The following is a 144,179-nucleotide window of genomic DNA, read 5'->3' as shown; positions in this document are numbered from 1 at the left end:
ACCACTAATAATACTGTAATAACAAAATAACGATAAAGACAAAATTATATATTTATCGAAAATGGACCCATTTACAAGTGTGGGTAGCGTAGATTCATCCACATTAATATGAGACTTTTTTATAACCACATACTGTACAAACTCCTCGTTGTCCCTTTAATATGCACAAGAGAGGATCTAAAACTCTATCTTTTTTCATGACAAATGAGGTACAATGATCTTTTTTCAAGGTTAAACCAAACTGACATATTTTCCTAATATCAGAGAAGTATGTTTAGAAGTTCTTTTTAATCATTTTTAAAATTAGTTTTTTTGAGAGAAAATTCTACTTAAAAAGGTGGCAAGCAGCAGCAATACACTTGATACACCACCACCCCACCCTCTTGACCCCTTACTTGTCTCCCTTTAACTTTTCATTTCTGTAAATGCTGGTTTCATTCCAGTAGTGCTGAAATAATCAAATGTCTCCACAAAAATTAAAGATTATAGAGAAAAAGTCCAAAAAGTGAAAGCCGATGCGCTGTGTTTTATTGTTCTTCTTTCCTCTATAATTTATCATCTCATGACCCTTCAGATTTATCTGATGACCTTTTGATGAGGGGCCAAGCCATAGGTTGGAACAACTGGGCTAAATTAGCTATAGACTAACTACATACAAAATAACCTCAAACAGCTGGAGCAGTAAATTGTAAATATAATGATCTTCCAGGACCATTTTGTTGTGAATTGAGTACTCTTACTTTTTTAAAGGTACATTTAATCCATGATGCTTTAAGATTCGAAATGATGTAAAATAAATAACTAAAAATAATAACCCATCGTTGAGTTCAGTCATTCAGAGCTCTAACGTCTCGATAGAGGGAAAGTGATTCAGGGATTAAACAAGACAAAGTTTGGGGGAAAAAATTGGCTGTGTGACAAAATGTCATATTTAAATTAATTAAATGTCAAAAATATTGTTGAAAACTATGTGTGATTCATATCTGCAGTCTATTATAACTGGGCCAGATTTGTTCTGCCAGTGTTTCAGGATATAGAAAAACCAATCATGGCTTCATATATTGTAGTTATTCATCAAATTATCTTGAGGAACTTTTTCTAGCAAGAGTCTTCTGAATAACAGAAGAGAGCAACAAAGCATCCAGTATTTTCCTTCCTCTTTCTGATACTACAATCCTTACCCATCTATACTTCACCCCATGACCAAATAAATTAAAGGAATAAATACTAAATTTACAATTTTAATAGACTGAGTCATGGAGTACAGCTGTGTTGTATGATGTATAAAAGGTTCTCGAGGCCCATGAAGAGGCATGTAATCGAGGTAAAAGGAAATTACCTACTACTGTATCTCTGATGCTCTCATTCACTTATCTCTCAAGGTATCACTCATCCTTCAATTTATCCACCTGTCCTTTCATCCATGCATCGACCCCTCTATTCATTATCTGTCCCACCATCTATCAGCTGCCGCACCAAACCTCCCCTACGTCCGCCCACTGAGTCTACTCAAGTGAGCCGATGAACCTATTACTTCTTCTCAAGAAAACAAAACCACCAGCAGGCTCTGTTGCCATCACTGACCCAAAGACTCAAACCATAGCAACACCATCAACACAGCGGTGGTGGTGAACGTTGCCTGGATGTTGGAAGAGGAAACGGAGGAGTGAGGATAAAGGACAGGGAGGGTCCAAGTGTCAGGTCCCATTGGGGTCAGAGGATGGCGGCTACATTTACCAAAGCAAACAGCCCAGAGGAGCAGAGTACTTCACCTGTCGCCGTGGATTACTCCATTATCACATCCACCAGTCTCACAGTGTCCCATTCTAACCACTCACTATTCAAAATTCATACAGCATGCAGAATGGTGGGTGCTATAAAATGTTAAACTGCAGGAGCATTCAAAGTTGACTGCAATATTGGCTTGATGCGTGTGAAGCCACAGTGAAGATGAATTCTTAACACCAAATGGGATCGGTCATCTTTCATGTCAGTGTGATGCACAAAGCCACAGAACATGTGATTTCAGTAAGATATGTAGACTTTCTGGATGTAATGCAAAAATATGAAGATGTGCAGACAAGACAATTGACTACACTGTGTTAACAATTATTGGACCATTTATTTGGAATGGAAATATTCAGTGTGAGTGAAAAAGTATATACTGTATATACTGCTGTTTGAGTGGTTATGTGTGAGGGTGTAATATATTCGGCTTTGATAGGGCTCACAGTCACAACCCATCACAGATCTCACATGTTAAAGTTAAAGAATGAGTTGTGCCATCAACAAAACTTAGGATAAGAGAACTATTAGTACATATAGGTATCAACCATTGTACAAAATAAATGAATAGGAAAATGGCACAAAGAACAGACAAAACATGACAGAGTTTACATCAAAGTGCTGTGAATTATACAAGACATAAAAGAAATGCACAGATAAATAATACACAATAACCACAGAGTGACGCTGGCTGAGTATGGCTTGTGATGTTATTGATGTGTTTTTCCCTTAAACAATTGATTAATAAGAAAATAAAACATAAAATAAAAGCAACTTCTAATCAAATCAGCTGAGTCCTAAGAACACAAAAGTGAAAGCTGAAGAACTGCTATGCCTCAGCTGCTAAGGAAATCATGATTACTGAGATGAAACCTATGAGCACAGTGCATTATCGGCATTGATTTAACACTTTCTGGTAGAAATAAGATTCTGAAACTAAGTAGATAGACATAGAGCCATATTTGCCTTGCTATCACACAAACAATAGCAGGATTTAATCAAGTTGTAGTACCAACAATGATTATTCGTGGAATTATTACAATGCATTAATATTAAATATGGTAGGAAATCTAATGGAGGTTCTACTGGATGTAGTTAAATTATTGGAAATTCTGGACAGTAGCCCTGAAGCTAGTGGCTGGAGGTGGACTTCGCCACGCTGCTCTTACCCTGCAGCAACAGTGAACGCACAGACACTCATAATACCACTGTGGCTTAGCTAGGCAGCAAAATACAACAAGGAAAATGGCACAAAAGACATATCCAGGCTAAAGAGCCCTCCCAGGAGAGAAGAGTGACACCAAGGAGTCCCTCTTCTCCTTCTCAGCAGCGTGATTAATAACCCCCGTGCCCCATAATCTCTCCATCATCTATCTATGTAAATGCCCCCAGACCTGCAGCGCCAACACACTTTGACTGATGGCTGTTCCACAGCACTGGGCTCAGTGTGTGTGTGTGTGAGAGAGAGAGACAGAGAGAGAAGCGATGCAAGGGTTTTTTGTGAGAGGAAGGGAAGAGAAAAGTCACATGGTTTCTCTGCCTTGTCACGGTCAGTACGGCCACACAGTTTTTTTGTATGTTAGAAAAATACACACTGGGTGAGGACGGCAAGAACAAGGCACAGGGGAGGTTATAATTTACTCACACAAATAAGGAATAAGAGACTAAATTAGATTTGGCCAAATGGTTTAATAAATTCTCATTTTATCCCCTTAGCCCCTCTTCCTCAGCAATGGCAGCTTCAATAAACAGGGTGAATGGGATTAATTAGGCATCTCAAAGCACCATTTTAAATATTACATCAATTATTAATGCTTGTATCATTTTTTTTATTCAATGAAAGTGTGTCTTGTTCATATTAGTAAGGGTTTCATGGTTTTAGCTCAGTTGGTACAGACTGGGAGCGCGAGTGCTGGCACTCCTCCCACAGCATGCACCAGACGTTAATTGTACACGATGGAAATGAGAATCGTGTTGACGTCAAAACCCCAAAGTTGGCTAACTGACATTGCCATGTCAAACAGATGAGGTGTTAGTATTTTATCAGGATGGCATTGAGTAGGACACATTTGGAATATGTTGGATTTTGGTTACTTAACACAACTTCAAACCAGCAGAATATCAACATCAGCTGTCATCAGAGTTCTGCATTAAAGGAGAATTCCGGTCATTTTTGACCCCTAAATCGTTGTCCAGATGGTCACCCAGTGTTGGGGGGAGCAAAAAACATGACTAAAATTGATTCAGGCAAACCGAAGTGACACCATGGCTAGACGGCGCTAGCGCTAGTGACAACGCTAAACTATGGGGTCAATTTTTTCAACCACAACACAAGCAGTGCGGTAATGTCCAAAATATCTCTGACCGTTTATTTTTGTAAAGAAATCATCACAACAAGGAAAAAGTGTTTGTTTCTGTGGCAGGAAGCGCTCTGCGATCGCTTAGTAATGTCTTTCCAGGATGTTTCAGAGTTCGGCTGTCTGACTACAGTACATGCAAAAACACAAAGTTTATACCGGTTTATACTGTACAGTTTATGAGTTCAGTGGTGTGTCATAAGGATTCGAGTCATGTACCATAGATATTTGATTGTTTTTTGAGTGTTTGTTGTGGTTTATCGTTGTCGCTAGCGCTAGCGCCGTCAAGCCATGGTGTAACTGCGGTTTGCCTGCATCAATTGTAGTCGTGTTTTTTGCTCCCCCCAACACTGAGTGACCATCAGGACAACAATTTAGGGGTCAAAAATGACCGGAATTCTCCTTTAAACTAATGTTGGTGTTAGCTGTTACATTGTGGACATTGAATTTTAGGTTTGAACATCACAAACCACCATCCACTATGTACTGTATAAAAGTCCAGTGCCATTGTGACCAGCTGTGTGCCTGCAGGGACATCATGTTGGTCTCGTATTAACAGTAGGAACCAGGAAGTTGTCTGTGTTCTTTGGAGGACAGAGGACTCCTACAGCTGACGCAAGACAGCCAGCTGTTGCCCCTGGTATCTTTGTGTTGGTGAATGGGTGGAGAAGAACCAGCAGAGAGAGTGAAGCAGCAAAAGAGAACTTGAGTTGAGAAGAGCGCAGTAAACCTTTTACAGTAATTGTCAAAATATTTTTTCATTCAGATCTGTGTGTGTCCAAGTTCATGAGTCCTGCACTAGTATGCACTTCATCATAACCAAGTATGACATGCACAGAGGCACAGAGCTGACTTTACCTCTACTTACTGGTAAAAGTCTTTTCCCAATCCAATGTCAAACACCTAATTTACAATAAATCTGAATTGCACATTTCTTCTCTCCTGTGTTATGCATGATACATACTGAAAATACCAAGCGACTGCACCAAGTTTCTTTTTCCTCTCCAAATCACTGTGTTATATCATTATGCAACGACACTTTGGCATTTGATGACACCATCACGGCACTGATTGTCAGATTTATCTTGATGAATATAAGGCTTTATAGCACAGAGGGAAAATGCTGGACCCCCAAGAAATGATTAAGTCTCTCGAGCCAAGTGCAGCTGCTTGTTCTTTAGCAGCAAGTTAATTCCAAAGATGATGAAAGACATTAAAAATGAGGTGAGGCGTCACTCTGTGAAGCTACGGATTTTTCACAGGAAGAACCGAGCAGGAGATGATTCATTACTGTTTTAAAAGAATAAACTTTAAAATGTCACTTAATTATCACATATCGGGGTTAAACAATGAAACTCACCGTTATTAGGCTATCAGTACAGTACATCACAATGGAGTTGAACTACAGTATACACACACTTGAAAATGTAGCATTCATTTTATTTGTATATTTTTTTTATTTTACATTCTGCTATGCATTTTTCAATTTGTGTGTGTGCATAATGTACTAACGCAGATGTTTACTTAATGTTTGTCTTGTTTTAAACTCAAACTTTAAAGGATGAGATGAGACTATAGACTACTGCATTAAAATATGTTGGTATCTGGTTTCCTAAATGCTTGTCTGAAGTGGGGGATGGTGAGTGCTGATCCAGACAAGCAGAGGATGCTTTGTGTTTTTGAATCATGACATCCCTCAGGCAGTTTTGGGCACAAAGACAGATAACAAGAGTTATGAAAAGGTCAACGAGTAACATTGTCTTAATGTGCAAAACTGATTCTGTCTGAGGACCGGAGAGGAAAAAATCAGAAGGGAAATATGTTTCAGATACAGTAGATCCAGCTGCAGTGCATGTGGGTCTGTGTGTTTATGCTTCAATGGAAAACCTGTCTCCCAGAAATTCCTGCTATATACAAAAAAACAGCAACAGTAAATATGTGGGAGACATAATCACAAGATGGATTACATTCAAAATTATCCCTTTTTTCTGTTTTTTGAATGAATGAATCAACTGCTGTGTTTATTAATGGTGGTGGCGAGCTGTGGTTGGGGTTGAATGGCGGGTGTACAAAGCACATGGCTGTCACTGCACTGGTGTTGGCATTCAGAGTCTGTGCAACACAATCTCAGTGGTTAAGGTAATGGAATGATTGTGGTTTGGGTAAACGTAGATAAATATATATTTAAAAAAAAACATTGTATGAAATCAATGTGGAAATTACCAAACATGCCAATCAAATTATCAATCAATTATATATTCCCATTGTGTTCATAGAAATGTGATCAAGCTGCAATTATGTTTCTTAAATAAAAGGGTATTTTATGTTGTAGTTGTATGTTTTATATGTTTGTCAATGTCATTTTTGGAAAACATGGATCTCAGTTGATAAATCTGTGGTTTAACTGCAACACTTAATTGAACCTAAATAAATGAACATACTGCACAATAGCCTATGCTGTTTTCTCTGATGCTTCACTATTTATAAATGAAATTCAGAGATAAATTAAAAGCACAGCAATTTACACCAGGTTTAAATTGGGATGTCCTTTGGGTGATTGAAACATAATGATTTCTGGGATTGCTGCCTCTGCTGACAAGAATCTAACAAATCTTGACCTAATTCTGGTTTTAATGCAGAGGGTAAACCTGATTTGATTCGCTAATTATCAAGCCATCTCAATCTTGTAATTGATAATTACAGTCGACTGATTGTTGGATAATTACAATGCAGCTGAAATGAAAACAGACACTTATTGATTAGATGCTTTCCAGGCGTTCTATGGTGATATGTTAACTTCCATGGTGCCAAACCACCCATAGTTTATTTGTAAACGTAATGATAAGAGACATTATGGACTTCAGACTTATTCTTATTTTGTAAAATGATATACCAGTAATGTTAATTAAAAACTATTGTAGTTATTGCACATTCCTTATACAATTATTTTGGATTTCTCAGCATAAAAGAGATTTGCTTTTTGTTTTGCTCATAGAATAAATTAGACCACATCCATGTAGTCTGCCTTTAAAATACTAGTTTTTACAGTGTAGATGAGAGTCTAGCTTCCAGAGGGATCTCTAAAGCGCCACTTGGATTTGGTCTTTGACTTTACCTAAAACAGCATCAAAATATAATTAATTTCATTATGTTTGGAGGCAGAATTTTGAGTTTTTAGAGTTGGAGCTACAATTTTGTTTTTGGCCTTAGTTAAGGAGATGCAATGAATCCCTACTGACAGCAGCAATTAAATTATTTATGCAACATGTACAATTTATTAAATTACATACAGTACACCGTTGATTCACTGGGGTGCATTCAGCAAATCAGCAAATCAGGACTTCCTGTTGCTTATGAAGCCAAGAGCCAATCAGTGCAGTTCTTCTGATGGCTTTCTACACGAGGGAAGAAAACATGGGTGCAAACCTCCAGAAGTGGCCGTTTTTCAAATCTTTCATTGGCACAGAATGAGTTGATGATGATTGCCTTGATTTAAATGTGAGATCAGCTCAGTTACTCAGGTTCTGGTTATGTGCTTACAAAGGAGCTTCAATTATAAAGTTTAACATGAGAGGAAAGGGTTTGTATGAGCATCTACAAAACAACAACTTTCCCCAAAAGCCTCCATTGCCTTTACTGAATATCTCAGTATCCAGAGGATAGTCAGCACCCGGCCCACACTCCAAAGCACCTTTTTCAGTGAGCTGCCCTCACACAGCTCTTCAGAGGGGAGACATGTTGTTAATAATTAAGGCTGTGGCTGGAGGCACAGGGAGGCTAAACTTCCTCTAACAAGTGGCTCTCTGACAGCGCAGACATATGGCTCTTGCTTCCCCATATTCTCCTCAGCCCTCCAGACTTGTGCATTTCACACACGTCCAAGGCGGGGGTGAGAAACCTCCATCCTGACTGCCAAAGAACAATAAATCAAATTCCTAATGGTCGGCAACAATCGGATAATTATGAGTGTGGCTTCGTGGTACGAAAAGGAATTTTCTCCTTCAAATGGAGTTAAGTATTTAGTCTGATTTCTTGGCAGTGCTCAGAACGGTTGGTTCAATAGGCCACACTGGCTTTTTGTTTGTTTGTTTGTTCTGTTTTTATTTGGATTTGATCTCCCAAACGTGGGAATTTAAACATTATTGGTCACAATCTGAAAATCTGAAGAGATTAACCATCTGTTAAAGCACTCAGAGCCTGTGGTTGAAGACACGCACATTCTTAACAACGTGAAGACATTTTCTCTGCTTGATGCAATAGCTTTTCTATTGTTCTTACTTTTGTGAAATAGCCAATAATAATTCATAGCAAATAACATTTCCTACTACGGTATGTCTACTATATGTCCTGTAGATTTTTATATCTACAGAGGGAGCCTTAGGACTACAGTGATGTAGACACTACAGGAAGTAGGAAGTCTAAAATATTGTCTGTTTTGATGTTTTCATGATTTGCTAATTGTTACAAAAATATGGAATAACACAATAAGCCTTAACCTTTAAATTTAACTCATCTTACACACACATCATTAACACACTCTGGCTCACCTACTCCTCAGTAAACCCTCTTTTTTTTCATCCTTTACACTGTGATGTTGTGGCAATACAAATCTTACAAAATCCTAAAATATGCCACACAAATTGTTGAAGTTGCTACATGTAAGTCATTCTATACAGCTAAGTGGATGAGCGATGCTGTTGTTCTTTGGGAATTAAATCCAGAAGAAAATGAAAGAAGAAATGAGAATGACTTCCCATGGCAGACACCAGTTTTTATACTTTTTTGGGGGCAAACTGAGCATTTGGGCAGGGAGAGGAACCATCATTTTATAAAAAACCTTCCTGCCTCCCTTCCCTCTTTTTCTGCTGGGTGGGGGAAGGGGGGAAAATCTTGTTTTGATGCTGGCGCTGTCAGGGGGCTAGCCAGAGAGGATAGTAAACACTGCCTTTGCAGAACATTTAAAATCAATCCTTCAGCCACAGGCCTCGAAACCCCCCTCGCCCCTCTCTCTCTCTATCGCTCTCTCTCTCTCCCTCTCTCTCGCTCCCCAAGCCTTTCTTCCTCTTTTTCTCTCTCCCCTCTCTGTAATGTGGCTGCTGCTCTCTGAGAATAGAGGCAGCACTTAAAAGCCGGGCGCAGGGGCTGAGTTTTGTGACAACAGCTCCGGCTTTTATTACCACGCTGAGATGTGACCACCTCCACCTCCACCACCGCCACCAACCCCTACAAGCACACATATAGACGTTTACACACACACATCCACACATGTGTGCAGCCTCTCACGCATACACTCACATCACCCTGATGAGCAAATAATCATGTCATTAGCCCATGTGCGTTCAAGGCAGTGCCTCATTTAGCAGCATCCAAGCCGTTACCTTTGCTCATGATTGGCCAGAAGATTAGTTGAAAATCATTTTTGTTTCCAGCATTATTGCTTGATTAAGTCACCATTTGCCAACCAATAGAAGTAGTCAAGAGACACCTCTATCAGACCAGTGTTGGTATAGCGGAATACTAATAAACACATATTTATTTAACTTATAGTTACGTGAATATATAGTAATTTTGTCCCATATGTATGACCTGTAAATGCCATTAAAACTGAACTTCTTTCGTCGGGTAGAATTTACCTCAGCCACTCACCGGGGGCTTTTGTCTCTGCGTGTGCCATTAGATGGCTGAGCCTTGGCGTGGTGTTGAGCAGCTGGTGGAGAGCATGTGAAATCTGACCCTGGAGAGTGTAACATGAACCCCGGTCCACACAGATAGCACTCTCACTCTGCGCTGGCCTCACTGAGGATAGTGCGTGTGTGTGTCTCACCACGGTAAAACCTCCTCCGTTGAGCATTTCATTCAATTTTCTTTAGCAGGTGCGGTGACAGGTAGTGAACAGCTTTTATATCACTGCGCCAACACACAGATCTGATCACATGGTACAGTACAGTATGTTCTACTTATGGACTTCTTGTTTCATATATATGTGCATTTCTAATGTTTGTTTGTGTGTGTTTTGTCTGTCTCAAAACACATGAACTAATTGTGAAATGTCAACCAGGCAATGTTGTGCTGGCAGCACCACATGTTATTCTCCCAGTGATGCAGTCATCTTCAAGGCCAGTCACTGTATGTCAGTCTGTGACCTGTAATAATAACCACCTCGTTTGGGCCAACTGGTGTTATTTCAAAAACGGCAGTGTAGTGATGAGATGAACAGTATCATTTCTCAGAGCTCTGTCAAATTGACCAGGCAGGTATCCAGTGAGTTAGTGGTTAAGGTAGAGACACAACTGCAACATCACTCCACTATAAGCAGTGCAAAAAGGATTATGCCTAAAATACACTGTACATACTGACATGTGGAAGAAATGGTGATGTAAGAACAGAAAACATACTAATTCTTGATTTCAAAAGCTTAGTGAACACTGATTATGTCAAATATTATTGCTCTCACCATATCTGCAGAAGTTTATTGGAATAAATGGTAAATTAGGAATTCAAACCGACCCCTGGTAAAAATTAAAATAATCATAACTTTGATGCCAAGGCAATCTTTTATATATGCTGTAAATGGCCTTAGCCTCTTCATCCCTGGAAATCAAGATGGTCTTTCCGCTATTGATTGAGTGAGCGGTGAGGTTTCTACACTGCTGCACATTACTTCAGATAGGGGCTGCAGGTGGTGGGGGTGGGAGCAGGGAGGGATTTCTGGTACAAACAGCCATCAAAGATGGGGGTGTTTCATGCGAGCAAAAGAAGCTGCGGCAAGGGCCAGCTTTCATAGTTGTCGAGCAAGGATTACATAGCAAGGCCCCGAGGACCCAGCACACGGACACATTTTACCCTCCACTCTGAACTGATAACAGCTTTGGGCACCAGTAGACGACGGTAGATGGGATTTTTTTTTTTTTTTACGGAAAAAGAACTACAGGAAATCTGACAAATTTTTTGACTTTCCTTTCATGATCAAAGTACTACACTGAAATGTGGAAAGAAAAAAACTACAAATATAGCCATGTAAAGTTATACAAAAAAATTACAGGATTACATATTGTAAAATGAACAATTGCCTGACCTCCTGCCATTGTGGCTTTTTGTAATGAAAAGGAATAGGACGGAAAAGGAACCGCGATTTAGTCTACAATAGTTGAAAAGCATATGAGAGTATTTCAGTATTTGCCTCTCATCAATGTACTGCACTGATACTGAATTTTGTTCAATGTTCTATGTGTGGATTGCAGAAGCAGACCGCCCCCCCCAAATTGAACATGATTACAAAAAATATTTACCTAATGTCTGGAATCATGATGTCAATGAAAATGTTAATGCAAATCTATTGGTGAGAAAATAAGCAGGTTTAAAGGGACAGTTTATCTACTCACCCTCATGTTGACTAACGGCTGGGAGAATTTTCAGAGTCCTCCGTGCCTTCTCTGAGTTACGGGGGGTCCGAGCAGCAGTATTTGTCCATATAATGGTTGTGAATGGTGCTCACTTTTCTTCGTCCAAAAAGACACACCAAAAAACAGCCAAATACCTCCATACTGCTCGTCTGTAATGTCCCTCTTGTATTGAAGCCCCGACATGAGAAATTGTTCCGAAAAAAAATAAATAAGTCTATATTTTAAGCCTGTTTGTAGCAGAAGCTCCCAGTGTCTCAGTTCACTGCTCTTCCTGTGTCACCGGCGGAACAATTTCTCATGTTGGGGCTTCAATACAAGAGGGACATTACAGACGAGCAGTATGGAGGTATTTGGATGTTTTTTGGACGAAGAAAAGTGAGCACCATTCACAACCATTATATGGACAAATACTGCTGCGCGGACCCCCCCGTAACTCCGAGAAGGCACGGAGGATTCTCCCAGCCCTTAGTCGACATGAGGGTGAGTAGATAATGAGTGAAATTTGAATTTTGGGTGAACTATCCCTTTAAGGTACACAATTGTAATGCTATGTGATGTACAGTACTAGCAGACACCTTTGCAGCACAACTGCCAGTTGGGTGTCGTTAGCTCAGCGGGTATGGAGCAGGCACCCCATATGCGAGGGCTATAGTCCTCGCTGCAGTGGCCCTATAGTTCAATTCCACCAGCGGCCCTTTGCTGTATGCCATTCCCCCTCTTTTTGTCTCTCTACAGCTGTCCTATCAATTAAAGGCCTAAAATCAGAACCAAAATACTTAAGCTAAACAGACCTCCATTAGATATTTTACAAAACTGTGTTATTTTGCAGGTAAAGACACAGCTGGGGGTCTGATTTAAAATTGGCTTCACATAAATAGCATTTAGTGACCACTTCAGTGCAGCAGAAACTGTTTAGAAGTTGTGAGCACAATACTGATATATCATCATATATACAGTAAGCAACACAGGGCAACATTATCACTCATTTAGCAGCTGAAATCTCCACTGTGTTCACCAGCTGTCCACCACAGGTGTGTGTGTGTGTGTGTCTTAGCAGCTAGTGTATAGTGTATTTTTGAAAGGTTTACCCAGATGACACCTGCCTGCTGCAGAGAGTGGTGAGAGTGAACCTCGACAGTGAAGTCAGGGGCTGGACAGTTAAACACTGAACCAAAAGTCCCTGAGTGAATATCGAGTCAGTTTTGACAGTAGGCATATGTGTGATACTGACCTTTACTGGAGTGTCATAAGAGAGTATTTTCTGTACTTACTCTGCGATAACAGTATTCTGCACATGGTCTTTACATTACAAATGATTAATTTCCACAAGCGCTTGAAACGTTACTATTTTTCTGATGAAAAAAAAAAAGCAAATTATCGAACATTAAATATAAACTCAATTGCTTGTGTGAGGTCACATAAGTTGGAGGAAACGATTCAGCCTGCACATCACTGTGGACGGATCCAACCTGGACAAGCAGAGAAGGCATTTAAAGCAATCTGATGAGTCGCCACTACCGAGCAATCAACACGCAGCTGGACATTTATTGTGCTCCAGTTTTTATTAGCCCATAAGAGGGGAAGGCTCTAGCGGGGCAAATGTGCAAATGTGCTGGGTTTAACAGATGCAGAGCACACAGGCCTCGATCTATGAGCTGTTCCATCTTTTAAAGATGATTTGCAGAGCCAGATTGCACAGCCAACATCACTCCCATGTTACTCAAAGCAACAGGCTCCTGCCTCATCCTGTCAACAGGTGTTGTTTCAGTGGACAGGCTGTCCAGAGACCTGCCTGCTGTAACTCATAATGAATGAGCAAGGATGTGCACAAAAAATGCGCATTTGCTGTGTTGTGGGTTTTGAAATGCATTTGGGGGCTTCCAAAATGTCATGAGTGGATATCAGAGGTTTACGTGTCACTGGTGTAACATGGACCATATCAGAAATACAGTGTAGAGTAATAAAGAAAAAAGACACACAAGTGTAATTCCTATTTCAAGCAGAGGCAGTGTTTCCTGCTCTGCCCTTGACATCAAACTTCAGCTGATTCCCAACAGGTCACCCAAAAAGCACAACGCAGCTGGAAGGAAGCTGGTTAGTCAGAGATTTATGTGCAAAGCAGACGTCATTAGGAAACTCAACATTCAGTAAAACTTATTTCTGAAATCTTAATTGCCATTTTCATAGGCAAAAAACGCAGAACAGTCATAATAATTTGATATTCTATGAAGTAAATTTTATTATAGTTTTGTCAGAATGATTGCCTAAGGGCAATATGCCAATTCAATCTTCATGTGCAGCCATCCTAAACAAAAATGAATTAAAACTGTTGTAAAGGCAATATCTCATTGGTAAGATATGAAACGGCAAAAAAGTCCTTACTTTTTGAAAAAGACCTGTATTTATGAATTTCAAATGTCTGATTTATCAAATTCATGTCCATTACACTGTAACGCACCATGAGACAACTTTGTTCACACAAGATGTAACAGATGTGGAGGTCACATTGCAGTGAAAATGCTTTTTTCAACAGCCTACAAACATGCTGGGATACGGTCTTTCTTAAACAAACAGATTGACGTTTTGAGAAATTTCCCCTCACATTCACTTTCTTTCCCAAAGTTAGATGCCAAGATCAGGTCACCCCTGTCCCTGCATGACCAAGTTTAAACTTCATACTTGTCACGCATAGAGCAGCAAGATAGATAAATGTATATACCACGGATAAAAAAAGAGATTAAAGAGGCAGTTCCAAGTTCCAGTTTAATCAGAGGTGGACACAAATTCATTATTTTTCAACGGAGCCATTTGTCACACACACTCACAACTGATACCGATACTGTTGTTCAATGTGACATCATTCTTTTTTTTCCCGGATACACATCTGGGGTAGATGGAGATGGAAAGATCTCAACTTTTCCACCTCCGAAGCGCCTTGATTAAAAGACGCAGAGCTAATGTTTTTTCCTCACATTTTTAGATGCTAAATCTAACAATACAACAAGTTCTGTTTTTGCTGAAAATGCACTGTGAGGGTGAGACCGTCCAACTATGGGGCCGAGGACAAAGTGTGTCTGGCGGCTGCATTTTGGCTCACAGGTAAGAGTGGATACACTGACACTTACACATTACAACTGCATCACGTGATCTAGACATTTAGGGTCTCGCCTATTCTACACACAGTTCCCAGCTAGAATAGACAAAGAAAAAATCTGTTGATTTCACATTGACATCACATCAGCTACATTACATTGAACTGACACCTCACACTATAAATATATTATCCTCTGTCTAGGCTAAATCTGAATATGTAACAGACATGAAAAAAATTATTTTAAACCATAAGTATGCATGTGGAGACGGTGACATTTTATGTTAAAAATAATCAAGAATTTGGGGCGTCATATAGCTCACTGGATTGAACAGGTGACCCATATAGAGGGGGCTACAGTCCTCGCTGCAGCTGGCCCCAGTTCGAATCCTCCAGGTGGACTTTTGCTGTCTCTCTCTGACTATCCTATCAATTAAAGGCACAAAAGTAAATAAACGAAAAATAAATAAATAAAAATAATCAAGAATTTAATTCAGAACGAAAGGAAATCCATCGCTCACGCAATGCAGGTTGTGTGTTCCTTCCTGGCCATTTGTGGTAAAGGGATTTCATAAGATCTGCTTGTAACGACCACCGTTTATCATTAGGTGAACTCATGGTAGTCAAGACAGGAAGTTGGTGTGAGAAAATGAGCCAACAAAAGACAGCAGATGAGTGTTTCCGTATGTACTGTACTGTATATTCTGTACGCTATGCACCACTGGTGATTCAAGAACAGTTTGTTTGTGTCCACACAGGTAAAGCCAGTCATTTGAAATCCCTCCACGAACTGAAATATTGTGGCCATGGTAGGCTACGCCATGGCTGACTCTTAAGATAATTTCATTGTCACCACCTGTTTGTGCTGAAATCGACAGACAGACAATGGATCCTAACCAGAAATGCCGTCTTCAAAAACCTCCGTGAAATATGGAACTCTTTTTTTTTTTTTTTTTTACTCTTTTTTTTCCCCGGCGAGGAAAGCTTTCTTCATGCATGGCTTCCGTTTGCTGCACAGTGAAGAATGTTGTTACCAGGCAACAGGCATAACAATGACACAGGTGCTCACTCTCTTTCTCTCTCTCTCTCTCATTTAGCATCCTCTCTTCAATAATTTTAAATATCACTTGTTCTAAGTTCAGCATGAATTTGTTACATCTATAAAGAGGTTGCACCTTGATTATTCAGAACATCCTGATCTGGTCCCCTTTTTCTTATTTATCTTAGCTTTTTTCTTTCTTTCTTTCTTTTTTTACTTTTAATTGCCCTCAGATGGAGGCTAGAAAAAAAAGAGATGACCATATGTCTACTGCAACATAATCTATTAACTGTGTGTAACTTGTTTTGCTTTTTTTTTTTTTTTTTAAGTTTAAGTGAAAAGTGGAAAACAGCTTGCTTTAAAAATCTGATCTGTGCCAGAGCCTGTGTCGAAAGGAGACGAACGAGGTAAATTACTGCTCTCAAATGAACAGAGTTGATTTGTCCTGGAAACAGGTTGAAATGAAGTCGCCACACGGGTAAAGATGAGACTTTTAGGCCTCAATAGCAGACACAAAAAAACAAACTGATAAGGTTTTTACTGTGCGAGGGGAAAAATAAGCTAATCAACAAGTTCCACAGCCATGATGGTTTTTACTCACACGGAGCAGCCCACCGTATTTCTGAAAACAGATTTTCAAAGTTTCTTTCAGAAGCCTGGAGTAATCCTGGCTCACATTTTTCTAAACACCAAATCACAAACAAAGAGGCAGGAGAGGAAGAAAAGCAAGGGCAGAACTAACACGCTGTTAACACCAGCCTGAGCCTGGCCGATCTCCTCCATGTCTGTCTCCTTTCTTGCTTTTCAGAGATGGCAGAGGCTTTGAGCTTCGTTAAATTGTCCCTCCAGCCCCTCCCCCACCCCTCCCTCCCCGTCTCCTTTCTCTCTTTCCCTCCATCTCCTCTCCCCGTCTCTCTCTCTCTCTCCCTCACTCACTCACTCACTCTGTTCTCGGCATCCCTCCTCCTCCTCCTCCTCCTCCTCCGCCCCCACCACCTCAGCCGGCAGTCTTTCGCCCTTAATCAGAAGGCTGCGGCTCCCCCTCGCTCCTCCGCCGCCTCCCTCCAACGTCCTCATCACCCCATCCTGCCCCATCCCCCCTCCTTCTATCCTTTCACCACCAGCCGCCACTTCCCTCCCAGCACTCTGTCTCTCGCTTTTTCTCTCCCTTTACATTTTTCCTCTCTCCTCCCACCTCCACCCCACTCTCACTCCTCCTTCTACACCCCTGCAGTTAGCGTCTGCCAAAGGCCGCCTCTGTTCATCACTCACCCGTGCACTTAGCAACAAAAGACGTGTGGTAATTTCCCTGCGCGTGCGGCGGACCGCCGACCCGGTCACACCCTGAGGGGGGGTGGGGTGGAGGTGGTGATGGTGGTGGTGATGGGGGGGGGGGGGGTTTCCACCAAGGCTGTTTGGCTCACTGCAGCTCGCCGCTGACCCCCATATCACGCATGATCGACGTGGGGGAGAGCGGTGGGCTGCGGCTGTGTGACTGGCAGGGCTGGGGAGACGACAGCGGTGGTGGGGCGGAGGGTGGGTGGGGAGGGGGCCCCTGTCAGTGGTGGCAGCGACGGTGTGTGGGGAGTGCTGATGGCTGCCACCGGCCCTGGCCACCACAAAATGACTTCCTCGTGCAGCATTGTCACCAGCTCTCTGCTGCACCTGCTCTCCTCCTCCCCAGCCTCATACCCCCCCCCCCCCCCCACCCCCCACCCTCTCTCTCTCTCTCTCTCTCTCTTTCTCTCTCGCTGTGTCTCACTATCAACCACAGTGCTCCCTTTTACTTTCTACAAAACAGCTTTGCAAATGACCGTAAATTCTCAAAGTTCAGACACAACACAGGTACACATTTCTAGGACCCGTTATGCCGCATTTCAATGAGCTGCACCAAAAATCACCTGTGTGAAATACATATGTGAGCTTGCAAACACTTTTACACCCGCCAAAATACTGTCAAAGCACACTAACACACACACACACACAAACACACGTATACATTAATATGAGGCATGCACGTGTGAGTCAAATCACAGCCACACATGGGAAAGGCATATTACTGGAATTCTCAGAGCGCAAAGCCCTTTTCCCAGCAGTGAAAGAGTGAGGGAGTGTGTATGTGAGGGGGTTGGGGTGTGGGTGGTGGGATGGGTGGGGGGCGGGGGGGGTTGTATGAAGCGGGTGCGAGGACACCTCCATCCAATCTGATCAATGGCGATATTAATCTGAGCACAAGTCAGCCTCACCGCCCCGGCATTTGATTAAAACAGGGAAGAAATATGACGTAACCAATAAATCTGTTTGTCAAGATGGCACGTGGCTCGAGAGGAGAGGAAATACTGGCTCAGATAAGGTATTGGGGAGAGGAGAGGAGAGGAGAGGAGAGGAGAGGAGAGGAGAGGAGAGGAGAGGAGAGGAGAGGAGAGGAGAGGAGAAGAGGCTGATTGACAGGGAGAGATGGAGGGAATGCAGAGTGGTGGTGGTGGAGGGAGGGGGGGTTGGGTGGCTGGTGACTGACCTCCTCAGCATTTCCGCTGCATGAGTGAAGCACTCAACCAATTCACCTGCTTACCTCCCGCTGCACCTCCCCCCTTCCCTCTGCACCTCCTCTTACTTTCTCTGTTTCTTTCTCTCTCCGTCTTGTCTCTATCTCTCACCCTCTCCCAGCAGAACCCTAATCCTCCTATCCTGGGAGCCTGAATGTGCACAAGTCGTGTGTCTGTGCTGTGGAGTTCGGAGGCCTCTGCAGCTCATTGCTTGAAATAACTCCAGAGAAGAGGAGTTGGCTGAAGTCGGCGTAGTAGTGTACAAACAGGTACATAAACACACAAACCTGCCAACACTGTTAAGAACATTTCATGCTGCAACACATTACACAGTATTGTATGTAGACGACAAAAAGTACTTTTTGATTGGTAAACCTCGTTATTCTTATGCCACACAATGTGTGAAAGTTTACTGCCAAACGCAACACATTACAATACTGTCCTGCAATCCTATCCATCGCGGACTGGAAACCAAAACATCAATCCATCGATTTAAAAACACAATCTTCAAATGTTAAACACAACACAACATACTTTATATTTATGTTAACAAAGACCTGTCCGAACGATTCTCATCTCAGAAAAGTAGCACAACTTCAAGACAATGGACCAAGAAGGATAAGTGGGTCAACATTTATCCCCACAAAACATTGTCATTTGCTTCTGTCTCGCCACACTTATGGTTTCTTTTAGTTATGGCCAATCATTTTCTTATGACAACACAAGCTTTTGTTGTGTCTGCAAACTATAGCGCTGTCAATAATTGCGATTAATTGCATGGAGTGTCCATAGTTAATTGTGTTTAATCGCACATAAATCGCTTGTTTTTCATTTGTTCAAAAAGATCCTTCAACTGATATTTTTCAAGTGTTTAATAAAGGCTTGATGCACTCCAGTGGTAACTCATTTGTGTTTTATTTATTTTAAAATAAGTGCTTCTTCAACATTAGACAATCTTAGTTGTCATGGTTACAATAACAACGGCATGTAAACTCTGAATTGCTGAATGGTCATGCACAATAGAAACTACATAAACTGACCCATCCATTCACCTCGTACACTTTGTTGCTTTATGTTCTACAACTGCACTTTTCCCTGTGGTTTTGTCATAATTACTACGGCCACGTCACCTAACAAGAAAACGTAACTATGTATAATAATTTGCTGCACTGATTACCAATAGGTGTAGAAGTGAGTTTGCTTGCCATCAATTTAAAGTGAAGTAGGCTACTTCATTTAATATGTATTTTTTATTCAAATACTCTTCCTCTTTTCAAAATAACATTCGTATGTAACATTTTGTATTTTCAAAAGACGTCATCTACAGAAAAACCTTAACGTTCGTGAGCTTTGTGCAGTGAAGGTTTATATTTGTTTCTAGAGGCTAGGGAAAAAAAGGCATGTGGGTGGAGGAACGTTAGTCCATTCATTAAATTCTTCCACACCCACTTTTGATGCAGTGGCACCTTAGCCCAGGGGTCAGATTAAACTGCCACACCCTTCCTGCTCCTTATGCAGAAAATATGGATTTAGTGAGATTTATTAAATCCGACCCCCTACAAACTCCCATGAAACTTTTCCATTTTTCCTGCTGTTGCTCTCATATATTTATCGTCGCACTGACAGAGTGTTACAGCTTGCAATATCTGAATTAATAAAAGTAACCGTTGAGCTGCATCCTGTGCCTTACCCAAGCCCATAGACGAAAAATAAAAGCAAAGATGCTATTGCCGTCTTAACAAATATACATTTGTTCGTTTAGGAAATTACGATGTGATTCATTCAGACAATGAAACTAAAAGCGACAGCAGATTCTCCTTAAGATTACCTCACAGAGGTAGTAAAATGAATGGGTGTGGGAAAAGCATCTGTGATTGTGAATATGCTCTCACTGAGACTGCTGTCTGCAAATGCATCCTCTTTTATCACTAGCATATTTCATTTGTTTTGCTTCAAATATGATTTTCCTGTGTGCCGAAAATGTTCCTGAACACATCCTATATTCTTAGTTTCTTGAAATTTGTATTGGAAGGTGACAACTGTTGACTTATTAAAATCAAAACGTACACAACAACTGTTTGTACAATTGACAGCTAGGAGGAAAAAAATACTACCTTGTCATCAGTGTTGGTAAAGTTACTTGAAAACAGTGATAAAATTGAACATTACACATTACCAGTTGAAAGAGTTATTATTGAATGAATTACCCTGTAGCAAAAGCAACATGTTACATTACACTTTACTTTGCTTTGACTTCTGAGACCAGCTCTGTCCAAAGCTTAAAAAACAGAAAAATAAGACATTAATACGGCAGAAGACTTGCATGTCAAATAATTGGTCTGGTAGCGTCAGTGGGTGCAACCAGAGATAAAATCTCAACTCTAATTATGCATCAGGAAATTTCGACCAAATCATTTTCATTACCAATGGATATTCTGCCCTACAACGCAAGAAAGGGGTAACTCATTTTTTGTCAAAAATGAGATTTTGTCATTTTTGGGACATTAAAGGTCTGCTACATCATGTGGATAAATATCTTGACTCAATGTTATCTTATTTGGGATATATTTGCGGGTGGTTTTCACAGTAACTCCCAAAAACTGCGGTGAAACAACAAGAGAACACCGTAACTAGAGTTACCCTTTTCTTCCTGTGTATAGAACTACCCAAAGCTGTGGGGAAACAACGAGAGAACACAGTAACATGAGTTACCCTTTTCTTCCTGTGTATAGAATGTTCAACAGGCTCTACTGTACAACAGGCTGCTACCAGTTTAGAACCAATGGGAGTTACCCCTTTCTTGCGTTGTATGGCCAGCTTATATTTTGCCTCAATGCACAAAAAGACAGAGGTAACTCTGAAATAAGGGTAAAATGTTAAGTTTGACTTAAATATTTTTACACAGCTAGACTACTACTCGCAAAAGCAAGGATTTGACCAATTTTCAGAATCCTAAGTTCAATACAGTTGACTGGACAAGAAAAATACTTTAAACTCATTTTTCTCAGAACTGCACTCTGAGGAGTTACCCCTTTCTTCCGTTGTAGGGCAGTATTGCTGTCTGCCTATAATCCACTGTATAGTGAGTATGGTACATCACACTCGTGTTCGATTACCTGTTAGTAGGTGCTACATTAGTGGTTGTTATCTATGTTAAACTTAGCATTTTTCATTTTATTTTGTTCTATGGACATTTTCAAGTCATATATTACTGAAAATATATGCAAAATAGAAATAGATGATCTTCCAAATCACTTGTGTTTATCAAAACAACTACAAAGAACATCTAAATTTGATCATGTCTGGTTGTCAGAAGAGGATGAAGCCTGGATACTTTGAATTAATAATGAAATAAACAAATATTACAAATAACCATTATCATGCATGCAGAACTGTGTAAAAATGCATTGTGAGAATTGACTTGATTCTGGGATGAAGGTGTGTCCGTGGCTAATGTTAGGATGCTATCACAGGAACACACAACATGTGAAGGATGACACTGGACATGCTGGGAGTCACATTTCACCTAAGCTAAAAAGTCAAAAGAGCAGTCTGTTAACTGACCATGGAGAGACAAAAGTGATATTAACCTGCCATCCAGACAGCAAACAACTCAACACCCAAATGTCAATGTAAAGATGCATTACCAGGATTAATAACTGGAGCGTAATGATTGAATGTTTGAATTCTAATCCGTTATATAGCCTACAACTTGCCACTAAAGAAAGTAATCGCATTACTGTAACACATGAAACTGTGTGCTAATCATTATGCTGTTTTAGCATAATGATCCTGAGCACATTTGGGACTAAGGTTTGAGAGAATGTGTTGTGTAGGTGAGGCTGTTAATTAAGTTGAGGAGGGGATGACTCACATACAAGCCACTTCTAAATGTCACTCCTTCAGTTCTGGCTCTGTGCTAGTCACCGCAGACACTTCCTGGACAGATGAACGCTGTCATAGGCAAACTTGTTTATATGCTTATTTTTCATTGCTGTTAATCCTAATAAGCGTTGTAAAGCATACAATTAAAATATGTAAATAAAATGACATTTAGAAAACTTTAATAAAATGAGGACCTTCGTGTCAAGTGGCTGCTCTCATCTCGCAACAATCACTATCGTTTTGATAGGATCAAATAAGGCTTTGTTTGCCTTTCTGAGTAGACCTCCTAAACCATCGGCGTGCAACTCTGCCCCATCCTGAATGTCTCTCAAAATGAGAGAGGCACATAGTAAAGAGGAGGAGAGATGAAAGGATTAAGAAGGGTGGAGAAGGATGACGAAGAGGTGGAGGAGATGAACTAAGGCCAATGAAGGAGAAAGATGGTGGAGAAAGAGCAGACCACGATGTCACATGGACCCTTCTTCAGCTCACTGCAGCAGGAGTCAAGCAGACAAAGGAACCTGTCAACGTGCACCTAAAAAAGCATAGTTGCACACACACAACTACACAACACTGTAGCCAGATAAACTTGAGTGGCAGAGGCTACAGATGAGGGAATGGATTTTTTTTTTAGGTCAAGCTCAACCTTCAAACATCAAGGTGCCTGGTATGAATAACCCATCTACCAAGAGAGATATCTGGCCTGCACAGAGGGGGGCGGCCAGTTCTTGACATCTACCTTCATCAATATCGTACTGCTGTTTGGTCAGGAGAGGAAGAGGGAAGGAAAAGGTAAAACATTCACAGTGTTAACAAAATACTGAATTATACAACTGAAAACTTGGCTGAGGTGGAACTTGAATTTGTTGGTTCTGATGAAGTGAGAAAAAAAAACATAAATAATCACATTTATAAAAACTCAAATTACAGAAAACCCAGCCATTCAACCTAACTTTTTTCATCAGCATGTTGTGAGAGTCAGTCAATATTGAGTGTTTCTATCAGCCTTTAACTCTTTCGCGACCTTTGACTAGTTTTCTCGTCATTGCATGCTCGAACGTTGGCGACCTTTGACGAGAAAACTTGTCAAAATCGTTTTTTTACAGATTATGATAATAGACACTCTCAAGTACCTTGTGTGTGAATATTGTAGTCGTCCAATATGTAAAACTGATTTAAACTACAATCAAACTATGATGGTTTTTATAAAATGTGTGATCTTGGTTTTGTCTGAGTAAGGATAGCTTTGGTCGACTTGCATGACGACCATGGCTGCTAGGAGGAAAGATCAGTGTAGCGTGCCGTACACATGCAGCTTCGCCTATATATCGGGAAGCCCATCAATATCAGACCTCAGATCAGAGAAATTCACTCTTCAACCACGCGAAAACCGTTTGTTTCTAGGCCTTGTACAGAGTTTGCTTTGATGTTAAAAAAAAGGTAAACAAATAGCTAAAAACATGCGGTCTCAGCGAGATGTGATGAGCAATTAGGTCGCTAAAGAGTTAAAGAGAGCTATTAGTTTTATAACTCATCCCTTAACTACATATATACCTGGCATCCACACTTTTAATGGGAGCTGACAGATCTTAGGCTGTTTAGTCTATTAATTTCCCACAAAACTGCTAATTTTTTTTCACGGAAACGTCATATGCTAGGCTATTCAAACATACACCGAGGAGTTTGTTTACTTCAAGAAAGCTGACATGTTTGTAAACGTAGTTGTGATACAAAGTCTTGCGAAGTCTCATGCGCGAGAGTCAAGTTGACGCGCTCAGTATGTTTATAGGTAGTCTGAAGCGTTCCCATTTGCCTCCAATTGATATTATGTGGCGATGCGGGACAGACAGAACTACTGCATAAAACTACAGCAGAGGTAGCAGGGCACTTGCTTCCTCATCGGGTATCACATAATATACCACTCTCCCAATCTACCTTCTTCTTGTGTTGCATTCAATGACAATTCCACACTTTGTTGGTCATCCAAGCAAAACATCTCTACTATACTTTTGTCATCGTGAAATAGACAATAGGCACGTTTCCACTGCAGAAACTTTTGGGTAATTTGAGGGGCCGGGGCCGTTGGTGCATGTCTCCACTGCAGGAACCTTCCCTGAAGGGCCATTTTCAGGAACCTTTACAGAGCCGAAAGGAGTCCCTGCCTGGGGGTAGGTACTCAGATCAGCACCGAAAAACTCCCGGGTGGGGTTTGGGGTTTACTCTGTACTGATTGGTCAAACTCAGAATGGGACGTGACGCCAAGAGAAAGCCCCGTAATAAACGGCATTTTCAAACCCAGCGTTATTTTTTTTAAAAAGTGTCTTCACAGCCAAAAAAGAGAATAAGTCAGTAAAAGACGTATGAGAGTGGTAGTAGCAAAAAAATAAGTATGATAATAAATACGCAATCGTGTGATTACACAACAATCAAAACAGCAATTAAAAAACCTGCATTATTAGAAAGCATCTACAGGAAAAAAAACAACAAAAAGTGCAGTAGAGCACTGGTCTGCAGTGGGGACGCGGCCGCCAAGAGGGCCGAGTGAGAGGACGGTTCCTGTAAAAGTTCCCCCTCCTTTTACCAGGAACTCCTGCAGTGGAAATGCACCTAATCTGCCTCCTGTTTACACCAGCACATTCCCAGTGTTCATGAATGGTCATGTGATTTGCATTTTCAGGCACATTAGTGTCCATTGTCCAATATTAAACATTCTAATAGAAACATTATAAACATAAGATTTGGAAGCTGCTGTGAGATTTCTATTGAGGGCAGCTATATTTTTGAATGCTAATAAATTAATTTAACAAATTCTAACATCATACTGCTGCTGGACATAAAATCGCAAAGTTGGTGGGCTGCTTGAGTGCATGGTTAGGGAAGCTATCGGAGCAGCGGTTGGTCCAGATGTGACATCTGCATTTCAGCTCTCTACGTGCTTTCGCAGTTCTTCAGCTGTGTTTATTATCTTTATGGCCTGTCTCTTAGCATGCAGTTTCAGTTCCAGTGCAGTGATGGGTGAGGAGGGGAGAGCCGTATCTGGGCCCTCTTGCTAATTGAGCGCAGTACTGGACCCCAAGGTCTGGCTTTCTGACGCTTTCTTAATCCATGGCTGTTTAACGCTGGCTGTGCTTGAGTAATTAAGCAGATAATCTTCAATTAAACGAAGCTCGACCCCACAACCCCCAACCCCCATTCGGAGACAGATGGGCCTTGGAGCACACAGTTCTTTTTCCCCAAGATAAATGGTCCACTGCCCTGCTATGCAGCCCCATGCTTTATGGCGAGTGTGTGCCATCATCAGTTTTTACCGCTGGACTATATTGCCATTCTGACACATTTTTGGACTTGCTTGTGGTGCACAAATTTGCTTTGTTTACGATATATTTTAAAATGTATTTCTAAATACACATAAATTATTCATGTTTGTGATTTATAAATGAGGTAATACATTTGAGGACTGCAAGGTTTGATACATTTATATTAACACCTCTTCAAAAAACTTAAAACCATTGTGTTGTATTGTATTGTCATCAGTTAGAAATGTATCAAAAGAATTTGAAATAAAATATATCAGCTGATGTAAGTATTTGCAAATTTCTAAATACAAATTTGACATTATGGCAAAAACTTTAAAAAGTTATCAGAATCTGTATTTCATATCTAATCACAATCGCTGTACTTATGACATAAGCCTTCTTTATATTAAATAGGGGCCATATTCTAAAGTCGTATCAAGACGAGTGTCTTGGGGCTTGACCCTCATTCAAAGCAAATCATATGATGCTAATTAAAAAAGTCTAATAAATGCATGCGGCGAATTAAAAGACCAGATGCAAAAAAAAAACATCTAAGGCACCAATTTCACTGTGTTGGTCCATGCCTTAATGTAGGGATATTAAAGTGTGGATCTTTGTTCCAGCATTGATCTCACATGTAAATGATCTCATCATCTGGCTAATGTTCAAATCCTTTGAACCTGTATATGGTTTGTGCCTTGTTGTAAACAGCCAAGTCCCATTTTTAGCACAGGTTCCAAGAGATACAAATGTAGGAATTAAAGGATAATATCTGTATTATTTCACACAGCTGGGCACTGTGGTTCCTATTTATTGGAAACTATCTTCAGCCGTGGATTAATACACATATAGAGTGTTCACAGCAGTACAGCTGTGCACGTAGGAATAACTAAATCTACAGCATGTATGTTTACGTCAATGAAGGAGCATGTCAGCCAGTGCAACAGTATCACTACAGAGATTGTGTTTTGCTATAGAGAAATAAAATCACACTGTTGATAGACACTCTTTGTTAGTGTGAATTTCAATGAACTATCCTTTTTGTAGGGTTCAGCGATGAAAGCAGCAACTTATAAGGAATCAATGATAGATATTATGTAAAGTTAAATTGCGATCACAGACTATATAAAAATGTGCCCTTATTCAATAAACCTAAACAAGATTCAGAATTCTCCCTCAACCCAGGCACATACATTTAATATGCCTTGTGGGGCTTCATTGCCATTTCAGCCTCACGCTAACGATCTTCACATGCTTATCAGCGCCGCTAACACTTGCACATAACCCTCTCCGTCTCTCCCGCTCTCTCTCTCTCTTTCCCTCTCTCCCTCTTTCTCTAACCACTCCTGTTTCCACAGTGATAATTAAGCCATCAAAGCGCGCAACCATGCCCATCCTCCGTCTCTAAGGTGAAAATACGCACCCACATGTCAAGTGGAGCGCAGCCACCCGTGTGTCTCTTTAAAGGGGAAGACACAGGGGACAAGCAAAGACAGAAGTGTGTGTGTGGTGGGCTATCACCACAGCAGCTGCAATGTGGCTGGTAGACAACACAGTGTGACGTAGGGCGGATGTGTGATACTTGCTGCTTTTTTTTTTTTTTTTTTTTATGAAAGAAGAAGAGTTAAAGGGCTAAAATCCAGCCCGAGTGTGCCGGTGTATTGGGACACATAACTCCCGCTTCCTATTACACACACAATAACACATCCACCTGTCCCAAAGTACTCTTTCCTGCTCTTCCATTAAATTATATCCGCCGGTACTTTTACGCCGCTGCACGTAATTGATCAGTGATGTTCAGTGCATACCAGAGTTTCATGTTTATTACCTTGTAACTACAACCTACCTCATCGTTTGTCTGTTTACCTATATTTCTCACAATGCTTTTTGACGTTGCCCAGAAACCATGGTTGACCCTTTTTGAATCAGCTGTTTATCTGACATTGGAAAACTGACATTATCTGTGTTTGCCCATTTATCCAGAGCTTTAAAAACATGGACAAATCCCAAATTATACTTATTGCAACTGCAGCCAAATGACATAATTTTTTACATCAGTTGGTTTCTGTAAGTGTCCACATAATGAGGACACTATATTTCACGAAACGTATGTGATAACGTATGTGTTTGCAGAAACACAGTGTAGATTAAACAGTATCACATACTGTATGTGTATCCACTGCCCAATACGTACAGTAGCCTAGAGGAGTTTATAGTCAAGGTAGCACATGCTGTCAAACGTGACTAAGCTAATACGCATCTGCACATAGCAGTTAGAAGAAGAAATGTGAGGTTTGAATGCAACTGACAACAAACTGATTTTTATATATATTTGATTGACTGAGAGAGACAGGAAATGTAGAGGGGGAATGACTTGCAAAGGGCCACCTGATTCAGGATTCAAACCGGGGCCGACTGCAGCGAGGACTAGCCTCTGCATATGGGGCGCCTGCTCAACCATTGACCTCCAAAACTAAACTCATAATATTCAGGCTGTGCTATATTTCTTCATCACATCCTACTGTCTGTCTCTCACCTGCCATATCTGCACTGCAGTGTCTAACCCAATTCTAAGATCTGTGATCGGACATTTCGCGTTGAAATTCACTTCAGGAGCCATAGTTAACTTCTTACCTTACATATTTATGTACAGTCTTGTACCTCTGACATTTTAACAAAGGAAGAGAAGAGACATTTTCTTGCACCGTAGTTCATCTTTTGTTCTAATGACTCAACCAGGAAAGTTTCAGTCCCATCTCAGATGGAGAAGTTCCCCAACTGTGAGTCACATAATTTAACACTGTGGGAAAATGCATGGGTTGAGCTAAAGCTCATGAGAATGCTAAGGTTTTTTTTTTGTTGTTGTTGTTTTTGTATTTTTTTTGTTCAACCAATGATTCACTATTTGTATAAGATTCACCCTCTGGTGGCCATGAACTCCGATTGTATTGTCACACATCAAGTAGTTTGTATAGCATGCATGTATAAAAAAGAAAGAAAGAAAAAGGAAACAAAGGGACACAGAAAAGTTAGGTGTATCACTGAATGTGACTCACTGACTTATTGACTAACATGATGCCTGTTGTCAGAAAATACATGTGTATCAGTTTCAAGGATATCCAATAGAAAAGCCTCGAAAGCAATACTACGGTAAATCAACCTTCCATAACACCAACATTTTGCATTTTGTCAAGAAAAATAAGCAACACTTCATTTCAGTATTATGTATAGAGGTTTACAAATATATTTTTTATCAATGAGGATCATTGAGGTTTCTTAGCAAAGCCTACTGTAACTAACTATTTACCAACTAGGGCTGACTAATTAATTGAATTTTCATCGTCATTGCGATTTGAACATGTGCGATAAACACGTCGCAAAAGGTTACCTAAAATGCAATGAGTAAGGAGAAGAGGCAGGAGTCAAATTGTTGTTCTGTTTAATTGACTGATTATTCATGTGCAGTTTGTTCAATAAAAGTATGCTCAAAATATGTTTTTCTATTTTTCTTTTCAGTGTATATATGAGTAGGGTACCTAGCGGAAAGACTCAGGAGCTGTATGGTTAATATGCACACTAAAATATTTTCTAATTTATCGCAAGTCAAAAGCAATATTGAACAGTGTCATCGCACACTGCACATTTTGCTCATATCGTACAAGCCTAGTCAACAATTACATAGGACCAAGCTGAATATCATCACTTTTTTAATTGTGTCTTTTTACATAAACTTGGATGCTAGAGAGCAGTGCTTACATTTCTAGTGGCTCCACTCAGTGATCAATAAATGTAATAATTGTAGTTAATTAATAACAAACATGGAAAAAATGTATTGATCCAATGTAATAAGTGTACAGTGATGTGCACAGACTTTTTGAAGGGCAGGGGCGAAAAGAAAAAAAAGGGCACATACAGCGTGTCCTCGCCACTGAAGAGGGAACTTTAGCACGCGTTTTGGCTCCTATAGAGGAAACTTTAGCACACATTTGGGCCACCCTGTGCACACCACTGGTGGTGTATAATCACTCAGTGCTGCAAAAGTCATCAGTTAATCCAGCTGTATTTGGCTTTCCAGGTTGCCTTTTCTTACTTTGACATTCAGCGCTGTGTTTTGTTGCCGTCGTGTGTGCCAGCTCCTTTTACATGGTTTGTTTGGGGATTCAGTGAACAGGTGCACAGGTGCAGATGTACAGCTCAGTACATTAGGAGCAGACCTAGAAACTCGCATGGCGCGTTGCCAGGTTGGTAAACTTCACCCCATCCCAGCTGTGTCAGAACATCAGAGAGGACAAAGCCCCATAGCCCTCACCCAGTCAACTACAGGCCAGGCACACAGGGACCATATGAAGACAGACATGACACGGACACTGACCTCAAGTGTGCAATGTTTGAACTGGGGGCTTGTTTGTGATAGCACAGACACATTTTGTGGTAACAGAGCAAATTGCTCTCAAAAGAATGTGTGTAACAGAAGCCTGAAGTATCACGATCACCTTCTTTCTTTTTTTTCTGAGGAAAATGCTTCTGTTTTATAACTTTATACAAAATCACAACCTGATGATATATATAATAATACCTAATATTTTCTGACACACAAATAACAAAGTTGCTTCTTACGGACATTGGATCTCATGGGGTGACGCGTGTGTTTTGTGCTTTTTGAGCAAGTGTGTCATTTAATGTGGTCAGTCTTTTGGCATTCATGATGATCACATATGTATTTCAAGATATATTCATGCACAGAATATTCACTTCTTTTCCCAGAGGGGAAATGAAATGTTGAACAATTTGCGGCTTGTGACCAATATATTATTTTTATATTATTTGACTGCTATTATGTCAAATTCCAGTTAAAATGTATTATCCAAAAGGTAAATTTACTTGGTTTAGGTTTGTAAAAAAAAAACACTAAAAAAGACAATACTACACACCAAATAAATAAATAAACCAAGCTTTCACAGGATTAGACATGAATCTCTTTGGGTGATAATGAAAAAATAATCTTCCAAGCACAGACCTGAATATACACACCTGCAAGCACAAACCTTGATGAGCAAAAAAGTATAAACCTTAAAAGTATAAACCTCAACTCACAGTTGTGTCTTCACAACTGCGTTTATGAATCCACAATAATGTACAACACGTGGGAAATATGTTTATCTGCACTGATTTTCCTACAGTTCAAAACATTGAAAAACACACAAGAAAAGTCAATTCGGGTCAAAGCCAAAACCACATGTAAAGACTTGCACAGCTTGCACACAGTAGGCTACACGTACACACACACATACACAGTCTGCGGCGGTATGGCGGTGGACTCCTGCTCTTTAGCGGCTGGTTGCGTCCCCTCATGTTACTGACAGCTCCTAATGGCGGTGGTAGACCTTGCGTAATTAGGAGACCGTGCGCCTGCCATGATGCCTGTCTTTCAGAAGCCAATTCCCCCTGATGTTTTCCTACACTGCCTCAATCCCACCAAGCACACACACACCACCCCACCCTTTACCCCCCTACACATACACACCCACTCACACTCCCACACACAATAATTCCTCTACCTAGTGCCCCCTGAATGGCTGCCGTCTGCTCTCCCTGGCGCAGTGCCCCCGGTGGCAGCACGTGCATGGTGTATCCCTGTGTACTGGTACCTGGGGGAGGTAATTATCGAGATGAGCAGCATGAGTGAGGAGGGCCTGGTTTGTTTGACTCTGTGTGTGTGTGCGTGTGTGTGTAGGGAGGGAGGAATCATGTCCGTGTAGGCTACCTGAATCCTGAAACTTTAGACGTAGCCCATCAGGGGCCCCTCACCATATGAAGCAAGAGAGGAGATTTATGTTTAGATTTCCTTCATTTCAACCTGCTCTGCGCCCCCTCTCTCCATCTGTTTTGCCTCTCATTCCGTTTGTTAAGTGTTTATTCTGATTTAAGCCATTAACTAACACCTCCATCCACAGGGGCATTCGGGTTTTTAATTCCCGACTCGACAGCCAAGTTTAATGAATCCCCGGACCTACCCACCCTCCACATTACACAGGTGACAAAGTTGCATTACATCTAAATATCTTTTAATAATTCCACTCTTAGGACTGGTATCAAGTGGCCTCGCCAAGATTAGGTAATGCCTGAGTCAAGGAGGGACTGAAATTGCAGGGAGGGAATAAGAGACTAGTAATTATTCTCAGGGTATGGGTGCTCACAGTCGGGGCAGTGGGCTTTCGGTGCCTCATGAGAGTAAAAGCAAAGAGGTGAGAAGTATTTGTGAATGAGAGGAATTACATGCATCTCCAGGCCAACGTGTCAACACAAAGAAGCAAACACACACAGAGATACCGGAGGAACACAGCAAAGGACAAATAACGTCAACGGGCAAGTCAAAACACCTCAGGTGTAGGTTTGTCTTAATGCAACCGGGCTATCACTGTGTTATCATTTGTCTGCAGACTAAAAACATACACATGGTGAATCTTTGAAAAAATTAAGGTCACTGCTGTGATTAATTCTTCACCACGGGGTGATGATGTGGTGATAATAGAGCAGGTTTGTGGTCTTCGGTCAGCGGCCAGCGGTCCTGAAGGAGAGAGATATAACCTTTGTCTCAGGGACGGCAGATATACGAGCCAGGCGAGCGCCAAGGATTATACACCGAGGTCCTCGCCGGGAGATGGAGAGGGGGGGGGGGGGGGGGGGGGGGGCTGTGACCGTAGAATAATTTCAGCCTCCTTCCCTCCCTCGAGACCACACGCTGTCTGAGCCAGCCACCACCACCGCCCCCCCTCCACCTCCACCTCGCCTCCTTCTCTTCCTACCCCCCACCCCCATTCTCTCCACCTCTCCCGCCAATCCCCTAACTCCTAACTGCCTGCCGATGCCGGATGTCTCTTCTTCTCCTCTTCAACGTAGCGGGGGGAGAGGAGGCGAGAGGGGGTGGGGGGGGGTTGATGGTGGTGGGGGTGGGGGGCGTGGGGGGGCGGGGAGGGGGTGGGATGGGGTGGTGGAGGAGAGGGAGAGACAGAAAACTAGAGTCAGGTTCCCGTGCTGCTGCAGCTAAGTGCTGCAGCAAATCATCCCTGCATTAGGAATATGGGCAATTAGCACTGTGGCACATCCCCCTAGACACACATACATACACACACACGCACCAACTGCACGCCCACACACACCGACACACACAAGCATAACCAAAATATGACTCTCCACAATCTGCATTCAGATGTTAAAATAAAAAATCTATCTATATTGATGTGAGAAGGGGGTGTAGCCACCAGTTGTGTTATGTTGTTTTGAGATATCTGTAAATGAGACATTACGACACAAAAAAAATCAACACTAAATTTCCAGTTTTCATTTATATTTTACTTTACTAAACCTGATTACAAAAATAACTATGAACAACTATGAAAACCTTTTAAGTGCTGCAGCTGAAAACATGCAGATGATTTCAGGAAGAAACATCCCTAAACAATAAATCCATCTTTAGCATTAAGGTGTATATGGAGGAGGATGCAGAGCGGGAGTTGCTGTTCCACCTTAAGAAAGGTACCTTAAAAGATTATCTCGGTTATTTCACCGCCACTGAGCCGGCACTAATAGTCCAAGGCAGATATTGAAGAGCAGCGCAGGGCCGCAGAGATCTATTAGAAATTCCCATCTACACGCCTCATACATATTGATTTCTGACACCAAGCAGCAATGAAAGGCCCAGGGGAATAATATATTTAGCAGGGTTTGCAGTGAGGAGGTCACAGAGTGCATAAAGATTAGCTGCACAGACCCCTGACAGGACGATGTGTGAGCCCAAATTGTAGACAGACAGACACGCACTTATGCACACACCGAGACACACACCTAAACATGCACGCACACACACACAGACAGATATCTGTACATACTCTGCAGCTTATATATATATATAGTATATACATCATATATATATATATATATATATATATACACACACACACACACACACACACACACACACATATATATATTCCAAGTGGAAAGCTTTTGTGCATTTCCATGATGTTGGAGCAGGGCAAACTGGGGCTGCTCTACTTTTTTAAGTTGTTACCCCTCACTGGATGAAAAAATAACAAGAAACACATGCATAGTGTCAAACTACCAGAGCTGAAAAAAACAAATACACACACAAACACACACACATATATACACACACAATCTTTATTTTTTCTCTTTTTTTTATTTCCAACCTTTTGTTTGTTATAATCTATTGTTAATTGATTCAGCCAATATCCACCACAGTGGAGCCTATAGTGTGATCTTATGGAGGTTGTTTACTACTGTGTTTCCTGAAATGTGTACGGTGGGGGTCATACAAGGGCAGAACACACATATACAGGAGGCACACACACACAACACATACACACATACACACACACATACACACACAAGCAGAGTCAACAATTTTGTTATTTCAGCGAGATTACTACTTAATTTAGAGCCAAAAGTGAGTGCACCCATAATGACACTAATAATCCATCTGCGGATCTCGGGGAGGAGGGGTGGTTTGCTTTCAGTCTTGTCTGACTACTCGTGCCTGTTGCCTCATTGGGACCTATTTTTAGCAACATTTTGATTTTGTTCTCCTTAAGGTTACTTTTAGTATGTGCTTTGGAAAGAGCAATTTTTTATCATAAGTGATAGATAAGGCTATAGGGGGAGCAAAAACAGAGTGTGCTACCTACACAAATCTTCAACAACAAATATTGAAACTACTGAATCTTATTGAACAAATGAGGAAATTTCAGCTCCTCGCTGCTGACTGAGAACATCATTATCAGCATGGACATGATACGCAGCACGTTACATCCTCATCAAAGGGCGGCCAAAGACATAGAAACAATTGTCGTCTCATAACTGTTGTAAATAACAGGCTGCTGAGATTAATTGCTCAGGGTGCAACGTTTGTAAAGGCGAGATCTGCACTGAACTGAAGGAAACAATTTGGACTAGCAACAGGGAGAACGTATAGTGAACTACTGAACTACTGAACCGATGCAATCTGAATCAGCGATCAACATCTGAGCGATATATGAAAGGTGCATTTACTTACATCTATATGTACTGATGTGTTCTTGCACTGTGACGTGACTGCTCATCTGTCGGGAAATTTCGTGACCAACATACTCGGAGACAACAGATCTTTAAACTTTAGAGAATGATGATTCAAATCAGCAAAACCATCTATGACCTCCGGCTGTTCTGAAAATAGAATTCAAATGAATTGTAGTGTCCCTAAAACTGTCTATTTGTTGCGAAAGGTGTTGATTCAGCTCTAATTATTCATTCATTTGCTGCACTATTTTCTAAAATGTCCCTGTGTATTTCTACACCACCTGCATGTGTCTAACTTTGTCTCCCACCACCTCTTCCCTCTGGCATTTTGCAGCCTTGGTTGGAGTCCTGCGATGTGGGAGTGGAGGTGGTGTGGTAGGGGTGACCAGAGTGATTCTGTGATGAGCTTGTCCAGGTGAAAGGGTAATTGCTTCATAGAGGGTAAGACCGCCGAGAGCGAGGCTGCGACCAGCGAGAGGGAGGGCTCGACTCCTCCACAAGAGCACTTAACACCACCTCCCCATCCATCCATCCATCCACCCTTCCATCCATCTATCCATCCTTCCATCCTTCCATCCTCCACACCCCCTCCTTCCTCTCACCTAGCTTCAAGCTCCTGCATGCTCAATGCCATTGCCATTACTGCCTCTTCTTTTTTTTTCCTAGTCCTGCTCTCCCCTCCTCTTTCCTCCCCTCCTTCAAAGCACCACTCAGCAGCCTCTTCAGAAATTACAATCGCTCAGGGTTTAGGCAATTTGACCAAATGCAGGGCCTGCATGTAAGGATTGGGAAAGCGAGGAGGGGGCGGATAGGACTGCAGGGTGAGCCTTGGAGGGGTGGGGGTGGGGTGTGATGGGGTGGGGTGGGGGGGTTGGGGGGGGGGGGTAGTGTGGGGGTGACTGAAATGAAATTACCAATTCAATGGCTAAAGTACCGCACGACAGTGGCAAACCGTGGACATAAAATGAGGATTACTGATTTAAGGAGGGGGCGAAAAGTAGCGCAAAGAGTCTCAAGTCCACGAGAGCTAACACCCCCAAGTTTGCTTTGACAACTGTCTAAACCAAGATGTTAAATTTGTGCCAAAACCATTCATTGTTTTGGTGAAAAACAGATTTGTGAGAATAATGTTCTTTAAGCGTCTTATTCATCTTCCAATCACAGAGACTCTATGATTGTTGTTGAATTGTTATAGCGATCTGAGTAGGCAGAGAAAAATAAAAGTCTTTTCTGGCTGATGACATTTGTTCATTTCGGAAAGAAACACAAAACAAAGAAAGAGCTGATCTCACACACTAACTCGCTGGGATACCAAAGAGTTGAATTTCCACAATTCAAAAATGATGGAAGAAACAGATGATGGGAAAAAAAGTCTCAAATCTAAGATAAATGCCACTTTTGCAGTGTTAAAAACACAAGATCCAATTCCACACATAGAGACGTAATATACAGTACCATGGGTCATAAATGCCGTGAGGAAACCTCCTTCCCTGTGCCATTAAGAAACACTAGAGAAAGTATTTCAGCGAGCACTGCCTGCTCTAAGGGAAATACCTGATTTCCCACTCTATCATAGGCTGAATAGTAGGCTTTGGGCTGACAGTCCATTTCAGAGTTTTCTATCTCACTTCGGGATAAGAAGTCAAAGGAAATATGCTTGAATGACACACCTGCGACACCATGACCGTATACACTTTTCTGCTGATCAATAGGGAAAGAAGATCACAGATATTATTGCGCCTCTCGCCTAAGACCTATAATGTTTTTACTTTTGATGCAAACTCAGAAAAAAAAATTTACCTTAAATTGAACTGTTGTAAAGCGCCGAGCAGAACTTAAATACATTTCTGTCGCTCGTCATTACCCGTCAAGGCAAAGTATGACAGCCTGATGAGGCCAGCCGTCACACCTTGATGACAAGCCTCACAGTTTGGATGACATGAAAAACAAGCATAAGCTAATCCTAATGCAAACCAGTGAGTTTGATGAATCACAATCATTCTCTGTGCCGTGATGAATGGCGATGATGCTAACTACAACCATTCATCAAGCCACCATCACTTATCCTAAGGTGGCTTAATGTTTCATCCACTCAGACCTCAGAGGGAGCGGACAGCCATCCCTCATCACAGCCTACTGGGAGAGTTCCACACACATTTCAATCTTGTCTTGTCATCTCCCCCTCAGGTGCAGACACCCTCCCTGCAAATCATAATTTTTATCAGCCCCAGTAAACTCCAGACTGTATAGAAGATGTAGATTTTTATGGACTAGAGAAAAACAAAAAAATCACTCCTGCTGAGCGAGGATGGTCTCCTTGTTTGTTTGTGTGTGTTTGTGCGTGTACGCGTGCGTGTTTCGTGTGTATTTTTCATGGGGACGGGCAAGACAGGGCTGAAGGGGGTAGCTGCAATGACAGGAGGTCTTTCAGCGTGTTGGTTACAGTAAATTAGCATTCGAGCCGCACTGCGCGTTTAGCACTTTGCGATTGGGTTCAGCAGAGGCCTCGCCCAGACTGTCCCTGGGGGAAACGTCGGCAGCAGTACAGCGGCACGATGGGCGGGACCGGGCTGTCAAAATTAGATAATAAAGCACCACGGCGCTGGCGGATAAATGCGTGTGAGAGGGCATCCATCTTGCAAGCGTGTTGCTGAAGAGGATGCTGCTAAATGACAGCGAGGGCTTTTGTGTGTGTGTGTGTGTGTGTGTGTGTGTGTGTGTGTGTGTGTGTGTGTGTGTGTGTGTGTACATGCATGAGATGAGTGAGGGGAACCAATAGGAAACCAACATTTTTTTTTCCAGCTCAGCTTAACCCTCTATAAAATCTTATATAAGGAATTATAAACCAAATGTTTATGTAGGAAGGAGGAAAGACAAGATTGGGGAAGAGGGAGGAAAAGTTTAAAAGAGAAGGACTAAAGAGGTTGAAGAGAAGGAGAAAAAAAAGGGAAAAGTGACATTGAGAGAGGGAGATGGAGAAAGGAAATTAAATGTCGGCCGGGCACTTAACCTTTTCCTAATAATGTGTGGCCTGCTGAACCAGCAAAGTCCCTGATGTTTTATCAATACTCCTAATTAATGTGCAGCTGCCATATTTTTGACAGTATTTATACAATATGGCTGAGTAATGCGATCGATAACATCCGTATTCATATTCTATATCCGTCTCTTTTAAAATGTACATGCACTTTACCACTCTAGCAGCAAAGTTAAGTCTGGTGATATTCCATATTTTTCTCACCATGAACAAATTCCTTGAAGAGACCAAAACCAAGAGGGCAGTCTCACTCTCAGGTTGTCCCATACGTATACAAATGCTTGGTCAGGACCTTTTAGTGTAATGTTTTTTAACACAGTGGACACACCATTAGCATTAGCATTTTTTTTTTTTTTTTTTACATATGCAGGGTAGTTCGATAGACTTCCAATGTTCTCTGTTGCACTGAAAAGTAAGAACCAAGCAGATTACAGCCCATTGTCCCTATATGTTATGGTTTTGAAAAACCATAGTGAACTTTTTCCATCTTGGAACCGACTAAAATCTGTTCTCAGTTTACTCACACCTTCCTCACTTTTGTTGTCTAAACCAAACGGCAGACAGGACCGTGTCTCAACACCAATGACTCATAGCAGCTGCAGCTATTTGCAAGTGTCACACTTTATCCACTGCACATCACTGCACATTGAAAAATTATACTAATGGGGTATCCAGTCTGCAAGCACAAGAGGACTACTCTATGCTTGTCCAAGTTATCCCTTTCCTTTGGTGTGTTATATAGAATTTGTGCATGTAAATGGTTTAAAGTTGCAAGATTTCAAGATTAAGAGACACAGTCAAGGCAACAACCACCTCCATGTGTCATTTGCATTAAACACCTTGCTGGGGTCCTGGCCTGGTCCTTCTCAGACCTGATGACATCACTATGTCCCTCAGGGCAAACTGGAAACTCCCTAGAAGCTTGGAGCACAGCAAACAACGGTTTAAACTGGAGGCCATGGCTTTCAATTGCCTTAAAGAGAAATCCACTTCATTTGCTCCAACAAATGCAGAACCGCAAAGAACTGAAGATTTAATTGTTACCATGGTTCCCTCACAATTCTGTTCATTTTTCAGGGCTTATGAGCACAAAAGTGTAATTCATTGAGATTTTCTAGCATTGTAAACCTGTAATAGGGCACGTTGAAGACTTCAAACCTTTCAAGCAGTTAGTGTATGTTTCTACATGAAAAAATGCATTCAACACATTTATTAAGCCTCAAGGATATACAATGTGTATTGATGCATGTTAATCATTTCTTTGAAGGACAACTTATTTAGAATAGATGACCACTCATTCATTATAAACATTCAATAAAATTAACAGGTTAAACACATGTTTGAGTAATGTTCGTTAACACATTATAATGACCTGCTAGGAAATTGGTTATCATTTCAAGAATAATAAATATTTGATTGACTAAGATTTGCCTCTGGCTTGGATGATGAAATCAGAAAGCATTTGGAGACTAACACACCATGACTATTTTAATGGAATTTGTTGATAGTAAGAAAATGTGTATTATTATACTTATTACAACAAAATTCCTTATTCCCTAAATAAGAGTGGCTGACATTTTTCCAACCTGTGAACTCAGATGTTTTAACGAGTTTCTTAACTCTTAGATATTTGACTTCACCGTCCATATTTCCCAATAAGATCTTTGCAAAGTAGATTTGAGTCAATTTTACTAAAACCCCTCCTCTCTGTGTAAATAGTGGTCTTTATAGGGCCCCACGTGTATCTAGCCCAGGGAGACACTTTACAAATAGAGATATCTTTCATTTAATCATCCATCGTTCATTCTCCTTGATGTACATTGTGCCTGCCATTGTGAGAAGCATTGCTTCCTCTTGATTAATGGCTTTTTCAGAGAGGTGGTGCTAATGGCTCTTTAATTGCTCTGACTTCCTTTCCAAGCCTACAAGATTTCTACTCCTGCTCCTAGCACGGGAGGAAATAAACAGTTTATATGGCGTAGGGGAAAAATTGTTTTCTACACTGTGCCTCAACGCCAGGTATGCTGTTACGTTGGAGTGTTAATAACTTGTGAAAAGCATTGTCGGGAACTAAGCACTGAAACCATTCTTCCAGGGCTTTGTGGTCATCCTGGATAGGAGATTGGTATCTTTTATATGTGCTTGTCTTGAGAGTTATAATATAAAGCTTTTCAATCACACAATCTGTATGTCCACTGGAGAGGCATATGGGTATGTTTATGTTCAAGTAAGGATCGCAAACTGTGCAATGCAATATATTTCTGTAAAAAAACAACAACACACACAGGCACATACGTATGTCCACATGTACACAAACAGAGACACACTGACTGATTTTGTGAAAGCCCAGTATCCAACCAGCAGGAATTCTGTATCTATGCCTGTGTTTAGTAGGGAATATGCAGCAGGTCTTTGTTGTGTTTTCCAACACAAAGTTTATCTTATCTGGAGGTCCATAGCTGTCATAAAGCAGCAAGCAGGGAGAAGCATGGCAGTGCATGGTGGTCATCTATCACCAGTGCACAGGCTCGAAACCACCACCACCATGAAGTAAATTCAACAATGAAATCAGCCATTACAAACAATCGCTGGTATTAAAAGTGTTCTACTGTATGAGCAGCAGCAATGTCCGGCAGGCATCATGCAGACAGAGAGCCATCAGAACAGATGACAGCTGTGACAGACACAACAAAAGGGAAGCTTATAATCAGCCAAAAATTGAATTACTGAAAAATAAAATATTAAAAACAGGGGACAAATGAGTGAATGTAACTGCAAATCCACAGGTTTTGCTGTCCTCCTCTGATATTGACTGCGATGCAGAGAGATATTGGAAATCATTTTTATGGAGGCTTGTGGTATCAGGTGTATACAACTGCTGCAAACAAGCTCAGTGAGTGATCAGCCATGTGAAGGGTTTTATCATAATCTGGACAGAAGTAATTAATGCAGTTCCATGTATTCATCCTGACAATTTAGTCACGTGATTCACTTTCTGTGATGCAGGTGTTTTCTATTTCTATCGCATTTGTTTTTACCCAGTTTGAACATGTTTGATGATGAAAGATTGTGTATCAGGATTTAAGAAGAGAATTCTTTTTAAGTGTCGTTTATATGCACCTACAAAGGCATGTGCATCTCTATATGACCAATAGGATACAAGGATCATTGAGGGTGCACAGCTTTTCATTAGTGACCTTAAGAAATAAGTCTGTCATGGTTCCGGGTGCATCAGAGTCACGTCCTAATGTGACACTAACCACACTTCTCTCTTTACTAGCTTTAGCAATTTTAGCTTAAGGGTTCTCACCACACTTTCCCAGATGGCACTCTGCCACAGCTGCATCTGTAATGAACACGAACAAACTGTAAAAAGGCAAAAGTGATTCAGGTTACATTATTCCCCACAGTCAACGGTTGAATTTGTCACAGATGATATGAGTAATTTAATGCAAGGTGTAAACTCTGATCAGTCCAACTGAGACTGGGGGAAGTGGAGAAAAAAAGAAACGATTCACATCAGATAGTATAGTTCATTAAGGACTGCAAAAAAACTGAGTAATTAAACATAAAAACGAACAATAATAGATGCATTTTCAAAAACGACCATCCTTGGTCTAGTAAGAAGCAAAGCATAGGCTACCACTATTACAGTCTATTAGACCATATCTACAAATGTTAATGGACCAGGTTTTCTTCTGGAACGCAGAAGTGCTGTTTTCACTATGGCTTATTGTAAGAAGAAGAAAACAGCAATTCAATAACCAGGAAATTACAGTGCACTTCCAAACTGATTCAAACTTGTTGCCATTGTGTGTAAACACAAAAAATGGATGGAAACAGTTGTATAAAGAATAAATAAGAGAGACTGAGATATTCCTGAGTCTGAATACCTTCTCAATGTCATGCAGCTGCATAACATAACGCATTGACACAACAGACACTGGCTGTTCATCACATTACACCATATAACTGGCAAAAGTTAAATCAAGTGGGCACGACTTTGTTTAAAGTGATTTTAAACATCGGGAACTTTAAGTTTTGTTCTTTTGTGTATGATTTGAAAGACATCGTCGACATATTCAGTGCAATATGTTTTAAGTCTATCTTGACTTACATTGAAAATATGGCAAACCATGAACAACAAACTTGTGGGCGACTTTATGTGCAACCACAACCCTGTAAAATAAGGGGAGCGGGCAATAAATCCTAGCTTTCTCAGTGGCCACAATGCCGGTGGTCGTTCATTTCTCCATTTCCATCTTTTTTTTTTCTTTTTTTTTTTGTAACAGGGGAGGTTCGGGTGGGCATATCATTAATAACGGAATAGTGATTCATCATTTAATTATGATTTGACAAATGCTCGCGCCTTCCCCATTCTCGGCATCCTCCTCCCTTTCAATTCTCCGCTCTGCCAAACTGTCACGCACTCCCCCCGTGGGATTAATTCGAGCTGTCTGTCTTTGTGAGGCTGCCGGCGCTCTCGGGGCGGCGGGTGCACGACACTGTCAATGAACAGAGAGCCTGACACTTCCAGGGAGCCGCACACAGACGCACGCTCCCCGCTCCCCTTGTTATTGTTTTCACCTTAACCCTTTCCTGCCTGCCTCCTTGCCTGCCTTAGTGTGTGTGTGTGTGTGTGTGTGTGTGTGTGTGTATGTGTGTATGTGTGTGCACCTTCCTCCCCTCCCATCTTCTCTCTTCTGTCTCCATCTCCTGCTTTCTTTCTTTGCCCCTGTCTCTCTCTTTTCTGTCTTCCTCCTCTTTCCTGTCTACCGCTCCTCATCCTCCCTCCCTACCCACCCACCCAGTCTCTCTTGTTCTCTCAGCCCTCACAGAGAGAGGGACAACAGCATCAGGAGGAAATATCACACAAAGGAAACAGTGGTTGTTGCTCCATTGGAGAGGCAATGGGAACATAATGGGGGGAAAAGTCATATAAATCAATTAAAATGGTTATCTGCGTGCGTATAAAAGTTGAGGGAGAAATAACATATATTTAAAAAACGTCGACAACCAGCCGCAGCATGTGCAGGGTGCAAACTAAAAAACTCAACAGACCCCCTTTCCTAAACCACGTCAAGCCTCCATGGTGACAAGCGATGCTAATGGGTGGCCATTAAAACAAGGCATGTTTGAGTTGAATTGGAGCGCCTGTGTAGCCCAATCCAGCAGGCCTTAGCCCCAGCTGGAGAGATAAGGTTTAATACCAGGCACAGGGCCCAGCCTTATCTCCCCTACTGATAGAGAGAGCAGAGGAGAGGGGAGGGAGGGAGGGGAGGGGGGAAGGCAGGGCAGGCGAGGAGAGAAAACAAGAGGGACAAAAACAAGTGTCTTGCAGGGACCCTGGCTGGCTGGCTGCGTGAGTGCGTCCTCCCGCCGTTGGCATAGAAACTAATCCACGTTCACATTTAGCACCTGACTCGTTTTTTTTTTTTTTTTTTCCCAACACACTCTCTCTCTCTCTCTTTCTCCATGGCTGTGGTGTAGTGGGAGTTGGGGGGAGGAGAGGGTAACCGTGAGCTTTCTCCCTCTCATAATGAGGCCCGTAGGAGGGAGGAAGAGGAGGAGGAGGTGGAGGAGGAGGAGGAGGAGGAGGAGGAGGAGGAGGAGGAGGAGGAGGAGGAGCGTGATGTTGGGGTAGAGGGGGGCAGCAGAGGGAGGGTGAGACGACGGGCTGGTTGGCTGGCTGACACCCCTTGGCCTAAAGGATCCAGCTGTGTCTCTGTAGGACACAAACACACACACGCACACACAGGCCTAATTCCTCACCACCGCTGCTGCTGCTGCTCTACATCCTCTTGTTACACACCTGGAAGACAGCAGACAGTATTGGAAACGATATTGATCGGCTGCGCTAAACACACACAAAGTAGCTGCTGGGAATCATGAATTGGTTTTGGGCTGGTGTTTGATTTTCCCTGGTGGTTTGTTTATCCTGCCGTGTCTCACATTCGTTCATTACAACACACAGTGGGTGTTACTGTCCGAGCTGAGCTCTACCACACTTCACACTCAACTCCACTTATTCTCTCAGGGTAATATTTCAGTTCAGGTGCTCACGGTGACTTGTTTTTTCCTGTAGCCTAAGTTCATATCAGTTGTTTATAATCATATAAATGTCAAGGAGTGCATTGTCTTAGTAGTGTCATAAAGAAATCATAGGGAGTCAGACTGTCAGAGTCATGTATGTTAAACTTGTTTTTTATGTTGATGAAATTAAAAGGCAGCTTTATGTAACGTATTTTACTCATGCTGTTAGTTGGAACAGAAATGTCTTTTCACCTTCACTCTGAGCCAGCAGCCGTGTAGCAAATGCCACTTTTGAAAAACAAAACACTTGCCAGTTGCCACCTCGTTCTTTGAGGTGCAGTCAATGTATCAAAACATCTAAAGAAACTGGAAAGGCTAATGTGTTATTTAAAAGCTTCGCTTATACAAGTGTGTACAAGTGCCACTGATTGCACAAAGTTCTTGTTTAATCATATGGACCAGAGGCAGAGCTAGCATCATTTGTATTCAGCGCGATCTTCTTCCTTGTCAAAACTTTGACCCTATATTACCCACAATGCAATTCAACCACAGACAATTCAAGCTGTGTCCCAATTCAGGGACCACATCCTTTGCAAAATCCTACATCCTACAAAAGTGTGTAACTTATTTTTCCACAAAAACTTGAGATCTTCAGGCCCTCCTGGTTGATCACCAGCTGAGGCTGAGTCCTAACTACATGAAAATGGCTTTTACTAAAATAAACGAAAAAAGAAAGAAACAGCTGAAACCTTAAGCTGTTGGATCCCGTGTTGCCCAAGAAGTGAAGGACACACTTTTAGGTGCATTTGAAGGAGCCTTCAAAATGGGACAGCCTGTGATTCAGTTGGTTTACAACTATAGCCTCCAAAAGATGTGACCCCTGAATAGGGATACAGCTTCAGGTTAGATAATCTATGTTAGTAGCGGTTAACATACTGGTCTTTAAACAGCCTTGTGAATGAGGCCGCTGAGGTCTGGTAAGCTCACTTCTTTATCATTCTTCACACTTCTTTCATCCCCAGATTTCTTTCATTTGTAAAATTGCGTGTTAAAGAACGTAAACACATCAGATTGTGAACTTTAAATCACTATGTCCAGCGTCCAGTTTAAATACTGTCCTAATCAGCGCTTTTGGTCTCAGATCATTTTCGCTCATAATGAAATTTTATAAATGATGCCTGTAAATTCGTCAGTTAATCTGAAGATGGACATTACAGTTCTTAAAAAATGAGACAACCCAGTGTCCTACTGTCCTCTATAAGGTTACCCCAATGCCAGAGGAAGATTTTTTATTATTATTTAATTACATTTCTGTATCACTTGATACATGTTGATATTTCTGACTAATTTTGGCAAACAAACAAAAAAGACCAGTAGACAATTTTTTTCTTTTGTTTTAAATCAATTAGTGTAATTGAAGCAGCATTTAAGTGTCGCTAAACAGTCTAGTCCACCAGAAAGACATATTTCCAAGTGAATTCATTAAGCTCGATATGGCACAGAGACGCCTATTTGACAATAACAGAATGTGACGCTCACACAAACACAGACCAATTCCATGTTATGTGTATACAACAGCAAACATACACACATAAACACACCGCCACAGCCTGATGGGCTTAGCAAGGTGTTTATTTTCCTCCCTTGACGTGGGTTGCACTCTCACGTCACTCACTGATTTTTTTTTTTTTTTTCTCACCCAATGGTGCAGCTCCCCCTCTCAGTCTCTCCCCATGACATCAGTCAATGAGCTGGAAGAAGGAAGAGACGAGTAGAGGCTGCTGGAGCGCCATCTCGCTTCTACCCCCTACTCCACCCCACCTCTCTCTCTCTCATTTGTATGTGTGTGTGTGTGTGTGTGTGTATGCTCATACAACAGTCTCTTAAGGCTTTTTGAGGATGCCGTGTAAGAGGAGTGTGAGGTGCTTTCCTGTGGCTCTACTTCAACTCTCCCACTTACCCCTCAGAAGAGCACTCTGCTTCTGCGCTGCCCATGTCACAGCCATTGTCCCTAATTAGGGATACAGGACCCGAGCCCATTCAATTAATGTGCAGCCACAATGCAGGACAGATTCACCCTCTCTTCACCCTATCACCCCCTCCCCTCTAGCCCTAAAAAGCCCTCTCCAACCCTTTTTTGCAGCAGCAGCAGTTTACTGTGGCTTAAGTAAAAAAGGACATCAGTTTTAATCCTGATGTACGGGGATGATTGTTGATGAATTCAAAGGGGGAAAAAAAGGGGAAAAAAGATGTTGCATCAAAAAAAAAAAAAAAAATTATATCATAAAAAATGTAACATTCATGTCACGACTGACTGCAAAAATGTCCCACTGTTGCAATAAAATAATCACCAAATATACTGCTCTACCTGAACTGAAGGTGGATAATGACTTTTTCGCATTTCTCACAGTGCATGATTATGACTTAATGAAGAGGTCTGGTGTATGCAGTCATTCTGTATTTGCATAAAGGCGGTTGGAGCCATGATACACTGGTAGCACAAAAGCTTAGAGACAAATGGGCTTGTATCCATTATGTCACCAGTTTAAGTACCTGGACTATTTAGGAAATTCTGAACAGGGTGGTGAGAATGAGAAAGTGTCTACAACTACAAGGCCATGATTTCACCTTCCAGCAAGGCACTTAACCCCCAGCTGCTCTGATGGAACAGCTCAGTGGCCGACAGACTGTGGGCCTACTTAGCGGCTCACTGTGCCGTCTCACTCTGACTGCCTCTCACATCGCCATGGAAAATAAATCTTTCAAAACATAGCATGAAAAGTTTTCCGTAAGCCTGTTCAGATACAGCACAGGCGGATGCTAGGAGCACTGCCATCCATAGGAGGCGCAAATGGGGAAAAGAAAAAAGAAAACTTTTACTACGTATTACAACAATCATTTTGAAATATAACATAAGTCCACACAACAACATGAGTGCAAACCAAGACCTATTCATCAACGCAGCTGCCTTTTTATTCTGGGTTTCTGTTGCCACCCTGCCCCGCTGTCAGGCTTGTTACACTTTATCTGCTCTCTGGAGAGGATGGACAAGTTATCTGACATGACCCTGAAAAGACACTATTTCATCATGTCAAAACGACCAAAGCTCTCTGGTGACCAGGGAGGAAAAAGAAGACGAGGAAGAGGAGGGAAAATGGGAAAAAGACAGAGACATAATGTGACTAAATGAATATTGTCTAATTAATATTGTCTATTTGCACTGGTAGTTAGGGGAGATTGTTAACTTGCTAGCTCACTTTTGGACAATAGCAATGTGGTTTGCTCATCAATAAAGAGTTAAAGTTAATGTTAATCAATCCCTTAAAACCCATGCATCCCCCTATGCATACAGGGCCCTGGATTTAAAGGGTTAACGTCACTCCAACTTTGAATTCATCAAAATTTCAAAATTCAAAATTTGGAAATATTTATGTTTTTCTTATCCAGGTGTTCTCTTTACCTGCTGGCTGTGTTGTAGATTTTTTTTATTGATGTCTGGTTAGCTGCTGTATGTTTGCGCTGCTTGTAATAGTCACACACAGTTCATAAACTGAAATTGAGCTGTGTGCCATCTTCATTTACTCCTAGCCAGTAATATCTAGGCTGATGTCTGTAATCTTCACTCTTATTAATTTGTCAAAACAGAGGTACCACGTGACATTCATCAAGAGGTGTACTGTAAGCATCAGCCTAGATGTTGGACCGAATGAAGATGGCACACAACATAACCTTATTATTGCCTTAAAAAACTACAATTTCAGAGAAACAATCCTTTTGTAACTATGCAGGGCTAGTCCTAAACCTCTGCTATACATACTTACATCATCTGAGCATTACATGTCTCAAAACTGATACTGATACAAGCAAAGCAGAACTAGAGAGATATTCCACTCCAATCCTAAATAAAGTTCCAAACATATTCATAAAATTCAAAAATATCTGATATATGAATCTTGCCTGGGCCACTGAGCTTGTTTGGGAGTAAGCATCACCACTGACACAACGGTCAGTAACATTAAGACTAAAAATGTATTACAGTGTACAATTATTCATGCTGTCCCATGGTGGTGGTGCTGGAGGAAAAGTCAAGGGGTCACCAGAGTTGTTAGCACTCATCCTCTGGGGGCCATGAATATCAGCGCCAAATTCCACAGCAATCCATTCAACAATCCAATAACAATCCAATTAAAGCATTTCACTAAAAAGAAAAAAACGGTCATCCTCATGGTAATGCCGGAGGAGGTGTACAGGGTCAACAAAGTCAGTGGACATAATCCTCTCCTCCCTGAATAGATGTGGAGATATTTCAGTCTGGACAGCTCCTTATTGCTGATCTTTCCAAATTATCACAACAAAATGGCAGGTACGCTCGAAAATCTGTTCCCACAACCTCCCAGACTCAGTGAGGACACCTCAGACTGAGTGATACTTATCTTTCTTTTGTGTCAAATGATTCAATTACTTGCACTCACCCAGACAGGAAATTAGGGATTTTATGTATGAAGTATTTTGCAGGGGTAGAAGGCGTGAACGGGCTTCCTAATGAAGCAAGCCTGTCTGAGCTCATAATGAAGATATCTGAGGAGTGGGAAAATTATTGCGGCCTGACCTGTAGACCTTCAAGATGCATGCGTGCATTCACACACCACACCACACACAAATGCACACACACACACACACACACACACACACACGCACACACACAGAGGAATGACTTAGTAATCAGAAAGGAACAGAACTAACATGAATTAAGTTTTGTTAATGTACAAAAACCTCCCTTCTTTGTTACAGCTACATTGTTTAGCTCATTAACGTTTATCTTATACAGCCTCTTAAATTTCTTGTTACAAAATAAAGAAAAGTGAGATTTGTTGATGGCTGCGATGCTGATATCAAAGTATTACTAGAAGCAGCTGTTTGAATTCGATCAGCTGAGACTAATAAGACTAATGGATGATGAATGCTGAGATCCAGGAGACTTGCGAGACTTGGAAACCAACAGGTCTGTCCAACATATACATATAAAAATCACTAGGCAAAGGAAGGTAATTATACACACGGTACAAGTAGGTGTAAGGTTAATGGAAATTAGCATTGATGAAAAAAGTAACGCCAACACACTAACTCCAAACTACAAATTTACTTAATGGACAATGTATTGATGCAGGAGGATATGTGGCATGTCAAGATATTGAAAAACAGTCACCATACCACTATACCCATATACTGTAGGTATAGGCTCTACAGCATGAGGTGTGGGTTAACAATCGAATCAATTAAACTGATCCATCTATAACTAAAGCAATAAACAATATGTGTGTATGCACATGTACAAGATAAAGATTAGGACGTCATTGTGGGAAAGTGATCCAGGGAGCATGTTTAGAAAATGTGAATCCGATGGGTTCTCTTTCTCTCTGCTCTCATTCCCTGTCTCTTTCTAAATAGAAGAAAATGCCAAAAACATGATGGTACACTACTTTAGGTCTCGAATGGGTTGTGCTTTTGAGTGATTTTAGGTCAGCTCGTTTTCTGCAAAAGCATTACAAACGTTTCAGTGGAAAAGAAATATACTATTGTATATTAGTAGTGTGAAACCTGTGAAACCTATAATCTGCTATACAAGTTTTGTGGTTGATGGTGTTGATGTTTGTTTGCGATTTAGGAGGACATTTTTTCCTTCTTTTTTTTTTTACATTTGCACACAAGCTTTGAAACTTGTGTAACTTTGCACAAATGAAAACAAAAATGTTTTGCCAAAATCTAGAAAAGAATATGATTCATACTTCCATTACTCACAAGATTTCAGTAACAAAAGCTACAACTTCTGCTGGACTTTTAAGCCTCTGTTGAACATTAAGTAGCCTGCCCATTGGTTGAACAGCTGAGTGTAAAAAATGAGCAAAAAACACCTCGTTGTCTGCCTGATGTTGTCAATGAACGCAGCAAAGGGAATATGGCTGAACATACAGTCTAATGCCCACAATCATTGCAGCTGGTGTCATAATATTTTTCTGCAGTTTTTTTTTCTCACCTCAACTAGTGGAAGGTAATAGCTTCATTCTAAGTGGAATATATTTATCCTTCACAAATGTCAAACCGTTGTTGTCACAGGGTCGTTGCTACAACAGCCATGGTGTGTGGCAAGCAATTGCCCCATGGGCATATCACACTAACACACAAATGCACAGGCAGCGAGACAGCCATGCATGCCCACACACATACAAACACACCTGTAAACATATACCGTGCGCTGGTATGTCATCAACTGTCTCCTCCTCTCATCACATCCACATCCACATACACATCTCCTCCTCCTCCTCCTCCTCCTCCTCCTCCTCCTTTTCTCCCTCCCCACCCTCGAATCCACGCGCAAAGCCTCCCCCGATGTTGTGGCCTGCCTGTGACAGTAATTGAGGGAAGCTGGCCGGAACAGTGCAAAGATGGGGGAGGGAAAAAAAAAGGAGGATGGGAGGAGAGATAGATGAGAAGAGGAAGGGAGGGGGAAACCATTCATCTGAGACCCATGGATGTGGAATGGCATATTACAGGTCTAATGTGTAATTAGATAGATAGGGAATAAGGTCAGTGTGCTCTGAGATGGGGGGAAATAGCTGTCGGCACAGTGCCATCTAGTGGTGCCAGGGTAAACAGGAAGCTTCCTTCCTCAGGTGGACAGTTGAGGAATGAATGGGCATCAAATTAGAGTTTAACAATGATTTATGACATATTCTTCGCCATCTGCAAGTGGAAATTCGTGTGTGATTGTTTTGCCGCTCAGACTGTGTGCCGTGCTGTTGTCACATGCGGTGCCAGACAATGAGGTGTCTGTTCATTTTCATCATGTGGCTGCGGCACTGCTGGCCAGCTGATTTATAAAACACTTTCAAACCGAAGCTTTGATGACTTTTAATTGAGAAAATAAATTAGATTGTGTTAAATTGCTTGGACCGGCTGAAAGAAAGTAGCCAAACGTGAATTTCTGAACAAGTTTCTAGAGGCAGACAGAAAGCCCTAGAGACACATGAACACAAGGGACAGACAAGGACAGGTAGAGAGAGACAGTGTGTTTGCGTTTCCCTCCAACAGCCTGCGTTTATACTTGTGTTTACACGTTTGCTATGATAATGCTGCAGTCCCTAATAAAAGATCCAGGCCTCCCCCTCCCTGCTTCCTGACAACAGGTGTTTGGTCCAGACCTCTTGGAGTCAGGCAGATCACATGACAGGAAGCTGCTAAAGCTGCTGGGCCAGTTGTAAACAAAAAGAAATTACCGTCCTGGGGGCAGGGCATTACTCCCTCCCTGCATTTTGCAAGACACACATAATACATGTTTGCGCACAAACTGTACGTGTTATTTATCATTTCCATAAAGATCACAGTTTGCCATGTGTGTTCTCATGGAAAGGACTTATCAGTGTGCACACAGACATTGCACATGCGTAAACATTGACATCTTTACATTGTCCACAGATACACTGTGTACACTTTAAGCATATGGGAAAATGTTTTGTTTGTTTTACATGTTACAGGGTAGGCTATTATATATAAATCATGTTATTCTATAACATTAATACTTTTATGACACTGCAAACTTTGTACCTTTTCAGGCCACATAACTATATACAGTATTCACACTTTCCAAATGTAGGTCTGTTGCACATAACGCGTGTCCAACTCACAGGAGTACAACTTTTCACAGTCTTTTAATGAGCTTCAACAGACTGTGGTCTGATGTAATGGAAGAGAGAGTGACACAAGCATGACTGAGATCATTTCACAGTTTAGTCCATTAAGTGTATTGATTCTAGCATGAATGTCAATGTAAAATGTAAACATTTACCTTGTAGTTTTTCTTAGTGTTACTTGTCAAACCTGCTTATTGTATTGCGCTGACAATTCAACTGACAGCAGTTTTGATAAGTGCTTGATTGTTGTTTGCAATCAAAAATGCTAAACAGTTCCTGGTTCCAGCTTCTCAATCATGATGATTTGCACCAGTGCACACTGAATATTAAATATATGTTGGTTTTGCGCAGTTGACTAAAAAAGAAGAAAAACAAACAAATAAAGAAACAAAAAAAAAACAATTGGAATGTGTCGCCAAATACTCTCAGAGATTGTGTTTTTTCAGTTTTTTTATCCAGACAAAATTGGTAATTTATAAAAATGCACGTGATCAAAAGTAAGAAGTCATTAGCTGCAGTCTCACTTGTGTGTCTCCACTGCTTTAATCATGGCTTTTATATTTTTTATTTGAGCTGCATTTGCTGTGACACTCTTTGTACTGTCATTTGGAAAAGTTATTTTACTATGACTAAATTACACACACACACCCCTCCCAAAATAATATTAATAATCATAATCTTGTGTGGCAAAACACTCTTAAAAAGAGAATACAATTACTGCCTAAATTAACGGCCGCTAGACCGCTGGTTACTCTGCTGTCTAAACACAGCCAAATCAAACCGCTCAGCATATTCACATGTTACATATAAACGTGTGTGTGTGTGTGTGTGTGTGTGTGTGTGTGTGTGTGTGTGTGTGTGTGTGTGTGTGTGTGTGTGTGTGTGTGTGTGTGTGTGTGTGTGTGTGTGTGTGTGTGTGTGCATGTCCATGTTGGCACACCCCCTCTATCGTTCTATTACATGGGCCAGTGACTGCGCCATCTCTCCAGTTTCACCCCTCTGCTCTCCCAGACGTCTCATATTGCCCGGAGGGATGGTGGTGTTGATGTGGGAGGTGGCGCACGGGGGGGTGGAGGGGTGGGGGGTTGGGGAGGGGGTGGTGACTACTCACAGTATCTGTCTGAGAGAAACTCAAACCGCACAGCCGCAGCCTCTATCTCCTCTCTGCTGACTCCAACATCTAACATTTGGCACCAATAATCTGACACTTATTTTGCTCATGGGATACTGGACATTATTCGCCCTGATAGCAAATAACTTCATTATTCACTGTGATCAAATGAACAAGGAGACAATGAGGGAAGATAGAGATGTGCAAGTATCTCAGAAGCTTACAGTCTTATATCATGTTCAGTTACAGTTATTTTAAGAGGTCGAAGACTTTTGGGATCATATGACAACCCATATGAATGTAGTAATCTAAGTGCAATTTGTCATGTTTACATGTCTGAGAAATACAGGATATCCAGCTTTATAATACTTCCTCTATTTAACACATTTTAATCAGTCCATAGCCATACCTATATTTACCACAGTGCTGTCAATATGTTTGTGCAGGTGGAAGGGAAAACCAAACATTCTACTACGAATCAATAAAATGTCCTTGGTTTAAATTAGAATCAATCCTGCCCCCTTGTGGCGACAGGACAAAAGAAGAAAAAAAACATCCACAACCAAGGTTGAACTCAAGGTAAGCTAAGGTAGGCTGTTGGAAAAATAATGATCATAAAATGCCGTTTATTTGCCGTTTAAAATGTAATGACTGTCATAAGGAAATGCCATAATCACCTGAGCGTGTGCTTTTATCATAAAGCAAAGGTCTGTGAGAGTCCTCAATAGAACAGCATGACACTTATGAGTCATGGTAGGCAGTTGTTGGCATTGTCTTATCATGTGATGTTGTTCACACTGGTAGGTTTCTCTTTCTGTTCATCAAGCAGCTCAAACAATTACAAGGAATCTTTGCATAAGCAGGTGGTTAAAAACCAATGAGTTCGTGTCTGATAAGCAGTTTGTAACATGTTCCTGTTAATTTTATGGGTTTTGTCAGCGTCTTCATAAACTTCAGTCTTATCCCCACTTCCTCTGCATCTGATACAATTTTTTGGATCTACGCAGGACTGGACCACACAGAGTCTTCACTGAGGAATCATCTCAAATCCATGCACCAAATATCTCCCCACACACGCCCCTCAACTAAAATGGCAAACACACAGGAAGTCTGCAGACAGTACTGAAGAATGTCTGGAAGGCGGATGATTTAATGTGGTCACAATCCACAGGTTTGTATTGTATTTCAACCAGCTTCACGATTCATAAGTCTAAGTGCAGAGTCTCTATGCTCAGGCCAAGAAAAACAACAGGGCAGAGACAACACCTCATATACTCAGCACAAAGCAAACATCACCGCTGGAGCGCACCTTTATTATCAGAGGTGCATATCATCTCACGACGCTCTGTTCTGTATATATGAAAATACACTGGGATGTTCATTTGTATTCCTACTAAAAGGTGGGAGTATCGAGGCAGCTATTATAAAATCACAAAATTGTGAAGCATCATTAAAAACTTAGATTCAAAAATACTAATCATAGATTTCACTCTGACTGGTTATCTGCTGAACATGACAGCATTTTTAGCCACCCACACACACCTCTGAAAGCGGACATGACTAGTTTTGGCCAGAATTCAGTTAGAGGAAGAGCCGAACTGATGTAACAATGCACCGAAAACTTCTACAGTATGTGGATAACTGTAGCACAGGCGAATCATGGTTTTCACTCCACTGTGTTGAATGCAGGTTAAAAGAAAAGGGTGATATTATGATCACATAATAACAACGTGGGACTGATTATGTGCTGAGTCACCTTTAACATTTATCTTTACAAACATAATGTCCCTGGTGGTTTGTTGTGTAACGGCTGATTACATTAATTGTACATGTATAAGTCAGTTGCCTAACCTTAATCTTAACCTTAAGCTTAAGCTTTACCCTCCCCCATGTTTCCACAAGGTCATAACATTTTATAAAGCCACTGTTTTTGCCTGTGTAAGCATATCTTAAGGTGCTGCCGGTAATCACTGTCATAATAAGGAGGAATGATGTCACCTCTTTCGTTAATCATTGTCCAACCATGGAAGTACTCAAACGCTGGCTTTATTGCCCAGGCTGTAGGAGTTTGTTTTCATCCTGTCCACAGCCTGGAAAAATAAACCACCCTATACCGTACATTTTAATATCTCCAGACTGAATAAAAAGGAACATCTCAGTATCAGCATGTGCCCCAACTTTGACCCCAGGCAGACACTTTTTGACAAGGCACAATAGACTCCCTGTTACAGCAAACTATGTCGACTATTTAAGTCAGTGGTAAAAAACAAAAAAACAATAAAAAAAAAACAGTTTGTTCGTCTTTTGGCGGTTCATTTTCTCCCCTGTGCTGTCTTGTTCTTTCCATTTGTCCATCTATTTCAGTGTGCTCATGGAGATGGCGCAGTGGCTCGAGACAGTCATATGTATGGGGGCGGTGCATGTGACTGGCACACCAAGGAAACGGTAACGGAAGCGAAGCCTGAGCGCTCTCGGCTACCTCCCTCCTTCCCTCCCTCCCTTCCTCCCTCCCTCTGTCCTTCCCTCCCTCAACACTCTCATCTCCATTTGAAATTCGGTGGCCTTATATGCCTCTGACACGTGCACAAACAGTTTATCGATTTTGTGTGTGTGTGTGTGCGTGTGTGATAAATTGAGACCGAAGATGGCGCAGACATACATCACACACTGACCAGTTAGTACCCAGAGTGCCCTGCTTGCACGCAAACACTGGGATTTACTGCGCTTTCTGTGTTTGACAAGCAGACTGTCACTACTTTTTATATTTATATATTGAAAAGAGCAAGACCAGAAGCCATCTCAATAGATACCACTAAAGAGCAGCTTTCAGCATTCATGAACATGATAATAACAGGTTTATATTTGTTACAAGTGAAAACACATTTCCAGCCAACCATCTGAGACTTAAAGAAGCGAAGCATCACGCCATCTTGTCATGTTAGTAGTTGTTTACAATGACGTGACACCACTCCAGTCACCATGAGGGTGTGACTCAGCGTTTACAGAAGAGGCCTGATAACCTTTCCAATGTGCTTGACATTTAGTGCCTAGTATAGATGAGCACAACAGATGCAGGAAAATGTATATGAAAATATAGCAGAAAATCAAACCAGACTCCAGTGGATAGTACATAATGTTATGTCTCTTATTTAGCAGACACTATACGCACTAAATATGCAAGCATCGCTCTAAATTATCTTTTAAAAATAAAAGATAAAAAATAAAAATCATGAGCATGTGCGGAATCTTCTGTTCACACTTAGCAGCATAAGTTAAAACATAATGTATCAAAAATGCAAAATAAAACACACATTCTCATAACATCGTTCTCTAACCGGACACACAGTCTCGTTAGAGAATGATTGCCAGGAGACCATCCAGTCGAATCTGCTGTTACTGTTAAATATATGTCAGACTTCTGCTTTTGAATACATGCAGTCAGTATCAGTATGAAACCGCTCGGATGCCAAGCAGCCGGTGGAAATATCTCACCTCTGCCAAACAATAAACAAACGATTTGAAACTCAGACATTGTCAAAAACCCAACAAGGTTGAGATCCAGAAATTAAACCAAGGTCGAACTGGCCTAAAAAAAAAAAACCCAATACAAAGCACTCACTGATCTACGTGTATGAGGTCATGTCCTCTTAGATAAACTGTTTTCATTGCTTCACACTATTAGATGACTAATAATAGCAACAGAGCATTGTAAATATAAATTGTTGAGGAAACATTCAATAAATTATCTAATTTCTGTTCGGGAAGCGTGATTAGCACTGCTGAACTTTAGCAAATGTGTAAGATGAGCAAAGAAGAAAGAATTCCAGACTAGCTGAGTGAATGAATGGATCGATTATGTGAGTATTAAAAAGTAACCTCAAGTATAAAGCAAAACCCCTCCCCGCTGTCTGGCTGCTATCCCTCTGCTCGTGGTAAGTGTTCTAACAAGGTGACTTCAAAGCCAAAATGCCGACCTGACAAAGGCCTTTATCAGCAATACAGTACACTGAATTGTGTGTGTTTAGCCTAAGACACGGTTTGTGATGTGCCTTTGATGTAATGTGTGTAGTCTGCAAATACTGGAGGGAGGGGGCTGGATCCCTGTTTAGGTCATCTCAGGATACATGAGTCAGACTGAACCATAATACAGAGCTACGCCGAAATGTTGTACAATTTGACCTGTGATGTGATCACAGACACGGCAGCAGAGGTGCAACAACCAGTTTAAATGAATCACTCTGATTTTCTAGGTACCATCAGAGCATGAATGGGTAGGATGCAGATAACATCAAGCAGATTAATTAAAAATAGAACAATGTGAAAGGACAGCATGTAAGTAGGGCAGGGCCTTCACTCGGCACAGCACGACGAAATACCACATATCATGTAGAAAGAGGCTAACAACAGAAGTGTGTCTCCTCATGACTTCCCCAGAACTAGCTCCATAGTGGCTGCTGATACCACTGGGTGGAAGCAAAAACCAAGGTGAAGTATCACAGTTATAGTCGTACTCCACATCATTTTGTTAAATTTGTTAACATATTTTATGACAGTTCAGCTTATACTAGAGTATATGTGACATGAACTGCTTAATGTACTTGATAAAAAAAAAGAAAAAAGCTATTTTGCTGTATCCACAAGACTTCTCTTTGATGTGGAGAGGACAGAGAATGAGTAAACAGAAGAAGAAAAACCGCCACGTCCCACAGAATCGAGTGTCCTCTTCATGGTGCATTTTAAAAACTATGCCTGTAATTAGAATACCATTACATTTGTGTGAATCAGTGAAGACAGTAGCAAGTATTAGATCCTTTGAGCAATAAAAGGAGCGAGACAATAAAGCTATTTTGAAAAAAAAAACCTAGTATAAAAAGGGGGATTTCAAATGAACAGTCAGCAGGAGGTGATTTCATTCACCGGGAATCAGAGCGTAGGTATTCCCCTTCTTGGTTGATGAGGACCGTCGTTCGGGCAACACAAAAGTGTTCGTGTGCAAAACACAGTATGGTACCGACTGGAGTATACATGATACCAGATTTCTTAAAGAAAAAAAAAAAAAGTGAATGACCAAACAAAAGGACGAAGTCGGTCCTATTCATTCATATGCTGCAACAACAAAAGCACCAAGCAGTGAGCTGCTACACTGAGGTAGCCTACAGTATGTAACTCTGAGGTGGCTCTGTGAGAAACAGCATATAAACTTGCAGAGTTTGACAGATTACAATGATGCCCACATCAACGGCTAAATTTAGTGATGAAGGGGAGGCTTTCTTCTTTCCTTTCTTCCTGAAGCATTTTTCTGACCAAAAGAACGTTCCAAGAGCACTGATGTCATGAGGGCAAGCCCTACAAAGAAAAACCGCCGAGGAATACATGTTTGATGACATGTCCTCGGTTGTTATTAAGAGCGAGCTTTAACTAGACCCCTGTTATACTGTGTAAAACTGTGACCTGTTTACTCTTCCATACTTTAAACAGAACATAAACGGCATAAGCCATAACGTCTGTAATCACTCACAGTGCCCTTTTTTTTGTCACACGTCACACACACACACACACACACACACACACACAACATGCACAGACATACAGTACATGCGCGCGCACATGGGGACTTCCAGACCAACACACCTCCACCCACACAAGCTGTGAACCCCGAGACAAACACGCATTCCACACAGGTCTTCTCACATTTACACAGATAAACTGAGAATTAAAACTATTGAATGACACACACACACACACACACACCCACACAAACACACAGCACCACGCTACATTACTGTTGAATTAGGTACACCGTAGGACACCTACCACTCCGAGAGCAGCAACCACTTCTGAAAATTAGAGTTATATCAAGTCAGTTCACTGCTGATGAGGAAGTAATGTGCTAATCAATCATTTGCATGGTTTCATCACCCTCACAGTCACTTTATTCATTTTATGCTACTTTGGTACATTTTAGTGGTAAACTATGTACGTTTTACTCAACATTTGACAGCTGTAATTGGTTTATAGATTAAAACTTAACACACGAACTACCCAGCATTCATCTGTACAGCAGCCTTGTTAAAATTAGCCCCATGTTAAGCTGCTTTACCATGAGCAAGCTGTTTATGCGGTGATGCATGATAATAATAAATTAAATCAACTATTACTATAATTTTGATTACAGGGTTGTTGTTTTTTTAAACAAGTTTAATGTTTAGTCCAAACTAGATTTTTACTTCTACACCTGCAGGCGTAGATGTACAAGTATTTAGTATAGTTTAGTTTCATGTGTTTTAGAGTCAGTGTCAGTGCTCTACAGTGGTTGCAATCCAGATTGTTCCCGTTTCGATTTTCAAAATTTCATTCGGATTCACACGTCATTGGCCTAACTTAACTGGAGCAAAGGTTTGGTTAATAGCCAATTCCCTGCTCAAGTGAGAAGTCACCTTTTTCTGCTTTAATATAGAAATCAGGAACTACTCAGCTGCCCACAGCCATGCTGATTAGTCACATTCAACACAGAATCAGACATACCGTACGTCTAACCATAAGACTAGATCCCTATTCCTGAGAAATTATAAACTTGTCTGCTTGCTTTAGTGAACTTTGTCATGACAAAACTAAGATGACTCATGGCATGACACTTGACAGCAGCAGCTGATAGTTGGCATGAATCAAATTCATATGAAACTAAATTTCCGGTCTAATAGTCTGAGCTCTCTGTCACTGCAGTTCCCAACAACTGATGGCAAACATGCTGTATCTTATTTTGATATAAAGGCACAGCTAGTGACCATTATTCCATCTGTGACAGACAATCAGTCTATCTATCCTCACCTGACACAGCACATACTGATCAATTATAGGTCACATTCCTGACAGAGGCCTTGTATGCAGATTATGTGTGGTTGTCCTCTGTCATTAACTGCATTGGTGTAAGGTTAAACAATGGAGAAGCACAAAATAACAGTTTCACCATGACTCTCTCTGACATATTTGACTTTTTCTCCTATATTCCTATGAATTGGCACATATGGGAGCCGATGAAGGTTTTACACACAATAGCTGTTGTTTCTACTATTTGGAGACAGACAGGCATTCTAGTTGTTAGATGAAAGGCATCTACAGACATGATAAATCTGCTCCCCTACTCTGTTAATAAAGTATCAAAAACAGCAACCTGTTAAAAAAAAAACTATTTTCATCTGTTCCGCAAACACTGACCCAGTTTTTGTTCTTGTTCGTTCCACTTTGTTGCCTATTGACCTAAAACACTGTTTCATATGTTTTAGAATTATGTTTAATGTTTCACATATTTCAGAAATTTGAGAGAAGACGTCATGCCTGGGACTTTTCTTTGTGGCAATTGGTTTTTACTCATTCAAATAGAACTTTTCTTGTGAACATACAGTACAACAGTGAAGCACAACTGACATGATAACATGGTGGCTTAACAGAGCCTAAAGCACTGATTTTTTATCTTCTTCACTTCACTTCATATTATATATTTGTGCGTGTGCGTTTGTTGCCAGATAAGACTCCAAAATCATGGCTATACTTCTGAACTTTGACACTCTTCCTGTTTGGATTCTCACTTTATTTGACCCAACACATTTCCATTAAACTAGATGCTCAAATTTAGATTTTTTTCTGAGCATTTGAAGGACTCCCTGTTAATGATGGATCAAAGTTCAGTTAAAAAAAAAAACCTATCTATTCCATAGCAACTGAGCAAACACCACTTGTTGATAAAGATGCAGATATGATTAAACGATCTTACTGCCATTAAATGACCTTTGGATGAGACTGTTTATTCACCTTCTGATTACACTTGAATTTTGGGGGTTCAATTGATAACAGTTGATTACCAGACACCATGGTGGAAGTGGTATATGTTTTGCTTCAGAGAAAAAGTTAGTGTATATAGGCTACTCAATATACTCACAAAAGTCCCTCATTCAATTTTTTACTCAAGCATCAGCATCAAAATATATACCGGCTAAATGCAGAATAACACATTTCACTATGTTTATCTATATGCCCCATTTATTCTATTGAAGTGCATCAATGTAATACTAGTTGGTAAAGTTGGAAGTTACTTAGGCTACACACTGGATAATCCTCCAGGCAGATCAATAAAGCCTTGTCTTAATGTTGAGTAGCCTAACCATTTATTTGATTATAAACATATGATTAATCTTAATCTGTAAGTACCAAAGTTATTTTTAAAAATGTAGTGGAGTAGTCTGAAGTAGAATCCTTCCTTACAATGAGAGAATGGAAACACTCATCCAATAATAGGTGATCTGTCTACTTGTGGCCCAACTTGTTGCTTTCCTCCTCAGACGGTCACGTGCTTATATTAAAATAGTACTCTTTGTTGTTGTTGTTGTTGGTTCCGTCATCTCGTTTCAGGATAAGGAGGTAGGCTATAGGTAGGCTATAACAAACCGTTGTGACTCTGCTGTGCAGCCAAACACCAGCGGCAGCAGCGGCGCATGCGCACGATCGCGCCACTGCAGCAGCAACAGTGACGTCACCCATTCAAAACACAGGCAAGCCCAGACACACACCGACTGAGCGCCGGACAGGCAATGCGCTGCTCACTTAACCGACCGAGACAACCGGAGGCTCGGACGAACTGACCAGCCCGCGGGGACAGTTTGTGGACCAACCGCCGCTACACACGCTGAGCCGTGATAATTCACCACGCGCTCAGCGGCTTGTTTTTTTTTTGTATTTTATTTTTATTTCGGCTATTTATCTTTTCAGCTGTTCCTTTTAGTCCATTAAAGCATCAAGGCGACGAGCTACCTGTCAAAAAGGCAATCTGTCACGGAGCCTATCGCTGCAGTTTTCTGGCGACAACGATGACTGTCGAGGATGAGCTGACTACAGCCGCAGCGAGGGGCAGCGCGGCGCGTGTGGAGGATCTTCTCCTGCGGCAGGGAGCGCAAGTTAACGGGGTGAACTGTTTTGGACGAACCGCTCTACAGGTCAGTGTCACCAGACGAGCACTTCCTCCGCTTCATAACAACCCCGTTTCACCTTTCACTTGAAAGCTTTTCATCAGCACGAACCTCTCCAAATGACAACCAGTAGGCTAGTGTTCATATGTAGGAAATGAATTTTCAACCAGTGTAGGTTATTAAACATAGGCCTATTTACCGAAAAAGCAACTCGTCTAAAAATGACGCACGGTCCCGTGAGTGGATCAAACTTCGGCCTTATTCATTTTGATTAACAACATAATTTTCTAATCATTTATGCATTTTATTTTCTCACATAATTTAGACCCTAAGTCAAAACTACATGTTTTTTTTTTGTTTTTTTTACATTTCACAACGAATTAAAATTAACATTAGAAAAAGTCTCTTTGCATCACTTTTAATTTTACGCACTATGTAAGTCATACTTAGGCCTGAATGTCACGTCTCTAGGCGAGGACCAGCGCACTATTATAGTCGAGTTGTCTACAAATTATCCTTATCTTTATAATGCTTTCTATTCTTAATTACTATCTCACAACTCGCCTATAAAATTGTAGTCTGCAAGACCAATCCTTGTTTTTCTTTCCAGAAAAAACAACAGGAAATAGACATTATAATAGGCACACTGATATTCAGCCTTCTGACTAATATCATTCTAAACCAAAATAACTTTTTTCTTTGGAAAAAAAACAGGATGAGGCATCTCAAAATGTGCACGAAACCCCTCTAAAGCTTCATCTTGCAGTGGTCGCCTCTGTATCTGTAAAGAGGAAAACCACAACTCTCCTTTTTGTTAAAAAATAATAATAAAAGAAAGTCAAATTATTAGAGTAGCCTATAATGTCTCTATGAGATAAAGGAAAACGAAACTAAAGCTGTAACCAGTTTTAAAAGCCTGCTGTGCAAGTCATAGGTTGATGTGGAACTTTGATGCTGGACGAGTAATGGCAGTAATTCGCATTGCATTTTCATTCCCATGTTTGCACTGCAAATATTGGTACAGAATAAAGTTTATTGTTCTTAATGAGTGACAGAATCTACATCTTATTCTGTGCCTCATTCGCTTTAACTTTTATCTGGTGCGTCATTTCAGTACAGTTTTGAATGAGGGGATCTTAATAATGTGATTTACCACATGCGCCAAATCCACAAATAGTCACTGCAAAAAAAACTTTGTAAAAAAAAAAAAAAAAGCATACACATTAAATGAATGTGGTTTATTAAACTGCAGGCGGATCATTCGGTCGTTAGTATTCTGTGGTTTGTTAATGTTCTGTGGCTTTTATGTGTTTATAGGCGTATATTAAAGTATAATGAGGCAGAGATGGGTTTCTAACTCGCGGTTATATTTCTTATAAAGGTGATGATGATGGCGAGCACGCCGGTGGCTAAGGTGTTACTGAAGCACGGAGCGGATCCCAACGTGGCGGACAGGAGCACCGGGTCCACTCCGCTGCACGACGCGGCGCGGACCGGCTTTGTGGAGACGGTGCGGATTTTGGTGGAATACCGGGCGGACCCGCAGGCCAGGGACAATACAAACTGTCGGCCTATCGATTTGGCCCGAGCGAACGACTGTAAAGACGTGGTCACTTTCCTGGAGTCTCTGTAAAAAAAAAAAAAAAACACACACACTCTGTAATGCCGTGAGATTTGATTTTATTCCCATGCTGCTTTTACAGAGTGAGGACGGAGAGCCGGGAGAAAACGGGCCCTGAAGAAGAGAAGAGGCCCGCAGCCCTAAATTACACAGGACTGCTCTGCTGCGAAATACATCTTTATTTATTTGTCCGTTTATAGCAGCAATAGACGTCTTTATTTTTATTTCTAACGAAATCAGGGTTACCTACTGGCACGGAGTCGCTGATATGACAAATTACCCGATTAAGTAGACATAACGGTCTAAACGCTATTCAGGAGCGACATAATCATGTTATATTACACTTTTAACACCGTTGTATTGTTAAAATATTCCCATAATAAGCAGCAATCCACTTTATTTTTTACAGTATAAAAGGTATTTAAAGGATTGTTGTCCATTGTCAGATGTGGTTAACGAAGTTTAAACGGAGCTGTATCCATGTCCAATATTTAACCAAAATAAATATTATGTTATTATATTTAAGATGTGATATTGTAAATATTTTGCACGTTGAATATTAACGTCCTACTGATGCACTTTTCTGTAAGCATAATCTCTAACCCGCAGAGACAAAAATCCCTTTTCCTGTTTGTACAAATGATAACCAGATCTCGGGTTTTATGCACTTTAATAAAATGTCACTTCTTAAGATTTATTGTGAAGTGTTTCATGAAACAAAAAAGTGATCTATGCTCCACAGAATTTCTGGATGACTTTGTTGGTGTTGGAATAACTAGTGTAACACCAGGGTTGTAACTCTTCTAAGTTTGATGGCTTCTTTGGATTGGTTCAAAAATAGAACAGACATAGAATAAATGCCTGCGTCTAACACTGCCTAATAGATATAAGGCTGAAGGCTCCTATCATTTTAAACTGAAGCTCCGGCATCAGGTGACTTCGCTCTTAAACACACCAATCAGACCAAGGCTGATGCAATCACTGATTCATTCATTCATTCATTTATTTATTTATTTTCACTGAAAGGTTAGAGGCGATTTTCAGTTCATGTGAATAAAACATGCTTCTACACATTTTTTTTTTTACATCTTACTGCATAGAGTTTATTTGACAGAAGTTTGACCTTTCTGTAAGATACATCAGATGAATAACTTGATTTTTGTGTAACAGAAGTGTAACAAGTGACTTTATGCATAAAGCATGGCAGATTACAATTACACACAGGAAGGGTTGGAATAACAGGAGTTATTAATGTCTAATGTATATGGATGCCTTGGATAATGATATAGTAGAAGAGAAACTATTTTAGACATAATTCATGAAATGGGCTACAGAATGCAGGTACCTTCATCTGGAGTTAGTCATTAGCTTGGATTAGCCATTTTAATGGCTTCATGCAGGAAACTTAACGCTGCCGTTTGTCTCGTGAGGTAGAGTTTCACTTCTGTGACACTGTGTTACTGACATAATATTATTAGTTTACTGACTCACCTCCTGTCCATAAGCCACACGCTTATATACAGGAGGTGAATACCAGTTAACTGTTTTTGTAACAAGAGTAAAATCAGTTACAGTCAGTCCATCATGTGTCAAACAGGAGGCCGTTTTTAAACTGTAATTAGGTAATGAAATCAATGGCAAAAATTTATTTATGGAAAAAATTCATGACAATTCTGAACTGGCTTTTCCATCCCCACAGGCACAGGTTCAAGAGCATGCCATTCTGCATTTCACTTAACACTGTATATGACAAATTAACCTGCTAATTGAGGGATACTTCAGTCTAATTTGCTGTGAGATTTAACACAACACAGGTGTATGAATAGTCACAACTCTCTAGAGTCAATTTATGCGTAACATGTTCATAATAAAGATAAAAGGCAACAAAGAGGGAATACCAAAGAGACTAAATATTTTCACTGCACAATGCGTCAAAAAAGGAATCGGTCATCTAAATTGAGCAGCAGCCGACACTACTACAAATATGCTAATTTCTTGAGACGATGTGGTCCATGAAACATACAGTATATCAAACTTTAGGTGTGCAAAAAAGCATCTCACCTGTGTCTGTGTCAGTATATGCAGACAGTATATATTTGTCAAAAGTACTCCAAAGACTACTCTAATAATCGCTGGAAAGGTTAGCATGTGCCATGCAGATTTGAAATACAAATGTAACGCTGTTCAGTTTTGAGTCATGAAGCACATAAAACAGTCATGAAGGAGAAATAAACTTGAGTATTTCACAAAATATAAAAGAAAATGTGCACTGATAAGCCATGATATAAACATGAGTTGTATCCTAACTATATTTGGCTTAAGTGTATGTATAGGTTTGAAGACAACAGATTCAACGTTTAAAATTATGATTAGCATTAATTATGACTAAGGCAATTAACAAAGTATTTGTGTGCTAAACTTGCAAAAGCATTTTTATTATATCCTGCATCGACAGCAATAAAGACACCAATGGTTTACTTGCAACAAATATGAATTTGAATTGTTTACCAACCACAAAAAAATATAAATCCACAAAAAATATTCAGTATTGTCATAAGAAGATTTAAAATCTTTTGAAATGTTTGTCCATAAACATGTGACTGGATTGTTCATTGTTCTTGCTCATCACTACAAAGAGGGGGTTTTATAAGTATAGTGACTCAAGAAAAAACATGAAACTTCGGCTGGAGACACTGCACATGCATTATTTATGTGAGGCACTTTCTTGTTTCGTGATTCACTGATGATAAATCCACAGGGTTGAGTCTGTTGTCCGTGTCGGAGTTGGTGCAGGTGGTGTCTGGGTTCCATATCCTTTTCTACTTTGTGTTTTTTACACCCTTAGTGTTTTGGTAACATTACTGAAGATTGTGCCATTGACTGCAAACAGAAGGAACAAAACATTTTTTTTCTCCCCCATGTACATGTCACAGATATACAAAACAACAAGGACTAAGTTTAGCTCATGTGAAAGTTGTCCGACGTATGTTTCTGGTTTATATTGAAGTAAATTTTCTCAGACGAAGTTGTGCTAAGGAAAAATTCAATCCCACCTGATCGATCCATTACTACCAAAAATCAAATACTAACAGTGTAGATTTGACACTACACTTTTCCCCAAAGATAAGTTCTATATAGAAACTGAGCTACTTACCTTACTGCAAAAAGTACTCAAAGTGTAATCAAAATTTGCAAATAGATGTTAAGGCTGCAGCCAGTGTAAAACGCAGATTAGTCATGTGTTATCACACGTTTATTATTGTGCATGCCATATATTTATTACCACATAAATCAAATTGAGACAGTAATATACATTACTGTATGTTTTCTGGTTGGTAAATTGCAAAGCAACACAATTACATTGCATGGATTAATGTCTAATCTATGTAATGTATGCTGTTTTAATTGGTTTTATTTATTGAATTATTATCAACATGTCTATTACCATCTGGCGAAGGGACTGCCGATGAAAACTAACCCTCAGCTAATTCGGGCATATTTGCTTTCTGTTCAGAAATGTTGATCAATGTGCACTGTCTCTTTAAAAATAAAGAATTTGAAAAAAAAAAAAAATGAAATTGCTCATTGCTCACTTCTGGCTATTATGGTTGTGAGTATAATCCCCTTCATAAATAGGTAGTGTTTTGGTGAATGGTTTGATTACTGTTGTAAAACAAAGTCTAAGAGGTAGTGCAGTGAAACAGATGTCATTATAAAGGAGACGTCAGTTCACAATAGGCAGATAGAGGGTAAACAGACCCTCTTTCGCAACATCTCTTAAGACGTGCTGAGTGGAAAGGATTCCTCATAAAGCTGACAACTTACCTTCAAGGTCTTTATTGTCTGAGCCCAGTCCATCTGACTAATCTGTGGGATCGCAGTCAGCAGGATACTGCTGGCTTTGTTGGCATTTTCCTTCATCGTCTTCATGACATTGTCAACACAGACCTAGGGCAGGAGGGAAAACAACAACCAATGATTGAATGATACAAATATTACTTTCTTGCGTCAGTCGTTTTATTTCCCAATAATATATCTACACTTGTAGCGTAGTATGAGATGTTTCTCGACTGCTCTCGATTACTTTTAAGGATCAAATTCTTATACACTATATCCATTGTGATAATCAAATTTCTAACCAAAGCAAATAAATAAATAATAGTCTCTCAATACTTTCTGAAGTATCTCCCAAGCTTGTCAGAGGCAATCAGCCACAAGCCTACCATGAGGAAATGGGTACGTACATTGAAAAGACCAAATCATCTCCTAAAAGTTCAAGTGTCTACCAACCAAATGACAACTGCATTTGTTTGTATTACTCAACTATGGAGAAAATACCTTCAACAAATACAATTATTATTTATGTGTTTTCATGGAATTTGCCATTTGCTATATTTGTTTAAAAGAACATTGTTTCAATTACATGATTATTACATGGGAATTGCCTGAAGAGGATAACTCTTTTACTAGTGAACAACTGAATTTTGTCAAATGATGATGATTCTTGTCATATCATCACTTCAAACTCCACTAAACACCGATTTGTCGTACTATTCCAGAGGTGTAATGACACAAGCAAAACTTTATTTCATCTCATGTTCACTTAAGTCACAACAGTTGCAGCTGGAGCTGACAGTAAACCACAGAAATACTGTAGTTGTCAAGACAACAAGAGTGCAGTGGTGCAGATGTCACGAGCGGGCAGACTGCCGTTTCTCTGGAATCCATCTGTGCCCTGCACACCAGTGACTCACTATCATCTTCAGACATTTCACCTGCTTTGTCTAGTATATTAGCAATCATCACATTATTCACATGACTAATACCACATAGGAAAGGGGAAATAAAAGTCAAGACGTCCATGCTTATTCGTCTGCTTTGGTCACATGCAGAAACCGAGGCCTCGGTCAGTCGGTCAGTAAGATTCCTGTATATCACCATGAAATGCTGTGATAATATCTTGTGAATAATTCTTATGAATGATTATTATTAAGCCAGACTTACAGTGCACAGTACAGTTAGTTGCAACACTGTTTCCGGCCTGTGTTTTACTTTACCTCCTGTACCCTTCATTAACCCTTCCCTTTGCTTTCCCTTGCTTTGTTTTCATGTCACACTCAATGACTGGGTTCATGTTTTTGTGGCGTTCGCCTGGAAGACAGTGAAGCTGATGACTCAGTGTGAGTCAGCCTCCTCTGGCAGGGCTTCCACCGGAGGCTGGCAAGGCAAAGCTCCCTTTTGGCGTGGGGGGGGGGGGGGTTAAGGAGGGGGCGGGCAGGAGGTAGTATGAGGCTGTGAGTGAGCAGAGATAGGAGGGGGGGGGGGGGGGGGGGGCGGAAGGATGTGGCGAGTGTTCTGCAACAGGAGGGGGAAGAGGTCAGCTGCAGGAACTCGGAAGTGGAGTTGTGAGTTGGGCTGGATCAGTGACAAATAAGCGAAACTCGCCCACACGCAGTAAACATCAACTGTATTATCCAGAGTGTCTGACAGAGAGTAGGTCACTCACAAGCCATAAGACGCCACAGACTCTCTGATATGAAGCACGAATGGCAAAAGGCCATTCTATCAGACGAAAACAAGTGAAAGATATCTGCTCTAGAAACACTTTTCTTGTTAATGCTATTAAGTTTTAGTGATGTGTATCTTTAGGCAATGCAAAGAAAGCTCAACTGGTATTTCAAATAACTGAAAGTCTTCACAATTACAAAAGCTCTTTTGTTCCCCCATCTACAGTCGACCACTCTTGAACACTCTTCTGTTAATCGGCTGCAGGAGGATGGAAAAACAGAAACTTTCAACAGGACTGCCTCAAAAATGACAGAGCCATTCTAACAAAATATTAATATATATAATAAAAAAAATAATAAAATAAAATATATCCTCTTTTGTTGTCCCTGTTTTTAGAAATCTTCCAAAGCAATCACCACAATATTTTTGTTAAAAGCTAGAAAAAAAAGACAATAAAATTAAGAAATTAAAATAGATTGAAATGTTCTGTGGCAAAACCTGAGAATGGTATACTTCAAAGCACGATCTTTACATACAAAGCCAACCAAAAATCACCAGTGACTGAATATCATTGTTTGTTTTCAGAAAAATCCTACTAGAGCAACCAGATAAGTTCTTTCAACTTTTGTTTTGCTCATAGAGAATAGACCTTCAGCCTCCTGCATGTTTTTGTGGACATGGCCATCTTATCTACCAGTCCTTATTACTTTGATATGCTATGGTGTTGCAATCATATCAGAGTTAACATGGGAGGATACCGTTTAATTGTGCAATAATTGCTTTATTGCGCAGCTTGGCACAAGGACTTTTAATGACACAGCACAATTTTATCTTGAGGAATTTGTTTTTGCTGAGCCCGGTTACGTCTTCAGCCCAGAGGGGTTCCTGGACCCTGGGCTGGGAATGTCTGGTATGGAGTGGCCTGGCCACAGATATACAAACAATATAGAAAGATTTGCTCAGTGTGTGTGTGTGTAGAGAGAGCGGAGAGTAGAGGGAGATCTGGCTCGAGCCCAGAAGGATGATGCCGTACCATATGGTAAATAACTGTTACATACTGAATCACTGCCTGTAAAGATGTAGGCAGTGATTCAGATGTTTGCAATACTCCATCTGGAAAGTTGGTCACTGAGAAAAGATAAAAGTAGAAAACCAGATGACCTACTAAGACATAGTATACAGCTGATATATAACAAAAGTTATCCTGTTTTGCTAAGCTTGGGGTCAAAAAGAGAGATATAAATAAAATCCGATGATAAGTAGTATATAAAAAAATGTATATTTTGTGGTTGTTGTATAGTAAAACGAACAAAGATCAAGGAGGATATGATGTCACCCAACTGTGCATCGCCCCCTTGGACCAACACTGACTCACGAGACACAACAAATCGCTAGAGGTGCCGTGGTAACAAAATGTGGGTGTTAGGACCTCCAGCCTGCCACTTACCGCCTCCTCGTGTTCCTTCCAACAGTCGTAGTCTGTTGCCATGGCAATGCTGGCGTAGCACAAGCCAGCCTCCTTGGCGAGGACCACCTCTGGCACGGTGGTCATGTTGATGACGTCAGCCCCCCACTGCCGGAACATCAGGCTCTCTGCCCGCGAGGAGAAGCGGGGCCCCTCGATGGACAGCATCGTCCCGCGCACGTGGCACTTGACGCCCAGGCTGCGCGCCACCTCCACCAGAACCTGCACCACGACAGAAGAGCTAATGAGCGTCTCCGATGAAGCTAATGAGGAGGAGCAGTGAGGAAGAAGGGACTCACTGCTCACATGGTTTCAACGGTTATTCAACACATCTGGACTGTTGTGTTAGATAAATAAATAAATCACCGCCTGCTAAGCTGTATGGTATCTGCTGATCTGTAGACTGTGTGCAGACTAGAGGAGCAGATATTTATCCTAAAAATAGAACTGCCCGCAACACAAGATGCTTTTTGTGGACTTAATCATTTTGGTACTGTTGAAAGAAATTGTGCATCAACAGCAATATTATGGTATCATTATTTTCATTTTAAAGAGAATAATTTCCAAATAATGCATCTAATGTATGAGGTACAATAATTAAAGCAGATATCAGTGGAATGTTTTTGTTAATATAAGTCCTAAATAGTCCTATTTTCCGTCAGCAATCACTTACATGAAGTATTTCAGCCTAAACACGAGTCTCTCCGTCACTCTGCTCTGCTGTAACCCGAGGAGAAAATTTTCCTTGTGGGATACAAGTGTTATCCAATGAGGAGAGAGAACGGCATGAAGGGCTGTGTGTGCAGCCAAGGGATGCGCGTGAATGTGGTGACGTAGCACGAGGACCAATTGATGCCTGACAAGGGCGGGGGCTGCTAACTCATGGTGCGTTCAAAGAAACTCGTACTTTGTGTTTTTCCTTCCTGTGAAGTCATACCAGTTCGATCTGGTACGAGTTCACGGGTCGGAAGTTACGAGTGGCCGTTATAGGGAACTTTCACAGACAACAGGATGGTAAAAACACGAGCTACGGGTTACCTGGAACGCTACCAAGTCGTAGTTGTGACTTGAAGCTGTAACTTACGGTTTCAAAAGCCTGCCTTGAACGCAGCATTAGCCGAAACGGCCGTGAAGCTGATATCTGCTTTAACCTATTCATAAATTTTATTTGTAAATGGCTTTACACACAAGACATTAATCCTGTTTGCTATCATATGGTTGAAAATACAAAAAATATAAATTACCGCAATCAATTAAAATCATTAAAACTTACATTTTAGAACAAACAATCCTAAGTTCAGACAGAGCAGGAAGACACATCTGTGACATGGGATACATGTACAGGTATCTGTAGACTCACCTCTCTGGTCCTGTTGCAGAAAGGCTCGGCCATGGGGATGTGACACACACCTGGAGGACTGGAGGCCTGTCCGTCAAACAGTGTCTGAGCTCTCTTGGTTGTCCTGGCAAAAAGAGACAAATGGGAAGCACAAAGATTAAGTATCAAGACCAATTACAAATGATCTTGGGTTCAGTTGTTCCAAATGACCCTAACTCACATTAAGTAATGATTTAGATTGATATGTTTCGACTGTTTCCAGAGCCTAAAAAAAAGACAACATACGAACACTGGTGGACACAAACATTTGTCAACATGGAGATGAAATAATATTATGAACCAAGCAGCAAGTGTATTCTGTGTTACTTATAATTTTAATAAAAAACAGCCTCAATGTTGGTAATAAACTACATGTTTGCTTTACATGAGTGGCTGAATTGTTTCTATTAATAACCTATTTGAATGCTATGAATGAATGGTCCTTTCACAGCCATCTAGGACTATGAAAGCGTTTAGAGAACAGCAGCACCCTGCTCTCCATCTTCATGCCGACAACTTTACTCCAGTTTCCAGCTCTGCTGAGTCAGTGGGGTTCCCACAGGCACAGCGCCAGTCTGCCTCCCCACCTCTTTATGGAGGCCGTTCAGGACCACAGAGGGGACTGACTCACTCAGCCCACTGACCGAAGAGTATCGAAGTGCCTGAGCGTGCCAGCAGCCTCGCAGGCCTCCTCTGTAAACACTGGGTTTTATGAGGGTTCAGTAATAATAAAGTTTGTGCTGTAGTTTGATCAAAAAAGGTTGATCTCCAGTCAATGCTCATTCACGGCACAGCACTGCATTCCTTATGTTTTCATAGGGATCAGCAAGTCATACCAATTATCTCAGACATCCAAAATATGCATCTTTCCGTCAACAGTGATCTATTAGTTTGTTGCCCAACCCTATCTCTTACTCATAACCGTGGCACTGTTCGACTAACGTGCTTAACTATTTTCAGCCACAGCTCCACCCTGCTGAAAAATCAATAACACTAGTGTGTGGCATAAACCATGAGCGCAGTACAATGCTTGTTTATGCTATAGAGGGCAAGTTAACTCGGCCTGGCATTTCATTAGCTGTGTCATTTCAGAATCGCTGTTGCACTGAATGTTGAATGGATATTTATGGACTACACTTATCAAATTTTTTTTTTAATTCCTAAAATGCAAGAAGCATGTGCTACAGTCAACCTACGCATTCAATTTTTTTTGGATGGATATTGGGAGTATTTGCAGTGATAGTGTATATCTGAGTGAAACCGTTTTCATTTCCTCCAGTTCTGATTTATATTTCCACGCAAGTCCTATTTATATATTGTTTATAAAAGAAAGAAGATTATTTTAATATTTATGTTAAGCAGAATGAGATTTTGCTTTTTTTTTTAAAAAACAAACAAACAAAACAGTCTCATTATCACTAAACTAGATGAGGTCATTTTGTTTCATCTCATAATCAACCACATACTGTACACCCAGATCAACTGGATTAAATAAATGTTTGTGTTTAGGTGTGACTCGACCCAGAGCAGGAAATTCTGCATTTTTTTAAGGGCACAAACCAATGCGAAAATGAAAACAAGAGAATCTAAATCAAAAAAAGGTCAAACTTAAAAAAGGATTTGGAACAAAAAGCATTTTAAGGCCTGTGTGTGAGACTGTAAAGCTTAAAACTCAACAGGCGCCAGGAGCGCTAACCTACATCCGTAACTAAACAACCAAGTGCTTGGTCTGGAGTCACCACAGAAAACAAGTAAGCAGAGGTCATGACAACAGTTTTGGCATCAATAAAGTGAAGCCTTCAGAAACAAGCTGTCACATGTTGCGGGACAAGTCTGAGCAGGTCCCAGCAAGCAACTTCCTCATTTCTGATAAATAGATCGTGTCTGTGCTTGATAGTGGTAGTCGGGCTATTCACTGGCTTCACCAGCGCTCGCAAGCAAAGCCACAGACAGCATGCTAAACATGCGCATGAGAATACAGGGTAACACACCGACACAACAATGGGAAGACAGTTTATTACTCAATTCATTCTCAGTTCCACCAACTCACTGCTAACAAATAAGCCATGCTGTTTAAACAGCACCTCTCCCACTCACATATTGAGTTATTGAATGGAATTTGTGCAATCAGCCGACTACGACAGCACAACCTTCCCACAGGGTCACGCTCCTTGTATACCACACGTAAGAACATATTACGTGCACGGCCTGAGATCAGATACTGCTGAGAAAGTATGTTTTTCTCATGATGGGATATTCTCAACCTGACCAGTGTTTTAACTGTGAAGGAAGTGTTCAGAATCACCTGTTGCAATTCAAGACACTGAGACGGAGTACCTGCTGTTATCATGTTGTGTGATCACTAGAAAGGTGGTGTTTTGTCTAAGGACAACAACTAAATATAGATATTCATTTTCGCTTGAGGGCATCAGAAAAACAAACAACTTGTGAACATAATGGTAGCCAGTATAGTGTAGATGTCACTTACGAAGCAACATTATAATTCTTTTGGAGTTGTGTTTGTGGCCTCCTGGTGAATAGAAGTCCATTATTCACTCTCTTTATTCTGGTTTCTACCAACTTGCTCAGTCTGGTGAAAGTAAATCTAGTCCGAGCATGTGTAATTGTATGTTTTATAATTCAATGAATCATGTCTAACGCAACTGTATAGATACATATATTTTTATAACTCAATGGATCATGTCAATCACAACTGTATAGATATATACTATATATTTATATTTCAATGAATCATGTCAATCGCAACTGTAATAATATATATATATATATATATATATATATATATATATATATATTTTTTTTTTTTTTTTTTTTTTTTTTTTTTAATAATGATGTCCAATCCTGCAATTATGTAAATGTACTTATTTTGTTATCTACCGGTCCTCTGTCTTTATGGACTTTTTATGTTTAATGTTTTTATGTAGGTATATTTACAGTGAGTAGTTCACTCACTGTCCATTAATATGCACTGTCCCGACTAAATAAACAAATAAAGTAAAGTAACTCCCGAGAGCAATATCTGGCTCTTTAGCTGCTAACTGTACCACTGGCTTCATCAGTTAGTCGCCATCTGTGTTTGTCTCCCTGGACACGCAGCAGTGGTAGGTGCAGTGGATGTTTTTCAAATATCTTTCGCTGAAAATCGGCCTCTGCTGTTGCTAAAAATGACTCAGAGGAGTACGAATGAACCGAAACAGTACAGACAGTGAGCTGAGGTTTTGTTTTGTTTTTTGAAAGCTCCAAAGAAGCAAAGAGGATGTGCAAATTCTGTGATGATAACAGTGATGATGACACCCTGACGGTTCATCCCTGGGCGTGACACCTGTCATATCATGACATTTTCATTTGATAAATTATTATAAAAAACAATTTTAACTGGTGTAAGTACAATATAACAGCAGTAGTACTTATTACACACTTATTACTGATTCACTTTTATAAACCGAGTGATTTACAGATGACATTAGCCCAGTGAAATGAATGAATGAGAACTGGCCACAGAGTGATACACTAACACAGAACATGGACAGACAGGAAGGAACTTCAGCCGTTTACAAAAATATCTCTGTAGCAAACTTTCCTCAAGCTCTGTCACCATAGTAGTAACAGTTCCCATAGGTAAAATGTCACAGCAACTACACTTTTCACTCTCGAGCCCCAAGCAATCTGCGACACTTGAGAGCTCGACAAAATATCAAACAGACGTTAATAGTTTTTTTTTCTTCCTGCTAGACAGGATGGAAAACAAATATTGGCTTTGACAAGTGTGTCAAACTCAGCAAGTCAAGTCCTCGACACTCTTTTCATGGAGTTTGCTCTAATTGTTGTAAAGTGACACCTCTTGTACGACTGTTACATATTAATAAGTTACCTTCTCGCACAACGTAATAATTGAATGTGATAATTACTTTTTGACACACCTACAAAAATAGGAGTTGTAAAGCTTGTAATGAGTGTACATTCAGTTACTACTTCTGTAAAATTAGAAACATATTAACGCTGACAAAGATTTTCGCATGTCTGTGAGATCCGGTTTCACGTACACATGATTGCATCCCATCATTTCTACAGATTCGTCAGCTGCACATTCATGCTGCCAATCTCCTGTTTGAGCACATGCCGAAGTGTTCTATTGAATTCAGATCTGGTGACCGGGGAGTACACTGCGCTCATTGTCATGCCCATGGAGGCAGTTTGAGATGACTTTTGTCTTGCAACATGGTGCATTGCCGTGCTGGAAATAGCCATTAGAACATGGCAAAATCTGGTCAGGCCCATCTGCATGCCACCCCCACCCCCACCCCCCTCTGTCTCCTGTCTTTTCTGTCTACTTCTCCCCTGTCAAAAGGGCAAAATGGCCGAAAATAAACCTTACTCTCTCACTCTCATTCAGAAAGTGACGCAAAGTGTAAGTGGACACTATTCTACCTTGACCTTGGAGGTGAACTTGTAACATATTTAGGGTTTTCTTCAGTTCCCTTTCCAACATTCAAAATTAACCTTGCAAGGCAGCTGGATAACAGGAATCGATTTTGTCAAGCTTTTTGCTTGTGGCCAAACCACAGTGGTTCGGACTAATCTGCATCCGTCGAGCGAGGAACTATGGCAGTGACACAGAAGCAACAGTTGTAGTATTTGTGAGAGAGGCTTTTACGTGCATATCCTCCTCACAGAGATAGCAAGAATGCAAACTAGCTTTCAAATCTCCTCAGGCTTCAGTTTGTTGTTATGTTGCGCTTCCTCTTTAGCCCGCTCCTGCAGCATCATATGATAGACAGATGATTCAACCAATCACCTGCCAAATATGTGGAAGCGCCTGCCATCTCTCCCCCAACACTTTACAACAAAGGCTTTGCAGACAATTCTGTGTGACAAACCATCTGGCGGAACAGGTTAATCCCTCTATTTGATCGGTAAGCAATTTTCCTCTCATTGCCTCATCAAGGGAGGTACAGTACCAATAGGAAATAGCAAAACCCTTAGTAAATGCGGTCCGGAACATCAGCTGCTCTGAGATTCTCTTATAGCCTTGACTACACAAACACTTTCTTCCTTATCTCTTTGGACAACGCCTCTTTTCTTTCTCCTGTCCATGTTCGCACAATTACAATAAAAAGCACAATCTCCATTTAAGTGGGGTGAATGTCTAACTGTGAGTTTAAAGACACGCGTGACATTAATTTAAGACAACAGTCTGCTGGAAATCTCATTACAATCCATTCACATCACCACTCCTAAGGAGTGCCAGTGATTGTGGTCAGTCCATTTTAGCTGATCTTTGTGGAATGAGCAAGAACTTGGTTCTTTTCATAGTGTCTTTAATTTTATGGAAAACAAACATGAGGCACATCAGATATGTTTGACAGAAGTGTAAAGTTTGCAATGAAGAATAGAGCTTTTGTCTCAATTAAGTTTATTTTCTTATGTGTCAAGAGCTGGCTGTGCCAACAGCAGGCAGTCAAACAAGTTTATCATCTGAAGTGCATCTGCTGTCTAACTGCTGCCAAATTAGACAGTAGTTTTGTTGTTGTTGTAGTGTAAGAGAGTCACTTTGGCAAAATTGACAAACAGCTTTGTCCAATTAGTTAATTTCCCATCAATGGGGTAGAACCCGAAACACTTCCACACACTGATTCTCAGATGTTTTATTGTGGCGATTGGCCACTCAGACTGGCTTTGCATTTACCGTCCCTAAACTTGCTGACAACCCACTAATATTATAGGTCAGTGGGGCATGCTTTAGTTCATACTGATACTGAAGATTTAGAGCACCACCTGTTGGATTACAAGGCAAACTGCTTCAAGCTGTCAGACTGTGCATGTTGAATTCAGTCTGAATATTAGCATTTACCAGGAGCTGAAGAATATTTTTTTGTCTAAAAACTGACAGCCATCTCTGTCTGTACCTACTACTTTTACTGCCGCATTTAAAAAAAGAACCTCCTTTTAAGTTTTGCCAGTTAGCCCTAAACAAAAAAAGCTCACAATAAAAATATATGTGAATGGATTTTGAAAACAAAAACATTTTTGGGTAATAATACAATAAAAGAACTGTATAAATCCCCTGAGAACTCCCTTCTATTATTTTCTTTCCTCTTCCGATTCCTGTTCCTTTTGGCCAAAACATCTATCCTGTTACTGTAAGAGTATTTAAGTCCTGGGAGAATATGAAAGCAAAACAAAAACAAAGACTTGAGCCATGACCTCTGTGTCACACTCACCTGTCAATGAACTGATCTATGATGACAATGTCTCCTGGCTGAATCTCCTCCCGCAGAGAGCCACAAGCCGTGGTGACCAGCAGATGAGTACAGCCCTCCTCTCTCAGTGCCCAAATATTGGCCTGGTAATTCACATTGGATGGCATTATGGTATGTTGTCTCCCATGCCTAGAGATAAGAAAAAGCAGCATTAGAGATAAACATGGTTAACACTGATTTAAGTTTTAGAAAAATATGAAAACATACAGCCAAGAACACGTGTCTCTAGTTTTTAAATTGATTGAAATGTTATGCAAGAAACAATCCAGTTGCTCCAGTAGATCAAATAAGTATATTTAATAACGCTTTTCCACTAGATGGTGCCAACAGAAAACAAAATTCACACATTTTAAGGTAAAGCATACCAAGCAACCTTTCTTACCTTGCAAGGAGCACACATTCCACATTTTTAATCTTCCCCAGTATCAGGGCATCAGATGGCTGTTTAGGAAGAGAAGGATAATCAATTTATAAATGAACAGTAGCTTCAAGAATTATATAGCTAACTGATGAAAAAATGTCTGTAGAGCAGTTTCAAAGAAACTTCAATCTACAAATTCACTAACCTTTCCATAAGGTGTATCAACGTAGCGTTCAGTCCTTCCCTCCAAGATGTCGGGATCATCAAGTCCTGAACCACCAATAATTCCAATCTAGACAAAAAATGAAAGACATCAACAGTTAAATGTATATAAAAAAAAACACTTTAAAAATAATTACAAACACTTTAAGTTGTGTTTTTCAGTATAGAGAAATGTGGTCAAGGATAAAAACACAAAATAGCAACAACAACAAAAACAGTTGAGTCAAACTGTATGAGCACACATTCAAATGAACCCCAGGTTCATTTGCAATTAACAAACAACTCGAATGACGAGACTTGAGGCTGTCGTTTCGCTTCAAGGCCGTAAGCCGCCTGTGTTTGTACATAGTGTATTTACTGTTTATAGTCAACAACAGATAAATCTATTTACTCAAGTAACATACATATACATGAGCTTCACTACATTTCATATGCAAATACTGTAAGGCTACACCCAATGATTATATGTCTGATCAATTGATCATTCATTCATTTATTTATTGTGTCATACTGACAGGTGGTTTTACTATACTTATATAAATGATAAGGTTGTTGAGGAGTTGTGCTGCCCTATGCTTACACAATTGCATCATTGCATTATACAGGTGGGTGTTTCTGTTGTTTATCCTACTCACACTGATATAGCTATAATAGGATGGATAAAATAACAGACTTCTCTGAAACAGCAAAATGATCATGAAAATTAACCAACACGTCTTGTACACCAGCATTCCCAAATGTTCTTAATAGTATAACTTTCATACAGATGAGACTGATCACTGATGTCAATGACAACAAGTAAACCACCAAAATATTTTTAAGCACTCTTGACTTCATATAAAAGGTTAAACTCATGTGTGAATATACTCAATGCCACAATCTGCATTGTGATTAACATCTTATACTATTCCATGCTGATTTTAAGCTTTCCCACCCTCTTATCTATGAGACCCTTGCTATGGATGATAGTAGTGACTCCAGGATGCAGGATGATAGTAGTGCTGGTGACTAGTAGCAAAACAGTCTCTAACAAGCTGGAGTTTGTTGTGGCCTGAGCTCTTGGGGTGCTGAAGATGAGGATTTCATCTGAGCACATGTTCCTGAACTCCAGCGCTGGTGGTGACTCTGTAAAAGTTTCTCATTGTGGCTTTGCTACTTCTCTACTTGGGGACGTGTATACACCTTTTCACTCCTGTCTGACAGCATGGTGACATCTGCCTGCTACAGTCTGAACACGTTTCACAGCAAGTGTGTGTGTCTGACACGGTTCACCTGAACACAACACACATAAACCTACACAAGCCTGACAGTTAGCCTGCACATGTTAGCTTGTGCCTTTTTTAGATAACCTCATTCGCTTTAAAGCCTGCACATTGTAGCTTGTACTAAAATGATGCTAACATGTCAGAGCTTCTTTTTTTTTCCCGCACTTTGGGTTAGTCACAGCTGCACATCTGGCGTGGTACTACCTAGCCATGCTTTCTCATTGATTTACTCTCTGCTCGCGTGTCCAAACGCACAATGTTCAGTCAACACGATTTAAATACGTGATATTAAAGTTTCATTTATTACCTTAATGGGAGCCGCGGAAGCCATGACGATTGTCTTCTTGCCTGTAAAAGTGACGATATTACCAAGTCCTGTGGAAGAAGCTTTATAGCCACATACCGCTGACAACATCCGTCAGAGCAACGGACCAAACATTTGTCTTCCTGTTTGGGTTGTTTGCTTTCAAAATAAAAGCTTGAAGCTAAATCTACATTCACTGGTTGTTTTAGGTTAATTACCTTATCTTTTTAACGGATGAACCTTGCCCAAAACAAACTACACTATTTATTTGCATTTTAATTTACCTCGAGGGACACAAGGCACGTAACAGACAAACCAAAACATATTTTAATATTTTGAAATGGCCTGCACCCTGAGTGAAGAATGGTGTGTGTTTTGTAGTAATAGACTAAAACATACAAAGCAAATGCAATATAGTAATTTCATGTATTTTATAAACATGGTTGAGAACATTTTGATCTTAGAGAATTATTTTTTGTTTTGTTTTTTTAAGTAAACCATCAGTGCTGCAGTGACACTGCTATGAATCTCTTTCCCTATATATTGATATATTTTTAAAACTCAATTTTATGTAAAAAACAAACAAACAAACAAAATACAAAAAAAGAAGAAAGAAAAAAAAATTCATTATTCAATTGCCTGCCTAAGATTGAGGTAATCAGGCTTACAATAGAATTTAACAAAGAAGAACAAGGGGTTAAGGAAATGAAGGTGAACAGCTGTTTGCATCTTTGGGCGATACAAGAACCAGGCAGGAAACTGTTACTGTGCTGAGCTAGCATGTTATTTCAGGACTTCTTCTCCTGATAAAACTACAAATCTATAAAATTGGAAGTATTGCAATATTGTTATTAGGCCTGTACCTAGGGACCCCTCCTAGATGAATTGAAGTGCCTTGCATGTACCAGGGTGATAATGTGGCTACGGCTCTCATATCAACATGCCACAGTGTAAACTGTAATAATAAATAATAAAGCTACAAATCTGTGCAGAGAAATGTACTGTGTATTTCTTTCCCAGTTGTATACCTTGGCTTTAACTATCTTTAATCTAACTGAAAGCTGAAAGACACAATAAAGTAAAGTGTGGTGGATATCTCAGCACACTAATCATCTGCTCAGTGTTGTATCAGATCCTTTTACAAGAATTAGGGCTGCAGCCAAAGATTATTTCCATTACTGTATTTCAATCTGCTCAAGATGACATCTTCAGATGTTTTGTCTGACCATCGGTTTAAAACCCAAAAATTGTCAGTTCAGTCATATGTAACAAAACAACAAATTCTGCTATTTGAAAAGTTGTAACTCAGAAAAAAAACAATTACATGAATTTCTTACTTATCAAATAATTGCAATCTTATTTGCTGTTGACCAAACTAATCAAATTATTGATTTATCATTGCAGTTTTTTATTTTGATACTTTTGTTATGCTTTTTATTTTCCCAGGCATCAGTCTTAAAATGTAATTTATCTCGAGCTCTGGGCATGTGAACAACAATGAATTTATGCACATTTACAATTATATCAAAAATCTATTGTACTGCCAAACTATACTTAATAGGACTGACAACAGTTTGACTTTATATAGTCATACATGAAACAAACACAAAACCAACATTTACAAAAAAGCACACAGCGTTGATCAATGCATTTTATTTTTAAATAAAATACAATACAAAAGTCTGTAGATAACAACTACTCCATGAGCACCTGGTACAAATTGTTTTGAAGAATGTAGTTGAGTTATGAACCAAATAAAAGAATTACTCTACCCAACATTATCCCTGAGAGTACTTCGCAAAAATAAAATTCATTCTGAAATAAGAATTGACACTTGAAAAAAGTAAAACTCCCAACATCACTCAGATGTGCCTGGTATTATACGTAGTGGCATGTTGCACTTAATAGCATTGTTTCAGGTGTTAGTCAACACAATCAAAATCTAAAACTTGAGTCTTTCCTCCGATGATCATCCCTTTCCAGTTCAACACATGTATCTCCGTCACATATTCCAGAGTTAAATGAGCAGTCACTGTGGAGACAATCGTGGTATTTCATTAGGGATATGCATATTCCTCATATCCATGAACAGTTTTATAAAATAATCCTGGCAGGTATTAGCAGCTGAGCGGCAATCGATCTGTTTCCACCATACGCAGTGGGAATCATGACTTCCATAACTAGAGCAGAGAGGGAAGAGCGCCAGTGTCCACCGGGTCATCAGTGGTATTATCAATAGCCGTGTCCTTATCAGCAGTGCTGGCCTGGGTAACATTGTCATTAGCCAAAGAATCACTGTCACTGTCAATGGTGATGACTGTAGGTGAGTGCTTCTCTGTGCGCTCATTACTCTTGTGCCTTTTGCTTTTCTTCTTGTGCTTCTTCTTTTTCTTATGGTGGCGTTTGCTGCGTTCGTTTGAGTTTTCCTCATTAACTAGTTCCACGCTCACACTCCTGCTAGTCTTTCTCGACCTCTCTTTGGATTTTTTACGACGCTTCTCTTTACTCTTCTTCTTGTGTTTTGTTAACAATGTGGAGGAGTCACTTTCATGCTGGGGTCTGGAAAGTGCGTCTTTGGACGGTTCCTCTAAATGTCTAGTTTTGTATTTTCTCTTTCCACCAGGCTTATCATCGTGGGACCTCCTTCTTGCCGAAGGGGAGCGACTGCTGGAGCAGGATCGAGAATGCCTACGGTCCCGTCTCCGCGAGTCTCTGCTGCGGCTCCTGGAGCGAGAGTATGAGTGCCTGTCTGAGTACTTGCGACTACTGTAATAGTAGGACCGCCTCTCTGTATAATGCAGCCCACTGTCATTTCTCTCTTGGCTGTAACGTCGATATGTGTGGTAGCTCTGATAGCTGTCCTTCTTTCTGTAATTACTATCATATTTAGAATACTGATCTCTGCCGCTGAAGTTAGAATAATCTCTTTCCCTGGGATGAATGCTGACGCTATTCTGGGAGATTTCTGGACTCCTGCTAGAGTGTCTGCGCTCTCTACTCCTTGACCTTCTCCTTCTCCCATGGTCTCTGTCCTTTGACAAGTTCCTCTCCTTAGATCTCTCATTACCATCAAAACCTCTATGTGTGTCCTTTCTGTTTGACTTACTGGAAGTCTTGTGTCTGCCAGCTCTCGGAGAGCTACGTCTTTCCTTTGAATCCAACTGATAATACTGCTCAGTGTCTTTATTTTCGGACTGTCCAGCCCCACTGGGATCGCTGCTCTGTGAAGCTGGAGGGCTGACACTGCAGAAGCGGATGTGTTGAGGTAAAAGAGGCACGTCCTTAATATCTTCACTGCCAAACTCATCCGAGTCAGAGGAGAGCTGAACCAGCTCAGGAGTCCTCTCTACTGTTGGCTTGACAAAGCCGACAATGAGACAGTCCTCGTTGTCAGAAGACAAACACTCTTCGATGTCAACGTCACCCTGAGTCATATTTCTTTGGTTTTGGGGACTCATTTGCTGTGGAGAACCCCCAAACTCGTGCGTCTCCTCCTCTGAGCTACTGTCTGTGTCTGAGTCTAGGATTGACAGACGTTCTGTCCTGGTCTGCTCTGCTGTGGTCGAATATGACGGCCCAGGTGTCTCATCGTCCCACACAGACTGACTCAGAGAGGACATGGAGTCTCGTGAGGGATCCAGATCCAGAGAGTTTTCCTCATCCTCTGAAATCGCTATTACAGATGAGTTGGAGCTGCTGTCTTCATTTGAGGAAGGGGCTGGACAGTCGTAGACAGCATGCTGGTCGTAGGCCTCCATATTGAAGGGGGACCTTGCAAAGCTGAGGAACTCATGCAGGAAGTGCTCTGTCCGCGCCTGGATGAATGGCCGCAACTCTTCCTGAATAGCTGCATCCTCCATATCATAACGTGTTAAACGTGACATGATGATGTGCAGAACTATGTTAACCAAAGAGCCGTGGGAGCCGTACAGCACATTGAGTTCCCGTTTTAGCCAGGGGACCAGTCTGTGCAGGCAGGCGGGATTTCTTCGGTAGAATTCAGCCGAGGTGTCACGTGAGCGGCCGCCATCACGCACAGTCCGAACCCTGACCCCTTGTCGGTACAGTTCCCTCCTGAAGTTGATCATCTCCCGCTCTCTGACATTGTTCACTGCCCGGCCTTCACTCGCAGCTCTCCTCTTGGCTGCCAGCCTCATCATCATGCGCCGGATGTAACGGTCCTGCCGCTGTTGCTCAGTGTTCGTTGAGGCTTCAAACATTACTCCGTTGTCTGGAAGCGGAGAGGTCCTTCCACGCATCTGTCGATTGAGTCCAGTGAGAGTTGTGCGGTATCTAAACCGCACTCCCCCAAATGTCCCAAAGGAGCCATTATCTAATGGCTGCAAGTCGTACTTTTTAAAGTCTTGTTCTGATTTTATAGTGTGATAAATTGAATTAAATGGCTGTTTGCATAAAGGGCACTCTGCTTTGTTCTTGGACCACTCATGAATACAGCGGAAGCAGAACTTGTGCAGGCAAAGGTCCAGATACGAAATGTTGTTGAATGTGTCCAAACATATTGGACACTTGGAGTCAGGTGACACCTCTGCAGACATTGCTTTAGGGGTTTTCCTTCTGCCACTCTTCTGGCTCTGCTGCAGGGCAATCTTGATCGCTGACATGATCTGACAAAATGAGAAAAAGAAAGAAAAAAAAAGATACGGTTAAAATAATTTTCAAATTCAATAGTCAAACATTTGCCAATAGGAATGGTGAGGTGACTGTCAAGTGACCTGGCAAGCTCTACAAAGGTGCTGCAGTTGAGTATGAAAATGGACCTTAAAGAAGCTAAATTTTACAATTAACCCTGCAAAAGCACAAAATCCTTATCAAATAATGTATACGCTCAAGTTGAATAAGACTATGAGTATGTAAACTGTGGCAACTACAGAAAACATAGCTAAATTTGTCATATTAAATTAAACATTAATTTTCAAAGTCTCACGGTATATTCATCTGCCTCATTTATGAGCAGTTTTCTTCACATACACTGTGAATGCATCAGTCTCAACCACAATGCCAATGTGAAGTTGTACTATAATAATACCCTGATGTATATCTGAAGGGAACAGAAAAATTAAAAACCATGTGCCTCTATAATGTTGTTGACCAAAACTGCACTTTATGCAGTAGCCTATACATTATCTTGTGATAGACCGAAATGTGGGCTGCTGTAGTGAATTTAAAACAAATGTACCAGGTCAACTCGTTAATTACGTGAATATCATGGTGGAGGAATAGCATGAAAGTAATTTTAACAGGATTCTCTCCTCCAAATATCTTTCCTGCCTGTTTTATGACAATAAAACAATGAAATATAATTTCATCAAGCCACATATTATACTTACATGGTACAATGTTTTTGTTTTATTACTATTCAATACCATGTTACTTTGTTGTATTATGTCTGCTCTGTGCAAATAGCCTACTTGTTAAAGAAACCGCTATTAAAACACTGCAGACCTGGGGCGTGAGAACAAAGAATCGTGTTATATCTAACGTTACTCTATGTTATTGTATATAAATGACACTAAACGGTCAGTCGATAATCAAAATGAGAGCTCAAAAGGAGGGAGCACGAACCGCTGACAGGCATATGGTATGACAGCTCGTAATTCACAACCACTATTCATGAACGTCCCACATTAGGTCACATTTGTGTTTTGACCATAAAAGACTCTGTTATTAATGGCTCGTCGCCTATCGTTAACCTTGGAACACGTTCCACCAATAGAACAAAGTGGGTAACGTTCATATTGAATTTATGAATGGCTTTTCCTTTCAATGCCTTCGATTTTGTTGGTGTTGTCGGTTTGTTAGCTTAGCATAACTATCCCCCATAAGTTAGCCTGTTTGTGAGCGTCCTTTGAGATCCGAGTGGTGTCGCTGAACAGTTTAAATTATATCAGTTTGTGCGTTGACCTATATCAGAGACCTACATTAACCTACATCTGTTTAGTTAGTAATACAGCGGCGCTACTGACGAGTTAAACTCTCAGACTAGTTTGCTGACTGACTTGGTTTGCTAAAGTTAGCACACTAGCTAAGTAGGCTGAGATGCTATCTAGCTTGTTAGCTCGGACGTTTGAAAAAAAAAAAAAAGTTGTGTAATATTAACCTCTGGCGTCCTCAAACACGTACACTGTTGACGGTTAAGGAGCTTTCTTTGTCTTGTAGTTACCGATCCATTTCTACAAGGTTGTCATTCGTACCCAGCTGTTTTGAAGCCTCCAAAGCCTGGTATCGCCTGGTTTTCACTCCCTTCACATCACGACCAAGCGTTCATGTATTCTTTTCTCTTTTTTTGAAATTCAACAAGCTACTTCCGCCTTTCAAAATAAAAGCGACATTTTTTTTAAAAATATATTTTTTTTAAAACCGCACAAAATGAAACACAAATATTACATTTTTATTATACATTTGCTGTACTATAACTTGTAGAAGAACGTTTATCTTTGTTGTTTATGTTGTATGATACCACTATTCCAGTACACACTCACAGTAGCCTACAACATGGATACATCCATGATACACACCTATCTGAAATGTATTCAGTCCTGAATCTTACATTCTTGGTGGTTACAGTAATCAGTTTAGACTGTTTATTCTCACAAACTTCAAAACAAAAGAAACACCTATCCCTGTAAAGTTGAATCAACACCTCTGAATAACATTTTTACACAATAGAGTAACACTGTACAGAAAAGGAGGATTTATTATGTCGACCTCACTCCCTGGAAATCCAGTACATTTTCAGTGGCTCAATTACCGAATTTGATGAGGAGCTAGAATCAAAGCCACAATTTCACCTGTCCAGAAAATACTGCAAATCCATTTTCTATTTTAACAGGTTATCTGATAGTCTATAGTTAATTTGTTTGAATGTTTTTTTTAGCACATTGCACCCCACCTCAATATTCAAAAGAAAATGCATCAAACAAATGTGTGTCCTTATGCTGCCCTAATATAGCTGATTTCACAAGCATTTTGTCTCTTAACTGATAAGATCTGGCAGTGAAGTAGAGGAATTTCAGGGTAAAGCCCTTCACCATGAAAGTATCAAAACACTAACTGATCATGTCCACTATAATATGTCAATATCAATATTCATTTTGTAAAAATCAGCTTCATACAAATAAGTGATGTGACAATGTAATATTTTATTGGCATATACACAATTTTTACAACAGACACTCAAGGAAGCTTTTGAAATATTTCAACTTCAGTGATGACCATGGGTCTCAGGGAGATCTGGAACAACTTCGCCTGTCTCCAGAATGGTGTCACCCTAAACACAAAATCAAGGATAATTATGTAAAAAAGAAAAGAAAAACACTCCTTAACTCAAGATATCTGATCTTACAGAGCAAGTACAATGTTAGAATAAATAGAATAGTCATACTTACTGGGAAGAGCTTGGGTTTTAAGTCCACAATACTGTATGGCTTGGTCTGTGGGGGACAATGTCATTGTCATTCAGCATGTTCACTAATGAATTCATTTGTTAACAGAAGATAAATTGAGAAATATTATAAAGAACATGTGAACAATAAAGTTAATGCTGCATATCCATCGTTCTGAAGTATTCCTGCTTTCTTTGTAAGTTAAACCCTGTGGTACAAAACGCTCAAGATAACTTAGATGTGTGTATTTAATTCTCTATCGTGGCTCTGGTTTCAATTTCCGGTAATTGTTCAGGAACCTTAAATGTGCGAGTACCTAGAAGAAATGTTCATAGAGGGCATACACATCAATAATAAACAGCTAGTCAGTAGTTCTTCAGATGCTTGTAACTGAAGCATGATAGAGCTTTATTCCTATACGTCCTTATTCGTTTACCATCATGGACAATTCATACTGCATCACAAAAAATTATAAAACATTTCCATTAACTTACAGCGACATGGTATTTCACATAGTAGTGGACAACCCAAGCAGGTATCAACAGCCGTGTTAACGTGAAAACTCCACCTCTATACGCTTTGTAGGTCTGTAAGGAGATAAACAAATACATTTAACAAAGCAAGGTACACATTTAATCATGATCCTCCAGATAGCTCCACTCGAATCTGGATCTTTAACTGCCACTCAGATAAATATTTACGCATGTAAATATTTTTGCTCCAAATTATATACATGGATATAAAGGTTGTTTTTTTTTTAAGAAGAATAAAATAGTTACTGATGTGGCTCCTAACATGTCAGATAAGTGTAAAGCAGGTGTTGATCATTAACACCTATGATATTGCCCCTGTTAGGCTACCCATCAAAATATCTGCAGAGGAAAAAAACTGTTGGTTATTTTATAAGCAACAGTCAAAAACTCAACAATATATATATATTTTTTTTTAACTTGAAATAATTTGAACTGAGAGTCTACATTATGGTGCAGTTTGCAATAAAAGTAGCTGTATTTGAAATATAAAATCAACTTGACTCAATGATGAAGTAATTATCACAAAGGTCGTTTACCATAGATTACCTGTTTAAGCATCGTGTCAAATTCAATTAAAAAACCCACTAAATAAAGATTCTAAACTAGATATAGCCCTATTTCTCCTTTCAGGTGAATGATCTGAAGTAAAGGGTCATATGAAAATCATCTAGGAGAAAAAGTCTGATTAATGTTCATACTTTCTCACCTTGTCTAACCATGTAAAACCTAAAATCTCAGCAACTGTTTCCACCATATTTGATGTACAGTATAAAACCACATGTTACAAGGCTGCTAAGACATTTGAACTACACCTAGAGACTCAACTATAAGCTGCCAAAGATGTTCAACCAAATCTAAGCGCTAGCTTGCATAAATTTGTCGATAATGTCAACTTGAAGAGTCTTCCTGCAGCCACACACAACAAGTGAGTGGTGACCCACAACAATGTTCACCTCAAACGCTTCACCGCGTTGGAGCGAGTGAAAAATGAGCTGTACGGTAGCTGTAAATAAGCCAACGCTGGCTGTAAGTTAATGACACCTGCAGGCAGCTACACTATGAAATGAATTATTAGTCCAGGTGAGTGTTGTTGTTTTTTTTTGCTGGCTTAGCTGTTAGCTGCCTGCTGTTGTTAGCTGCAGAGGGGGACTCACGTAAAGCCTCCACAGGCTCTTGGGCTCCAGAAAACCAGCCCAGAACTTGGCGAGGCCGCCGCCCGGCTTGGCCTGCAGGACGGGCTCCCTCGGGCTGAGCTCCTGGTCCTTCAGCCACTGCCTGCGGAGCTTGGAGATCTGCTCGACGCGGAGCTTCTCGTCCGGCGTGTACCCAGACATCGCCGCTTTATTTTCTTGGACGTTCAACCTCGACCAGACCTACAATGACACCATGGAGGACACTTCCCTTTCGCAGTGAGGCGAAGAAGGACAACAAGAGGAAATGTGGCGTAGGTTAAAGGGAGCTACAAATTATACAGCGACACCACGAGGACAGGAAGGTGAATTGCATTATACATATTTATTCTCCTATTTATAATGCTGTCATAAAACTTTTTCAACCCTGGTGAGAGTGCGGGGAAATTTTCTTGTGAAGATAGTGACAATGTTTCTGGCTTGTCTTTTGATCACGGGTTGTAAGACACTGGCTTCAGACAAGCTTCAGTGTCACTGTGTTTATGCTTTGTGACATATCTATGACATAATGACAAATATTATGACACTTCCCCAGCATTTGAAACTTTCTGTCTCCAGTTTAACATCCATGGTGCGTTGGTTGTTGGGGTACGGCCGTATCCACTAGATGGCGAGAATCACAAGGATGACAAGAAGTTGCACATTTTCATGAGCAATAGGCCTTGCTGCTTGTTAAGGGCCCAATGCCAAACCCTACTAACTGTTGTTGGTTAGTCCCCCCAAGCTGTGAAATCAGTTCTGTGCTGCTTTCTGTGGCTTCAAGCCCAACCTGGTTATCTAAGGTTTGCTTTGGAGAGTATGACTCTTTGTTACAAACTGGGAACATGAGGGATGTAGACAATAACACACATAGCCTACTACAAGAGTGACTTTATGAGAAGTGGATGAGCCAGTATTTTTAGAGTCTGTACCAAAAGGGCCTAAAGGTTAGGATATTGGCCTCGTCCCAAAAGTCCTCCAACTTTATGTAAGTGACACACAGCTGCAAGACTGCAATGTTGCCATGGTTGTCCAGCAGCAGTAGAAAAAAAATAAACACAGTGAAAATTGTTGAGCTCCAATGTGGCTTTTGATTGATTTAATGCACTATCATTTTAAGTGCATGTAGGTGGTTTTGCTGACTAGCGTCTCCGCCGGGTGGTTCGCCTGCGTCTGCGGGCAGCAGTGGACTTTGCAGGCCTCCTGCGTCTGCGGACGGGACGACGGGCGTATCTGTTACCGTGGCAGGGCATTATGTCACAACCTTACCCCGTGGTGTGTGAGGGTCTATTTACAACCTCGCATTGGGCAAATATTACGTCATAGATTACGTCATAATTGTCATATTGGGTATCACCCCCTGGCTTTGATCTTTTCTCCACCCTAAGTTTCTATCTGTCTCCCTGTCTGTCATTTCATTTTCCCCATGAACCGCTCATCTAACTGATCTCAAACTTCGCGGGTAGCCTATATCACCGAGGATAAAAAAAATGCTGTATTTTACCTTTTTTCAAAATTTTCCTTAAAAAAAAGAAAAGAAAAAAAAGAAATTAAATAAGTAAGTCATCTCTTTGCTGATGAAGCTTTTATTTTGAAAAGTTGGCCGGAAGTAGACCAGTTCCCCTCTGTCTTCCTTCCGGTCCGGTCCTGTCTGTCGCATGTAGCAGCATAATGGACATGAGTAGCTAACTTTGGTTAATTTGTCGGCCAAGGACAAAGCAAGAAAGGGCATTATTTATCAGCCGAGTGCTTCATTAACAGTGACTTCAGGTAAGACATCTGCTCGTTTCTTTCTGCCCACAGCGTTTGACACTTCAGTTTACTCAGCATTGAGGCTAGCTAGCTGAACACCTATGGAAGAAAGCTACTCACCTTTAGGTTAGCTGTCAGTCATGAATCAGCTGTCAAATAACTAAATGTATACCCAGTGATACTCACTCACTCTGTCACCGTTAGATGTCACACAGCTGAATTGTTCATTATGTAGGTGCCTCTTAACAGCGTGGTAGGAACAAGCCACAGCCTCAGCTATAGCACACTGCAAAGCCATAAGTCAAGGTGACGTGTGTAACTGAGTAAAGTGGCGATAACGAGATAGGCTAACATTTGTGTTAGTTACTGTTGAGCTCTTGGAAAGAAATGCAACTTTTATTGACGCGTCTAGTAATGAAGAAAAAACAAACCAGGATGAGGATCAGGATGTTCACACATAACTGCTGCTATTATTCTTAGACACATTTATGTTAAACCTTAGGAGCCATGAAATCAAATAATGTATGTACATACACACACTATTCAAGTAGACTGGAGAGGTCAATGGCAACATCTCTGAGAGCTGTCAGTCCACAAAATGATATACATTCATTCATTCCCAGGGGCCCGACTGTGAGGCACGATTCATTTTAGAAACTTTATATTTGTATTTGTATTGTAATTGATTGCATGTGTATTGTGATTGTTGGATTGGACTGTGTACATGTTCGTGATAAATGGGACTACGGATGGAAATTAGCTGCATGTTTACATAAATTCCCATACAAATATAAGAAATAAAATGAACATTTACATGACAACTTAACTTAGCATATACATTAATTTGTTTTAAAAGTGTAATTGTTCATCTATGCCTTTTCAGGACTGTGTCAGATTTTGGATGGAGTCAGCGCCCAAGTTTCCATTGTTTTGTCTAGTCAAAGTGAGGGACCTCAGGGTTCGGGTTTCAGGCCATCCTACATATCAGCGAGAGAAGAATGGTCAAGTATTTCTGTAATAGCACGGACATCAGGAGCAGGTGGGACCATGTTGTCTCTGCTTTCTGGCAGAGGTATCCCAACCCATTCAGGTATTGTACTATTTTTATGGCCATTTTTTTTCAAATACCTATTTCATGTGAATGATGTCAAAAGTCCTCACCTTTTTATTTTTTTATGCCTGCCCTAGTATGCCTGACACTTGATCACTGATATTTAATTGGGATAAGAAAAAGGCAAGCAGTACTAGAGTTCTTAGTAACTACCTCACATCTGACATTTCACAGAATACATTAGCATTTAGAGATCTGGGTTGTTGCAGTATCAAATGTTAACTGTGTAATTGTGATTGCAATATCATCATTTAATAGTTATTAAAAAACAGTTTTAATTCTCCAAATCCCTATTCGACCTTTCAGAGGAAGTGTAGTTATCAGAGTATTTGTAGAACTGCCCGCCTCTGGTTGAGTTTAGTACATATCCTATAATACAAGTGGAAAAGTCTTAAAAAGGTGATGAATATACATTGCTTTGCATGTGAGAACCTATTACAAAAAAAAACTCATGCTCATGATTAGGATGGAGAACTGAGAAAACACATCAGGGAAGTAAAAGTACTGTTGGCATATTCTTAGTTGCATGGTTCTCTTTGCATTATGACTTGACTTACCAGCATCTATTTTTCTGTAATGTCTCACAACAACACGACAGTCCTTTTCTAGTTTGTGCATGTCTTTAAAGTGTTGTTTTTTCTATTTACGTTGGCCACTGTTTCTAAAAGAAACTACACATATCATGAAATCTGAAAATCAGTTGTAATCATCTGCATGTCACATGTCTGTGTGTTTTTCTTCTTCTTTTTTTGTATCAACCAACAGCACCCATGTTCTCACAGAGGACGTTGTGTACCGGGAGGTGACTGCAGACCACCAGCTCCTCTCCAGGCGTCTCCTGACCAAGACCAATCGGCTGCCTCGCTGGGCGGAGAGGTTCTTCCCCGCGGGCATGTCTCGCTGTGTGTACATCATCGAGGACTCCATCGTAGACCCCGTCAAAAGGAGCCTGACCACCTACACCTGGAACCTCAACCACACAACTCTCATGGTGAGGCACCTTCTTTGCTTTTATTTAGCAGAAATAGAAACTCAAGTCAGGTTTCATCCGTCTAACTGGCAGTGCATCGCAGGCCTACGTTTTAGAAAGCTTCATGCGACTGAAGCAGATTCTCTTCATGTTGTGTGAGTTCAAAGAAATGTTCTTCCAGCTGAAAGTCTAGTTTCTGCACACCTCCAGTTACAGCTCTCAACTTGCCGGAGTGGTAGGAGTGTACTCAGTCTGTGCGGTCAAGGTTAAATGAGGGTAGAGGAGGAAGCAAAAGTGAATTTGCACAAAAATAGAGATCCTTATTTTTAACAGCTCAAAATCGCTGCAATCATCAAAAAATATATCTTCTGCTTCTGCTGCTCTGCCTATTATTGTTACAGTTTGTCCTATTCTGCACACTAGAATAGGACAGGATAGACTGAAGTCTGTGCCATGACTTTACAGTGCAGTCAGGTGTAGCTGCTAACTCCTGTGGGGAGGAGGAAATATGCATTCAGCGGGCCTGATCTTCAAAGGAAACGAGCGTTTGAACACAGTTCAGATGTAATAATCTCCCAGGGAAGAAGGACCTTGACATGACTTGTACGTTACACAGCTTTAAGGTGTGCTTTCCCCCCCCCCCCCAACTGTTAATGCTGTACACTGCACACTAATGCAGGTTGGATTGATGCTACTTGTGTAGTTAATCCACTGCAGTATGAAACCTACCTGGCATTAAACAGGCAGCATCCTGTAGCTTTGAGACAGATGGCAACATTTCTTAATCCAAAAAAATCATGGTTGTAGATTTGAAGGAAAAAAAAACTTAACATTGCTAAATGTAATTGGTTGAGGTGAGTTTGATAAACAGTGACAAGAAATAGAAGGCAAACCTTTGGGAATGACCTCAATTTATGTATAAATGTAGCTAAATTGTGGTCACGATTATGAATAAACACACATCTATTTGGACTAATGACACACAAATCATAGAAGTGTTCTCCTCCATATCAAATACATAATTTTACATATTAAAACAGCTTTGTCTTTGGTCCTGTTCTCACTTTTCTCCCTTTCTTGCATCAGTCAGTTGAAGAACGCTGCATTTTCCAAGACTCAACGGAGCAGCCAGCCACCACCCAACTTAAACGGGAAGCGTGGATATCCTCAGGCATTTATGGCTTCTCCAGACCCATCCAGGTACTGTACATGTAACGGTAGAGCTTCTGCTTAAAGTCCCACTCCCGCGACCCTTTTCGTTCATGTTAAAACCAGCTCATTAGCAATGCACATTAGCAATTAGACTTCTTTCCCTGCTACTATGTCCTCTAACATCAGAAAAATGCCACAGGAACATGTGAAAAGCTCAAAAAACACGATTTTCACGGGAGTGGGTCTTTAAATCGACATGATAAATTACTCAGGGTGTATATTAGTAGAGTTTGAGTTTTCCTCTCATTCTTCTGATTTCATTCAGCAAGAGCCACTATGGTCTTTACATGAGTCAGGTGTGAATTAATCAGCAAAGGGTTATAATCATAGTAAGACAGTAGCAACGTGCACTTATGGTTGTTTATAATCACTCATCTACTGATCATCTGTGTGTAGAAATACACATTCAATCCTTAATGTAGGTAGTTTTTTTTTTTTTGACTGCTGGCAGTGAAATGTTGGTTGTTACTTCCAAGGCTTTAGTTTGACATGTTGGTCATATTATGGGCAGCAGAGGAGTAGAGGCATGTTTGCAAATGCAAAAATGGAAGTAGTGGAAGATTTGAGGGGAGAGACGCCAAAAATATGTCAGCCTAAAGATGTTATTATTAGATGTGGAAGATGCCAGGCTTGTTTTGAAATCTCTAGAGAAGGGGAGGGAGGGGAGGGGGGCACAGACTGTTTGCGAAGTGTTTGTTTTTCAGACTTCTCCCCCATGTAAAGCCATTTCCTGTTCTGTCTTTTCTTAGGAGTTTGGATTGGCCCGGTTCAAGAGCAACCAGGTGAAGGCCATGAAAGGGCTGGAATATGCACTGTCCAACATACATGGTACGTACTCTTCACCAGCAGAAGAGATGGAAAACTGCAGCGAAAAGATTAGAGGGAAACAAAACAAGTTTATTTTTAACCGCTGCCGTTCCTGGAAAGGAGAATTAAACATTTTTAACATCATGGGCTAAACATCCTCATTATGTATTGTCATGAGTGAGAGTTGGAAAAAGCAGAAGCAGAAACTGAAGGCGCTCCTCCTGGACATTCAGAGGTTAATGTTTACTTTCCCAAGACCTGACACAGAAAAACATCTCTCCTTTTTTGTACATGCAAATTCCACGTGAGGGTGGTTTGCAGCAGTGTGTTTATGTTACCCCCTCGAAGCCTAAAGGTCCCATAATACTATGAAACACTATACTAATCCCAGAAGTACTATGTGACAGCAGAGAGACATGAAACCATGACAACTACAGTGACAAACAGCTTAAATGTAGGTTGTCAGAATTGCATAAACATGTGAAACCAAAGAAAGCTAAAACATTGATTAGTGAAATAATAAACTTGAGGCTAATTGAAGGTGATGTCTGATCGATATAGATGTAACCAGTGGCTTAGGTGTTTGTTTTCTATCAAAGCTAAAGCTGCAGCCAACAATTATTTTCATTGCTGATTCATCTGATTGATACATTTAATTCCCAATGGATATATTATATAAGTGCTTGTTTTGTCCAACCAATAATCCAGAACGCAAAGATGTTTCATTATCAGTTATCGAAATACTTCCTAATCATTTTTGCTGTTGTCATAATCCTTTATTTGTCACACACAAAGCCTTCATCAGACCCTAAAAAGTCATCCTATCTTTGGTTTTTGGCTGACTAAAAAAAAAAAAAAAAAAATTTCAGTGCAGCACAAAATGCAGTTTTGGTGTTTGATGATCAAAGTGGTGTATTTTCGGGAGGTAGCCATTATGCGAGCGAGCCCGTTTGGCAGCGTCTCCTGACCACCGAGGCCTGTGTTGTGCTCCAAACTGCGTGTTGTGCTAATGCAGCATACTGTTGTCTGAAAGCACATTCTCCCATTGTTGTTATTCTGTCCCCTCTGCCCCTTTGTCGATGGCACTGCAGGGATTGGCATCAGGGTGAGCGTTGTGGTAAGTACGCTAGCAGTGAGGCACCCATCTGTCAGCCCAGGCCTCTGCTCTGAGTTGTCACATGATGCCATATACGAGCCTCGCACAGTAGTTTTCTGTAGCTCAGGGTAGCGACCATCTCCCCTTGTGTTGTGTTTTGTTGTGTTGTGTGTGTGTGTGCGCAGATACACACCACAACACGTCAGAGAGCAGAAACTCTGAGTAGTAAAACTGCCTGAAAAGTTAGTCTGGCATTTGGTATAGAAGTAGATCCTGTGTAGTTGAGCTGAGTCTAGTTTCAAAATTGGTTACTGTATTTTCCCCTTTCCCTTAAATGCATCAATGACTGTTTACTTGACATGTAATGTGGCAAACAAACAAATAGACATCCATGTTGAAAATCCCAATCTCTCAATATATATATTATATATTATACAGTAAGCCACCAGCTCTAAACGGTAGTGTACAGTGAAATTTAGGGGGAAACTCTATTATTGTTGTGTGAGAATGTTTATGTTTCGTATTTGGTTTTTTTTCTTTCTTTCTTTCTTTTTTGTGATGTTTTGGTATTTGGGTTTAGAGATGGAAAAAGTGACACATTACATTTGCATTAAAAAACAATGTTTAATAGTCCTATGTAAGACACTTACAGTGTGATGTCACAGTATGGCAGTAGAGTCAACGATCAGTGATCAGAACAATGAGAAGACAGAGGATGTGAAGTGTTGCTTTTTAAGACTTTGAAGGGTGTCAGCAGGGATTTATCTGCTTGTTTGGTTGCTTTTATATTGAAGAACATCCAATCAAAACATTTCTTCTCTACAATCGGATGCGTTGACTGAAAGGTGACGGGGATTGGTTGGAGGGAGCTGCGTCCTGTGTGCGATGGGTCGAAACGATGTTGTGATTGCATGCGGTGCACCTGCGTCTGTGTGGGCTCTGCTGTCAGCAGATCTGGATGCTGCCTTTATGTTTACACTTTTTTTTTTTTTTCCCCCGAATTCACAACACTGTCACCGTCGAGCACAATAACCGTCTCAGATCAGATGCAGCATTTTCAGCATCTACTTGACATGCCTCCCTCTGATCTCTTGCTGTGAATAAAGTGTCAGGTAATTAGCATTGCTGCCATCATCAGCTGCTTAGCAAGGCCCCGAGCAAAGCCTGATGAAAACCTGTGAAATGTGTTGAGCCATGTTTTCAGAAGCCTGGTACACTGTTGTCTAATTATACTGCGTTGAGTGCGTTACCACAATTAATTGATTGTTTGAAGTCTAATGAAAGAAACTTGAGCTTCCTCTGGTTAAAAGAAGTATTTGGTAGTGTCACCGCCACATTGGCTCACAGCTGATTCAGAGATGTGAGTTTGTTCCTGATCCAGTGCATAACAGAATAATAATCACTTTGTCTGTATCAATAGGTGAGAATTCTTAATATCCTAATATCAGCATCCAGCTGATGAGTGGGATTTCTTCCCACACAGTCCAAATGTGATGTTATCAGGAGATACTGTAACATAGTCAAGAAGAAAGGTGTGTTTATGTTCCAGCTCGTGATTTTTAGCAGCTCATTTAGAAAGAAGCCAAACAGGGTCAGTGAATGCAGCACAGGCAGGCAGGGAGCCAGGCAGAGAAGGAATCTGGACAAACTTGACAATCAAGAAGAGAAGTTGTAAAATGATAGACATGAAACCGAACTTATGTTACACCCTACACTTTGATCATCTTTTGATGTTTTGGCTGACTTTAGCTTAAGCTTTATTCCTGTAAAACTATAGTGAGTCTCTGTAAGAGAAACCAGTTATATTTAGAAAGAAGAATAGAAACTCCTTTTATTCATAAAGCTGTATGTGCTGTAGCCATCTGTATATTTTTAATACCAAAATAACTAATTCAAATTAGAATAAGAGATTTGACATGAAGATATCACAGTTGGTATAACGACGAAATCGATTTATAGCTGTTGTCATGGGGTAATTTAAAACCAGTAGTGGATGAGAAATCACCTGAGATACCCCACATGTCCAACCTCATGTTCAGCATCTGTGCAGTAAAACATTCACTTCAGAGGAAAATAAACACCTTAAAAACCCTGAACACTTTAATTTAAACAGAGCAGACAATTAGAGAGTACTGGGGTCTTTCTCATACAGTGAAAAGTACCTGCAGATGGATTCAAGCTGTTTTTTAAGGTGCTTTCAGACGAGCAGTGAAACCACAGCTAGCAGTCTCTCGCTTTTAGCAAACGCGCACAAGGAATCAGCTCAACACGAGGAGAAGGAAACATGTAAAAACTGGTTTGACAGTTAAAAGTGAAGTCTAATGCTTTGTGTCTGAACTCTGAGCCAAAGTTACCTCCAAGTAAAACATGATCCCCGATGACCAAAAGGATTCTTGTTGTTTGAAACTCAACGGTGTAGAAATGAACCATGTGAGCAGCTAAAGCAGTTGCTGGCTTAGTTTGTGGGCCCCCATGAATTCCAATGACCCACTCCTTCCAGTTATTATCGGGTTATTAAATGTCTCCCTCTGCCAGCCTGCAGCTGTCCTCCCAGGAAAAAAACACTTGTGTAATATTTTTTTGCACAAAAGCGTGTGAAGGTGAAGAAAGCAGCTTGTCACGGCTCTTTTTCAGTCTCACGGTTTAGGGAAACCGCTCTGTTGCATTGTGACTGTGGTTGTTGTTCTCACGTGAGGCACTTTTATTCTTGAGGGTTCACAGTGAGGTCAGACACAAATAGACTCAGCAGCCCTTGGCACCAAATGCAGTGTGAGGGAGTTAGTGACAGTAAATGAATGCGGGTGCACTCAGGTTCATCTTGCTCTGAAGCTTTGACCTAGTGAGACTGAAATCATGTACGAAAGATTTTCACATCATTAGACTTTTGAAAAAGTTTTTGAGCAGAGTCGAATGCACTAAGATTAATATATTATGTTAAACTTTATTACGAACTCGGGTCCATTTACAAGACACACAATACAAAAACAGACAACACAATACATATAATAAAAGCTGATGAAAGCTGGAAGTTAATATTTAATAACAGTCATAAAATAGAAATCTCTAAAAGGATATGGTGACTGGTATCTGAAGGTGCTGTATTTGATGTTAGTCAAACTTAATATGAGTTTGTTCTTTGAGGTGTCAAGTGTAAACATTAATCTATACAAAAGGGTTTCTTAACACAGCTTTTGTATTATGTGCGTGTGTTTACAAACGTTAAGTTTGCACAGAGCCATCTAGGTCTCTTCAATAATATTCTTAGGGCATCATTATTAGCAATCTGTCTGCATGCTTGCATTCTTATGATATGAAGCAACAAAAGTGAATAAGATTAAATTCACAGAGAAACTCTGTCACAGATTAATAAAACCCCTTGTACAACCGCAGAAATAATCACATGAGCTTCCTCCCTCCTCTTTTATTGCAGCTGCAGCAATGAATAGATTAATATCTATATAAAAAAGAAAAAAGGAGTTCTCATCTTCATTCTCTGTCCAATGAATGATTAAGAAAAAGAAAAAAGTCTTTGAAGATGTTCAGCAAAGGAGTTGAGTGCCGTTGTGGTCATGAGGATCGTCAGTTCAAGTTTTTTAAAAGCGAAATATGTTTTTAAAATCCATCACTGATGCAGCCTGTGGGAGAACAGAAAACTCCTTTGTTCACATCACTGTACTCTTCAGCTCACCACTGCTTTCCAGCAGCGATACACTTCCTCTCACGCACCAGTTGCCAAATCTCACACAAGTGCTGGCTCTTTGTTTTGTTTTTTACCCCCCCCTGCAAATATCCCGTCACGTTATGAAAAAGGAACATTCATGTAAAAGTCACTTCACCGGCTCGATGAAGACAGCAATGTTAGAAAATTCTGTGTGTGAAAGTGGCTCAGGGAGACGACTCGTGTGCTCACTTTTTCTGTCTCTTTCGATCTCACAGGAGAGACGCCCCAGTGGCTGCTCAGGGACACAGTGAAGGACGCGTCGGGGAAGGCCAAAGAAGCAGCCAAGAACCTGGCTTCAGCTGCTGCCGCCGCCCCACAGAAACCCCAGCAGTTCATTTGACAGGACTGTGTGTGTGTGCGTGTGAGTGAGAAGCGCCATACAGGTGACGCGACCTTGACACACAATGCCTTTAAGATCATCTCAGCCGGACTGAAGCTCAACTGGGAGCTCGCTGATGGCTCTGGCTTTTTTCTATGGTATGAACTGACCTCTGACAGAAATAAAAGCTCTCCGACTGACTTATATTTCTCTCTCTCTCTCTCTCTCACTCTCTCTCTCTGTCTCTCTCAGCTCTCAGTAAATCTCAGGTCTTGTCAGCTCTTGAGCTTTTGTATAAAACCTGTTGCCTTTGTGTGAACTCCAGACCAGCAGCACCTTTTTAATGCTGGAACTATATCAGTGTAAATGCAAAGTTTGTCCAATGTGTCATGGCTACTTATTTAATACTTTACTGTAGAGTTTACTAATTATGTATACATAATTAATATGTATTATTTCTTTAAATGTCACAATTGTTAATACATAGTTGACAAATTCAACTTACTTTATGACAATTATTCAGCTTTAGGTGTTGGTCAAGCCTGAAGTTCACATCAGACCAAATGATGCTGTGATTGCGTAGTTTTAATTCTGCTGAAGCGAGAAAGGAGGAAGGTGATAATTTATTGGTTCAGTGTGCACGTCTTTAAACGGTTAACCATTTCTTTTGCAATGGTTTCTTCCTTATTTTACATTTTCTAGGTTTGCCGCTGTAGTTGAACACAGCACGCAGCATGTGTTACTATGGTGACCGCAGAGATGTATTTTGTAACACACTGCCCACAGAAATAGAAGGTTTAGTGCAAACGCTGCTGGTTAGTCACTGCCAGCACAGCTTGTACCACAGCGCTGATAATCACCAGATACCAAAGTGACTTATATATTTATATTTATATTAATATAGAAAAGACGGAGTGAGCAGTTTTCATATCCTCATGCTCAGGTTTGTTGTGTTCATGTTGATTAGCCTTTAACTGTGCGACTGTGTCTCTGAGGTGCATTAGTGAGACTAGAACATTTCATTCTGCCTGGTGATGTGAAACTGCACTAGTGAAGTGACGATCATATACATTTCAATGATTGCATTCCCTTTTAGATGGAAGTGACTGGATTTTTGTGTGTGTGTTGACTTGAACACTAGTTCGGAAATACTTCATGTGATGTATTTTGAAGGATTATGTAGCATTAAGCATTTTTTTTTATGTTGGACTGTAGATTTATTTTTAACCCGTTGTAAGCTGTCTGAAAATGTGCAAAAAAAAGTCGGTTGAATGTGATGTCTTTTTTTTTTTTTTATTTGTCAAGGTAAGCTTTAATAAAATTTGATAAATTACTGTTTAATTTTTTTCCCCTCGTGTTGATTTCATCTGTGAACTTTCCTCTGCTGTCACCGTGCCAGGAGCCGAACTCTGACCTTTCAAAAGACGAGGTTCATATTCCAGACGAAACAGCACAGTTTCACAGCTGCACAAACCAAACAGGAAGCTGTGTAACATTTGAACGTGTTTATCTGCGTATTCCTGTTGTTTTTGGCAGTTGAACGTTGTCATGGAGGCGTCCCACCCCCACCCGCCCACCCCTCGTTCAACGCTCAACTTCACCTGCAAAAATCGAGGCTTTGGCAGATTTATGTATAAAACATTTTTAATTATATTACAATGAGAGAATACACAATACCTTCAAGTGTTTGCTAGATTGAAGCCAGCACCAGGTACTCGTGTACATGTGCTCACACACAAAACAAAAAAAAAAGGAACTTATATAACATCTTCTGAATGCATATTACACATCCGCTAAAAAGGAACATATTCACAGGTCTCTGGCACAGAACTCTCCCTACTCTGCACAGTATGTCAGCCCAGGCAAACGCCACCTCCTCATCCATCCATCCTCGCATAGAAATCCCAGTCAGCTCTCCCCTCCTTTACAGTGGGAATTTAAAAGAAAAAAAAGAAAAAGAGATGAGCCCTATATATTGGTGTGACACCCGTCGACGGAGCGCCCCGAACTCTGGAGCTCTGTGCTTCACCCTGATTTGATCCCACTGACCCGCCCACCTGTCTGCTCTGTGTCCCCGCCTGTTGACTTTTTGTGCTCAAGCCAACACGCTGATGTAAAATCTCTGTGCAACAGACACATGAAAGCAAATGAAACCTCGTCTGTGCTCGCTCTGAAGTTAACAGTTTTTTTTCTTAAAAGGCAGAGCCCTCGTCTCTCTGATCACTCTTAAATCACTCTTTGATCTTAATAGCAGTTCAGTGAGGAGGCCCTTCATCTGCTTGTTTGCCTTATTTCTGCAGTGAGAAAGGAAGTCGTAACATCTCCTGTTGCCGCTCCCAGGGGTTTAAAAAAATAAAGAGCAACTGTGACTGACTGAACTGAACAGTCTTCATTAATTGGTACAATCTCTGCTTTGTTGTTTTGTTTAAGAAAATAACTTTTTCCAAGGCACATCATTAAAATAATTTCCATAAACACTTTCCATCCAGCATTCAAACAAAATGTTGCCACGTCATCCACTCAGTCAGTCAGTCTGAGTGTGTGCTGTGCTGTGTACTACATTTGTCAATGATGCCACTGAAGAATTTTAATCTCATGTCCGGCCCTCTGCTCTTCCCAATTACTCTCGTCAATTCGTGTCTTGTTTTTCTGTATCGGGAGGTTCTGTGCAAGAGAATAATCTTATGCCATTAATATGGTTTACTCAGTTGTTCATTTTGACCAACAAACTGAAAAAAGTTTTGCTACAAACAGTCATGTACAAATCCTTTTGACATGAATGTAAACTCTCAATGACAGAAAAAACAGCTTTTAAAAAAGAAAAAAAAAAATTTTTTTGCCCTCCTGCAGTGTATGGAGAGTGCAGATAGGAGGTCAAATTTATCAAAACAAAATAAAGAATTGGTCACCAAAAAAAAAAAAAAATGCACCACAGAGTCAAAAGCAAAACCACCTGCTTGTCTTAAAAACCCTGCCCACCCACCCTCCCTCAGAAAGCACAAGATGGTAATATTGCTGTGTCTCAAGAGGTCCCCTGATCAATGGGTAACACTATTTTTTTTTTTTTAAATGGGGATGGACCACTGGGAGCGTGGAGGATAACACCTTAAGCTGCCATCGATTGGATTATTCTTTTATCGCTCCTCTCCCAGTGACTCCCACTCAACAAACACAAAGTCAACATACAATAATAGTAAAATGACATTAAAAAAAAAAAAAAACACGCTTCAAGCCCAAAAGTTTTGAAACCCCGTTGGTGATCGATTGGGGCGACTGGAAGCTGCCATGGGAGTTTACCAGTGTGTGGGTTTTTCTTCTTCTTCTTTTTTTTTTTCCTCAATTTTTCTGTGACAGAGGCGGCACTGGCGGGGGGGGGGGGGGGGGGGCGTCAGGAGGGTGGGGAGTGCCTGGACAGGGTGTAGTTAGTACAACAGCGGCTTTTCAGTAGAGACCGGAGGAGCTTTATTCTTTCTTTTTCTTTTTTTTCCTTTTACTCGTAACGAGGTGTTCTCTTCACGCACCCCACCACTTTTTGTTCTTGGAAGTGTTTTGGCATGGTTAGGGGTTCAAAGTCAAAGCTTTCAGCCCCGCCAGAGGAGATGAAGAGGAAGTGGAAGAAGAAGAAGAAGAGGAGGAGGAAGAAGGGAGGATGGTGGGTTAGGGTTGGGGGGTTGGGGGGTGCGGGGGGGTTGACCTGAGCAGGGGCCGCAGGTTAGGGAAGGTGGGAGGAGGACAAAGAGGAGGAGGAGGAGGAGGAGGAGGGAGGACGAGGCTCATCAAGGCACAGAATGACAGCAGGAGAGTCACCCAAGGGAGAGGGGCCAGTGTATCAGCTCCCCTGCCCCCACTCTCCCTTCAACAAGCCTGGCCTCCTGTCTGTCTCTCTCTCGCTCTCTCACTCACACACACACGCACGCACACACACATATATATTTATATAGATAGATATACTCGCTCTTTTTTGTCTTTTCATTACAAGAAAACATTTAGGAAAATATAATACAAAATTTAATACAAGAAATATAGACTACACTGGCTAGTATCACCTTTCTTTTAGTGACAGGTAGCTTCTTTTGTATACAAGTTTATTTTGTTTTCTTTTGAGTCTTTTTTTTCATTTTTTGGTCAGACCTGCCGCAGTGGATCGGCCCCTTTTGTCTTTTTTTTGTTTGTTTGTTTGTTTTTATTATTTTGTCGAAGAGTCGGGACGCCAAGCTCTAAAGACTGCCAGAGACTAAGGCCTAACGATTATTCAAATGGTCAGAGAGCAACACAAGCGCCTCCTCTGTCAATAGTGACTATTGTGCATAAGTTATAGACAAAGTTACAGGAGATTTTCATCTACATTGGTCTTCAGCAGTGCCCAGAAGCTCCAGGAAACAGGTAACATTTAGCAGAGAGAGGAAAAAAAGAAGGTCATTAGTTTTGTTAAGAGAAATGAAAAGCTCAACTGAGTGTGATTAGTTTCCTACGTTAGCTAAAACGAGCACTTCTACGGAGAACAAATCATTAGAGCTGGCCCTTTTTTAAAAAAAAATCGTTTTAACTTTTTTTTTTCCCACATTCGCAGTTTTGACTTGTTAATCAGGAAACAATGACAAAAACATACATCAAAACACTGCATGAAAAAGTAACAGAGCTGGAGAGAAATTCAAATTGTGGCTCGACGGAAGCAGTGGGATGGAACAGAGAAGGAGCCATTAGTGAAGAAAACAAAGAAAAAGGAGGGATGCTCCTTTTTCTGCAGGTCCGCTCTCTGTCCGTCCCCCACTCGCTGCCATCTACAGGAAAAAAAAAAAGTCTCCCACGACACCTCATGGTCCAACCAGAGTCATAAACACTCCAAAGGAAGCACCAGCCTCTTGTATTGATTGCTACATCAATTAGCTACTGAGACGCAAGATTTAGCTCAATCTTTTACGGAATAGAGTTTTAGTTTTGAGGCAGCTCCTTTTTTTCTTTTTTCTTGTTTTCTCTTTGACATAGTAGTCCATCCACACCATGGGGTGGTATAGTGTAGTGGTCAGTAGTGTGGAGTAGTGGTTAGGCAACCCAACCAGAGAAGGGGAGACACAAAGGTTTGGACAGTAACTGTACATCTATTTACATTCTTTCTTCTCTTTCTTCAGCTCTGCCACTTTTTCAGTTTGTCTTTGGGCCGTGCGTTTGGCCACATTTGGTCATGAAGGTGTAATTATGGACAGGAGTAGTTATTGTAAAAGTCCTATCTTTGGTGACACAGTTGCAGGAAGCTCTGCATGTGTGTGTGTGTGTGTTAAAAAGTGGAAAAATGAACAGAATAATTCCTTATTTTAGGGAAATAAGGCTTATTTGTTTTCTTGGTGAGAGTTAGATGAGAATATTGATGCCATGCCAGGAGTTTTTCCTAGTTTAGCATAAGATGATGGAAAACAAAGGGAAACAGAGAAGCTGCTTCTGTCCACAGCTGAAATAATCCACTTCTAAATCTCACAACATAGCTTGTTTGTTTATACTGGACAACAAGCCAAAGTTTCAGTCTTTCTGTGGGGAGGGGGGTCAATGTGCCTGACTCCATGGCCATGATCCACCACACACCATGTTTTACAGCATCTGAAGAGTCTCACATGGATTTAAATAAACAAGTTGTAACATGTGTTCCCCCTCCTTTCTGGTCTTCATGCTAAGCTACGTTAACTCATCTTTCCCTAGGTTCATTCTCATCTAGCTCTCAGCCGCAGACAAAAAAAGCAAATTCCCCCAAAATTTGAAACTATTCCTTTAAGCATTGACCTTTTTTTTTTTTTTTTTTTTTTTTTAAGTCGACACATTTCAAGAAACAAGCAGGAAATCTGCAATATCCACTCCTGTAAATCTCATTGTGTAAAAGGAAGATGCCGCGTGTTGAAAATTACTTTCGAGGTCCCGATGTTGCATATATTGCAGAACGAACAAACAGAAGTGCTTTGGCTTTAACAGCACCTACTCAGTGCAAAGCCTTGTCTGTGTATTATTGCCACATGATGATGACATGAAGCTTATATTTAGTTTTTTGACCTCTATTAAACTCCCTTGCTTGGTTTTTCTCTCCTGCACACACACACACACACACACACACACACACACACACATACATTACAAAACGCTGATTAACAAGTCAGAGCTGTCCACCACACCACAGAAGTCCCCAGTTTAAAAAGAAACACAACTCTCTGCTCTCTCTGAGCCTGCGGCAACACTAAGTAGGGGGGTTACGAGGGCAGGGCGTGTCAGGAGGGGGCGGGGTCAGGCAGGATACAGTAGGGTGAGGTAGGGTCAGTGGTCAAGGGGCGGGGGGGTTAGGAAGGCTTGAGTGGCATTTCAGCCCCGTGTGCTTCCTGAAGAGGCCTGGTGGGGGTGGGGTGGGGGGGGGGGCAGGAAAGGAGGAACTGGTTCAGGGCGTACCGCCGTTGTGGACTGGTCTGGTGTAGGTAGTGGGCGGCGTTGGCGATAGCAAGGGGGGGAAAGAGTGTGTGGAGGGGGGGAGGGGGGGAAGCGTGGATGAGGAAGCTGGTTTTGGGGGGGGGGGGGGGGGGGGGGGGAGACGGATCGGTGTCTTAACAGTGGTGCGGCTGCAGTCTGTGGGAATGTGTGGCTGTGTAGCTGGTGTCGCTGGAGCTGCTCTGGAGGCTGTAGTGGTCCTCCTCCTCCTCCTCCTCCTCCTCCTCCTCGCCGTCGCTGATGCTGTCCACGCTGTCCACCTCGCCCGGGGTGAACTCCATGCCCTCGATGTCCACCTCTGCACACGGGAAAAAAGAAAAAGAAAGGAACACACGGTTTATTTCCAGTACTGTTTAAAAAACGGAGCGAGAGAGAGAAAACTGTGTATTTCCACCCGACCGTGGGGCATATTTATTAGGGGAGCCCGCTGCGCCTGTGGATTAAAACCCGGATTCAGGCGGCCATTAACTCTGGCCAAACAGGCAGATCTTTGTACTCCCACAGCTAATCCCCCATCCATTGATAAACAACTGCAAGTGTGTTTACCTCATCCAGGATTAGTAAACATACAGTCCGAATGAAGCATTTCAGGGGAGTGCGTGACACCAGATGCACCTGGAAGCTCATGTTTAAGTATTCGACCGTCTGATCAGCAACTTCAGTCTCTTGCGGTGTCAGGATGACGGCGTTCAAAACAGAACCAGCCAGAAATAACAGATTGTATCCATATTTATGTCTGCAGATGAAATGTGACAGAGCTTGCCGAGCTTTACGTACGCCACACGTCCTGCCACAGTGAGCGCCGGCTAAAAAGTGAAAGCTACATTTCTCCATCTGCAATTTGTGGTATTAACCTTTAACCCTCAGGGGCATCACCTGCAAACAAGGCCAGGGCTAATAATCCTGTGGCTGCGATTTTATCAGTGGAGGAGGGGGAGGAGCGCAAACAACCAAACAGCTCTGACAGAGATGACAGCAACAACGGTGTTGTGTTGAGAAAATGATTTGCAAATAAGAGTAGCTTTAGGGTTTACAGCCAGCGTACGTGTCGAGGACACACCTTGGTCGTTAATGATTTGCATCCGAGGGACAGAGAGGCTACATATTATTAACATTAATGCTGTATTGATTTCAAATTCCTATAATAAAACTGAGTCCACTGCAGTTTGACTTAAAGGCGACGCACCTTGCTCAGAGTCGGTGGAGATGGTGGAGCCCATGCTGTCGGTGCGGATTCGCTCCACAGACCCCGACACAGAGAGCTGCTCCAGGCGGCGTTTGAGGTAGCGGTGCTCTCGCTGCAGCTGCTCCTTCACATTCAAAGCCTTCCTGTCCTGCTCCTCCAGCTTCTGCAGGGAGACACAAAACAACACCAATCAGCCAGAGCAACCTCCATCTCCAGTCTCTGATTCACCAACAAACCTGTGTGATTATTGTTTATATACTGATTGATTTAATCTTTTTTTTGTTGTTGCACACTTTGAATAATCTAAGGATTCCAAGCAATACTCAGGTTAAGTCATTTCAAGTCATCATCTATTTTTATGGTGGATTATAATTTTTGTTTTGTGCCTATTCTTGTATAGATCTCCCTGTGTGTCTATGATCTCACCCAAAAGAAATAAAAATTTGAATTACGAAAAAAAAAAAACTACAAGTCCCCCCTTAAGGTCACTGGGGAGATTTTATTTCCCTTTTTCTCTTTCTTTCCCATTTTTGCATGACTGGGAAAATGTGGTTTGTAAAAGGAAAAAAAAACTTTCTCTCTCTCTCAAGTTATTATTTCAAGCATTTGCCAGTTAAAACATAAACAAAGACAAGTAATTACAGCGCACGACATAATATTCTTATTGCCTTAAGCAAAGAAAACACAGTAAAAATATTATATATACATACAGGCCAACAATAATAAAAGCTGTCATTTTGTCTTCACATAAAAAAAAAGTTGTTTTAATTCTTTTTTTTTCACGATTTAATGAACAATAAAAAAGTACAAAAGGAGAGGCACGTTCTTTCCTTTGTGATGTTATAATAATATAGTATTATGTTAGAATCAGTGCCATATCGATTCACATCATGTCTCAGAGATACTGTCACTGATCATATCTATAATAATCTATATGTGAGAGCTTATGAAACCAGTTTGGTTTTCTGTCATCTTGTGCCAGTCTCGTCTCTGCCACGGTTACGAAGGAGCGTATTTGACAACAACATTTGAACATTGTAGCAGGGAAGTGACTGTGTGACGCTTGAAGGTTAGAAAGTAAAAATAAACCCTGAGCTCCAGTAAAAGTCTGACTCAGTGTGGGAAATGATTTTGCACCCATTTGTATATGAAAGTTTTCGGTGGTGAATCAAAGCGGAGCGAGTCTCATGCGGCCCCTCCGCGATACGAGAAGACACCACGCCGTGACGAGAATCAGCGCAGGTCGTCTTGAGCAGTGCAGAGGACTTTGCAGAGACAAACAGGAAATGAAGGGTTAAAAACTTGCTATGTCTGGATTTTCCACCGACCACACTGTTGCTGCTTGTAAACAGCCACATCAGTACAGCGTGTCCTGAGCTGTGCTCACATTTACAGCTCATCTTCCACACGGCAAGGTCAAGAAATCAAACAATATTCGGCTCTGGAGCGTTTTTTTGTTTTTTTTTAATAGGAGCTCTCTCTGCTGAGTAAACCACTGAGCTGAAACGGTTAATGAACCGTGGAGGAAGAGCTGGTCTTAAACAAACTGAACATCCAATTATCTCCTCTCACATATCTGAAGATCAGACACTAAATGTCCTGTATATCCCACTCTGTTCACTCTCCCCCCCCCCCCCTTTCAGTCTTGGGAGCAATTTTTTCCAGCAGGCTCTGAACCGCTTTGATTGAAAGATTAGAAAACAATGTAGCACTTAAAGGAGGCAAAACCAAACAGCTTGAAGAAATGGGAGGAGTGGAGCATGAGTTTGTTGCTTTGGAGGTTCGATAAACGGGACAAACAAGATAAATTTTATCTTTCAATGATTCCTGTTGAAAATATGTTAAAACAGTTTCTTGTTTTGTTTTGTTTTGTTTTTTTCCAAGCAGGTTGTGAACGCAGCCTGCCCGGGGCGGCTTTTATTCTCTTCATAATTCTGCGTTGGTACCTTGATGTGCATCTTGGCCCTTTTCAGCAAGCTCAGTGTGGTGTGTCTCGTGCTGTCTGGACCCAAAGGCACCAGCTTCTTCAACTGCTCCAAGTACAGCCGTAGTTTGGCACGTCTGCAAACACACACACACACACACACAAGGTGAGTCAGCAAGCACACGTCCACCAGCAGGAGAGCGAGAAGGTGCCCACACAAACAAGACTGACAAGAGCTTCTAATCCACACATCCCTGAAAGGCAGAGAAAAACATGTTCTGCACATTACTTTCATTTCCTTCTCTTTTCTTGCACTGGGAAACATAGCATAGTAGTGAGAATGCTGATTAAAAACGACACCGTCAACAGGATGGTGGTGATGCTGCGCAGGAGTGGTTTTAAGGTGTGACTTTGAGTTTGACTGTGAAACGCCGCTGTATTGAGAGGGTGACTCGTATTACAGGTTGCACACGTTCAAAGCTTGCAAAGGCTCCGGCGAAAAAAACCCACTGTCAAATCCCTTTATAACGATGTAGACTATATATCCTTGTTATTCTGCGATGCAAACGTCCTCATCCACCTTGACTACACTGCAGTATATCAACACTGTGAAACCAGGAAATACACAACTGTATCTCCACTAAACCAATGATATCTGATGAGATATTCAATCAGCCAGCAAAGAAGGTCAGAATAACTACAATTAATGAATCCAGACAAATCCAAAGGAAGGCCAGCATGAGAGAGGAATGGTCATATACTCACGCAACGCTAAGACAACCCAGTCTGTCTGACTGCATTTTGTAAACGTTGTCGTCTTATTTACATACTGCACAAACATTGCACAAACAATCTACTCATGGTAACCAATGCTGGAGACTTAAGTGCAACACACTGGCGTCTTGACAACCGCGCACTGTCCTGGAGTGTGTTGCCATCGCATGTGTTCAGGCCCACGCACTGAAAACGTTCCCTAAAACCGAGGCCGAGTCCTTCAACCCGCTGTCGCCAGGTGCAAAAATCATTACTGACCACAAGAAGTTTCTCATGGCTCTGATGGCTGAACTGATGACACGTACTCTCTCTGACCCCTCCACCCACCACAAGAAAAGACTGCATCGCTGCCAAAGCCCTACAGGCCAGCAACCCTGGAGCAGCCACTGGATGTTGGATTCAGTGATAGCGACGACGACGACGACGACAAGGCAGAGCTAATCTCTTTGACTCTGTATGGATATTGTACATCAATTCAAAAGGGCTGCTTTTACTGGCAACATTTTTAGCAGCAGATCACCTCCCCTCTCTGTCCTCGGTCCATTCAAATTTGCTCATAAAGGCCTTTCAATCCTCCATTAGTCAAGCTAGTCCATGAACCGTTTCTTTGTTCTGAGCTAGCCTTCCCCCCCCCCCCTTTTTCTCCCGTTCCTTTGGCTAACTCCGGCTGAACGGTAAACAAACTCCCAACAATGCGAGGTCTCCGCTGGCCATCGCTGCGACCACAATAAACCTAATCAGAGACATGAAGCTCTCTGGGGGCTGGCTACAGAAGCCCGCAGAGACCACAGCTAGTGCACGAGAACACACTCCTCACACATGCACACAGTCTTTTCCCTTGTTTTGTTTTTTTTTCGTTTTTCAGGAAGGGCGTCACCTGTGTTTTTCACATAAACTAAGACCCTCTCACTAGCGCCGTCTGTTTCATTTAGAGGTTTGCCGGAGATGGTCTGTGGACATCATAATCCTTATTCCCAAATGATAAATGCATCTTTAATTTTCAGGGATTTGATTGTAGTTAATAAAAAAAAAAACAGGCCTGATATTTGATGCAAATTTGAACTGAATCATTTCATCTGTCTCTACCTCTACAGGTGCACACGGGCGTTTCCAAAATAAAAGGGCGTGTGAAAGTGCACTGGTTCTTTTATTTCCTGCTCTCCCAGGGGGCTGCCCCCCCCCCCCCCCCCCCCCCCCCGCCATCCGCTCAACCCCATCCACCCCTCTGCTCCACCCTGCCAACACCAACACACCCTCATCCCACTGGAAAACAAGTGTCTTCTGAGGACAGAGGGGGGGTGGGGAGGGGGCTCCAACCTGCCCCAGTCCAGCCACATGAAGCACTTGGAGTCCAGCCAGGGGGAAGCAGGCAGGAAGGAGCTGGGGTGGGGGGGCTGGGGGTCTGCAGCAGCAGCACAGGGCGGGGGAGGAGGAGGGGGAGGGGGTGTTTTGGAAGGGAGTGCGGGTCCGAGCGAGTGGATACTTTCCCTCGCGTTGAAAAAAGGGCTCTTTGAGCGCAGTGTGCTCAGCTGCACCAGGCAGCACTCCATACACATCATCCAAAAGGTAACTTGAGCCAATGGGCAACCATCTTACCCCCCCCCCCCCCCCCCCCCCACACCTTCCCTGCTCCCTCTCTTGTAATGAAAAACAAAAACAAGGCGTTCCCCGGAATATCCAACCTGAACACCCCACCTTTCCACCTCCCCAAGAAAAAACTCTTTTTCTTCCTCGCTCATTCATCCCAGGCCCCACCTGTAAACCCACCACATATTTTACCTGGCATGCACGGGGGCTGTAGTGTGCACAGATGTGCCCCTCGACCACATTTAAAATAACAAGACCCCTCAGATCCACCACCTACGACGACCTACAGGCAAACCGTAGCCCATCGCTAAGAGCATTGTTTTTGTTGGCAATGTTAACTGACTAATAAACTATGGGAGAGTGTCAAAAATACTACACTTACTGTTGAAGGTTTTCAGGAGAGATGGCTAGCTGTTTCCCCCTGTTTCTAGTCGTAATGCTAAGCTAGGCTAACCAGCTTTGCTTTCCCATCTATCATCTGTAAAAGGAAATAAACATATTTCCTAGAATGTAACACTACATCATAAAATACGGCCTAACTGTGACAGTAAATGTCTGGTTGTGACTATTTGTTCCTTGATGTGTTGCTTTTGGACCGTTTCAAACTCAACAGTGAGCGAGTAAATATATTTAAAAGTAGCTCTTGGCTTCACATCAAACCAGCTCCTCTTGACTGTTGATAATAATCCACTCTCATTTCAGTTACTGAGCAGAGCTCTGTTGTCCCGCGTCGTGCGTCTAATTGAAGTGCATCTTCCTCTTCTATCTAACCTCACTGTGACCCTGCCCAAGAAAAGCTTCATGTGTCTGATGCATATTGATAAGACATGACCTGGTTAAACTTTGCAGTGTGTGTGTGTGTGTGTGTGTGTGTGTGTGTGTGTGTGTGTGCCTGACAGCTCCCTCCCAGCAGCACGTGTTCCCCTGCTGCGAGACAGAGACGCTCACTATTTTTCTTCAAGAGCGCACAGCTGATTTGGAGTCGGGACCCTCCCTCACTCACGTTTGTTATTCCTCAGCCAAGCCCCGGTCACGCAATGTTTATCAGATCGCCTCCAAGAGCCGTGCGAAGTGCAGCAGCACCAGGCGAAAACGTGAACGTTGACAGAGAGAGAGCAGACAGTCCGCGTGGTTCTGAATCACGTCAAATTTTCTAATTTGTCTGGGTTGGAAATAGCCCCCCCACCCCACCCACCCCCCCCTCTTTGATATTCCCCTCATGAATCGTGTCACAGTGTGAGAGCTGTCGGTGCAGAGAGAGGGGCACATAAGGGATTATGGTAGACTTCTGGTTTGTCTGTCGGCAAAGTGTGAACATCGGTGCACAGTGTGAAGAACAGCAATACTATGCTCCGCTGGCGGCGAAAAAAAACATTTCTGCAACAGTCATTTCTCTGCATTTGAGGATTTAACAGTAAATCTGCCATTTGGTTTGCCCCCGGAGTCACGGCTACAGGAGAGTGACCACCTGACCGTTCTCACGTGCAGAGTACCACGGGATGATTAGTGTCTGATCTCTGGCCTCCACCCTCTCCTCTCCTCTCCTCCTCCTCCTCCCTCCCCCCCCCCTCCTCCTCCATCAGGGGCTGGGTGCCAAAACAAAGCAAAGACGGAGGAAAAAAATAAAAAAAAAGGAACTTTTGCTCAGCCGAAACTGGAACAAGCTATTTAAACTGCTGACTCTACGCTCAGAGGTTAGTGGGTACAGACCGGGGCCTTTTTTTCTCACAGATCTGATCACACAAGAACAAGCATGAGAGTGTCTAAGTCAGAGGTGAGCAGAGTATCTACGGCAGCCTGTGTGAGTGTCCACACACACACACACACACATCACAGTTCTGTCCTGGTGGCATTAGCGAGTCCTTGTGAGTGTCCAGCGCTCTGGGATCGCCAATCTCCGGGCACACAAAGAGCTGCAGGGCCTGAGGAGGCGAGCCAGTGCAAACAACGGACCTTCACTCACTGCACCGTTTAATGAGCTCGCTGCATCCGAGCGCATTCCTCAACCCCGAACGCTCAGGAGGACCGAGTGGCTTGTCTGGCACCGAGCCAAACCCGCTAAACTAAGAGGTCAGAGGTCATCAGGAGACACCACTGCAATGTTTCCTCTCGCTGCCGGGGCTGAGTCAGTGTGCTCCCTGTTGGGTTTAAGGAAACGAGGGAGAAAAAATAATAAAATGCAATACCAGGCCTGTGGTGTCGTTTTGACTTGAGCCCATAAGACGACAGCATGGAGGATGCACTAGATGACCTGCTCCACAACCATGCAGAGATCTATACTCAAAATGCAGTCATCTAATCTTAGTTTTACGGCCTTAAAGGATAAATCCAGCTCTTTACAATGTATATCTATAGTTACATTTCCATTACAGTAGCATTGCAGATTGATCTGGAAATATCCGGCCCTCTGTGTTTTCCACAGCAATCAAGGGGATTATTCCCGACAATTATGATGAAGTCTGTCAGTTTTACTTCCAAATGAAGTGGTCTGGTTAAACCAGGAAGTTCGCTCGGCTCATATTTTGACCATTTGCCTTTGTTTTCACTCCCAAATAAGCTCGGCCGACTTGACCTGGCTACTCATGTTTCTTACTCCCATTAAACTTCTTATCTTTACCGATAGAAATCACAGCCAAAACTACAAGAAGTTGTAACTGCAGCAGAATTACAGAAGACGTTTCTTTATTCCTCCAAAAGTATTATTGATATATGTGTGTGTGGGTGTGTATCCTGTACAGACAATAGTTTTACACTTTAAAGATGTTGATTCTATAACAAAACACTTCAGTCATTTAAGGTTTTTCGTAACTTTTAAGTAGGTCAAAAAAAAATTTTTTTTTTTTAAATGTTTTAAAGCAGAATGGTTGTGCCTGTTATGTGTAGTGAAAGTGTGTGTGTGTGTGTGGGGGGGGGGGGGGGGGGGGGGGGGGGGGGGGCGTTGCGTGTGAGTGTGGATCACCATGGTGAGGTGGTGGAATTTGGGGTTGCCAGTGGAGTGGCTCCACATCTGGCTGGCAGGTTTCTGGGGAGGACGGGGCAGATGGAGGAGGAGGAGGGAGGTTGGAGGTGGTGAGGGGCCTTACCCAGGGGCCAGCCAACAAACACAACACACACAACACACACACACACACACACACACATACACACACTGGGCCTTTCAGCAGCCCCCTTCATCAGTCTCACTGTCACCCTAGCAGCCCTGCCCTGAACCTGTTTACATTTAACACAGATCTGATGTGGCGTCTCAAGACGGCAGAAAAATAAGACGGCGTTGAAGCGGCTCATGTGAAAGCGGCTGCGGTGGTTTGCCACGCTGCCCACGCCAGCGAGACATGAGACAAACGCAGACACACAAGAGGCTTTTATCACGCCGAGACAAAATGTCAGTCGTCTGGGACGAGCTGTGTGTTGTTGTTTGTGTTCTGTCACTCGCCGCGCCACGCCCACCCACTGCCACATCCGCGAGGCGACACGGAGGGATACGAGTGAGTCCACCGTGGACACGTTGTCCTGACATGGAGCTCACTCTCACATGACTCTGCTCTCCCATGCAAACAGAAACTCGAACACACCACCACAACAAGCCTGGCTCAGACAGAGGGAGGGGCCTCGTTACACTAACTCCGTGGAATGACTCTGAATAAAAGAGGGAGCGTGCTCAACCGGTGATTTAACAACAGGAAACTTGCAAAAATTAGGCAGTTTGTTGTTCACTCGTTGTAGTGGCATTCCCACAGAACTAACTGGAATTTCCACTGGGTGTGCTGGTGCTGGGGAATGCCTTGTAATTAAGCCTCTTTCTTTTTTTTTCATGTGCTGAAACAATCCCCTGTGTGAGCGTATGGATCATTACAGGATTCCTTCCTCAGCGCGGCAGGCTCACGGCGGTGTCAACAGAAAAAGAGATGTCAAATACAATTTAAAGAGCAGAGCGTGCGAGCAAACAGAGGGAGAGGGAGAGGAGAAGGGAGGAGAGGAAGGGAGGGAGGGAGGAGGTGGGTAAAGAAAAGCTTCGCTGTGCATCTTTGAATTTCAACGCAATGTCAAATGACAGACCTTGACATTAGTTCCCTTCCGCTGCGTGCAACTGAAAGGTACATCTGCAAAAAAGGTCGGACGGACTAGCAGAGACAAGTTCAGCGAGCTCAACAAACGCATTCCCCCCTCCCGACACGGCCAGCTCGGCTTTTTTTTTATAATGAATCCCCTGTCGATGATTAACAGCCTCAGTGTTGACTGTAAAAGTTTGGCTGTTTACTCCTGAGGAGTAGAGAAAAAGGTGGGGTCCGATCGACGTGAGTGTCTGTGGATGAGCCGCCTTCATTTTACTTTAAGTTATTGGAATAAAACAAGAGGGAAACACAGATTTATGAATGACAGGACGCCTGCAGCTCTATCAGTGCATACGCAAACAAGTATTTGCTTGTGATCCCCTGCTTGCCAACATAACAAGCAGCGCCCAAGTGCTGCTGCTCCAGCCGTACAGTGTTCAAGTAATACTCGGTCTTCTAGTTTTGTGACCCCCCCCCCTCATCCGCCCACAAACTCTTCCCCCTTAACCGCCTCTCTTACTTAACACTGCATTCCAGTGGATGTGTGCATACTCTGCTGACCTGAATTTCAGACTCGACACACATAGAGCAGCCACGTCCCATACTGCCTGCACTTCCCTCCCTTCCACAACGCTCAAGAATGTCTTCACCTCCTCCTCCTCCTATTCACCAAACCATGAATGGTTCAGTCAGCACGCTCGCCCTCTTTTCACTTATTTCTTTCATTGTTTTTTAAAAAAGAAAGCCATGCACGCACCTTATTAAAGTGTGCCCGACGCTGTTGTTGTTTTTTATGAGCATCAGCTGCTTTGCGGCACTAAAAGTGAGTTTACTGACACAGATACGGTTTTGCGCCCCACAGCAGCGACACCTGAGCGGGGCGCGGGAGAGCAAGTTGCAAACGCGTTGGTCCACAGACAGCGCCGAGCGTGGTTTGACCTGAGAAAGTTGAAGAACCTCTCAGCGCCCAGCGACCTCAGGGTGGAGAAATTCCACATGTGACCTCTGCTGCCGACCTCCAGCTGTAGCATGTTTCTTATTCTACACAGACGACACACACAGACTCTCAGCAGTTACAGCTCAGTGTGTCCTGAGGCTACGTCCACAATGACTTCAGTAAATGTGTAACAGTTTGTAAAAGTTATGCAATATGACAGAGGATATGAAGAGACATGTTTCAAGGCAGAAACTCCTATATCTGCTTCTATTGGACCAAATTAGGATTTTTTTTCTCTCTTATGTAATAATAAACTCAGAGTCTTGAGTTTTGAACTATTTGAAAATGTCCCCTTTAGGCTCTGGGATGTTTTGATATACAGTTTTACAATCGTATGTCATGTATATATATATACATGACATATATATACCAAATTCAGGGAACGTAATCGCAGATGTGTCAAATGATGTAAATAAACATCATGTATTTTTATCGGGATATAAATAATCTACGTGGTACAGCCCAAATCCACACCGGCTGACATCATGGTTTAAACACATGTAACTGAATACATGTAACCACAAATGACAACATGGGCCTCAACACATGAGGCCACATCATTCATTAATGTGGTTTATTAACCCCCCCATGCAGGGCTAATGACTCCAGGTCACCACACATAGGTGAGGAATGTAACTGACAGTGTGGCATTTGAGGAAGTGAAGTATAAAAGTCACGTGCAATCATGTGAGCACATGAAGGCCACATTAAAGCCCAAATTCTAAGTCTGTCTTTGTTTATGAGGCAGCCTCTTTTTATGATGGGATGAATTCATATTTAAAAGCAGCATGTGGACTTGATATGACCTTAACTACCAACTGTGTGTGTGTGTGTGTGTGTGTGTTTACAATCCACATTAAAATGCAGATTAACGTGCCCCTCAAAACTCCTCCACACAAACTCACTGTCACAAAAGAAGATTTACACCTCAAAAGAGTAAAGACGAGCGCACATGAGTCTTGGCAGGATCAGGATCAGTACAGAATGATAAAGGCCCCTCTGTGAGGAGGGGGGGGGGGGCTGCCTTTCTCCTCCTTAACTGACTCAGGTTTCTGCTGACTCAGACACTTTTAGGTAAAATGGGGAGTAGGAGGACGGGGGGGGGGGGCAAGAATTAGGATAAAGAGAGAAAAAAAGATAACATAGAAAACAGATGTGGTCTCTGGAGACAAAGAGGAGAAGGCACAGGGGTGAAGCAAAACGCTCTCCCTCCCACCACCATAACTCACACAGCACAGTGAGCTGCTGCTGCTGCTGCTGCTGCTGCCTGACATGGCTTATAGACACACACACACACACACACACACACACACACACACACACACACACGTAGGTGAGCTTCACTCAAGGGGAAAGAGTTCCTCAAAGCCAAATAAGTCATTCATCACAGCTGGGAGTAGAGGACACTGGGAGAGTAAATTTAATTAGAGAGAAGATTAGACCGTGACAAACTGAGAGCCCACTCCTGTGTCCGTGAAGTGTGTGTAAATTTAAAGTTAAAAAGTTCACGAGGTGTCGCACAGTCGCTGCACACTATCTGCGCGCGGGATATACTATACAGCCCGTCTGCAAACACGTTTAGTTTGCTGAGATCACACTACAAACTCCTGAGTAATCTCAGAAATGAAACCGAGAGCACCTGACGGGGCCATGGGAGTTGTTTTGCAAAGATAAAAATAGTCATGTAAATCCTTTTTTTTTCTCGACTGAGGTAAGCAGTGAAAACTTTCAAGCGGCCCCGGTCTTACGCCACTGGACTCAGATTTCCTGTAAACAGGTGATGGTGTGAGAAACAAAAAAAAAAAAAAAACGTCTTTAGTTTCGCAACATCTCACTCAGGGCTTCGCCAGAACAGGAAACTCGTGGCATGGACGAGCCGTCAAGAAGCGTGATCACAGGCGGGTGAAGTCAGAAATGGGAAGGAAGCAATACCATCAGAGGGCGACCACACAGTAGCATTTTGGTTTTCACAGAAATATCAAGCTGATGCTCAGCAGCAATGATCCCGTGTCACTGCAATGATGAGAGGAAATAGAAATACAACAAAAAAACTTGCAGAGTCACTGGTGGTGAGATGGTCTATACGGAGCTGTCATGACTGTGCACAAGCTGCAGCCGATAAGCAGGTTGTGTCAGGACGGACGACACTGGGGGACTAAGCTGGCACCCGCCCAGACGTCTCGCTCCGATAACAGCGCAAATACTATATGCAGGGTGTCTCCTGAGTGGCTGTCCCGACTGAGCCACAGGACAGTTTCACTATAGATACCTCAGCGAGCGTGAGATCACTGAACAGCAGCAAGTCAGTCCAGTGTCCAATATTTGGACAGAAACATTGTTTGAACCCTTTTAAATAACACTTAGACATGCTGGATAGAAATGTGTTTTGTTATTCAGCCTATGATTCACCAAACAAAATGTGTTTGTAGAGAAGAAGAAAAATAAACGCTGGGATGTCTGGCCAGAAATGTAATCTTATTTGTGAACAGACAGTTGCTGATTAAAATTTTAAAAAAAAAAGTAAAAATCCAACTTTTTCAAAGTTTTTCAATGGCAGCTTATCTTTGAGTTGTTGAGTTTCACTTTGGTTCCTTTTGTTAAAAGAAAGTTTCTTTTGTTAAAAGAATAAGACAAAATGTTGTTTTACAAGTTGAAGAATTGATATCAATGTGATGTAAGACACAGATCTAAAAAAACAAAAAAATGTTGGTTGGAAATGAAAATCAGGTTGTTACCAAAAAAATTAACATTTGCTGATTTTGATTTGAGGCGGGACGACGGCTTTCGCTCACAATCAGAACGTTTTTGGGGGGTTTTTTGGTGTTGGAAATTTTTGTTATCAACAGAACCTTAAACTGACGAAGCTTGTGGCAGCATTTTGCGCAAATTCTTGAAAATCAAGAGAATCCAGTTACACCTTCTCCAAGAACCAACCCCAATTAACTCCTATACTTAACTATTGACAATAGAGTCGATACCTTCCAGTTTCTGAGCCTGACATTCACCAGTCACCTCATCTACGTCATGAACATACGGTAGACAGATTACTCTGTTCCACACAGGGATGAAACAAACAAACAAAAAAAAAACACATGACCACACAAAGACAGTGAGTCAGGGCTCAAACGACAGCACCTCCCTCAAGTGGCATCTGAGGGCGTGAGGGGCGTCGAACTTCAGGAAACAATACTGCGACTGATGCAGATTAAAGAGGCTTGAAGATCCGAGGGAATGAGAGACTCCAGATAGTCACACAGTCATTAAAACTGGTCGGACAGGACGGCGGGGGACTTCTGGTGCTTTTTTTCTGTATCTGCAGCAGACAGGCACGAGATCAACCAAGGACACTGTAAACGCTGGATCAGGTCCAATCAGTAGCATACCAGTGGGTTTCTTTTTTTTGGCTTTCGGTTTCATTCAATTGCTGATGTGTTTAAAAAAAAAAAAAAAAAAAAGCTAAATTTCAAGATCTGATAACATAAAGTCACTTCTTCAGATCACGTGTTTCATCCAAAATCAGAAAATATTCAATAAAAGTGAGAAAAAACACAAAAGTCTTTTCTATGAGGAGCTTGAGGGGGTTGATAAATGGTCAAATTTCCTCTTAGTAGATCGATTACTTCAGTATACACAACCTACACTGGTTTCATCTTTTCGCACCTATACGTTGGTGTAATGATATGTAATTTGAAGCCACGGGTTCAGACAGGGAATGAATCAGGATGCATTGTGTTGCAAAACGATCACAGCGATACCTTGTCACCACAAGTCTTCAATTACAAAGACCAAATCTGGGCGGGATGATACTTTTAAATATAGTATCACTTATCACTAAGGACAGTGTGCCTTGCAGAGTTGCAAGTGCAGTATCGTTTATTTACAGCGTTATTACGACACAACCAAAAATACTACTGAATACGTGATAGAGGTCACGTTGTAACATGACGGCCATGACACTGCAGGAGTGGATTTCAAAAAGAGGAAAAAAAAAAAAACAAAAAAAAACGTCTTTTTCAGAAACTGTGTGGCTGTAAGTGATGACAAGGGAAGTGAGTAAAGCGATTATGGAAGACTTTACTGGCAATTGCAATCTGTCAGTTTGACTGGACGTCACGCCGTTCGTAAGCAACCACACCCCCCGTCATCGGACGGTGAGGTAACTGTTGTGTCTCAACAACACCTGCAGTGTAATCAACCGGGTGGGGTGGGGTGGGGAGGGGAGGGGAGGAGGGGGGAGGGGGGGGCTGCTCCTCCTCAGAGTCTCGGGTCAGAGAGAGGAATATGTCTGCACTTGTCTCCCTCTCCCTCTCTCTCTCTGCTCTACACACACATCCATTACTCACTCTCAGACATGTGACTGGCAAACCCCAATCCCTCCATGTGGGTGACAGAGTGTCACGCACACACGCTGCCCGACACACCCATCTCAGCCTCTGCTCACATGCTGATAGTCACATCAGCTGTTTCCTAAATCCTCTCGGGCAGGCGCTTTTTTTTTTTTTTTTGGGAGAGTCAATTTGGCTGACCTTGATACAACAACAACAACAACAACAACAACAACAAAGGGGGGGGGGGCTACAGTAGGTTTTGTGTATCAAATAGAGGGTGTTTGCCCCTTTTCAGTGATCAGTGAAGTCACTTCCCCTGTTAAACAGACGCCTGGGCCTTTAACAAGCCAGGGTATCACATCACCATAAGCTGGGTGCTGTACCCCGAAGGAAGAGTTACTGTAGGTGCATGCTGGGAATACTAGAGCGGGATCACCATATGTGTGTGTGTGTATTGTCTGTGGCCCTCTCACTTCTGGAGAAATGACAGCCAGAGGGGCCAGATTCACCCGGGCCTATACGCTCAGGATTATCACATTACTGACAGGATTCCCCTTCCATACAAGGCAACGAGTTTCATCCGTGAAACAGAGACAGATCTAATCAACATGAAGCTGCTCTTTGAAATCAGCTTATTATCCACTTTCAGACACAAGGAATTAATTGATTCAATCTGTGCCTCTTTGAAGACGACCCCTGATCTGATCTGGTGCCTTTTTGACTGAGAGAAATATGTCTATATGACGTTGACCTGCAGCCTGCATCATCCCCTCGCCTAAAAAAAACTGTCTGTGTGTATGTTAGGAATTCAATGGTACAGATATGCATGCATGAACAGAGACAAGACAGACACGGTCACATTACCTGTGTTTCTCCAGCTCGTTGTGCGACGATCTGAAAAGACAAACAGACAAAAAAAAGGCAAAGATTAATGTCAAGATGGCGAGCACAAAAAAAAAGAAAAAAAAAAAGTTTTACACAAACTTCAAGAGTCGGGACGGGTTGTAACAAAATAATCCCGATGCGAGAGGCTGGGTTTGTAAATGTTCTGATCTGAATGGAAGAGAGATTAGAGAAAGCTGTTGTTGGGAGACGGTGCCAAGTAACAGCAGATCTGAGAAACGTTCAAGAAAAATGTGTCAAGACATCAAAGGAGGGCCTTTTCCTCTGCTTTTTCCTGTTCTCTGCCTCCAGGTTGCTCTGGGGGCTTCTGACTGCTGGAGATACACACAGGACGATTATTGTACGACGCTGGAACAGGCCTTATCTGTTGCATATTCATTCTGGTTTTGGTGAATTAAGGGCACAGACATGCCGAAACTTGGTCACACATTCTGGAAATAGACACACACACCCACGACCGACAATCCGTGCTTTTTCCATATCTGTGTGACATCTGTCAGAGAGCAAGGAGCAATGGGGCAAAAATGTCCCAGAGAGAGAGAGAGAGAGAGAGAGAGCAGTATCTGTGACACTGCATAACCCCCTAACTCGCTCCCCTGCCCACCCAGCAGCAGCACACATACAAACAGCATGCACGCACGGCTGTTGTTGTTGTTGCTGCTGCACGCCGGCTGGACACGGGATAAAAACACACCCAGACGTCTGGAGGGGCCGAGACGCTGCAGAATTCCTCAGCATGTGGGCTATCCCACGAGGAGAGCCTCTATTATGGTGCGCAGCCGGGGGAGCAGCGAGGGCACTGCAGTCCCTCTGAAACAGGCTCCTCTGTTCATGAGACCGTCATGGATACCACAGCAATAAAAACAAAAACAGCAACAACAAAAGGGGCCAGACTGACAACAAGGCCCTTTCAGATTTTCCACAGTTTCGAGAGCCCTTGAATTTGTGAGGCAGCGGTTCACACACAGCTGTGCTTGGTGGAGGAGAAGGCCAGGGCATCTGCACAGCAACACTACTTACTGGCTGCTCCGAAAAAAGAAAAAAAAAAAAAAAAAAAAACGGGGGTGGGTTTACAGTTGACCGTGCAACTAGGGGGGAAAAAGTGGCGCCTGTACAAAATCATTCAAGAGAGAGCACAGAGTGTTGCACTGCTGCTAATAACCTGATTCCAAAAAGGCCAACAAAGAGCTTTCATCCATCAGGGAGGAAGTTTCTAAAAAACCGAGGGGAACGTCCCAGTCGAAGCCCAGGGCACAACCAGGAAGTCGTACAGCAACATTTCAGGCACGCAGCCCTGGAGGTTAATGCACACCTTATGTAAAAAGCACGGTGTGGCATGCAAAGGACCGTGTCATCTGATGTCATAAACTACACCCGTAAATGACCCCGCATCTCCTTATATGGCCGGTGACGCTGCAGCGGCACGCCATGTGTAATTTACCACAGATTTCAATGATGCAGAGACATTTTGAGAGGCTTTTTCTAATTTCATATTTAATGTTACAGAGAGGTGAAGCAGGAAAACTAATGATAAAATTTCAGCTCTCTTTTTTTTTTTTTTTTGTAAAAGTGTTTTGATTAAACCAGAGCCAACATGGAAACAAGGAAACTCCACCAGGGTTTCTTCTTTTCTCGGTGCTGAAATAGGGTGTGTGTGTTTTTTTTTTGCACATGCCCTACATATTGCACCATTGCAAAATGTCAACTGTTTAATTTGGAGATTTGATCCTGATATCAAACACTGTAACACAGCAGTTGTTGATGCAACGGAAAAACAAAAGCAAGCACTGGTCCTTTTTTATTTATTTATTTATTTTTTTAACTTAGAGCCAGCTTCTGTAAAAAAAAAAATTGGTTGAAGTTCAAACATGTTTTTACTTCACTACCCCCCCCTCACCACACCATCCGGTTGATGCTTTTAAAAAAAACTGTAAGAGTAAGTATAACGAGAGCTGGGAAATGTGCCCCCTACTCTTTTTTTCACGGTCACGAGAAAAAGGAGGGAAAAGCAGATCTGGAGCGTGAGGCCCACTGAGTCAGAGTGTATGGGTCTGTTTTAGCCACCACACCCACCTGCCACATCTCCACACACACACACGCCCCTCACCCATGCACACACACTTGCTTATGTTGGTGCCGTTTGAGATTATATCAAAGGAATGTGGAGCAGGGGTCATTTTCAATATGATTAAAATAAACTTTCACATTTACAAAACTGTACGAGAGCGGGAGTAATTCCAAAAGTGATACTGCAGGTCAACGTAATGTTAAATGCAATGATGTAACTGCAAGACTCATTACTGGGGAAATCTTACTCCCTGTGCTTCCTTAAACTAATATTAGCCAACAGGAAACGTTTCTTTTTTTTTTCGTTTTAGTTTCTTTCATCATCAGATCTTTGACGTGCTACTGTTTTGGGGAATTACACTCATGGCTGACACATCGTGCAAATGTTTCTAGTGAGAAAATGCATGGATATTACAGGGCTGGGGGAAAACATTGTGTGTAGACTGGGATGTAAGTATGAACTCAGGAGGGGGAAAAAAAGGGGGGATGCCTGGTGAGGGTGTGTCCCTCTAACCCTTTAACCCCCCCTCCTCCTCCATTACACTAACACAGTGAAGGCCCATCAGGTGTATCAGCCATCTCAATGGACCAGTGCTGATAGGATCAGCCTACTAATGAGGTGAAACTTAATCTCTGTTGTGGTAAACATTTAACTTGAATTGTCATGTGGGTCTCAGCCCCTCAAACAGATTTTTTATTTTGCATGTTTGACTATCCTCTTGTTCTGGGCTGATGGTTGGATAAACACTGCCTTTTCATAAACAAAACTGTGAACAAATCAATTGATCAGTCAAGAAAATGACTGTCAGATTGATTGATGATAAAGATCATGTACAAAACAGCCCTGTTAGCGTTCGTCCCACTGAATAGGCCTTTTTTGGACTTCAGCATTAACCAGGCAAGCCCATGTTTAAATGACCTTTAATCAGCTGGTCCATAAAGGACTAAAGCGAAACTGAAACGTATTTACTTAGTTAAAAGTAATTCTGTGTATCTGTAGCAGCTGATGACTGACAGTGCAAACGAGGTCAAGCTGGGAACGAATGTGTGTTAGTTAAAGTTTCAAAAAGAGAGAATGAAAACCAGTGCACACTCAGATCTGCTTCGATCACAGTATGTGTGTGTGTGTGTGTGTGTGTGTGTGTGTGTGTGTGTGTGTGTGTGTGTGTGTGTGTGTGTGTGTGTGTGTGTGTGTGTGTGTGTGTGTGTGTGTGTGTGTGTGTGTGTGTTTGTGTGAAAGTAGGAGGTGGGGTGTGTGCAGGACATGGGACCCCAGTAAAAGTTACATAAGACACACACATCCGAATCAATCAAACCACATGAAGAAAATGGCAAGAAAATATCATCTTTCAAAGCTTTTGGCACGGGTGAAAGAAAGCCTGGTGGGTTGCGTGAGACACAGGGTGCACAAAAACGAAAGGTTACGTGCGCATGTGTGCACGACTGTTGTTTTTTTTTAGGTGTGTGAAACAGAGAGAGAAAGAGAGAGAGAGAGGGGGGGAGAGAGGGAGCAGCAAGAGTTGACAGTGTACGCGTGGCAGTGTTTATTGGAGAGACCAAAACAGAGAGCCCAGCCCAGGCAAGCACGAAAGATGGCAGTGTACATGAAAACAAGCTCTCCTCCATACTCTGTGTGTTCGTGTGCTTATGTGTCTGTGTGTGTGTTTGTGTGTGTGCGTGCGTGCGTGCGTGTGTGTGTGTGTGTGTCTGTGTGTGTGTATGTATGTATGTGGGCTGGCATGGACACAAACACAACACAAAAGCAAAAGGAATATATTTACCTATTGTTCTGAGTCTTTCTGGAAATTGGCGAGGCTTTCGTTTTCTTTCTGGAGAAGTCGCTACTGAACGGTAAAACAGAAGCATAGCCGTGTTCTGCCTCTATAAGTGACACACAAAACAACAACAACACAAAAAAATGAATTAAGTTCATTTAGTGTTATGTCTGCCAGAATGAAGAAGTGAGCTGCCAAAAATGAGTCGTTCGGGGTAAACTGGGAAACACGAAAACAGCTTCAGAAGCTAGACGTCAATTCAAGAGGAAACAAGTAGGCTACATCCATACAGCTTCCTATTTCCATCAACACAACGCCGTAAAGCCTTTATATTACAGTCAATATTACGTGACCTCTTGGTGATATAGCCTACTGTTTTCAATGTCATTCCTCTTCCCATATTAAGAAAAAACACACTCTTTTGTGTACATACCGATCACCTTGAATTAGCAACACTGCAAACACAGCACATAAATACATGACATCCTTTAAATAATGGATTACAGCTACTCTCTTCTAGCACAGGCTATGCTACTAGGTCCAGTTTTGCACCCATCGTCTGGTCTAAGCCCCATTGTCTATAAAGTGACATCATACCTGCACTATGGCAGGGGCACGTTAAAACTTCACATATGACAGACGGTGAAGCCAGCTGCCGTACATAAAAAATAATCGCGAGTGTGAAAAAATGCTGTCAACTTAGTAAATTTAGCTTGAAATACCTCTGTCTCTTCTTTCCAAGTACTCTGCAGCCTCCAGCAGAATTAAAAGAGAATTAAGTTCCATCCTGTTGTTGCCTCGTTATATATATATATTAAAAAAATAGAAACAATCTATTTACACTAATGTACAAGTCATAAAATAATGGAATGGAGATTTTAAAAACTGTGTCAGAGCGATGTATGAACGCTGCTATATTCACTTCTGAGTCTTGGTGACTCCAAACTACAGTATCAACAGCACCTAACTAAAACTCAGCCAAGGGAGTGATCGCATCTCTGACCAATCAGAAAAGCCCGAAGGCGGGCTCTCAGGGTGTGTCTTAACCAATGAGCGTGCTCAGAGCGCTAAGGCGCGATTTGATTGGCGTGCCGGCATAAAAGTCATCAGGGACATGCCCTAGCAACAGCCTGAGCGACCCGCCTCCTCCGCAGCTGATTGGTTTGACACAGAAAGAGGCGGCCTCTGATTGGCTGAGATGAATCTGGGTGTGTGTTGTGGTTGAACTTGGGGTGTTGTTGTCGTTGCCAAATTTGATAACTTCTCTTAAATACGGTCCTGGCTTTGAACCGTGAAACAAACTACATTCAACGGCCCCCTCAGTAGAAAAAAAGGCAATTGTATGTCATCTTTCTCACGGGAGTGTGTGTGTGTGTGTGTGTGTGGCATGGCAGAATTGCACAGACTGTGTGTGTGTTTTTCATTTCCTGTCCAACTCATCATGAAAGTCGTGCTGCAGAGACAGTATTTGTTTGCCACAGAAATGTGCTGGTGTTATTTGCGCGGTTGGAAATGTAAGTTGCAAAACACATTTTACTTTAAACGTTGACACACAATTTACCTATTACTTTTTATCAATATTATATGGAGTTACAAATAAATCAGTCATGAGTGCAATTTGAGTTAAATCCTTGTGTTTGGTGTCCTCAGCAAGCCATGTAGGCCTACCCTTGAACAAATGCATTGCAAATTTAAATTTTGTAATAGAATGGGGAAAATGCAGAAATATGTGTTTTACATTCTTATTTATTACTTACAAATATACTTTTGAAAGCAAAATTTCATGTGTGCCTGCCTACCTATAGGCTATGTTACTTCTGTGGCCCAGATAGAGCTGAAACAATACCTTTGTTTATTTGCAGAATATTGCAGAAATTGTAGTTGTCAGATGGCTATTTAAATTAATTTTTCTGCATCTCAAATGTCAGTCTATGGGACTGCTGTTTGTGGGATGTTTCATGCACAACACCCAGAAAATCCTAATGGCATGGCTGATATTTGATCCGCAGTCAAGTCCTTCACATCTTAGTATTCCATAGGTAGGTAGCCTACATGCAAGCATCCTGAGCACAAGGCAAAAGTTGTGATGGTGCCACACTGCCAGATTACCATGATAATAATAAGACACTCTCCACCCCTCCTTCATCACCAGAGAATTTGTAGTTTTGAATGGGATGAACTGGGAGAGTAGCAGTGACATAATCATGCATGCATGGAAGGTATGTCTACCAGCAGCGGTGTGACGCCCTGGACTTATCTGTTGTTACATACTCAGCACACCCCAAATGACCCAGGCACACAGAGAGGGACCAACAACTAACAACAATGTTAGGATTTTTTTTTTTTTTTTTGACGGCCCACTCGTCCCAGTAAAAAAAAATTTGAAATGAAATGTGTTGTGGTCACCAACTTGTCGTGCAGGGAGTGCAGTCATTTGTGGACATGAGCAGATAACATTTCCAAGCTAATGTTAGCTAGTGTCGCACACTCACAACAGGAAAGAGAGGCACTGAGCCGAGGCACTTGGGGACAAACATTAACGTCATGTCCTTTGTACTTTCTCATTAAAATGCACACAGTCAATCAATCAATTGGCTGTTGGCAACCAAAAAAGGGTGGAAAGGTCAATTTTCTAAGTTATGTTGGAATCCATTCATTCATAGGTAATAAATCTGATTATTTACCAAAACAAGCCAACATTATATAGCGCTGGATAAGTCTGCTGTCTGTGTTGTAAAGGTGAACAAGCTGAATTTTAAAAATGGCCTAAAATGTATGAAGCTGTGCATCACATGAGAAGCCAGACACTTGAAATGTACAATACATTTGTATAACATACAGTATTATAAAACACTAAATACTGTACATTTCATTTGTACATAGTTGTCAGTGTTGCTATTGAGATATAACTAATATCGATGGAATAAACAGATATTTTATCATTTAGTATTTTAGAAATTGGGTGGAAAAATATAAGAAAAACTGTGAGGTTTATTCAACACCTCTCCTCAAAAGTTTCAACAAAATCTAAATTCAGAACCCTCTTCCACACCTGTTACATTAGACAGCTAATACCTAATAAAGTGGCAACTCAGTGTAGGCCTCTATGTTATTTTTTCGTGTCAAGTAAAAAGAAACAATTGTTATTTATAAAAATTGTTTTTATATTTGGTTGACCAAGCTGAAGCCATGCAGAAACCACATTCAGCTGCAAATGAAAGAATTCGTGTATGTGAAGAGTTTTTATTTCCTGTGTTTTTGCCGTTGTGCATGACTTAATTTCAGCATCTACCAGCCCTAAATGTAAAATTTGCAATAGCCTACATATTTCAATGCACTGTTGCCATGATGCACACAGGTGCAAAAGCCATGATGATGTGGATAGGGATCAATGTTATGGTAACTATGCTTTGTTTGTCCTTTTATTATCTACTTATGAAGCAAAGCTGCTTGCCAGTGAGATGATTTATGATCCCTCCCCCCATGCAATTTTAATTCACTACGCATTGATCAGAATAGGGGAGATATTTGCTTTTTTGTGTCACTCCTTAAGCTTTAATAGAAAATGATGATTTATTTATGAGGTTGGTTGATAGCCTCTGATAGCTTTCATGAGGATAGCGTCTGCTGTCCTGGCCGCATGTACGTTCTTTGTGCTGATGTGAAAACACGGTAAACAAGAGACCAAAATTAGCGTCACTACATCCTCGTTCGAAACTCTGCAGCCACTGTACAGTCATTTCGAGAATATAACCCAGTCACATATCGAGTGCAACTGTGTCACAACATTAGTGCATTTTCTCTGGTCGAGTCTGATGTTGTGTTGGAGTACACCTCATGACTATTCCAAGTTATGCAACTTCTTATCATAGGCCCACTGCAGTGATGTCAATGCACTGTGCTACTGAACTCTGTACATCTGCAGCTCATTTCTGATTGCAGGAGGCCACAGGTTTATGGAGTCATGCAAGGCCTTTGTCTCTTTAGGTTTTATTGTGTGCATTTTTTTTTACCTTGCTGCAAGACAGTGTAATCAAGCAAGAAATTTGACCTTGACCTGCCAGACTCTCTTATATAATCAAGCACTTGTCAACTTGTTCATACTCATCCTGCATGTTTCTGTTTCCTCTCTTACAGTCGTGTAGTGTATTTATTTGTTGACATCATTGTAAGTACAGCTGCAAGTTTAGGCTAAGAATTTTTTTTTTTCTAAATGGGTCAGTATATTGTTAACGAATGCTGATTTAACAGATGTAAAGGGAAAAGTTAGATCTCCTGTTCATTCAGAATATAAGAAGCTTTCAAAATAGCATCTGCTTTTGTTAAATGCCTGTTAATCTTCTTGAATATTTTGGATTTCAGCCTGCCATAATCTAAACATCTCTTATGATGGCAACCTAAATTGTCGAACAATCACATTGTGATCTGCAAATGTTTGGCTGAAATTCCAGAAAGAAACGCTTTAATTTAATATGAGTTGTCTGTAATCTATTTTCATGTTACACATGACACAGAAATATTGAGTAAATTATTGTCATCCCAGAAACCCTCTCAGTGAAATGTGCCAAATGTGTCTGGCAACCTAATCTTGTGATATTTGAATTAATGGCAGAAAATGCAATGATTGGTAATTTTTTCAAACTGCTCACTATCGTACAGAAATTGAACCATCCTTTTGCATCGTATGAAAGGAAATAGCCCTTGCCCCCACCCCTGCTGCATACTTCTATTTATAGGCTTATCATCTGCTCTCTGATCATAGTGGCTCAGGCCTTGCATTGCTCATTGCCTTGGGCCTGCCAGCCGAACATTACTCTCTCCACTCTTTTGTTTGTTGTCGCCCATCTTGCTGAAACATCTAGATCCAGTCAACCCACCGGTTACCAGCTGGCCTCTGTGGCTCATTCGTGACCAGATCTGCGTGGTGAATATAGTATTAGGACCGCGTTTTTTCTGAAAGGTCTAGAACATAATCTCAAGCCCCATGCATCTACATTACATTAGAATAATACCAATTGATATTTGTTTCATTGTGAACATAAAACACCAGCTATTTTTGGGAAATTAGCTTCATGGGCTTCTCTTCTGTTGTAATTATTTCCATGTCAACTGTAACCACAGGCTTCTTCATTATGGTCTTCAACGCCCACTTCTGAATCTTCACATTGCCCTTTTCATTTGTCTTGTTTACTTGTTTGGCTGAACTGTTTGGAGTCACATTTTATATTTACCACACAAAGGCTTGTGCTACATCTCTACAGAAACCCCTATTCATATGTAAATACTGCAACCATGAGACTTTTAATAAATTCATGAAAACATGTTCATGAACCATATAGTCATCAGTCATAAAAGGAATCCATTTTGTGAGTTGACCTAAGGTTTAATTCTCTTGCTTCAGTCATTTTCCATTTTAAGGCTTGACTGAGGAACAGACCATCAGCAACATGTGTTTTCTGCTTCCTCCACTGCAGCAGGCGGTCTCTGAGTGATAATTCCCCAATCAAAGTGATGTTCTCAGGAAATAACCAAAATGTTTTCAATATGGGGGAGGGTGGTTCCTTTTTTTTCTACTCTGTCAGTCTTGTTGCATTAACAGTCATGCTAGTGGCTCATAAAACCTCTTTGGACAGTAAATAGTCTGGCAGCACGGAGCCAGGGACAGAGAGTGAGGACAGACATACCATGCTAATTATTTTTTATCTGTTGACCTTTCTTTAACCAGGATGGACTAAAATCTAATCACGACCATCTGAATGGAGACGTTTTGTGACTTTACTGTGCAGACAGTGATAATCTTGATGAAATTTTACATCTAAAAAGGACCGACTCGCTGAAGCTAAATTTTTCCCTGCAGTGTTTACCATCTCATTAAACCCTGATACTCGGGCCCATGCTTGTAGGAAATTACTGCTCTACAGTGTGCTAATGTGGCTCCGTAGTGTTCGTTACTCGAGTAAGCTATAATTAGCAGGGCTAGGGGGTGGGGGGGTGGGGGGTTGTTTATCTTGTTGACACTGATTGTTTACTGGCTACCTTCCTCCCTCTTGCAATCACCCTCCACTTCATTCTTTAGGCCAAAGGTCAGTTACTGTAGTCTGCTTTCCACCATTTTGGTTCCACGCTGTAATCAGGATTAGGCTTTAATGCCACTCAATTCTAGTGTAACTGGAGAAGGCCCGAAGTCCATAGATGCATTTTGCATTTTCTGTCAGAAGGTCTGGGAGCAGATTATTTTAAAAGAGTTTAACTTGAGCCATTGCCTGTTTCCGCACTGAAATAGATGCTAAAACCCTGAGCTGAAAGAGTTCAAGCCCATTACAAGTTTAAGATCAGAAATCCAGTGTTTGTGCCCATACTGATCAAAGGTCAAACTAAATTAGCATTAGCACGTTCTTATTGGTCTTGTGACATATCTCACATTCACTAAACTAATTACATACTATTAGGGGAAAAAAGGTGCTCCTGCTTGCGTGACTTCACACCTGCAATCCATAATTTTCCATGGGGCTTGAGCTTGATTGAGCTTGATGCAACATACCACGTTTTGTGTAGCAGACTGTAGACTCGAAACACAAATAGTTTTAGTCACTGAAATTACATGGTTCCATACTTAACACCCACCAACGTGCGTTTAAGGAGTATCCGATGTGTCATAGCTGTTAATGAAACTGGGAAATACAAAGCTGTCTGGTAATATTCCTAAAGGGTGGGGTTAGGTACACATGTTAGTGGGGCTGAGTTTATACACCTCATGCCTGCTCATATGCTGATATAACCCAAATAACTGATTGCATCATGCACTGTTTGACAACAATGTGCAGTTAAAAATGACTTTGTTCGAAGCAAAATAAGAAAATCCATCACATTGATTTGTCTTTAAAAATTTTCTGAGAGCAAATGTCCTTGCACTTACAAGCAGAAAGAGGTATCGTACATTTGCAGAACTCTGTTGCATAATGTCTTTATGATGTTGAGGCAGGGTTTTTGTCATGGTGCTGCAAAAAAAAAAAAACACGAAAAAACAAAACAAAACAATCTCTACTCTGTCCGTGGGCTCATATTTCTTTCTTTCAGTCAGAATATATCAGATGTATAGGGTGCTCTGAACTCCCACACACACACATCCGTGCAGCCAATCTACACATTTCCCTTCCACAATCATGCTTGATCTTCATGTTTATGTTTTGCAGCAACATTTCAAAATGTTTGGGGAGGACCCTGTCTGGTTGTTGTTGTTTTTTTTTTGTTTTTTTTTGTATGTATTTCATGTACACCCATGCTTATCTCAGCTTGTGATGCAGATGTTCTTGGGTCATTCTTTGTTTGGTTTATTGGGGTCGGGTTGAGGGGGAACAAGTTCAGTTTGACAATATTTTCTGAAGGCTCAGAAATGAATTGAGTAATTTTAATTAATTTGAGGCAACTACATTAACAACATTAATTACTGGGTTGGAATATTTGTACAAACATATGTAGCCTACTGTACGTCTATATTTGCAGAATGTACAGTATGCATATATGCATGTAGCTTCTGTAATTTACTTGTCACTGTGGCAGCAGTGATTTCTGGGCCTATGTGCACATATAAAGACTGTCTAAAAGACTCTTTTCTCCCCATCCACCCTTGCATTCTCCCATCTGTGTCCCATCATATGTCCTGGTTTCTCCATCTGTGTGGTTTTTGCCCACAGAGCTGACAGCTCTGCACACAGCATGAGGCTGAAAGGTGGCAAACTACTCAGCTATCATTTGCCGTTTCAATCTTGTGGTCCAACCTTCTTTCTGTGGCACTGCCATCGTAGCACCTGGACTGTTTTCTCTGTCTGGCGCTGCTCACCTGGACTTTCTCCAGATACCTGGGTTCCTCTGCCTTCCTGGCATGGCTGTTGCGGTAGAACGACTGTCACTTGCTCCTTCCCTTTCTTGTGCTCAGCAACACATGGTAGCACCATGTTGCTGTGGCATATGTCCTCTCTGGGACCTCCAGGATCTCAAGCAGTGGTGAAGCCTGAGTGCACAGGGCTGCTGCATTGATATATTTTGTGTATGAAATTTGTCAAAGAAAAACAGTGAAAACTCATAAAAACATGCTGTAATTTTTTTTTTTTTTTTTTTTTTAATGTTTATGTTTAAGCAAGTTAACTAGTGAGGGGAAATCAAAACTGGCTGACACACACACTGACACTGTGTAAAAAAGCTATACAACCACAGAAACTCAAGGATGCATGAGGGGGGGCAGGGATGTGTGTATGTGAGGTTGAATGGGCTCAAGTAAAACAACCATATCCGTGACCATGGCAACTGGCGAACTTAAGCTAATTCATACACTCAAACAGCGGGTCTCTAACAACAAACATCCTCCCTATAAATATGCAAACCAGGCCTATCTTCTCTTGTGGGTGGGCAATGAAGAAGGACAGTGACAGACCACCCACCAATGGATCTGATTCACCTCTGGTAATAGATGGATTTGAAAATGAAAGCAGTCTCACACTGCAACAATTAAACCTGAAGCCAATGTCTCATGGTTTGACATTTGAGTCTGCGATCCCACTGAGAGCTCCTTGTCAGGATGTGTGGATTTACAAATCCCTGGTGTGCCATTGCTTGTATCCTTTGTGATTGTTTACTGCGCATTTCCGTGCATTCAGTTGAGGTGATACTCCACCCAAAATCTGTCTTTTGAGTAGGCTATCACCTCCTGTAGACTTGAAAGGTGGCTTTAAAGGATTGTTTTTCATCCAATGCTTAGGCTACCTAATTTTATGGCTGAAAACAAAAATATAAAATTTTTGAAAATGTGTTTATTTGTCTTCTCAGGTCTATCACATGTCATGTTTGTGCATTATTGGAGCTGGAGCCAGGGGATTAGCCTAGTTTAGCATAAAGGCCAGAGGAGGAAAGCTGGCATGGCTTGCAAAAAGAAAATGCAATTTTACACAATTTTCTTTAAGACAGATGCAAAGTTGGATAAAAAAAAAGAGAGAGAGAGAGAGCGAGAGAGCTGTACAAGTTTGGCGTTTTACTGGCAAAACATTAGGCCTAGCATGTTTACCCATGGTCACTTTTATTAGATGTTAGCATGCTGACCTGCTAGCCTTCCGTCACTGCAGCATATTGTCTGCATCTGCACTAAAAAAAAGTATAGCCCTCCTCCTGTCTTGTAAATCTAACAATGGTGAAACTTGTTGACTGGTACGTAAACAGTTGTTAATGCTAATGCTGTGTCGGCCTACTAAAGCAAAGTTTCTCCTTTAAAATGGTCAAAGAAACGTCTACTTGTAATACATCAAATAAATATGTCAGGTTAAAGAAAGCTGCAAGATTCGAACAAAGCACATACTACAAAATAACAAAACAATCAAGTAGACACACACACACACATACAGAAACAAACAAGAACTCACATGTAGACATATTTTGGAGAAGCTCTTTGTGAGTCAGTTTCTCTGCCAGGACAATAAGCGCCAGACGCAAATGTCCGGACAATAATTAGCTGCATGTGTATGTGTGTGTGTGAATACCTGCATTGCTGAAATATCTAGCTTAAGCTTTTCATCAGCGAGCTCACAAGTGGCTAGAGGGTGTGTCTGGGACAAATGTCAGAGGCATCACGCCACTGTAATTACTACCATCAGGAACATACGTTCACTGTGACGATGTTTTTGTTTTTGTGAATGATTGCATGTGAGCCTCAGTTTGTGTCCTATGAGTGCTTGCACGCATAGTCCCATTGTGAGTGTGCTATATGTGGATGTGTGTGTTTGGGTGTCTGCCTTTTCTCTGTGCATTATTTTGCCCATCTGGCATTTTGGGCTGCAAGGTACAGGGGTTGGCTCATATCCGGTGCTGAGCTGGCAGCAGAGGGAGGGGTGTTAAAAAAGGTCTGGCTCGTGAGGAGTCATCACTGCTCCCTTCCTGCTGTACTCTTCCACTGCTTCACAACTACAGTGGCGTGTTTTTTTGCTTGCGTGCTTGTTGTCACTGGCTTTGGAGAGTGGTGTGTAATAGTTGTGTAATACTGAATGTAAAGATTTATATCTAGGGGGCACCTCTTGTCAAAAATAAGCAATCTTTCTTTTCTCCACACACGCACACGCTGAGGCCCCTGGGATGGGCCTTGACAGGTAATTACCCCCAGGTGCTGTATATGTGTCTGTGTGTGTGTGTGTGTGTGTGTATAGTCTACTATATACAAACCTGCGTTGGCAATTAGGGCAGATCTGGAGGGGTGTTGAGGGCTAATCGAGACATGTGTTGGTTTCACCTTCTGGACTGCGACTGGTTTTGATTCAACTCGGGCACTCCCTACTTAAATCATGGTATATATTAGTCATTGCCCAAAGCAGCAGGAGGGAATCACGTTCTGCAGTTGAGCAATGTTTTCGTCTGAAAACAATAGGCAGAGCCACAGTTATTCCCAGCTAAGGCATAACTTTCAAGAGCTTGGAGAAAAGGAGGGCAATTAACCTTCAGGGATGTTTTTGTGAGGGAGCTGAAAGAGCAACAAGAGAGGAGCGTGTTGGGAAAGATAAAAATCATGCAAACACATTTTAATTTTACTGCATGGACATGCACGTCTGCAAAGATAAGAATGATTCACAGTATGTTTTTTTTTTTTAGCATTGAAATAAATCCAGGAGCAAAGTTCTTAAACGCTCGCAAAAACTGAAGTGCTCATGCAGTCTCCTTATTCATCATTTTTAGGGGAGTAAAGTGGAACGAAGAACAGGAGTTTGAGGGCAGGGGGGCATTTGAACACTGAAGTTTTAGCTCAGTGCAGCTCTGCAATGACTGCTGGCCTCAGCAGACAGAGAGAATGGCCTACAAATGCACAGCTGTTTCTAATCGGTAACTCAGCACCGATGGCTGACCTACATTCTGGTGCTTGCACGTCTTTGAACCCGTGGCCCTGCCAGACTCAGCCATGGGGGAAGGTAGAGGGAATGAGGGAGAAAAACAAGAGGGAGGAGAGGCTGGAGTCTCTCCCGGGGTAAAAGAAACAACAGAGAAAGAAAGGAAGAAAGAATTATTTTTTTACTTTTTCATTTTGTTTTTATGCTGTAGTGAATTTTGCAGGTATAGGTCCAACACAGGTTGCATGAAGTGCATGCATGTTTAATGACAGAGTAGCTGCATCAGGCAGCCAGTGTGTGTGTGTGTATGCGAGTGTGTCTGCAAATGTTTCCACAGCCCCGAAGCGCAGCTGTGCACACCTAAAAAAAGGCAAAAAAAAAAAAAAAAAAAAGAACTCATAAAAACCTCCTGACCATCAATTTTCTGCTCCTCTGGATGGACTTGTTACACTTGGAAAAATCCTCAGTTTTTCAAATTGTTTTTTCATTGTCAACACCCTGCTGTCTATCAAACTTTAATAAAGTTGTGCTGTCTGCATGTGAATGAGTGTCCCCTTTCATTAAGGCTGGAGTGCATCTAGCTAGCATTCCTTGCATGCAGAGGAGGGGTATAGTCAAGTGCCAGGGGTCCCCTGGTAATGTCTCATGGCAAAGATCCCTATCCAGGCCCACTCCCAAACAGTACGCTTCCCCGGGTCATGCCGAGAGAGAGAGAGAGAGAGAGAGAGAGAGAGAGAGAGAGAGAGAGAGAGAGAGAGAGAGAGAGAGAGAGAGAGAATGTGGGGGTGGGTGTGTTGTATGGGAGAAAGAGAAAAAGCCAAAAGAGGGGTGGGGGCCTTTGGAACAAAAAATGCTGCGAAAACAAAAACCGTTAACTTTAACATTTACACACACTCCGCTTCGGAGAGAGAGAGAGGAAGGAACTGGAAGTGGGTCACTATGTCTCAGGACTACAGTGAAAAAAAAGAAAGAAAACAGAGAGCTCCAAAGCGGGGGAGAGAGGAAAACTGAGGGAGAGTCAGTTGTGGACTCAGGCCAGCCAAGAATTCACTGGATTGAAATGTGCAGCAAAAAAAAAAAAAGCATTGATGACAAGGAAAGAAAGAAAGAAAGAAAGAGGAAAGCAAACTGAGAGACAAGCTCTTTTTAAAAAAGCGTTTTACTGGGTCAGAAAGAGAGAAAATAACAAATTTGAGGTGTTTGCAGAAGTGTTACTCCTCATGGGTACACTTTCGTCTTGTGTCACCAAAAGCAGGTGTGACAGATGAAGTGCAAGCCTCTAAAGCTGTTTGTGCAATATAGCAAATGTTTCAATTTCAGTCAGAGGCTGTCTATATCAACAAGTTTTCTCGCCCACTGCCTTTATTGTGCGTCATCAGACATCAGAGTAATACAACGGGCTGCAGAACAAAAACAAAATGCATGTTTTTTTCTCCATGCATGTTAATATATCAAATGTGGCTGCAGCATTAACGCTCGAGTCTGTCGGTCCTCTAAGTATTTGAACTCAAATAACACATGCAGCCAGGGGAACAGACACATTTGCAGACATGCACTGAGAACCAACTTTTTTTTGCTTGTGCTGGAGTTTCCTCTCGGCTCGCTGCAGTCACTGTGAGCTGTGCTCATGCTTCTCTGTTCCTCTCTGGGCTCTGATGGTCCTCACTCAGGGTTCCTCTTGTTTTTGTGCCAGGCTGAGACAAAGGCCTTATGTCAGCAGCAATAGCGCCAAACACTGAAGAAAGCCATCAAGGTCCAGTGGAAGGGGGTGGAATCAACAGGGGGTTAACTGCGCTGATATGGAGGCCTTTTATCAAACATAAAGTACTCTGTTCTTCATATGAAGTTCTTTCACTTCCCTCCTCTAGCTGTTTATCACTCTTGAAATCAATGTTGTCCAGTATATTAACCATGAACCCAAGCCTGACCCCTCAATTTAGAAAGGGATAGGAGTTTTGGATGCGTGGCCTGATGGTGGGTTTCATCTCCTTTCTCTTTGATACATTCTATTTTTGTTTTGCTGAACTGAGAAAAGCACTGTTGTTTGTGTCACTGCTGTGTGCACATTTAAACACCAGCATCGTATATAAACTGAAGTGAAGGGGTGGCAGCCAACAGCAGATTAAATCACATGGGACGATTTTACCTCCTATGTATTATACTAGGGAGTCACAGACATTGCAGCTTGTGCCTCGTGCATATGAACCCGTTGCCTCCCAACTATTTTTTGCAGACAGTATTGTCCCATTATTGTTCACGGCTTGTCATAATTTCCACCTAAAATTTGCTTTTTAAAAACCTTTGAGTGGTCTTGCAACAGCCCGACTACCATGTCTGTGTCACATGAGAAAAATGACTTGGACTTACTAAAGCATGCTCACGGATCAGTGCTTAATCCTTCCTAACCTGCAAGTAAACAAGAATATCAAAACCCAAAGTCTTTGAATTATTATGTACAACGTGTTACTTGTCTTCTTTTGATACTCTGATGTCTGATTTGAGACTGCAGAGTGAGGTAACCCGATGCAGGTCGTCTCATATGATGTTTTGGTTGTTTCACTCAACAGCGTGATAATCGTGTTTGATAGCATGTGCTTGTGTATGCATGTGTGCGTGCATATATGTGTGTGTGTGTGTGTCGTGGTCTTTACTACCCTCATTAAGTTAACTGCGGTTGACTTGCCAGGACTTGTCATGCACCTCTGTTTGGCCCATGGTTCCAGACTATTAGTGTGTGGATGTCTGTGTGTCTATGTGCATGCGTGCGTGCATGTGTGCTGAGGAGGGGGTGGGGGGGGTGGGGGGGGTGGGGAGGTGTGTGTGTGTGTGTGTGTGTGTGTGTGTGTGTGTGTGTGTGGTGGGCTGTCAGTTTAAGCCGCTGTCAAAGAGAGGAACAGGAGAGCAAAACAGCCTGTCAGTCACGTGTGCTCTCTCTCTCTCTCTCTGCATGTAACCAGAGTTTGTCTCCTCGTGAAGGAGTTCAGAGTTACAGGCAATACATTATTGTTTCCCCAAAACTGCTTTCATGTGGAAACAATGGTTTCATTAACGCAAAACATGCAAGAGAGGAAGAAGAAAAGTTATAACAGGCAGTTGTTTGTGTCTGTGACAGTTTAAGGCCTTAAAAAAGCAGATCTTTGCTGTCAGCTCGTTATTTAGCAGACTCAGGATATGCTCCCTTTCCAAGAGAAAGTGACTCACATTAATACAACTGTTGCATGGAAGCAAATATCACACAATGATTTGGCTCACATCAGCAAAAGCAAAAAAACAACAACTGTAGGGTTCCCGTTGAATATCTCATGATCTTGACTCATATGAAAAGAGATGAGGATGCACAAATGAGTTGTGAGAATAAAGCAGACTGTCATGTATGCATTAGGGCCTGTTCTGCTTGTATTCTGACATATATAATAATGTATTGAGTGTTTCTGTATTTGGTTTGCATGTGGTTGGCGCTGGGCTGTACCATGGCGCATAATGACAAATGTTTGCACCCGCATCCTTTGACAAACATCAGAGGAATAGTTTTGCCTGTCTGTCTCCTCCTGTTTGACAGCTGTGGTCTATTAGCACAGGAACAGCTGATTTACAGTGCTGATGATAACACACTGCAGTCAAACTTCAAACAAAGAGGCCAAAGACACTGATGCTGTGACTTGGTCTGTCTTAACCAGTGACAGCTGGTGGATGATCTTCTAGAGGTCATAAATGAAGGCCACATGCTGGACATCAGGTGTCATTGGCAGGTAAATGATGATCACAGATATGTTTGAGACATGGATTTAAGTGGGCCTAATTATCTGAAGCAATGACCAACAATATAGTTTGTTTAAAACATTCTTTATTTTTGCATAAATAATATTAAACACTCAAAACATCTGTTTCATCAGGACTCAGGGGGTGTGGTTAAATCTGACAGGCATCTCCATGGCTACATCAACAACAAACATAAACAAAACATTGCTTTCTGTTAACGAAGTAGTCGGCTTGAATTACTTCACAATTTTAACCTCACAAAATCTCTTAACTGAACTCTCTGGGTGCAATGTGGCCTCTATATATCACCCCAGAAATTCCCAGTGGAATAATAATAATATTTTTTAATAAAAAAATGTGTACAACTGTTCCACTGTGTGACATGTGTAGATGTGAAAATTACCCTAACCCTAACCTAACCCCATTAGAAATGAAACTCTACAACCAACACTACTATGTGCCTTTTGTTACACATCCCTACTATAATCTCCTTAATTAAACTTAAACTTAATTGAATAGATGCAGAACTTATATTTACACTAAGATACAGTATGCTCAATTACTAAATGTAGTGAACAATGTCAGTGAGGCAGTGGTGACCATACCTTTTAGATTGTGATCCGTTGTACTGGAACAAAGTTGATTTATGGCCCCTCGTTAAAGATAATGGACATTCGTTTATTCAGTGAATTAAAGGATATATCAGCACCCCTGTGGTGCATGGGAAATCCGTTTGTTTTCCAACCCTGAACACAAGAAGAAAATGAGCAAAGACAAACAAATATAGAAGTATTTGTTTTGGTATTTATATTATATTTATGTACTGTCTGGATGACCCTATAACTAAGAAATAAGAGAGTTTTTGGGGGGAGGCCTAAAAGCACTGTATGTTGAATAAGAATTTGTTATCAGGCCAATTGTGTATTGATTGCATGTTATCTGGGAATCACTGGTCAGCTATCTCAGCAAATATACAAACCTTTGCATGTTTCAGAACAGCCAAGTCAAATGCCGTGCAAAGCAGGGCCTTTAAAAGGGCATGGGGGGAACAAGCATACAGTATTGTCAAAGACACATTCAGAGAAAAAAGGCACAAACATAACATGCATATTAGGGAGAAAGCTCAGTCTTCCCTGATTACTTTGGAAAATGGCTGGTAATAATGCAAAGTATATGGAATTTTGCTCTCTCCCTTCAGGGACCTATTGTGCACAGAGCTGTCATTTACAGTGGCATTTTGAAATGTCACATGTCCACGAGGCACAGGATGTGACTTGACAATGTGGTAAGTGCAGGCAGATGCGATGCACGTTGTTTTTGCAGCAACAGACCACTTTGCATTTTCCCAGCATTGGTAAATTATCAAGCTTTGTGGACTTTCTGCCGGGCATTGAGAGAGAGAGAGACAGAGAGACAGAGAGAGAGAGAAAAAAAAAGGGAAGTCACTGTTGCATGACTTGTCTCCTTATCAGTTTTCCAGAGTGACATCATTGTCGAGGCGTCCGACTTGTCGTTTGATGGGCAGGTTCTATAATAACATGGCAATCATGAAGCTACAGGAAACATTCCTGACTGTCATTTAAGGCTTTTATTTTTCAACAACTGTGTCAAAGTCCGCAGTATGAACTCTTGAGTTTGGGCCTACTAGGATGCATCTAATCCCTCACAAAACAACCTGTGTTTTGTGTGCTGTTTCGCTGTTAGATACGTGACCAGTGGAGATACCTCTGCAACCATTTACAATATGATTGTTGTGCAAGTAAGATTTTATCGATGGGTGGAACAGAAAGAGAACAAACCAATATTTGTTAAATACCATATTTCAATGTATGCATTTCATAACAATGAAGATATTGGAAACATATTGTGATAAATGAAATTAAAACAGCAGAGTCATATCAAGAGTTCAGAGGTTTCAGAAATGTAAGATCTGAAAGGGACTGTCACAGGTTGAAAGGGTCCCTTAATTTTAGCTCTCAACACTGTTTGTTTTCTTGAAAGCAGAAAAGAAATCGCCCTCTGCCAAGAAATGGTTTAGTGGTTGTAACTGTGTCGTTTGAACATCACATGCGCCTGTTGGTTCAGCAGGATTCAGTGCCAAACGAACTTTGATCAAAGTCTCCTTTAAACCGTCACTTTAAACTGTTGTTTGAATAAATATTGCTGTTTGAATTTCTGAGAGTGAAACGATCCACTAAAAACAAACAAACAAACATGTCACCTACAGAAATATATACACTTTTACTGGAGAGAAATATATATGTGAGACAGATCTTTGTTTGTGTATTCATGGATGTGTGGTTCCTACTTTGTGCAGCAGTTGCTCCCCTCCTGTGAATAGAGAGGGGTTGATGACTCTGATATGAGATAAGAGAGAGAGACGTGCTGAAGGCCACATCTCTCACAGTTTGCGCCAGCTTGCATTTTGTGCAACGTACAAATTCCTTGGGTTGTGGAGAAGGCATAAAGTAATTAACAAGTAATTACTGCATACTGTAAATCACATGTCTTACCTCGCCATGGAAAGAAAACTAAACATGCAGAGTTTCATTTTTAATTTCCTTTAAAGGATATTTCAGACTGTGTATGTCCTCATTTAGTGTAGTGCCAAGAGTTCCTGTTTCCAGTCTCACTTTTCCACATAGTAGCAGTTGAGTGGCCTCATGTGACCTAAATGACTGATAAACTGTGCATCTGTTTAAATCAGTCTATAAGCAAAACACTGTACATGCATTTGTGCAAATTGATGTTCACAAAAACTAATTACATTATTTTCCGTTTAACAGTTATGGTTTGTTGTTTTGTGTGTGGGTGTGCACATGCATGTGTATGTGCTAATAGGGTCAGAGGAAGTGTGCTTTGTTGCATTGTGTCATTATGTGGGTGAACAAAGCAAGATTGACCAAACATGTTCACTTAAATGCTTGAGAAAATAACAGTAAATCTGGATGAAATAACATCAACTCATATTCTACTATTGAAATAAAGGTCAATTTTAAATACTTCTTACATCACATTCGTCTCTTGTGTCTTGTTCTATTCTATAAAACAAAATTACATCTAAAAATATTGTTTTAAATTCTATATCAATTCACATCACACATCTAGTGCAGAGCCATTAACAGTTGGAAATAATGATGAACAACACGTCACATGTCATTACTGCTTCTTGTAAATTCCTGTGGCTCATTGACATGGTATGAAACATGGTGTGGTTACCCTGCTAACTAACACCTCTGACTGTTTGAGCGCAACACATCGAAAAAACGTTAACACGCCCTGATTATTAATGCTGCATTTAGTAAGGCAGAGCTCCAACTTGTTTAACTGTGAGTTTTGTCAATCAAAGGTTGGAAATAAGGGGAAAACAACACAGGTAGGGCAGAGGACATACCGTGGAGTTTCCTTGTTCTCCTAGTGTCAAGGGGTTTATACACACACGCACACACGCATGCATGGACACACACACACACACACTCAACCATGCCCAGACAGAGAGAGAGAGAGAGAGAGAGAGAGAGAGAGAGAGAGAGAGGGAGTATTCTCCGCAACAGGTCCTTCACCCTACTCCTACCAGGGCCTAGTAACTTGTACTCAGACAGCCTATACTCTGCTGCCCTCCTGTGACCAAAAGACAAAAATTCCAATTATCTGCTGAAGTATTAACCTTGCATTACTGTAACATGCAATTGAACCAAGGAGTGC

General features: G+C 41.4%; 5 protein-coding genes across 6 annotated transcripts; 2 read left to right on the top strand and 3 right to left on the bottom strand.

Annotated features, from left to right (window-relative positions):
* Window positions 1–61,207: 61,207 nt before the first annotated feature.
* Window positions 61,208–62,939, top strand: cdkn2a/b (cyclin-dependent kinase inhibitor 2A/B (p15, inhibits CDK4); the record flags this gene model as incomplete). The annotated part of the gene is made up of 2 exons (XM_083981308.1): window positions 61,208–61,333; window positions 62,688–62,939. The coding sequence occupies 2 exons, from the start codon at window positions 61,208–61,210 to the stop codon at window positions 62,937–62,939; spliced, it is 378 nt and encodes a 125-aa protein (XP_083837434.1).
* A 1,032-nt stretch (window positions 62,940–63,971) lies between these two features.
* On the bottom strand, window positions 63,972–86,002 carry LOC310995567 (uncharacterized protein). The gene is made up of 11 exons (XM_083984658.1): window positions 85,830–86,002; window positions 81,893–84,336; window positions 80,767–80,772; window positions 79,715–79,820; window positions 78,126–78,212; window positions 77,942–78,000; window positions 77,521–77,688; window positions 71,261–71,363; window positions 69,883–70,122; window positions 66,753–66,875; window positions 63,972–65,807 (listed from the first exon to the last, which is right to left on the bottom strand). The coding sequence occupies exons 2-11, from the start codon at window positions 84,331–84,333 to the stop codon at window positions 65,769–65,771; spliced, it is 3,372 nt and encodes a 1,123-aa protein (XP_083840784.1). The 5' UTR covers window positions 84,334–84,336; window positions 85,830–86,002; the 3' UTR covers window positions 63,972–65,768.
* Window positions 86,003–86,851: 849 nt separating this feature from the next.
* Window positions 86,852–89,061, bottom strand: ndufb6 (NADH:ubiquinone oxidoreductase subunit B). Its single transcript, XM_083981007.1, has 4 exons — window positions 88,802–89,061; window positions 87,609–87,701; window positions 87,118–87,162; window positions 86,852–86,999 (listed from the first exon to the last, which is right to left on the bottom strand). Exons 1-4 carry the CDS (start codon window positions 88,979–88,981, stop codon window positions 86,934–86,936), a joined length of 384 nt encoding a protein of 127 aa, XP_083837133.1. The 5' UTR covers window positions 88,982–89,061; the 3' UTR covers window positions 86,852–86,933.
* A 25-nt stretch (window positions 89,062–89,086) lies between these two features.
* LOC310992791 (PRELI domain-containing protein 1, mitochondrial-like) lies at window positions 89,087–101,238 on the top strand. 2 transcript variants are annotated; one of them, XM_083980985.1, is made up of 6 exons: window positions 89,087–89,142; window positions 91,452–91,658; window positions 92,445–92,670; window positions 93,736–93,849; window positions 94,611–94,689; window positions 99,701–101,238. In XM_083980985.1, the coding sequence occupies exons 2-6, from the start codon at window positions 91,567–91,569 to the stop codon at window positions 99,823–99,825; spliced, it is 636 nt and encodes a 211-aa protein (XP_083837111.1). In that variant the 5' UTR covers window positions 89,087–89,142; window positions 91,452–91,566; the 3' UTR covers window positions 99,826–101,238. The 2 variants fall into 2 exon arrangements, with proteins under 2 accessions (XP_083837111.1, XP_083837110.1); XM_083980984.1 differs by lacking the exon at window positions 89,087–89,142 and adding an exon at window positions 90,400–90,586.
* Window positions 101,239–103,276: 2,038 nt separating this feature from the next.
* mxd4 (MAX dimerization protein 4) lies at window positions 103,277–126,791 on the bottom strand. The gene is made up of 6 exons (XM_083976274.1): window positions 126,579–126,791; window positions 125,863–125,962; window positions 121,976–122,005; window positions 109,396–109,510; window positions 107,450–107,612; window positions 103,277–106,561 (listed from the first exon to the last, which is right to left on the bottom strand). Exons 1-6 carry the CDS (start codon window positions 126,640–126,642, stop codon window positions 106,380–106,382), a joined length of 654 nt encoding a protein of 217 aa, XP_083832400.1. The 5' UTR covers window positions 126,643–126,791; the 3' UTR covers window positions 103,277–106,379.
* Window positions 126,792–144,179: the final 17,388 nt, after the last annotated feature.

This window comes from Trachurus trachurus (assembly GCF_905171665.1).
Source record: "Trachurus trachurus genome assembly, chromosome: 1".
Classification (NCBI taxonomy): domain Eukaryota; kingdom Metazoa; phylum Chordata; class Actinopteri; order Carangiformes; family Carangidae; genus Trachurus; species Trachurus trachurus.
The sequence above is the reverse complement of the archived record's forward strand: the minus strand, read 5'-3'. Positions and strand labels throughout refer to the sequence as shown.

Coding starts and splice junctions, on each gene's coding strand:
- mxd4 (XM_083976274.1), bottom strand. CDS start 126,642: ATGGAACTTAATTCTCTTTTAATTCTGCTGGAGGCTGCAGAGTACTTG. Junction 125,963..126,578: donor CTTGGAAAGAAGAGACAGAG/GTATTTCAAGCT, acceptor TGTCACTTATAG/AGGCAGAACACGGCTATGCT. Junction 106,562..107,449: donor CTCCACCGACTCTGAGCAAG/GTGCGTCGCCTT, acceptor TCCCGTGTGCAG/AGGTGGACATCGAGGGCATG.
- ndufb6 (XM_083981007.1), bottom strand. CDS start 88,981: ATGTCTGGGTACACGCCGGACGAGAAGCTCCGCGTCGAGCAGATCTCC. Junction 87,702..88,801: donor AGAGCCTGTGGAGGCTTTAC/GTGAGTCCCCCT, acceptor ATCTCCTTACAG/ACCTACAAAGCGTATAGAGG. Junction 87,163..87,608: donor ATGTGAAATACCATGTCGCT/GTAAGTTAATGG, acceptor TGTCCCCCACAG/ACCAAGCCATACAGTATTGT.
- LOC310992791 (XM_083980985.1), top strand. CDS start 91,567: ATGGTCAAGTATTTCTGTAATAGCACGGACATCAGGAGCAGGTGGGAC. Junction 91,659..92,444: donor AGGTATCCCAACCCATTCAG/GTATTGTACTAT, acceptor ATCAACCAACAG/CACCCATGTTCTCACAGAGG. Junction 92,671..93,735: donor TCAACCACACAACTCTCATG/GTGAGGCACCTT, acceptor TTCTTGCATCAG/TCAGTTGAAGAACGCTGCAT.
- LOC310995567 (XM_083984658.1), bottom strand. CDS start 84,333: ATGTCAGCGATCAAGATTGCCCTGCAGCAGAGCCAGAAGAGTGGCAGA. Junction 77,689..77,941: donor GAATGTGTGCTCCTTGCAAG/GTAAGAAAGGTT, acceptor TCTTATCTCTAG/GCATGGGAGACAACATACCA. Junction 71,364..77,520: donor ATAGATCAGTTCATTGACAG/GTGAGTGTGACA, acceptor TCTTTTTGCCAG/GACAACCAAGAGAGCTCAGA.